The 144,179-nt window shown below is 33.6% G+C and overlaps 8 protein-coding genes across 14 annotated transcripts in view; 4 read left to right on the plus strand and 4 right to left on the minus strand.

The window, feature by feature from the left end:
* The first annotated feature begins 2,723 nt into the window (after nt 1-2,723).
* Nucleotides 2,724-26,315, plus strand: stan (protocadherin-like wing polarity protein stan). Of its 6 annotated transcripts, XR_001228262.1 has the most exons (54): nt 2,724-3,923; nt 5,108-5,309; nt 5,418-5,558; nt 5,741-5,973; nt 6,217-6,342; nt 7,684-7,850; nt 8,204-8,346; nt 8,548-8,718; nt 8,958-9,145; nt 9,349-9,586; nt 9,820-10,024; nt 10,147-10,299; nt 10,429-10,649; nt 10,823-10,994; nt 11,369-11,664; nt 11,765-11,897; nt 12,032-12,231; nt 12,344-12,517; nt 12,676-12,850; nt 13,032-13,157; nt 13,268-13,508; nt 13,582-13,804; nt 14,095-14,237; nt 14,318-14,470; nt 14,677-14,831; nt 14,957-15,123; nt 15,195-15,467; nt 15,589-15,702; nt 15,788-15,962; nt 16,204-16,343; nt 16,429-16,615; nt 16,736-16,828; nt 16,925-17,034; nt 17,230-17,439; nt 17,528-17,714; nt 17,805-18,107; nt 18,201-18,428; nt 18,511-18,964; nt 19,050-19,191; nt 19,303-19,524; nt 19,679-19,899; nt 19,987-20,133; nt 20,215-20,412; nt 20,595-20,687; nt 20,766-20,879; nt 21,039-21,157; nt 21,264-21,449; nt 21,673-21,777; nt 21,861-22,098; nt 22,251-22,672; nt 22,838-22,906; nt 23,316-23,367; nt 23,960-24,063; nt 24,745-26,315. XR_001228262.1 is itself a non-coding variant. In XM_013322413.1 (53 exons), exons 1-53 carry the CDS (start codon nt 2,782-2,784, stop codon nt 24,782-24,784), a joined length of 10,530 nt encoding a protein of 3,509 aa, XP_013177867.1. In that variant the 5' UTR covers nt 2,724-2,781; the 3' UTR covers nt 24,785-26,315. The 6 variants fall into 6 exon arrangements, 4 of the variants coding, with proteins under 4 accessions (XP_013177867.1, XP_013177868.1, XP_013177870.1 ...); XR_001228263.1 differs by lacking the exon at nt 22,838-22,906; XM_013322413.1 differs by lacking the exon at nt 23,960-24,063.
* A 481-nt stretch (nt 26,316-26,796) lies between these two features.
* Nucleotides 26,797-30,227, minus strand: VhaPPA1-1 (Vacuolar H[+] ATPase PPA1 subunit 1). Its single transcript, XM_013322419.1, has 2 exons — nt 29,452-30,227; nt 26,797-28,206 (listed from the first exon to the last, which is right to left on the minus strand). Exon 1 carries the CDS (start codon nt 30,092-30,094, stop codon nt 29,477-29,479), a length of 618 nt encoding a protein of 205 aa, XP_013177873.1. The 5' UTR covers nt 30,095-30,227; the 3' UTR covers nt 26,797-28,206; nt 29,452-29,476.
* A 524-nt stretch (nt 30,228-30,751) lies between these two features.
* On the plus strand, nt 30,752-35,152 carry disp (RND transporter family member dispatched). The gene has a single exon (XM_013322418.1). It carries the CDS (start codon nt 30,935-30,937, stop codon nt 34,286-34,288), a length of 3,354 nt encoding a protein of 1,117 aa, XP_013177872.1. The 5' UTR covers nt 30,752-30,934; the 3' UTR covers nt 34,289-35,152.
* A 361-nt stretch (nt 35,153-35,513) lies between these two features.
* Ist1 (increased sodium tolerance 1-like protein) lies at nt 35,514-39,815 on the plus strand. Of its 2 annotated transcripts, XM_013322811.1 has the most exons (7): nt 35,515-35,789; nt 35,912-36,074; nt 36,371-36,590; nt 37,061-37,206; nt 37,962-38,099; nt 38,521-38,571; nt 38,984-39,815. In XM_013322811.1, the coding sequence occupies exons 1-7, from the start codon at nt 35,608-35,610 to the stop codon at nt 39,191-39,193; spliced, it is 1,110 nt and encodes a 369-aa protein (XP_013178265.1). In that variant the 5' UTR covers nt 35,515-35,607; the 3' UTR covers nt 39,194-39,815. The 2 variants fall into 2 exon arrangements, with proteins under 2 accessions (XP_013178266.1, XP_013178265.1); XM_013322812.1 differs by lacking the exon at nt 38,521-38,571 and having other exon boundaries at nt 35,514-35,789.
* Nucleotides 39,816-39,905: 90 nt separating this feature from the next.
* Nucleotides 39,906-47,104, minus strand: Plap (phospholipase A2 activator protein). Its single transcript, XM_013322646.1, has 16 exons — nt 46,863-47,104; nt 46,482-46,715; nt 46,128-46,318; nt 45,605-45,746; nt 45,229-45,386; nt 44,833-44,974; nt 44,447-44,627; nt 43,916-44,025; nt 43,704-43,793; nt 43,218-43,397; nt 42,692-42,815; nt 42,328-42,388; nt 42,106-42,231; nt 41,625-41,770; nt 41,047-41,171; nt 39,906-40,694 (listed from the first exon to the last, which is right to left on the minus strand). The coding sequence occupies exons 1-16, from the start codon at nt 46,997-46,999 to the stop codon at nt 40,514-40,516; spliced, it is 2,328 nt and encodes a 775-aa protein (XP_013178100.1). The 5' UTR covers nt 47,000-47,104; the 3' UTR covers nt 39,906-40,513.
* A 793-nt stretch (nt 47,105-47,897) lies between these two features.
* MCU (mitochondrial calcium uniporter) lies at nt 47,898-109,401 on the plus strand. Its single transcript, XM_013322446.1, has 8 exons — nt 47,898-48,045; nt 50,277-50,385; nt 106,217-106,338; nt 106,682-106,837; nt 106,998-107,159; nt 107,590-107,793; nt 108,022-108,129; nt 108,412-109,401. Exons 1-8 carry the CDS (start codon nt 47,941-47,943, stop codon nt 108,568-108,570), a joined length of 1,125 nt encoding a protein of 374 aa, XP_013177900.1. The 5' UTR covers nt 47,898-47,940; the 3' UTR covers nt 108,571-109,401.
* Nucleotides 109,402-131,319: 21,918 nt separating this feature from the next.
* Nucleotides 131,320-134,655, minus strand: Cpr73D (Cuticular protein 73D). The gene is made up of 8 exons (XM_013322283.1): nt 134,479-134,655; nt 134,025-134,162; nt 133,529-133,710; nt 133,072-133,276; nt 132,786-132,887; nt 132,509-132,696; nt 132,139-132,372; nt 131,320-131,685 (listed from the first exon to the last, which is right to left on the minus strand). Exons 1-8 carry the CDS (start codon nt 134,619-134,621, stop codon nt 131,366-131,368), a joined length of 1,512 nt encoding a protein of 503 aa, XP_013177737.1. The 5' UTR covers nt 134,622-134,655; the 3' UTR covers nt 131,320-131,365.
* Nucleotides 134,656-140,633: 5,978 nt separating this feature from the next.
* Obp73a (Odorant-binding protein 73a) overlaps nt 140,634-144,179 on the minus strand; it is an 18,677-nt gene continuing 15,131 nt past the window's right edge. The window contains 2 exon segments of the mRNA NM_001312372.1: nt 140,634-141,682; nt 142,194-142,344. Of these exon segments, the coding sequence (NP_001299301.1) occupies nt 141,594-141,682; nt 142,194-142,344 (240 nt within the window). The 3' untranslated portion in view covers nt 140,634-141,593.

Below are 144,179 nucleotides of genomic sequence, written 5' to 3' on the forward strand. Positions count from 1 at the left end.
GTTGCCCGCGGCTCTGTCTGCGCAGAATTAAAATTAGAAGCCTGTTTTCTTCCAGACTATGTTCTAAATCCATGCCAAATTTCATCGAGATCCGTTGAACCTTTCTCGAGATACCTTGTAATAAACATCCAGACATTCGCATTTATAATATTAGTAAGATAACTCAATTGTAACTAATAGTGTTACTTCAATTTACGCATAATCAAAAAGCTTTAAATTTCTTTGTACCTAGATAAAAATAATTCCAAAAAAACCATGACTCACATCAAGATTTTATTCGAATCTGTCTCTACTACAATCGAATGCAAAAATGTAGAGGTCATAGGATTAAAATGTTTTTCATCTGTATTCATTTTGGATGCTACTATACCTACGAAGTTCGAAGCGGAGTCTGTCCAATCCCTTTTGATGCATTCGGTTACTATGAAAGTATCGAGCTTTTTCTTTTTACTCTTGTTTATTCATTTATTCCGTTTTGGCACATTGAAGTGGACGAATTGGAATAAATTCGATGTAATTTTTGAGCAAGAATTTTCAACGCAGATTATTATCGAAAAACAAATGATTCGTTTACGCGAAGTAACTACACCAATAAATACGATAAAATATTTTTAAAATAATCATTTTCGCTTTTAATTCATACATATAAAGTATGTAGTCGATAAAAATATGGCATTCTACTAAAAAACTAATAGGTATTATATCAAAATGAATACAAAATTATTTCTAAAGCCTACATTGAACATAAATTAAACCTAAATTCAGGAACATTTAAGGCGATGCAACTGTAATAAACGAGAGAGGCTTGTTACCCGCGCAGACACCACTCTGAGAGCTATCTGCAATAGTTTTGTTTGATTCCATCCCCTTAATTGGTAACGTAGAGTGCTCCGAGGGCGACGCTACACTTGACAATGCATATTTACTGACGATTATTTCGAGAGCATTTCGTGTCATTGTTTTCGTTACCTTAGCAATATACAGGGTGGAAATTTAACGTAAAAATTGCTACATTTTAACGCACTGCTGTAAATTATTTACAATATATCTTGATTATATAGAGTATCGTTTTTTCGGTATTAAGAAATGATTACGCTATTTTAAGACGAGATAAAACATCGCGTTTAAAATAGTTTTAAATTATAAATTCGTGTGTTATGGTACATCGCAACGTCTCATAAAATATATAGAAAAAATACACAGAAAATAAAAGGCAGAAAAAAAAAACAGGAAAAACTTCATCTTTCGTTTTATCCGTACCATTTCTATTGGAAATATTTAAGCTCGTATCCATTGTGCTCTGAAGCTCATTCTATGTATTGTCCGTACGTGAATCGGGGACATTTCCCCGCCACCAAATTCATTGGTCACAGCCATCGTGGCCAGTAATGGCACACGTCGAGAATAAATGTAGAGCTTTTTAAATGTAGCACTTTATCTGGAGCTCTTGTTAAAATGGTCAATTCGTGCGGCCACGTAATTTGTACGCGATTCAGATATCAAAGTGCAAGATTTATAAATGCCATTTAAATGTAATACGTTTTACTTTGCTACTGACCACAATTTACAGTTAGCGGTAGAAACACTGTCTTTATTTAGTAGAAAGAAATCTAGCACTGGCTATTCTAATAGGATAAAGAGACAACTGGTCGACTACACATATTGTTGTTGTATATGCTAACAGTTGCACGACATTCCGTTTAATTAATTCGTATATCTTTACTATAGATGTGTTCTAATCGTACTTTAAAATTTACGTATTTTTACATAGCGTACTAAAATATAGCTTATCTCTCTCTTGTGTTCACTTTGTTATATCTTTCTTCTCACTCTTGTAACAAAATGTGACACGGCCTTGAAGATTCATGATTCAATTTCAACTATAAATTCTCCACTTAGGATCACTTTAACAGTAACAAAATAAGTGTGATTTGGAAAATATAATTTATTAGAAGTATCATTTATTATAAGCCGTGTCCAGTAATTGATATTGCATGCGCCGTGTGGTAGCTATTAGCAGATTGGGGACGTCCGCCCTCTCCCTTCCCCAGCTGTCTGAATATCGTTCGCATGACAAATGGTAGGCGAGACAAGGGGCTTATTTATGGATACCATAGACACGAGTACGCCTAATGACTACACGTCGCTAAGCCTTAACGACGTTTTCAAATTACGGGTATTAATAAAAAAAAAATTTAATTAAACTTTGTACTAGTGTTCGTTATCAACAGATTATTGGCGCATCATTCATTCGAAATGCATAACTGTTTGTAACGTTTTTTTTTTTAATTTTTTCTGTTCTTCGTTTGGGACAGCAGAGCAAAAGCTAGTTGCATATGTACTAAAATATTTTTATGTTCTATTCTAGTATTCGACCTCATAATAATTTAAGATAAGTGCCTCTAAATGAGTAGTCGTTTGTCAGAGCCACGAATGTTACTTCAAGTTTTCATCCGTTGCTATGACAACGACGAAGTAAACAGTTTTATAAATTACTTGTCAAATGACGTCATAAAATAGGCGCCAGTAGGCGCAATGTTACAGTATTATAATTTTCTGAAACATTCTTATTTTTTTTGATAGTCGACTTTATTAAAGATAACCGAGTACCGATTCTGGTTATGTGTCGCGATGACTTAGCGACATTTCAAGTAGTCAAGTCATTCCAATTACCAACGCAGTATGTTTACAAACAGCTGAATCACATGTATCTTTGTTACAGATGGGAAACGACAGCAGATGGTGGATGAGGCGGCGCTGCTGTAGGTGAACAAAGGTAGCATGGCGAGGGCGCGGGCCTGGGCGCTCGCCTTCTTCATCGCCTGGGCGGCGACGCTCACCCGGGCCTACCTCATCCTCGTGCCCGACACCGCGCCACCTGGTCATCTCGTGCTCGACGCGGCTGTCTACAAGCTTGGATCCGAACGCACATATACTATAGATGTACATCGCACCGCAAACTTCGTCCATCATGTCCTCCGAGTGAATAGGACATCGGGTCTCGTCACCCTTAGGAAAAGACTACGGTGCGATGGAGTCCTCTATCCCAATCTCTTCACTTTTTACGTCGACTCGACTTCAGAACGAATACGCGATATAGATTACTATAGCCTTCCTATAAGAATACTAGTTACGGGAGAAGACTGCAGTAGAAGACACGCTGATCTCTATGACATCGACTTCGATCGGGTCTATGACCAAGATGATGCCGCCTTACAATACGAGGATGATCATACCAGAGACAAACGTGAGACTCACTATTACAAACCAGAGATTATGGATTGGAGGTTAATAGAAGAGGAAGAAGAATTACTTTCTAGTCAATATAAAGTGCTATCGACAGCGTATCCGTGGACGAGCGCCGTTTTCGAGGACTTTGCAGCGAGGAATAGAAGTAGAAATAAAAGATCTCTGCCATTACCTTTCGATATGGCCATAGATGTTAAGATAGCTGAGGCTAAGCAATGGATCTCCGAAACGTATGCCAGTTTCTCGATACCAACTACGGATCGGTGGCAGGGAATATGTCTTAAGCAATCTCAATTTATAAATTCTTTAACAGCATTCCTCCCGCGAACTGTGCAAAAATTTTGTAAAGTTCAATTTCTGGATGTTAGCGACCCTAGGTTCTTGATCGAAAGCAGTCAGGGTGATCTTGTAGCGAGTAGCGATATGTGCATACAAGAGCCAATGTGGAAGGTCTCTGTCTTATTCACTTTCAACTGTGACAAATCGAACATCGTAGACTCCGACCACAGATTGAAAATAGTTTACCATCATCAGGAACTAAACGATACAGATATAGCTCGTAGAGTAAAGAGAGAACTAAGAAACCAGTCTCCTTACTTCGAGCAAGCTCTCTACGTGGCTTCTGTTGCTGAGGAACAGCCACCAGGAGTCGTTGTTTCAACTGTCAGAGCTCGGTAAGTGTCGCACAAATTTACCGAAACAATCTCAAATCATGATGCTTATTTTAAAAACGTATACTAAAAAACTGAAGCAATTATACAACTTGTGGTAATTTTACTTTTAGTTAAGTATTTATTTGTACATTGACTCTGAAAGCGATAAAATTAAAAATGTTAAATTTACCTTTAGATACGAAGCACTTAGGTGGTTTCGTATCCAGCCTTAAGGGAATTGACTATAAAAAGAAATGTCACGACTATAAAATTATTTTCAGTAATACTTCCCCCCAATGCCACTAACAGGCGTTGCAGCTAACCGCTCCACCCCGCTCAATGATCCGTGAATGCCAGGATCATAACGACTTAGCAGGATTCACATTATTAAACCTTTCACCGTAATACTGCCGCCAAAACGGGGAATAGTTTGCAGTGATCCTCTTAAGAAGACGATTAGAGTCTAACCTAACTATGTATGAATGAACGGATTAGAAGTCTATTACGACTAGACTCGAGCTGAACATATAAATTTTCTAAAAAAAGATTATATCGTGCGGTATCTCTTGGTTAACTATCCACGGTAGAACTTTTTCTTTTTAATCTTTTAAAGTTGTCTACTATTAGATGGCAATCAATATGAGCAAGTATCGGAAAAGATGCATAAATATTGTCATTAAAGCCACCAGATATATGGAACCTTGAATGTGAAACGTACTATGCACGGTCCGAAAGATACAAACTAGCCGCGCCGTCAATTGGCTTTAAGCTTGTTAGGCTTTTATGATGTCATCCATTTCATGACGTCGACGTCACGAGCCGGCGCATTGTTGCCAGACAATGGCCACCAGACCATAAAACTAAACTAGCTTAATTCATATTGATGATATTTGCATCATGCGCCCGTCTGACATACAACTGTATATGTATGATTAAGTAACTCTACCATTTATTGCTAAAACAATGGTTCATTCTCATGATTCTCCACGATTCACGAGTCTTGTCTCATAAGACTGTACAAAAGACTCTTTCCTTGACTACTATCATTCCCGAACGCTAAACGTTCTAACGATAAAATTTGACCAATGAACTTCGTCAACATTTATCTTGAAACCCATATTAGGAACCGTTACCTCCATTACACATGTTAATTAAACTAAAAAAATTAATGGACGACAATTAAATTTGCCACACTTCCTTAACAGGGACCCTGAGAATAGCCCAGTTACGTATTCAATGTCAAGCTTGTTGGACTCTCGCTCGGCGGGCATGTTCGCGGTAGACACCAGGTCGGGCGTGGTGACAACGCAAGCGAGGCTTGACAGAGAGAGGCTGGACGTGCACTACTTCAGAGTGGTCGCGCAAGATGATACCTTCCCACCTAGAAGTGGCACTACTACATTACAGGTAAGATAGGAAAATACAATATATGTTTTTTTAAATTAACTAGGCTTTTAAGAGCGGAAGTAATCCTTGTAAAATGATTTTACTACATTATACGTATTTCCTTACTAGATAAACGTATTGGACTGTAACGACCACGCGCCAGTGTTCGAAATGCAGCAGTACGAGGCGTCAGTACGCGAGGGCGCCAGCGCCGGCACCACCGTCCTCACGCTTAAAGCCACCGACCAGGATATCGGCAATAACGCACAGGTACATGCTTATAAGATGCTATATCGATGTAACCATCTTTTAAATCTCTTCGTATTGAAATAAATGATTGTTTATTTTTAAGATTTTGGGCCGTGTGGCTGCGTCATTACCATTTAAACATAAACTCAATATAACTAAGTTTCGTAAACAATGAATAGTACAAATAATCTTATTATCTGCAGGTTGAATATACAATAGACTCAGTATCAGCGGACAGTCTCAATCCGGAAGAAATGAATGAATCTATGGAAGGTGATAACGAACAAGCTAGTACACCAGACGTGTTCCGAGTGGATGGCAGGAGCGGCGCACTACTCACGAGGGCGCCTCTCGACAGGGAAAAAGTCTCCAGATATACCGTTATTGTAAAAGCAACGGATCAAGCAAGCCCTGTATCCGATAGGCTCTCCAGCAGGTAATAATCACTTGAAATGTGATATAAATAATTAATTTCCGACGATGAAAAAACAAATTGAAGAATGAAGAAAAAACTAAAAATTTTCGATGATATAAACATACCAAAGAATGTAAAAAAAAACATAAGTACACTGATACGGTACCAGCATAAGAGTCCTAACAAAATGAAGTCTCCAACTTTATTAAGTACCCGCTAATTATTTTGCTATTGCATAAAATATATACTCTGTTGTGTTTCCAGTGCTACAATCCACGTGAACATAATAGACGACAACGACAACTACCCTCAGTTCAGCGAGAAGACGTACACTGTCACTGTCGACGAGGATATCAGCGTCTCCGAAAATCCAATCATAGCCAAGATCAAGTAAGATTATTTATTATTATTTGAAACGGTGATTCAAAGAGTACCTGTTCCATGCTTTAGCTACAATGTTCCATGCTTTAGCTAAATTTTAAATCGTGTAATCTACTTCTATAAATAAAAGAGAAAATTTCCTCCTAGATAAGAATGAACCAGCGCATTACCTTATGAAGTTTTACAACAGACTTCCATTAAAGATCCTTTAAAATATTCTTCGCACCAAGATAAAATTCAAATAGATAGTGTTTATTCGTTGGCCGTCTTGAAAAGTTTTATCGTACGTTAGAACTCCTGCCGCGCTTGAACGTCGAAATTTATGCGTCCATAATAAATTGTTGCTTACAACTAGGATATTACGCTTCGTATGCATTGCGTTTGCGGCTTTGTACAAATCTGTTCAATTTATAATAGCAGCAGCTACCGGTATTAAAACTTACACAATTTATCATGCACATAAAACAAATCGAGTACTCACAACATGGGAGGGGCTGGAAAGAGGAATAGCTTCAATAACTTTAAAATGTATGATAACCTTAGTCTAGCGAGATGAAGTGTTTTACGCTACAAAGATTACAAGTACCCTGTATATGATTTATAAATTGTCGTACATCATTTTACTAGGTTTATAAAAGTAGTATCAAAAAAAAGATATGAGAAATTGTATTGCAAAGGCAAGTACAAAAGGATTATAATTAAAATTAACTTACGTGAAATTATTTACAATCGTACCTTTTATAGACTAAAGTTTACTTTATTGGTACTGTTATAAAAGTCCCATTAATGTATCCGACAGGCTGCAACTTACATAAATAGTTTAAACTATAACACACTTCTACCAGTGTCTATTCTTTATTTCATGTCTTTTAAACTAACTTTAAAGTCCACGAGTTAGTGGAAAATGTCTGGGAGAGTTTCCGAGACTAACATAGTTTACGTATAAACACTCGTTGTACTAAAAGCTTTCTCAAAGTAACAATATGTTTTACACCGAGTAAACGATAATTGGACATCGCTTGTATTTTCTTTTCAAATATATTGTTTTACGTGTCTTGCAATTTTATCTTGTTTTGCTTATCGAACTTAGAGTATTTAAGTGCTTATTACCCTTAGTGCATATTTATAAATAATCTATATTTAAATAGACCCTACCCTTTAAATAACTATATAACGACTAACCATGGGTTTCTAAGATCGAAATCCCCATTTAAAATATATTGTAATCTCTGTTTTGTCAAAGATAATGACAGGAATAATTTACAAAGAGATAAACGGTCTCTGAAACCAACGATAAGTATGGCTATTAGCTTTAGATACAACACAGCGCACAACTTTCTATGTTATCAGGGCAAGTGATGCAGACGTAGGAGCCAATGCTGCGATTCGCTACGCTATTATCGGCGGTAATACCCAGATGCAGTTCTCAATTGACAGCCTCAGCGGAGATGTGGCGCTAGTCAAACCTCTAGACTATGAACAAGTTCGCAACTATCGTCTAGTGATAAGGGCACAAGGTTTGTATACAGCTTATGTACTACTCATCATTTTGCAGTTAACTGGAGGGATATTTCAATTAAAAAAGTATATTACATCTTTTATAATCCTAGCAATTGGGTTTAAAAAGAAAATTGTGGAAAACTGCCAGCTACTACAGACTTAGTATAATACAATTACAAACATAGCAAAAATTAGCTACTAAAAACAGACCACCTCAAAGGATTTTCCGAAATTATGGAATATTTGTAACAAAACGTAAATTTATGTTTCGATCAAAAGCAAGCATGTTATGTGTTTGGTTTTACCTTAATTGCCGTCGTTAGACGACGCATTGTCACGCGATATATTTGACGTTAACAAATGACTACAGATGGCGGCAGTCCGTCGCGGTCAAACACAACACAGCTGCTGGTAAACGTGAAGGATGTCAACGACAACGCGCCAAGGTTCTACACCTCACTGTTCCAGGAGTCCGTCAGCGAGAACGTGCCCGTCGGGTATAGCATTGTCAGGGTGAGTTATGGAGTCACAATAACGGACAAATGAGTCTTGAAACTGCTTGTATTTGCCTTGTTTTTCTACTGTCTACCATTTAAAGTACACGTAATCTTTAAATATATCCATCTCCAAGTTTAACATACAATTTATTTTAGAGCAGACCAAGTTCTTGTTGTAAGAAAGATGCAATCAAAACAAGAGTTTTTTCTTTCCTAGGTGCAAGCTTACGACGCGGACGAAGGTGTGAACGCCGAGCTGACATATACTCTAGCTGACAAAGAGTACATCGGCAACAACGACCTGCCGATCACCATAGACCCACGCTCCGGCTGGGTTTACACTTCCGCACAGCTTGATAGAGAAGTTCAACCTAAATACCAACTGCAGGTAAACTATAATACATGAAATGTTACTCGATAATGAATGATGAGGTTTGTAAATCTTTGAAAGGAACTATCGTCAACTAAGGAATTGTAGAATTCAAGAGAAATATTTCTGATTTACGCATTTTTCTACTAAGAAAGTAGACCTCAAAGATAAAATCTTTGCTATGTAATTGTATGAATAAGGTTATAATAATTTTATTGTAAATTTTAAGTTAATTAAACTTTACAATTCGTACACAGGTAACAGCAACAGACGGCGGAGTGCCACCACGTTCAGCCACAGCGTCAGTAGTAGTTGTGGTGCAGGACGTTAACGATAACGACCCGGTCTTCTCACCGCCGCAGTACGAAGTAGAACTGGCGGAAGATGAACCTCCTGGTACTCCTGTTGTCACTGTCACCGCAACTGATGCTGATGAGGATAACAGGTAAACATGGCATACTAAACTAAGTAAGGAACATGAATTACACAAGTTTCATTTGTAAAATTTTTGGAGTTGTATCATATACCATAATATTATTTCGTTAAGTAAAGTTGCACTGCAGTATAGCTGGCTATAAACCTGAATATTTCGCCACTGAACAATAATAAAAATGAACGTACAAAGCAGTAATCTAGCCTTTTTTTTAGGTTGCATTATGAGATCACTGGTGGAAACACACGAGGCCGTTTCTCGATCACATCTCAGAACGGTCGTGGTTTGATCACGGTCGCTCAGCCGCTGGACTTTAAGCAAGAGAGACGCTATGTCCTCACCGTCACCGCGACTGACCCCGGAGGCCGCGCTGATACCGCCATGGTTCATATCAACATCACTGATGCTAATAACTACGCACCGGTCTTCGAAAATGCGCCCTACACTGCTTCCGTGAGTTACTATATATTTATTCATAACGTATAACTATCTTCTAAATATGTCAGTCATTGCTATTTCAAAAGTTGTGTTCAAATGTTTTGACGCTACATGTTACTTTAGAAAATGTTTGAGCAGTAAAACATGGTATAAATTCCTTGATGGTTCAAATATAAAAATTTGGTTCTTACCATAAATATGATAAAATCTTACACTAGAACCACATAGAACTTTTAAAATTATATCAGGTATTCGAGGACGCGCCAGTTGGTACAACAGTACTCGTTGTGTCGGCGACAGACAGCGACGTTGGCGTGAACGCGCAGATCACGTACAGCCTCAGCTCGGAAATCTCCAATGAGGCGGTAGCACACCATGACCGAGAGTTCCTCATCAACCCTCACACCGGTGCTATAACAACGAACAAGTTGCTCGACAGGGAGTCGATGAGCGGTGAGTCGCTAGTACATAATGAAAATTCTGTAATATAAATAATTACATTTCAATTACTAAATAACGAACAGTAACGCTGTACTCATGTGTACAAAAAAGGAAATTTTATTTATTTCTTCCAGGGTATCTTCTGACTGTAACCGCTCGCGATGGCGGTGTTCCGTCTCTTTCTGACACAACGGATGTCGAGATATCAGTTGTAGATGTCAACGACAACGCGCCAGTGTTTAAACAACAATTGTACACATCCAGCATTATGGAGGATGCTCTAGTTGGTAAGAAATCTACATCAGTAATTGGTGTAATTTCACTACAAAAAAGATATCTAACTGCACTCACCAACTTAATAGCACCTGGATTATTCATTCCATAGGTATTATATTAATTCTGCATTAATTTGTCAGGTACGTCAGTGACGCAGGTGAGCGCGTCAGACGCGGACGTGGGTCTGAATGGGCGTGTGCACTACGAACTAGCGGCCCGAGAACGCGAGGAGGGCTCCTTCGCACTGGACGCGGCGTCCGGCGTATTGCGTACTAATAAGCCACTCGACAGAGAGTCTGTTGCTATCTACGACCTTAAAGCTCTTGCGATTGATGGCGGCACCCCGCCTCAGAGCTCCAGTGTTAGTACTTATATTTTTCTATGATTATTATAATTAGCATTTGCTTCTTATTCTTGTCCTCGTTTTGTCCCCTTTATTATCTTTATCATCTCGCTCTCTTTTTTGTAGATTGGGCCAGTGTTATCATTTTCTAATTCTCACTGATGGTTTCTTAAGCGTGTAATGGTTTCCAGGTGATAATCCACATTAAAGTAGAAGACATAAATGATTCGCCCCCGGTATTTGAAAGTGACTGTCTGACATTTTACATACCAGAGAATAGTCCTATAGGGACCACTGTTGGAGAAATACGCGCCCATGATCCAGACGAAGGAGCAAACGCTGTCATACATTACTCTATCAAAGGTAATTACTAATTGTAACTTAATACATCGAAAAATGCTAAACAAGACTTTTTTCATATCTTTAGTTATCACTTAAAAGCACTAGCCTTGTAATAGATTCAAACACTATTAAATGTGACTAACGACGTCCACCTCACTTTTAAAAATGTTTTGTTACTTTAATTTCCTTAATAGAACACTACTTCTTGTTTTATTTTCCCTGTATAGTTGAATACACGTTTTTATTGTTCTGATTATTTTGTTAATAGCACAAAACCACAGGGATTACATGGACTGTAAGTTCTTTTACAAATGCTTTATTAGTAAAAGAGCTTTAAAATTTATTTACCGTACCTAATATCGAGAGAGAATTATTAAACATTTTTTTTTGTTCAGGTGGTGACGATTCAAACAGTTTCTCGTTAGAAACACGTCAAGGATCCGATAAAGCAGAGCTAGTAACGATGGTGGATTTAGATTATGAAAGTCCGAGGAAGAAATATGAGTTGGTAATTCGAGCTGCCAGTCCTCCTTTATGGAATGACGTCAGAGTGGAAGTGTTAGTTACCGATGTGAACGACAACGCACCAATGATGAAGGATTTTCAAATTATTTTCAACAACTTTAAGGACTGTTTTCCTGTGGGACCCTTTGGTAGAGTGCCCGCTTACGATGCTGATGTCTCTGATAAGGTAAGTCGAAGGAAAACACCTTTACAGTCAAAATATAAACAAAATTACATGTTATATAATCTGTGTGTGATAATTATTTTTTAAATGTTGATGGTTGCAGCTTCAATATCGAATTCTGTCCGGTAACAATGCAAATCTTGTTCTTTTAAATGAAACGTCCGGCGCCATGACACTATCACCGCAACTTAATACCAACGTCCCCAAATTAGCAACAATGGAGATATCAGTTACAGGTATGCTAACTCTAAACGTAGACTAGATATCTTGACTCTGACTCATTAAATTTCAGTTCGCTGCATATTTTAAAAATTGATGTAATCATAGATATTAGATCACATGTCAAAAACTTTAACTCTTCTTCTGACAGATGGCGTGAATGAAATAAAAGCAATGATGCAGCTGTCAGTGCGGCTGATAACGGAGGAAATGCTGTTTAACTCGATCACGGTGCGACTGAACGACATGACGGCGGAGCAGTTCCTATCGCCACTACTCGGCTTCTTCATCGACGGTTTGGCGGCCATCGTACCATGCCCAAAAGAGAATATCTATGTGTTCAGTGTGCAGGTATTTTTTTTTAATAAAGAACCGTCATTTTATAAATATAGCACAAGACATTTGTTTCAGTCAGGTTCTCTTCTATGTTATAATTACAATAGTCATGTTCTCTGCAAATCAGGACGATACCGACGTGACCGGCAACATCCTGAACGTGTCATTCTCTGCGCGGCGACCGGAGGCAGAGTTGTCTGCGGGGGGCGCGGGAGGTGACGCGCAGTTCTACTCGCCCACGCACCTGCGCGAGAGACTATATCTGAACCGCGCCACACTCGCTAGACTGGCCACAGTACAGGTAAAATTCTAACATCATTTAGTCTCGTTCTATCTCTGCTACAGTAAAGTGGCAAGCCCTTAAGTGGTGCTAAGCAATACTGCAGATGCTCTCTCAAAGATTCTGACAGTTTCAGTTAATGTTTCAAGTAATTCTGTATGTACGTTTCTTTGATAAAGGTGTTACCATTCGACGACAACGTGTGCATCCATGAGCCGTGCCTCAACTTCGAGGAGTGTCTCACTGTGCTCAAGTTCGGCAACGCTACCGGCTTCATCAACAGTGACAGTGTATTGTTTCGACCCATATATCCTGTCACTACATTCACTTGTCAATGTCCACAAGGATTTACGGGTAAGTACTTACATCTCAGTCATTCTCTTTGAAAAAACTGAAAGAACAATATACAGCTTTAAAACCAACGTTCCGAAAGTGGAGTTTCACAGTCAAAAGATAATATACGAATCCTTTTGGTTTCTTCAGTTGTTCCGACAAATTTGTCAGTTGTGTTTTTATTGACTGGTATATTTTGTAGGTCTTAGAGAACACTTCCTGTGCGACACAGAAGTAGATTTGTGTTATTCATCGCCGTGTGTCAACAACGGCACATGTATACGTCGCGAGGGAGGATACACATGTGTGTGTGCAGCTGGTTTTACTGGTATGTATATACTAAAAGCTTCAATTTCTCATACCTTAACCGAACTTGTCCTAATAAATCTTGTTCATAATGTATTGGTCCTTTGAGCCGGATGTCAATGTATCTTTCAGGAACGAATTGCGAGACAGTACTAACGAAAGCGACGTGCGACTTGAATGGTGACGGAACAATCTGCCGCAGCGGGTCGCAGTGCGTTGCGCGCAGAGAGGGAGGAATCTTGTGTCAGGGGTGTACCATAGACGCGGAGTACACTACCGCCATGTGTGAATTAAGAGCTCGTAGTTTCCCGGCTTCCTCATTTCTAACGTTTGCTGGTTTGAAAAGAAGGCACAGGTTTAACTTTAAATTGAAGTAAGTACACCTCGAATACAGAAATCTAGTTTCTTGTACTTGCCACAGATGACTTAAAAGACTAAATCTTTAGATTCGCGACCACGTCTCCATCTGGCTTGCTTATGTACAACGGTCGTTACAACGAGCGTCATGACTTCGTTGCTCTGGAGACGGTGGCGAGTGACGCTGGCAAGGGGGGCGGGGAGGGGCTACGCTTCTCTTTCGCCCTCGGCGGGGCTAAGACTGAAGTAACGGTGGCTGCGCACGTGGCTGACGGCGCCTGGCACACAGTCGAGATACAGTATTATAACAGGGTGAGTACTAAGTCTGGGTTTCTATTACCGAAACGTTCTACACCTACTAAGGCTATAAATGTTTTATATAACTAAAATGTAATTTATTGCTTCTTTCCTGCTTTTCGCTAAATTAGATTTTTTTTTGTTTTAAAATTATCGTGCATGATTTTAAAACTGTAAACGAAGAATTACATTTTAAACATTATTGACTCAAATTAATATTTTTAGCTTTTTATAAAAAGTAGAAATGTAAATTGAATTTATGACTTAAAAATGTCAGTCGTATCAATAAATCTTGATTTTTCCAGACTGCAACTATGATACTTGATAATTGTGACAAAGATTTATCCTTGGCGGGAGCTAACGAATTCGGAATTAAATACGCATGCGCAAACTTCACAAGGAAGGAATTGCCACCGCGTTGCGATATTCCCACTGAAACTTGCCATAGGTAAAAAAAATGCTGAAATATTATAATAATTATATTGTTTTAATTTCTTTCGTACAGTATTTAAAAGCAATAAGATATAGGCATTTACGTAATCGCAGATTTCTTGATTTGACCGGACCTCTACAAATTGGCGGCCTGCCGAACATCCCTACGAGCTTCCAAGTCAAGAACAAAGATTTTGTTGGTTGCATATCTGATGTGTACATCGACCATAAGTTTCTTGACCTTAATAGGTAAGATATACTTGTAACTAATTCAGTAACATTATAATGTAATAAAACTCATGTAAACTTTGTTCTGTCACCTGTATACCCTCTTCTTCTATAGCGTAACTAGGCGCTCGATGTTATATCTATGAGAAAGTGGCTGCCGCAACAGCCATGAAACAGCAGTCGTCCCTTTGGTGGAAAAAAAACTGTAATTGACTTTATGTATATAGCTACGTGTCAGACAACGGCACACTAGCTGGTTGCCCTCAGAAGCGATCGCGATGCAGCTCTACGCCGTGCCACCGCGCCGCCAACTGCACCGACCTCTGGGACTCCTTCCTCTGCGACTGCCCTGAGGGGTACTCAGGACATGACTGCTCTGAGAGTAAGTCTATCATATTGAGGAACTGCTTCGCCCACCATGTTAGATGCTATAGGAAATTAAACGTAAAATTTCACGTTTATATTAAACTTGACATTTCTTAAATCTCTTGTGTCTTACTTAATTAGCGACCTCTCCGCCATGGCGATTCAGCGGCGACGGCATGCTGTCGTTCAACCCGCTGTTGCGGCCCATCCAGTTGCCGTGGCTGAACGCGCTCAGTCTGCGCACGCGACAGCGCGACTCCTTCCTTATGTCCGTGCAAATCGGACAGAACAGCAGCGTATTTATTAGTGTGAGTGTTCAAACATTCCTAGGCAGATTATAATATGCGTTCTTCGGTCTATAATAATACTTTCTTTACAGCTTAAATCAGGACTCCTGCATTACTCGTATAACGGAGAAACAATGTTCCTACCATCGACCAACCTCGCAGACGGCAATTGGCATAGAGTAGAGATTAAATGGCTTGGGACAGATATATCGGTTGTTATCGACTACGGCCTGAAGAGTGCGCTGCTACCGATGTTGGCGAATAAAATACAAGGACAGTACATCGGAAAGATCCTTATTGGTGGTCCTGACACTACAGCGGGCTTGTTGGCCTCAGAAGTTGGATATTTTGAAGGATGTATACAAGTTAGTATACTTTTGTCGTCATTGATCTATACTGTTCCCAAATTCTGACAATATAAGATATTTAGGTCTTCAATCGTTTCAAAAATAATAACAAATATTCAAAGTTAATTTTTTATATCAGGACGTTCGAGTGGGCACAGCGCAGTCTCTACTCAACCGGCCAACAGTCAGAGAGAATGTTCGAGACGGATGTCAGTCGAAGGCAGATTGCTTGCTTTCAATCTGTCCACCCTATGTAAGTATTTTGTTCGTAACCGTTCGTTTTGTATAGTTAAGCGTGAAGTGAGTAAAATATAACGGTCCCTTTTTTTCGCATGCAGAGTAAATGTGAGTCAGAGTGGGATAGTACGGAGTGCGTGTGCGAGCGCGGACGCGTGGGGCCGCAATGCGTGGCGGCGTGCGAGCTGCGCCCGTGCGGCCCGCATGCCGTCTGCGTGCCAGAAGACACACAGAAAGGTTACAGCTGCAAGTGCGCTGAAGGATACATTATGACAGGTTTGTATAAGTAAAGTATGGGAACCTAATTTCTTTCATCTTTATTAATTTCTATTTTAACTATTCGCTGTATATTCTTAGATTGACCATGTCTGATCTCTGATATTTCCAAAGACATGATGTAATTTTGTCGAACTAAACCTTAATGTATTTTATGTCTATGTTTATTGGTACTGGAATATATTAACCGTGCTATTTATAAACGAAATGGCTGCATATAAAGTTTGTTTCACTCAACTAGGGGAGGGTTGCATGGAGCATCACGAGGAGGAGTGTCCGGGCGGCTGGTGGGGCGTGACGGGCTGCGGACCGTGCGATTGCGACGCGGCGCGCGGATACCACCCGCACTGCGCTGCTAAAGACGGCCGCTGTCGATGCAAGGTATGTTCTTACACACTGAGACACATGACTTTCATAAAATTTTCAATTTACTTCTCCCAACTACATGATTCATGGATGTTTTTAGGAGAACCACTACAAGTCTCCGGAGGGCGAGGAGTGCGTGGCGTGCCACTGCTACGCGGCGGGCTCTCTCAACAGTTCTTGCGAGGATACCAGTGGACAGTGCCACTGTCGCAGCGGCGTTATCGGCCGCGCCTGCGACTCCTGTTCCAACCTCTATGCAGAGGTCACACCTAACGCTGGATGTAAAGGTACATAGGATGTTATAAGATTTTTCTGAAAGAGGGGATTGATGATGCAATGATGTTTATCTTTTGAATTAGATAATACATACTATAGATATAATAAAACTTTTCAATATTTTTTTACAGTTATTTATGACGGATGTCCACGATCGTTTTCAAACGGCGTTTGGTGGCCACGGACCAAATTCGGAGTCGAAGCTATCACTGATTGCCCAACAGGTAAATTTCATGGCATTAATAAGAATGTTTAATAGATTCTGCAGTATAATTAGACATTGAAGTAATACACATTTGATAATCATTGCTATCCTACAGGCTCCAGCGGCAGAGCGACGCGAATGTGTGACGAGGTGCAAGTGGTGCCGTGGCAGGAGCCAGACATGTTCAACTGTACCACTGAAACATTCTATCAGCTTCGCAAGCAGGTAACATAACATTTTATAAACGCTCAATAAGTTCATTCATATTGTCCATATTAATGACCAGGGTTTAATTACACAATCATACAATAACTGTGAAAATTAGTCTGTTTACTTTCTAGATAGAAACTTGTGTATACTCTACTTCGGCCAGTTGGGATTTTTTTTATTTACTGATATAATTAACAATGTTACAACTAGCTGCACAAGATCGAGACGGGCGAGTTAACAGTAAACACATTCGTGGGAGTTCGTCTCGCGGAGGAGGTGTGGTCTGCGTGCGCGCGCACCGCGCGGCTGTTCGGCGCCGATGTGCTGGTGGCGGAGGGCATCCTGCTGGAGCTACTGCGCCACGAGCTACGCCAGGCTGGACTCAACCTTACACACAGCCAGGATAAGGATTACGTTCGGGTGAGTAGAGTGTAACAAGCCTGTAGGAATTCCGATTAGTAAGGAAATAACTGTAGGAGGGAACATAACGATAATGTTTATTCCGCAGAACATAATCAAATCAGCAAACACAATCCTGAACATTGAGTATGATAAAGAATGGCAACGCATTAGGAAACTGACCGGACACGGCGTCGAACATTTGCTGCAAAAGTTTGACAAATATATAGCAGTGCTCGCCGAGAGTCAGCACGATACTTATACAAGCCCATTTGAAATTGTCACCAGTGATTTGGGTATGTGAAATATTGAAATTTTGATCATTATTTAATACACTAATTTAAGCCATCCATGCCATTAAATCAAATATTTTCTAATTATTACAGTTATCGGGGTGGATATTGTAACAGCAGAATCGATATACGGTTTCGAACCGACACAATTGAATCGTTATAGCGGAGAAACTATAACAACTGAGCGTGTGGTGCTACCAGACACTTCGGCATTCATACATTCTCCCATACAACCTGGTTACTATAGCAACGGCAAAACAAAAACAAAGAAGCCATTGAGTCCAACAGTTTCATTCCCAAAATATAACAACTATGTAAAGAATAAAAACAAATTCGATAAATATTCAAGAGTACTGCTACCACTGGATCTGCTTGGGATTAATAGCAATACAGAAGGTAAGTTGAAAATAAATCCATAAATAAAAAAGCGAATTTCTTAATATCTCGGTTACATAAGTTACCTCGCAATTTCTTCTATCATAATTGCAGAAAACATGGTATCAGGATACGAGTCCCGTGCGGTATTCGCATACATGCAGTACTCGCGCAACACATCGCAGCTGCTGCCGCTGCGGACCGACGACTCTGTTAGCCGACGCTGGGGCATCAACGTCACGCTCGGCTCTCCCGTGCTGCAGCTCGCCCTCTTCGTACCTGACCAGGTCTGGAGAAAGGAAGGCAGTGAAAACGATAGCCTCGACATGAATGATATTGCAGGTGTGATTTGGCTTACAAATGTCTGCAAAACATTTCCAATTTTGTTCCCAAATTAATATACCAAAAATTGTATTTATTTCAGGCGTTGTCTACGCCAATAAAGGACAAAATCATCAATCGCAAACAAACAACATCGGATCCAACTCTCAATCAAGAAACCCTTGGTCGCATTCAAACGAAGATGACAACAACGAAAATCACGGACCAATTGTTATTCAGCCAGCATTCAAAAAACAAGACAAAGTTGAAGACACGGAAATTTTAAAAGAAAACAATTCTACATACGGCACCGAAAAGGCAATTAAAATCGACAGCGACGGCTTGAAAGTTATGGCTCTTGTTATGGAACCCAACGATAAAACCAAAGATGGAATTAATTCTAGCAAAGAGGTAGACAAAAAGAAGCAGGTCTATAAAAGCTTGAGCGGTATTAGGTTAAAGAAACCAATAAGATTACAGATATGGTTAGATATAAATAGAGATACGTTTGGATCAAGAACGAATCCACAATGCGTTCATTGGTCGACGTTGAGAGGGTAAGTAATTTATTTGAGATGAAATTAATCCATTGAAAGTTTTAATATCTAATGCAACAATAAATTTTTCATTTTGATTATTTAGGTCTGGTGAATGGTCCCGTGTTGGTTGTCACACTGAGATAGACTACGACTGGTCACAATACTCTGATGAACCTCTGCGCATTAACTGCACATGCAATCATCTATCGACGTTCGCAGTGTTGGTCGATGAAGTTGATATTGAGGTTCGTATTAATGTGTATTTATTGATTTAAAATGATCGACATTCAATTGTATAAGTTCTAATTTGGGTTACATTGTAAGTTATAAGTTTATTGATATTTTGTTGTTCGTAGTTGATACCGGAGCCGTCTCTACTTGAGTCTGTAACGTCGTACACGGCGTTCAGTATCTCGCTGCCACTGCTGCTAGTGACGTGGGCGGCGCTGTGCCTGATGCGGGGCGGGGCAGCCACAGTTTCTAACTCCATTCACAAGCATCTCATATTCTGCGTCTTCATGGCCGAGCTGTTATATCTCATCGCGCTTAAAGCAAGGAATTCTTTGGTGCAAAACGAGGTAAAGCGAATTCTTATTTAAGCAGCCACCTTAGTTTTAATATTTGATACTCCATCTGCACTGAGAAACGTACGTACTTTGTGGCTGTTTAAGTACTTGTAGTACGGCAGTAAACGAGGTATATTTTTTACTAACTATATTTGTGTATGTTCAGTTCGGTTGCAAGGTGATAGCGATGTCGCTGCACTACTGGTGGCTGGCGGCGCTGGGCTGGGCGGGGTGCGAGGCGTGGCAGCTGCGCCGGCTGCTGCGTGAGTTGCGCGACGTCAACCACGGCGGGCTGGCCGCGCCGCTCGCCGCCGCCTACGCCGCGCCCGCTGTCGCCCTCGCGCTCGCCGCAGCGCATACCCCGCATCAGTACGGCAACGCGCTGTTGTAAGTCCCCTCTACACGTCGAATTTTAAACATGTTGACAGTGCTGTGTGCATTGAAGTGTGATAAATATTGCCAATTTGTGTTCAGCTGCTGGGTGAGCTGCCACGAGCCGGTGGTGTGGTGGGTGGTGGTGCCGGCCGCGGTGTACGCCGCCGTTGCTGTGGTATTCCTCGCGGGGGCCACGCGCGCCGCCTTCACCGTTAGGGACCACGTTACCGGATTCGGGAATTTACGGTAACAATCAACAGTCAATGTAGAACTTTGGTATTATGATCACTACAAAAACTACAAAACAAAAATAAATATTTTTGCCAGGATGCTGCTCGCCATCAGTATAATATGCCTACCGCTGCTGTGCGTGTCGTGGGCGAGCGCGCTGGTGCTGGGCAGCGAGGCGGGCGAGCGCCGCAACGCGCTCAGCTCGCTGCTGGCGGCCGCGGTCACGCTGCACGCCGCCGCCGCCGCGCTCGGACACGTGCTGCTCAACGTGCGCGTGCGGGACAACCTGCGCAGGTACACAATACTCTAACTTTACATATCTTCCTAAACACTACTTCCTTCTTCCTTCCTAAAGATCAAAGTCACGTTATAGTGAAAGAAGAAAACACGATTTCAATGGACATAGAGTATCATTCGCCTGAACTTCTTATTTCTCTCTTCTCGAAAACTTCACTTAACTGAAACTGTTGTTTCAGGACTGTTCTCAGATGCTTGGGCAAGAAGGTTCCACTCGCGGATACGTCCATAATAGTAAGCTCCAGCGCTGCCAACCTCTCTCAAGCAAACAGGTACTCATTTACACCGGTCAAATAGTCTGAATTGTTTCAGCGGTATACATATAAGACTTATAAACTCTTTATTTTTAGATCTGCTCTGGCATACCACAGCGGCGAGACAGGCCGACAGCTGCGCAATATAGGAATATCTGCATCGTCTACAACGTCGCGTTCTACAACTAAAACAAGTTCCAGTCCTTATAGGTAACATTAAAGTATATTTGTCTTGATTTTTTTTGTTCCATTTACCCGCTCCAATCCAAATCCCCATACTGTACGATAATTTTAATTAAATAAGATCAATATCCTAAATGTTTAATATGTAATTTCTATGTATAACTTTCATGTGGTCTTTCCTTGCAGTCGTAGTGACGGCCAGCTGCGTCACACGAGCACATCAACCTCCAACTACAACACTAGCGCCAGCGACATGCCCGCGTACCTCAGAGGCTTCGATTCCTCACTGCATAACAGGAAAGATGGTAAAATAATACATTATATTGTAGTTTTCTCTATAGCACACAGTTGAAATGACAGCACCTTCTTTTTTTACAAACAGCTCTTTAAACTAAATGTGTTTGTTAAAAGATGAAAGTCGGCGTCGTCGCAAGCGTTCGGGGGAGGGCGCGGGGGGCGAGCGGGAGGGCGCGGAGGGTACTGAAGGCACAGACAGCGACAGCGACAGCGCGCGCAGCCTCGACCTCGCCTCCAGCCATTCCAGCGACGACGACGAGACCAGCACGCGCCGTTCCAGTCATCCGCCCTCAGCTAACAGTCAGTTTACAATATCATTACATCCTTACGTTAGTTTACTTGCAAGAAAATTTTAAATTGACCGACGTACCTATATTTTGCAGATTCTATAACTACCTTTTTTAGTACTACGGTTTCAGTCTAGACTTTTAGATAAGATGGACTATTAATTACTATAGTTTTTTGTACAACTAATTATTTATTAAGAGCTATTGCATACTTAAAGTGTTCTTCATCAACACAGGAGAGCGTAACGGCAGCAGCAGCAACGGAGGCAGCTATCTTCCAAACATAACGGAAGGCGCGCCCCTCGGCACTGCGCCTCGCTGGCCGTCACATATCAGAGAAGGTAACCCCACATGTTGATTCTTATAGAAAGTTCTGGGCATCTTGTCAAGTCTTTAACACTATTAACTTGTTAATTTATCTTAGAAGGGAATCGTCCGGACATGGGCCGCTGGTCCCAGGAGACGGGCTCTGAGCAGGATGCGCTGAGTGCTGCGTCACCGTCGCCTAACCCTCTGCCCAACCCACTGCCCGCGCAGCTGCCGCCAGACCTCACCTCGGGCGTCTACCTTGGCCGCCATCGCCTCAAGCCCTCCATACTAGAGAATGTCCATGACACTTACGTTGCGAGTGTTGATGCCTCGCGACTCCCTCTTGACAACAGGTCTCCACTATTGTACTTGTATTAAGTTAATTGTCCTATTCATAGAGAGAGACATCAAATAAATTATTGCTTGGTATTATGGCTTGGTAAAATTGGTATATAATTTTAGAAGACTTAACGTTAAATATTTTAATAACTCTCTTAAATTCTAGATACGGTGCTATGGACGAGGAGCTGATGTACGGCGTATTACCCAATGATACGGAGAAACAAATCCCTTACGACCCCAACTACCCGATGTCGCCTACAATGTACAGACTGCCACAAAACCCTTACGGCTCCAAAACTTATCTACCCGCCTCAAGAACTTCAGAATACGGCTACAGTCCAACAAAGTATTTAAACGGTGACCCTAATGTATACGGTTCAAGGGATTTCCGGGACTCAGGAGTGACCACAAGGGATCATGATGGTTACCCTTCGCGAGATTTCAGGGACTCCGGCATAGCGACTATGTTGAAAAACGATTATCAAAGAAAGATGGAAAGTCACTACGGCGGGGACTACAATGACAGGATGTCAGAGGGATCGGACAAACTTCACACACATGATAAATATCTGTTCCCTTACACGGGTAAGTGTTGCTGAATTAGTACCAATTGTGTGGATTTTGCTTGGCATTTCATTTTAAGCCTTTTCAATTATTTTTTTTCTGAATTGATATGTGCAATTCTTTCTTATTTTAGTTTTTGTTTATGGTAATTAGTTTAGCACGCTTTTATCTTTTTTTTTACTGTAGCGGAGGAAGATCACATAGGTATGCGCGAGGGGGCGCATGCGTCGCACGCGCGCCTCAACACACAGACAGGTAGGTACCTTTTTTTTTTCTTTTTTTTTTATAGTCAGGAAATGCATTTACGCACGCCTACGCCGGGCGGTGCAATGGCGTAGGGAGTGTGGGACTCGCCGGCCACAGAAGGTGACCAGAATACCCACTAAAACCTGACTGCCCTCTGACGCATTATGGCGGGCGCCACGGGAACGCTTTGGCTTACTTCCGTGGGAGACAGGTAGGTACCTACGCTAATGTCATGTGTACTAAAAAAAAAAAATATTTAATCTGACGTTTCATTTATCAACCTATATCGCCATACGTTTTGGACCTAAACTTTAACAACCGTAAGATAATGCGTAAACAATGTCGAGCAAAAGAAAAAATATCGCAAATTTCCAAGTATTTTGTTAATAATTTAGTCATATTTATATATCTGTTATAGGTGAAAATCAACAACAGATGGCGCCACTTGCAACTATGGGAGAGACTAGCGAGTAAGTTCCTACATTTTAAATCATTATTTCTATCATTGTTCTGTCTGCTAGAATCATTAAAGCATGGGTTCTTCATAATTATTAATATTTTGCATGTTCCTTAAATATATCATTGCTGACACGTAACTTAAAATTCATATTTCATTAGTGCATCGACTGACCTACATTAGAAATGTTAAAAATTATCTAATTTAATAGTCAATTAATTTATTTAAAAAAAAAACTATTCTTTTTAATACCGCCTATTAGTACTTTATTTAATCATTTTTAACCATGATTTGCAACTAATTAATATACTCCTTTGGTCCTTTGCTTCTTTACCAATAATTTTTTTGACTATACTTGTAAATAGTACGAAGAAATCGTAAAAAGGTTATGATAACAAAATAATTCTATTAACAGAGATAACTTTTTAAACGTTAATTTTATTTTTTAAAGTTTTTGATTTTATGTAACAATGTACATATACAATAAAACTATAAATAATAGAAGTCAAGAGGCCTTGGTTCTTGGTTTACAAATGTATACAAAATATTCTTTTATTTATTTGACACAATGTTAATATCAATAACGTGTAACAAATTCTTAATAGATGGTGGCGGTTATATGAGAAAAATTCATTATAAATCATCTTTTGCTTTGCTAACTGGTGGTGTTGCCGTGCGCAAAATCATCTGCAACCATCGTAGGGATGAGGTAAACTTATATTTAATGTTATTGTGCATGTAATACAGATTAAAATATACAAATATATTTTAATTACGTTCGGATACATTTATCGCACAAAACATCTGTGCACGCGAATTTACGTCACGAATTTCACTTTCATTTTATTCTTTACACTCCTCTACTATCGAACTTTAAAAGAAAATGTTTCTGAACGTAATTCAGGTAATTTGACATACCTTTTAGCTATTCTATAGTAATTAAATTCAGTTAGTAACTCAATTAAAATTGCTGACCGGCTCACGATTTACATTTGTAAAGCAGATCATTGAATCGACTCGCAGCTCAATTCAATTTGAACCTGCATAATGTTATGATTTGCGTTACGAGCTACGAACTGCTAGTCACCAGGCAGCTCGCAGCTCGTTGGCTCACCTATAAGTACATCGCGATAATCCGTAATCTGCCGATTTAGTTGTAGAGCCAAGGCTCAAAAATAAAAATCTACGTGTTCTTAATTTTTGAACCGATTCAGAGCTGATTTATAAAAATCAATTGGTTGATAAATACTTATCCGTGCTGCAATTTGTAATGCAAAGTTTAATATTCTAGAAGCTTTAAATTAGTGTGAATTATTAATTAAATATTGTAATTCATTCGTAAGTAGAATAATAAATTGAACAACTGATGAAGACAGTTGTAATGTTCTAGGAAATCTACTACTGAAGACGACGCAGAAACCCGAGTATGAAGACAACATAGTACAAGATTTCCAATGAATCTCAATTAGTTAATTTATTTAATTTCGTTGTATTGTAGTTTGGATATTATCAACTAAATAGCTCTTATGAATTTCTATAAAGACTGTCACAACTCGATACCCACTGCCATAGCGTAGCAAATAACGGCTATTTATTATTGTCTATGCTTTAAATAGATTTAAGATGGATTTAGTTTTAATTGTAATCAAGTGTGTTTATAATTTTTCATATAAATTGTTAATGTAACCGTGGCTTTACACTGTGGAAACAACTGTGAAACATATTTTCATCTCTTTCATTCCCTTTAGTATAACAGAGATGACTGTATATTTCTGTACAGGTGTTTCAAAAGGAAGCTCACAACAGGCTTTTTTTAATCGGATTTGATTTTAAAATTAAGAATAAAAATCTTTTTAATTATACAATTGAGACAAGAGTAGAATAGGTACAATTAGATTCACTCGGCATCGCGACAACTGCACGGCAACTAACCGTTATTTATCGGAATATTTAAATGGACGTAAGTTGGATTAAACGCCGTCTGAATCTAATGACCATACAACACTAACGAGTTATCATTAAAATGATCGGATGCTGTGTAAACTTAATAAATTGTCATTTGCATTTATTATAATTAATTTAAAAATAAGAATTGTACTCTTGCAAAGTACTAAGCTCATTTCATGACGTTTTACGCATGGCATATTTGAATACACTTTAATCCGGGTGTTGTGCAAAGATTAAATGTAATTCATTAGGAAAATGACATCCAAAGGCAGTCATGTAAATAAATTAGCAGTTTAATAGCTTTATTTTGTAAAAGTAAATTAATGCAAGATGTTAAACAATTTATTTTTATATAAGAGAAACCAAATCTATCAACTGAATAGCTATTCGATGTTCTATGATAAATTTAGTGCATTAATATAGAAAATAAATTGAAGTTGTATGAGATGATAGTTTTCAGAAAAAAATAGTATTGTAAATAGTTGATTTTAAACGAGTGTTTGTGTGCATTTTGTGCGTTTTAACGAAGAGTCCACCTATTTTGTAAATATAATAGAATTTTTACACTTCGTAGTTTTTATTTAATTAGTTTCATAGGGAACTCAAAGCTTAAAAAGGCTTTGTTATCTAAATATTTCCCAATATTGCCATATTGTTTTCAAATATTGCACCAATAGACAAAGTTTTCTAAAAAATAAAATTTTAAAAATATTCTCATTTTTAGTCCTTAACAAAGAAACTTGTTTTAACGAAAATATTTATTATCAAACATAAAAATGACAATTGATGTAAAATCAAATGTTTGCTCAGAATTTCGCACTAGGCGTACGATTTAGTAAATAAGTTGGATAATATGCTTTGAAATCCAATGCAACACGCAAATTTTGGCTCATTTCAATATATACATTCCGCTTCGTGATAAACTCTATCGTAGATACCTCTTTTTGGAATTGTATAGTATTCCTGTACATCTAAAGTGTTTTATATTGAAATAAAATATTTTATTGCTAAATTTTTCACGTTGTGTTATTTCTCCTTTGTATTATTGCTGCTCCACAGATTTAGTATTACAAAGTGATTGAACCCAATTTCGTTGTCGGGAATTTTCAACTCAATCCCGAATCATTTTTGCTACCCTAATCATGCTATTATAAATACGAATGTTTAATATGGATGGATGGATGTTTGAAGGTATCTCCGAAACGGCTGCATAGATTTCGCTAAAATTTGGCATAGATGTAGAAGGCCTGGAAGAACATATAGATTACTAATGAAGTTTTTCTTTAATTCGCGGACGACAGCTAGTGTATACAACATTTGCTTAAACTAAGTTTAATTATGACCGAAAAACCCAAAATCATTGTACAAATATTTTGACAACATAAATGTCGTTACTTGGTCATCAATTACTTATAAATCACATGACATCTCATGTGACTTACCAAACCGTTAACATTCAAAGTTATTAGGGAAAAGGTATAAAAAATAAAACTCCTTCAAATTTTATCTATTTATTCAACATACATAATATCTACATTTGCACAAATATATTATTATCGCATCAATAAACAGTACTCATAATGCTCTTATAATACTTATCTCTTGTTCTTGCAATATGTTTGCACTCAATTTGTGCCTAACGACGACAATGTATTCCATAACCATATGGCTTTCATCATTGCCCCATCATAAAATGGATAATAATAATATATTTTACAATAAATTAGTAAGATTTATAATAGTGCAAGGAAGCAAACTAATATTTACAATTGGAAACATTTAATATTTCGTACGACATTCCAATGTTTTAACTTCGAAATCTAAAAAGTAGTTCGCATTCGTTTATTTTCAGTAATACACAAATTGATGTTTAATTTGTCTCTTAAATCGAAAACCTGGTTGTTATTTGGCTAAGGAATAAAATCTCCATTAAAATTTCCTAAACTATGACATGCGTTCCTTATAAATTTCAATACATAAACGGCTAGGTTATTTGTAAGCATCTTAAAACATGTGTAAGCTAAACTATATAACTGACAGATTGGGATATCAATAACAATAGTTAAGTTCTTGTGTCTAGTTGGAAAAATATAGTACTATAGTGTTAACTATTTACATCTGTTGAACCAATCAAAGCTTTCATTAGTTTTATGATTTCATGGAATGTTTAAGCCTTATAAAATATGACTAGATACTACATTGCATAGTTTTAAACTATTTTGAGCACCTTTCTATTTAGCAGTGTTATAATGAAATGTTGATGTTAATACTATACGAGTTTATGTATAGATATATAATAAATACATAGATGTCATGCAATTAGTATCTAGTCACTTCCAAATCAGGACACTGTAAAATGGATAACAACACAAACTATTGTTTATATGTATTCTAGAACACTCCAATACAATCCAGACCTGTTCAATAGACTATCTGACATCTTAGCACAATATTAAATTAATCGAAGAATAAAACTAAAAGTATCTTTCAAAATATTTATCTCTAATCCGGTAATAAAAATTAATGAAAATAATTTCTTACAGTTTTTCTTCATCTTATTGAACCAATGTAACTAATTCACTTGAGTTCGAAATAAGCTTAAAAAATATAAGACTTATGAAACAAATACAGTATTAACTAATAAATAACCAAAAAGAAATATAATTGAATAGAGAAAAATGGTGCTAAGATCAGATTATTATTAAAACAGTTGCCTTTCAATTATAGAAACAAATCTCATTTAAATTTATAAATAACATCAACAAAATATATTTTGATTAAGAAGTACACGAGTCCAACACTTAACATAGAAAACTTCACACATGTGATTGATGTATTTGCGCTGAGCACTGGCTGTCACAGATTTAAGATTGAAGGTCAAGGCAGGATGGTCCAGTGCTGTACACTGAAACACACAAAATTACATCAAATTCACACCATTGTATTTCAAAAGGCAGTTATCACTTCAAAAACATTGGAATGAAACCAATCTTACTTATATTACAAATTACTATAATACAAAAATTATATATAAACACGGCTAAACACTCACATATATTCATCAGGCTGAGTGGTACTGGTATTATTTCGCCGACGCTGCCCGTCGCTCACTCGGGAGTCGGTGTCGCCACGGGACGAATATACGTGAGTGTTTAGCCGTGTTAATACATCAATTTAGTATAATGTCTCACGAAAGTTTGAATAATTTACTATAATAATAATATTTAAAATAATAAGCATTATGTGAATTATATGAATGGAATGGCACCTCACTCTTCATAATTGACCACAAAGCGGTTCAGTTAAGACAGGATGAGAAATACATGCCATCGAAAAATTTCTCCTATCAGTTATCACTAAAAAGTCGCTATATATTTAATTATCATACTATGTTACAAATATGATAAATGTGAATGTTTGGATGGATAGATGGATGTTTGTTAGAAGGTATCTCCAGAAGGGCTGCATTGGTCCTGATGAAATTAAGTATTGATGTAGAACATTGTCTGGAAATACATACTCTACATCATAGATTTGTGTTTGCTAAGGTCCTATCATTAAACATCTTTATTACACATTTTTTACCTTCCGAACTTTTTAATTCATTCTTTAACATGACGCAAGGATCAAACCATCGCAATTACATGTTGTCTGAGGAACTTTTCACCAAAGAGAAGAAATATAACATTAATGAATCATGATTATGTAAGATTTTTTTTTTGTAATAAATATAAGGATAATAGTACACTTGTTTTTGCAATAAACACTTCTGATTTCATAAACTAAATGGGAGATGTGAACATGTAAAAATTAAATTTAATAAAATAGCACAAATTGTGTTCAAAAAATAATTCATTAGAATTACTCCTATACATCTAATAATTCTATAGAACCTGAAGACATGCCTAAAATTTGTGTTTCTGTAGTTGAACTTATTCCCTTTTTAAATAATAAACTGTCACATAATCAGAAAGTAGTTTGTAGTATGAGAAAAAATGTAGCCGTAAAGCATCTATCTTAATTTACTTGAAACAAATTGAGATGAGATGCAAAAGTAATTTAAATTCACCATTATTGAAATATGATTCTAAAACAATATAAATTAATAGTATCTATTCAATTATATCAAAAGAAATTAAAATATACTTACACTTAATTTCAAGTATTATCTTGAATTACTGGTTACCCATTTTAACCTTTGACGTCATGTAGATGCCGACGATGAGGCCGAAAAGACCAATAGCTGATCCAAAGATTTCTACAATCAGGATCTTAACAAAAAGAGCTGCGTTGGCAGCATCCGAGAGGGCGGCTCCTGATCCTACAATGCCCACAGCGATACCGCAGAACAAGTTCACCAGACCCACGGCCAACCCGGCGCCGAACATCACATATCCAGCCATCCAGTTTTGCTGCTTGATGGCTATGTCAGTCAAGGGTTCCGTGTACTTCTCGAGCATTCCTGACAGCACGATCGCAGTAATTAAACCGTAAATTGCCACGGCTTCACAAAAGATGACGGAGATCAAATTCTTCGTCTTGATACGCGGAGCTTTGACACCTCCTCCGACTATGCTCACTCCCGTCGTATGGATGCCCATAGCCGCGCCCACCACGGAGAAAGCTACTGCAAAAGCTATTCCCAACGTACCCCACATGTATGGGGAAGTGTTTTCCAGGAACCATCCGACACTTATTTGCTCACCTTTTCCATTCAGGACATAGTACATTGAAAATATCGGTATGACAATTGCTACAAGGAGCACCAGCAAATACGTTAAGAAGTACCTCATCTTGGATGATTTTGAGTCAATTGGAGCTGCTGAACCAGAAGATCCCAAAAGGGACGGCCTTTTTTTCTCCAATTACTGCCTTGACAGAAAACTCAAAACGAAGAAGTCTTGTGATCACAAGAGTCCATAGACAAAGAAATTATTGCCATAAGCAAAAAAAATGGCATTTTAAAAAGACTAAACACTCTAATTAAACTGTACAACTCCATCGATTTTTCTCCTCGTGACTTTAGTGTGAGCAAACGATCTTTTTTTAAGGACTTACCGCTTTAAAATTTATTTCCGATACAAAGCTATAAAAAGACAAAGTCGATTACATATGCTATGCTTATAAAGCCAGTAAGTAAGCAAAAATAATATCTGAAATATATGTAATATATATATGTATTTTTCTTACAATTACGCCAATTATTTTACTATTAAGATTGAATTTACCTAAATATGGTTATTTTAAATATTATGAAAATACGAAAAATATATGTTTACTTGGATAAAGGACTTAACATAAAAATATGTTGGCGATGATAATGATGGTTTTTAATTTTGATGACTTCTTGGTAACTTCCACTATTGTTAATTTATTATCTGTTTTTCACACAGCTGATCATTGACAAGGGTCTTTAAATCTTTGATAACAATAGACAATAGGAGCAACAATGCGTCATTGTTTTTCTTGCCATAAAACATCATTCCGAAGTTCCAAGTTATTGAATGTAATGACAAAAATGTAGTATGATTTAAACACATTTTCAGTTTATTTTAATAAAACGTTACAGTCTCCCTAATACAAAAGAATGGCTTAAGAAGTAATAATGAGTTCAACGGAACCGCTACACAAAAATGTTAACATTTTACGCCAGGTTTATTGTTCGTTACTCGTACCTTTATATGTTTGTAGTAATTGTTGTTTTAACAATTTTAACTGTGATTCCTTTGATATGTCACGAGTTTCCATCATTTTCGGATCCCATTGTGGGATTCGAAACCAGAGGAACTTCATTGGCACATCGCTTTATCGCTTGGGAAAATCTCATCGATGAAACAAGGCCATCTAAAAGACTCGCAGTTAACCCTAAAGAAATAGCAGATCAAAAACGTATGAACCATACCTACCACAACCGAATTCAGAATAAGGGAAAAATAAATCGTGAACGAACTAAGAATAAAGGCCGGAACAAAAAGAAGAAACCGAAATACTATTCTACTGGCATTGAAAACAAAATTGAGACTTCGGACAATTCAACTGCTAAAACTTCAATAAATGGTCATGTTCATTGGGGATTTGGAAAAAATGTTTCATTTGAAGATGTAAATGCAGAAATGTTAAAAAATCATACAAGGAAACAGTGGGTATCTTTAAAATCTATGCAGCGTACTCCTGACAAGATTCATCACAATTATGCGACCGGTATGTGTGGAGCTCCCGTTTCTGATTATTCTCATTTAGTTGTTTCTAACTCTGAAAATTCATCATTATTGGAATTTGAAAATGTTCAAAAACTATGTAAATTACAATCTCTTCTAGTTCAAGTAGGTGGTAAAGAGTATTACAAATTATGTCAGAGATCTGTACGAGATGAGGAGTTGTGTTGTCCGGTGTGGAGTGTGCCAAATTATATAGCTTTAATGTCGGGTAAGACTTCTTGTGAAAATATAACAAAAGAAGACGTAACAAATGCAGTTGTAATTTTAAAGAAGTGTGCCAGTTATTTCCATGATTTTAAATTAATGGCATCATGTGAACTAAATCAATGTAGGGTACCAAAATATTGTTCACAGTATGATGCTATATATAATTTGCTGTTTTATCTAATAGATGGTAATGCTTTTACTCCACCTACATTCAATAATACATTTGTTAAAAATGTTATGATCTTTCTTCCACTGGCATGCAGCAGTACTGTTCTTCCATATTATCAGAAGTTACAAAGTTCGATTTTGTCTTACGATACTCTAAAAATTCCTGCTATTGATTTTGGATTAAAGAATGCACTTTTTGATTTATGGATAATCCAAGATACATGGTTGATAGGTCTGGGTGGAATTTTTGTATTTATATGTGTATGGGTTTATACAAAGTCTATTGTATTAACTTTACTGTTATTTGTAGCTATAACATACACACTTGGTGTTGCATACTTCTTATATATTTATGTGTTCAATTTAGAATTCTTTCCCTTCATGAATTTATTAGTAATAGTTGTTGTGATAGGAATTGGAGCTGACGATGCATTCCTATATGTCAAAATCTGGAAGATGATTAGCAGTCAGCTTATAAGAGATAACATAGTAACACAAGAGAGTGAACTTACGGAAATTAAAAATATTTCTAGTGCTGGTGAAACTATTCTAATACAAATACTTGAAGAGACATTAAGGCATTCTATTCTTACAATGTTTATTACTACATTAACAACAGCTGTTGCCTTTTTTGCTTCATATATCAGTTACATTCCGGCTATAAATTGTTTCAGTGTATTTGCTGGTACTGCAGTATTAGTTAATTTCTTCCTCATGATAAGCTGGTTGCCAGTATCAGTATTTATATTAGATGTTAAATTGTACTCAACTAGTAAAAAGCCATGGAATATTGTGATTTATAAAGCTATTAATGAAATTGGTGAGGATATCAGAGTTATATTGAATAGATTTATAATAGCATTTGTTACAAAATCGTACATAGGTATTGTAGTAATTTTGGGTGCTATAGGAGTTGGTAGTATTGTTGTAGTTTTTTACACCCCAGGACTTAAATTACCAGATTCAAGACAGTTCCAGCTGTTTCAGACTTCACATCCATTTGAAAAATATGATATGGAATATCGAGATAGATTTCTGTTTGAAAGATTTGGCAAAGATTTAGGTATTGGTAGTAAAATGCCTTTAAGGTGGATATGGGGTGTAAAACCCATTGATAACGGCAATCACATGGATCCTGCTTCAACTGGACATTTAGTTTTTGACACAGAGTTTTCTATATCTGATCCTAAGTCTCAACTTTGGTTGGCACAGTTTTGTAGAAATTTAAAAGGCCAACCATTTTATCAACATACCCTGGGTCCCTTATTGCCCAATTGCTTTATTGAAAGCTTTAGAATGTTCATGAGCAGAAAATGTATTGATAATATTGATAAAATAAATAGAACACCATGTTGTGAATCTTCAACTTTTCCTTATACAAAAGAAGTTTTTGACTTTTGCATTTTAGCAGCAATGGAATCATTATATCAAACTCCTAGGGAACTTTTTATGCCAGGAGTAGCTGGTCCTAAATTTTTAAGGAGTGCTAATCCACCCAATGTCTCAGCAATTGTTGTAGAATTTGAGAGTGTTGTTCCATATTCAATGTCTTACACTGCAATGAATAACTTCTTTCTACAAGTTGAAAATTGGACGGAACATCAACTGAAGTCTGCCCCACCAGGCATGCGTAATGGTTGGTTTTTATCTGACCTACATTTTTATGATTTACAGAAAACATTAGCGAGTGGGACTGTGACTGCTTTAATATTGTCAGCTAGCTTAGGATTTATAGTACTTATACCAGCTACCTTTAGCTTTATCATCAGTATTTGTGCATTGGCAGCGATGGTTTTCTCATCAACAGTAACTATAGCCATCTTAGTGTTAAGTGAATGGAAATTAAATGTATTAGAAAGTGTAGCAATATCAACATCAGCAGGGTTAGCTGTAGATTTTAGTCTTCACTATGCTTTAAGTTATACAAATGCTAGTGGCACAAAGTCTACTAGAGTTAAATATGCGTTAACAGCATCCTCTGGGCCTACTGCGGCAGCTGCACTGACTACAGGGTTTGCTGGAATATTTTTGCTTCGATCAAATCTATTACCATATTCCCAAATCGGCGCATTTTTGGCATTAATAATGTCTGTCAGTTGGGTATATGCTACCTTTTTTCTATGTTCCCTTCTTCAATTGTTTGGGAAATCTTCGGGCAAAGATTCAGCTACTGAAGAAAGAAAATCTATCTCTCGCGTCAGTTCTATATGTTCCGGAGTGCCTAATTTAGAGAGTCATGAATTAGAACATTTGGCAGACAGTAATCGCACAAATATTACGCACTCTCATAGTCCTTCTAGTATTAGTGCAACTACAGTAGTTCTTCATGATGACTGCCCAAACTCGCTCAGTAGATTTGAGAAGAAAAATAGTATTGATGTAGAAAATGACTGAATGTTTAGATGTATAAATTTATACCAATCATAGCATTCAATCAAGTTTGGAGTATTTTTGCAATTTTGCAGTATTATTTTGACTTTTTACTTTCTTTATCTTTTGTAATGTAAATTTTATCATGATTGTAACATTTTGTACATATATTTACTATTTTATTATTGTTAAACAACAACATATAGGAATTATTGTGACAATAAATATAGTTCACACAGACAATATGTAACAAGAGAGCTTAGATTGATTATTGAAGTATTTTGTTGCTTATTAATATTTTCATTTTAAATTCAACCTCATTTGTACTATTGGTATATGTATATGATTACTTAAAATTCCTTGTCAATTTTTGGTGATTAAATAGTTAAAATGTTAAGTATCTCAAATATTCAAGAACAGTATTTATCGATTAAGAATTTGCATTTCATAAACAACTAAGATACAAGTTGTTTTCTTTGGTAGTATTATTTTTTATCCAGTACTACTTCATATTAAAAAACAGTATTATTTGATCCGTTCTATAGTGATATAAGGTATTAAATGAAGAGTCTCAGTATATTGTTAAATAAACATTTGATATATGCAAAATGTTATATCAACTGTTTACATATGAACAAAATTATATTTTTGTTACAAATTTATTGTGCCAATCTAAAAATGCAAAGTATACTCGTAAGCCTAATGATCTGATACGTGTAAATTATGCTCAATGAATGCATTTTCACAATTTTAATAGTAAATATAAATGTTTTATGTTGAATCTCTAATAATGTAGTATTATTTGTAAGTAAAATATTATATATGTCCTGTATTATGTGTGTACTTAAGACTAAATACGTCATGAAAGTAAAATAAAAAGTTACTTTTTCAAATTTATTGTTTCAATTAACCTCAAGAAAATGTAAAACTAATTAAAATATTGATTGAAACTAAACTTCGTTACGTACTAATCAATTTACAATATGGCTTATAGATAAATTATAATCTAACGATGTTTTCAATTTAACGGTAACATAACGGCCTGAGAGGTATCTTTATTGATATTGATGATTATTGTACCCTTGTAAGTAAATAGAGGAATCTTCGAATATAAATGGAATCTATAGATATGTTTTCACACCTATATTTTGTGAGACTTCCTTATATTGTTTTGTATAAAACATTTGTGACTAAAATATCGTATGCGTAGATTGGAACCTGATAAATTTGACATAAGAAGTGTCAAAATGACATGAACAGGAACTATTATTCATGCAACAAACAAATAAGTGTAATACGTCTTACTCATCAGTAGTTTTGTGATATTAATTAAAGGCCACAAAATGTTTTCCACAAATCCGAATTACACGAAGCTCAAAACTCACTTAAGGCTGGCTATAAACCGTCTTAAACTACTTGAAAAAAAGAAAACCGAATTGGCTTTAAAAGCTCGTAAGGAAATAGCAGAATACATAGCTGCTGGTAAAACTGAACGGGCTAAAATCAGAGTGGAACATATAATCAGGTATTTAACAATCACCAGCGTGATATATAATGCTTTATTTTATTATATGTAAAATTGTGTAAACAACTTGCCTGCGAATTCTTTGTCTGAGTTTTACTTTCTAAAATACCTATTTGTTTTAGAGAGGATTACATAGTAGAAGCGATGGAGATTGTTGAAATGTACTGTGACCTGATACTAGCAAGATTTGGTCTTGTTACTCAAATGAAAGAATTAGATGAAGGTTTAGCTGAAGCCATATCAAGTCTTATTTGGGTTGCGCCACGATTGCACACTGATGTACAGGTATAATAGTTATGATAATCTTTCTCAGGGACTTTGTAGTTATATCTTGCTAATATTATAAATACAAATATTTAGATAGGTGGATGTTTGTTAGAAGGTATCTGCATAATGACATAATGTTTTTATGTAAATTGTTTACTACTTAATGCTCTACAAGTTTTATTAAAACAGTGTATGCTACTATGTAAGGAATTAAGTAATAATTAAACTGTCATAAATATAACAAATAAACACATTTGATATGATGTTTACCATATAAAAATATGTATAATAATATTACTTAAATTTGTTTTCAGGAACTTAAGATTATTTCAGATTTACTGACAGCAAAGTATGGTAAGATTTATGCAGATGCATGTCGCAGTGAGGATGTGAACACAATAAGTGACAAACTGAAGCACAAGATGTCTGTTCAGAGTCCACCAAAAATACTTGTAGAGAGATATCTGATAGAGATAGCTAAGAAATATAATGTGGAATATGAACCAGATGAACAAGTTATGAGAGAGGAAGAGGGTAAGAATTTCATAATACTGTTATTATAGACATGTCATAATATTTTATATTATAAAAGTTTTCCTTCAATTGTTTATATGTATATAACTTTGGTTTTCCCCTTTTTTAACTATCTTACTAATATTATAAATGCGAATGTTTAGGTGGATGGATGTTTGAAGATATCTCTGGTACAGATTCTTGGATCTTGATGATATTTGGCACAGATGTAGAAAATAGTTTGAAAGAACACAAAGGCTACTCTTTAAGGTTTTTTTAATTCTGTGCGGACAGAGTCTTGGGCGACATCTAGTATATAATAACTTTGGATTTCCCCTTTTTAATTATTAATAGTAAATATTAGGCATGTTAGAATTTAAATGTCTTTTGTTAAAAGTTATTTTTAAAAATAGTAATTAATTACTCCACATCTGAAATTGTAAAATCAAAGTGTCAAAAAACATGTTTAAATTGCATTTACATTGTTTTAGGTCGAGATGCATTGCTAATTGACATCAATGGTCCACCGATGCCTCCAGGGTTTATAGGTTACCCGCCTCAACCTCCCATGCCCCAGATGCCCAGCATGCCTAATTTGCCTGGTCCTACTGTGCAGCCATTTTCTTATCCTTCTGTTGTAAGTATTCTGGGTTAAACTATAAAAAAAAACAGTTGAACTTGGATAAGTGAGAAACCTTTATTGATGAGTGTAAATGTACAGTCCGGATGGACATCCACCATAAGTGAGAAATTTGAGTTAAAGAGAATCCTCTATTCTTCTTTGTCATTACAGTCTTGTCAGACTGGTCGTGGCCATCATGTATCAGTGACCCGCTTTACCAGGCGCCGCCACTCCTCCCTAGTCGCTGCCTTTTTTGTACATTGGTGCAGGGGGACATCCACAGCCACTCGGATTTGGTCGGTCCACCTCATAGGCCGATCTTCCTCATGGTCTGTTGCCCTCAACTTTCCCCTGCACCACCAAGCGCTCGATGGATTCGTCATCACATCTACAGAATCCTCTATAAGCGAGTTAAATATTGGAGTCCCTTTGACTCTTGCTTATATAAGTTCAACTGATTTATCTTGTAATGTTTGATATTTGTGTGGTTTATAAAATAAGTAATAATTGCTTATGTGTAATTTCGCTTGGTTGTACAGCATGTAATTTTTTTGTTCAATATAATAGATAATGATTGTGTAATCTCTAAACAGGTAAGTAACAAAATGAATGGATTCCTTTATTCAAAATCTGTATGTACATTGTGAGGTGGTAATTTTCGGTTGAATTAAAGTATGTGGTAATGATTAGAAAAAACTAACTCATATTTGTAATTTGCAACTATGACATTATAACATATTACAGTAGTTAATGATATCTTTGTCTTGTAGCAACCTTCAGGTGGGAAAGCTGGTGGATTTATAGCAACCCCACCAACCAATTATCCGAGTGGCCCCAGCGGTTCACCTATGAACTATAACTTGCCTCCAGGAGTTGATTCAAAGAATTTAAGTAACAGCTTCCTTCAGGTAAGAGTTTTTTTAGTGTTACATAAACATTGTATATATTTAATTCATGATTACATTTGAATGTAATTTTAATATTTAGCACAATTTTTATTTCACAAGGTTTAATATTGCACACATTTTTTGACTCATACTTTTCATGTAGTTGTTTGTAGCTTGACCTTTTTATACTAATCTGCAGATAATTTAATGTCTATTTCCACTGCGTGCTTGCCGCATAATCGCCATTTGTATGGAGACACGATTTCTATTTCCACTCGCGATAAATGATTAGTGCAAATAGGCATTATTTTGCATGAACTTGATTTTTTTTTTCATAATAATTCAGATTTCAGTTAAAGAATCATTACATTTTGTCAAGTCATAAGCAAGCGTTGGTGAATTTTATGATTCAAATGTTACAAGTTTATTTTTCTGCTTACAGGAAGAAATGCATAATCTACCGCCTGCTTATGATAGTATTGCACATGATATGGTAATTTCATTTTTTTTTTTAGTTTTAAGCATTTTGTTTCATCTAGTATTTATATAAAATACTCGTATCAATGTTACCATACTCCTCTGAAACGACTTGACAAATTTTTATGAAAGTTTATATGCACATTCAGTAGGTCTGAGAAACGGCTACTATCTATTTTTTTTAACCCGCGCAGCCGGAGTCGCGGGCAATAGGTAGTATTTCATAAACATAATAGAATAGAATGTGTAGTCAACCTTAAATGTACAGCATTATAATTAGGAATGATTTGTAAGTGTGTATTTAAAAAGTTCTTAATCCGTTTGAATTATAAATTATTCTTGAACATTTTACTTACTAACATACAAATTTTAATGATTAGACTAAATATAGGGTGTAAATTGACCTGTAATTTTAAACTATTCCGCAGCCGGCACATGTACCAACACCACAGCCAAGGTCTCGTGTACCACAGAACTATTTCCCGGAACTACCAGAGTTACCGTCCGTACCATCAGACTTGCCATTGCCCTCCGTACCACAAAGCAACGACAACACTCCTAAGGACTCCAGTGCACCTGATGAAATAGATTTTGAAGATCTCAACAGACGTTTTGAAGAGCTAAAGAAGAAAAAGTGAAGTACTCAACACTAGTGTATATTTAATTTGGCACGTTAGCAACAAGGATACTCTTCTATTTAGTGTGCCAACTTAAGTATTTGTTGTACAATGCTTGCATATTATTTGGTTATAAAATGAATTTTCGTTATAAATTGAAATAAGTTATAATTATTAACTTTTTTTTTAGGTTATAATATGTTTAATAAACAAGATTTTTTTACGCTAGATATTATATTGGTTAAAAATTAAGTTACAAGTTTCATAATAATGTTACGACAATACTTTAAATGCTTTATTTATAGAGTAAAAATATTGATGATAAAAATAAATATTAAATCTATAAAATATTTTAACGAGCATTAAACCGACATATATAATTCATAAAATGGTTATTGAAAAAATTGCTTCAGATTGCTAGTTTTACATTGATTATTAGATCTTCATTTTATTAAAATGTATGAATATATTATTGTAAATATTTAATTTAAGGACATAATTTGTACTTTAAATCTGATTATTGTAACAAATTCATTTATTCCATGCATTTTAACTACTGAAACACTTTGAAAATATATATATATTTTTAATCTCTGACGTCCTCATTGAAAAAAAAAATTAAAATGTGTTTGAGTAGTGAAAATCCAGGTGATTTTTAAATTTCCAAGGTGCATAAATAAAAGATATTTTTTTCTCTTTTCGTTTTACATTTATTATTGCTGCACGTATCGTTACAATATAAAAACGTTTATTTTTTTATTCTATTGAAGAATCAATTATAAATTATGAAAACAAAAACTTTTTTATTACCTATACCATTTGAACTATTAAAAGCTGGCATTAATAGAGTTGTTGCCACGTACAGTGTTGTGGAAACCGGGTAATACGACCGAAAAGCGTGGCTGAACGCCATAATTGCCTTAAAACTTTGACCTACACTGGACAGGCTATGTGACGTGGTGTTTTGTTTCTAATTGATTTTCGCCATTTCGGTGCTGACTAGCGGTATTGGAAACTGGTACTAATAAATAGCAGATAATAACTTCGACTGGTGCTTTTAACTCGAAACGTAGCAAAAGCTGTCGTTTTCAAGGAACATGTCCAGCGGATATCTATAGAGGAAAGTGATTATAGAAATGCAAATTGCTTACAGGTTATCGGTTATTTCGAGTAGATATGGATGAGCTTCTTCAATGTCGTTTTAACCGGTTTTTAAATGTATAATAAATTCTGAAAAAATTTCAAATTCATAGCTAAATATTGTCAGCTAGCGAATGCATACAAAATAGCTGGAATATAAAAGTAAATTTCAATCATATTATAAATAGTTTTGTGACAACTTCATAATAATCTGATAATTTCTTGGGAACAGATTGATATTTTCTTAAGGTTGGCATCACTTGTCGTGGTGTTGCAGTCTTGCTTCAGTCTGTTGTGTAGCTGAGTGTTGGAGACGATTTTCGTTTGTATTGGAAGTTTTTGTGGGGACTCAGCTAGGAGTGTTCCTAGTGCCACTAGACCTCTGCGGGAAAAAACATATTTTAAAGATTATTTTTGTTATTTTAGCAAACAAGCATACGGACAGCTGAATTTGCAGAAGTAGCGAAGTGAAGAATCATTACCATAATACAAGATGGTTTGTATTTTCAAAGATGTAACATAAATATGCAGGCGCTATTAGAAAAATGTTTAATAAAGTACTGTCTTATGAGGCATTTCGTTTTATTATATTAAAGTGTAGAAATTCCAGGAGTCATCAACACACGAATTTGATAACACATTCATAGGATATTAAAATGGATAGCATCAAGAATATCTGTAAGATAATATGTTGCCAACCCCTGACTGCTACCAATAACTTAAAATAATGTTACCTGAAATAAGCTTCGTTATCTGTAAGTCTGCTGAGGAGATGTACAATACAGTCGGTTAATTCAGCGATGTCGGGCTGCTGCGCCAGCGCCACCGACAGGTTCAGCAACAGGGACGCCGCCGCGATCTGCACATATCACAAATATTATGCCCACACAATAATACGATACTCTCGAAAAATGTGATTCAGCCACTGACTATAAATGGACAGGCTATAAGATGTGAATTTTGAGCCAATTTGATTTTTGCTCTTTTAGCGCTGACAATAGTGATTGGTAAGGGTGATGAGAATACCAACTGATAATATAGTCAAATAAGAATCTGAATTGGTAAGAGGCGCTACTATCGCGTTTGGTTGTCACAATATATATAAAACCTATTTGGACAGACAATGACATAAAATAAAATGACAGCTGCAGTACAAAGAGTATTTTGCCAATTATTTTGACATTGACAGAGGGGCGCTAGTGAGCTGTCATAATTTAGTTTGATTTATGCCGTATAAGATAATCTTGTCGGTCCATAAATCAGAACGAAGAAAAAGCTGGGCAGTGGGAACTCACACCGAGTCATGTCATACCTGTGCGTTGTTATTGAGGTGTGTGAGACAGATGATGCAGTGTATGAGGGTCTCGCGCGCCGCCAGCACCAGCATCTCGCCCGCCAGGTCACTGAACGCGTTCACCAGCACGCGCATCGCAAGCATTTGGTTGGCTGCCAAATTATCTGTAAGAATACAAAGATAAGGACTTATTGCCAAATTCAAAAATGTTTAATGATCACTATAGCAGTCTCAGATTAAATTTACTGTTAGTGAGGCAATTAAACTCCTTTTTCACTAAACAACTGCTATATTTATGGCCATCTAGACCACTCTATTGACAACTTTACTAAGATTATAAAAGCAAACGTTTGGATGGATGTTTATTTAAAGGTATCTCCAGAACGGTTGCATGGACATAAACTGTAAGAACACATAGGCTACTTTAGTATTTGTTTATTTCCGCGCGGACGGAGTCGCCGGGGACAGCTAGTAATAACATAAAAGGTGAAAATCAAACCTGGATTAAGTAAGGAGAGCAGATATTTGACAAAGTTGGGTCCATAAGTTGTGTCAAATATCTGACTATTGATTTCCTTTCTTCTTATTGCTAACCTCGTCACATCTAACACGGGGAACAGAATTTCTGGAAAATAGAAAATTTAATACATTAATATTAGAAAACAGGACTTTTATTTGTCATTATTGCTTTAGAAAAAATGATTATGAAATTTGCATTTACCTTTTGGCCATTCCAACATTTTTTTCAATAAACTAATTGTATCAGGGTTGAATGAACCATTCTGAAAACATAAACAGACATATTGTCAAACCAACAATCAATCACCATTACGATGGATGGATGCATTGATGTTTGTAAGAAGCTATCTCCGGAAGGGCTCAACGGATCTTGATGAAATTTGGCACAGATATAGAATGTAGCATGTAAATACACATAGGTTATTAAGGCATTTTTATTCCTCGCGGATGGAGTCGCCGGCGATTGCTAGTTAACATATAATTTTGGCCACAACATATGGTAAAATTTATCAGTAATCAAATTGGTTTTTATTTTAAAATATTTATTATAAAAAAGCAATACTCACCATTTCTCCTAATTTAACAATATTTTCTAGTTGCTCGTCTGTGAAGGAGTTGTTACCGTCGCCAGCCTTACCGTTGAATTCTTTTAACTTATCATATATTGCTTTTAGGTTTGCTTGATCAAATCTGAAAATGTTAAGTTACATACATTATTTAGAAACACCAACAAAGTACTACTAATGGTATGAGAAAGCACTGAACTTTTTTATGTCATCCGCTAAAAATCTACATTCGACGTCATTTTTATACAAAGGGCGAAGAGGATTGACAGCTATAAGTTTTTTTTTAATTTCCTTGATCTGAAGAGAAAACTTTGTACTCATTTTTAAGAAAATTTTAGCAACAGATGATTGTAAATTTTTTTTTTAAATCTTTTTTTTTGGGATTTTTGTCCATATCATTGTAAAATTTGACACAATTAAAAAAATTGAAAATACAAGAAATAAATATAGGCATTTGTTATGAAAGTTGATGTTGAAAGGGCGACAAGTTTATGAAAATGTATATAAATTTTAAATAAATACTGACCTGATATAAGCATCATGTGGTATGTACCGCTTGTCAGTGGCGGTTGTGACCGAGGTGTTGGATGCTGCGGCGGTGGTGTACGCGCCTGCACCAGTGAACGGGTCCATTGCGGTGACAGCACGCGTTGCGGGACCTGTCCCCGGCACGTAGCGAGACTCCCCGGTGAATGGGTCTGCGTAACTATGTCACAACATATGGAATAAGATTTAAAAAAACTTAATTAGTAACCTATGTGTTCTTCCAGACTGTGCTAGATCCGTGCAGCTGTTGTGGATACCTTATAACAACCATCCATACATCCATCCAAACATTCGCATTTATATTAGTAAAATGGTAGGTTTTTTTTAAGAAAAAAAGTTAAATTTCTAGGAATTGCAAATATATGTGCATAATGTGTGAACACTGGCATTGTAATGTCATTTGACATTGTGGGAATATTGAAATTATTTGACACAAAAAAAAATTATAAAATTTCAACTTACTCACCCGTTACTGGGCGTAGGAAGCGCGTTCAGTTTTGCGTTAGTTATTATAAAATTAGCTACTTGTTCTAAGTACACTTGGGGTAGATCGTTTCTGAAAAAAAAATAATCATAAATTTGTAATTTAGTAGTTAACTTATGTAATAGTTATATTTATTTATATATATACCTATTACATAAGTAATAGTTATTATATATTTTGTTTGTATGTAATACTTATGTATGAAGGCTTGTGCTGCTACCCAAGGGTCTTCAGTCTTGTTGTACGGCAACTTAATAGGTGGAGCACCATCTTTAATGTCTACGCTGAACACATAGTCATATTCCTGAAAAGATATATGAAAATAAAATTATATTTAAATGTAAATAATAAAGTTATTTGACCAGATAACGATAACCATGGGTTTCTGACACCAAAATCTCTGTATGAAACTTATCATCATTCCTGTCATTATCTTTAACAACACAGAGATGATAATATGTTTTAAATGGAGATAATGGACTCAGAAATCCACGGTAAGTTAAACTAAACTATGATAGGACACTAGCGCCCCTCTGACACTGACAAAAGAACCTTGTCATACTGTACCTGTTAGGTTAATTTCCTAATCCTAACTAGGTTTTACAAATTTCTTGACAGAACCAACCATAATATAAAATCCTTTTTTGACAATAATTACATTATTTTAATATAATTTAAACTAAGTGCCTGAGCAGTGCGGAAGATAAATAATTAAGAGATCCCACCTTTCCCTGGTACATAGTCTTCCCTTCGGTGGGAGGCTGTGCACCCATCACGTCGCCTACTTCATTCCAGGTGCACTCAGCTGCACTCCACGAGTAACATTTGACGTTAGTACCACGTCTCACTAACTTCGTCTGTCCGTCTGTCTTGCCCGCTTCTAACAACACTTCTGGTCCGGGTATACTAGAAATGGAAACTCCATTTTTAAAAGACACTGTATTAATCTGTTGTAGAGAAATAAGATGGCTACTTCCTTATTTTCTATCTTATAAATAAAACGTTACACAAAAGATTGAGGAAATTTAACTCGGGAAATGGAATCGTTTTAAGGCAATATAAAATATTTAAGACTGTATGTGAGCTAAGATTTTACTTAATAATGACTTACTCTGAAAGTTTATAGCCTCCGATTTCTTGCTTAGCAGCAAACTGCATTTTCTCAACTTCCTCTTCAAATGTTTTGATGGTTGCTTCATCAGCATACCTTGCTGGATCCTTTGTGAATACCCGGATTACACCATCGCTTGACCCTGAAGTTATAATAATTTTATGATTTTTTAATTATTTTTTACATTATTTATTTGTATTATTAAACTTCACCCTAACTTAGGGTAGGCTCTGAGCCCCTCAGTGGGCACATATAGAAAGCTGGTGATGATGATGAATATTAAAGTTGTAAGTTTCGCACTTATGGATGTCATCCGTCCTGAATAGACAGTGACTCTTATAGAGGTTTCTCTTTATCCAGGTTCGACTAAATGACTATATAGGTTTGACTGTATACCTGTAACAATATCGCCATTATCCAAGCATGTGACACTCCAAACAGACTGTACTGGTAGGTGTATCTCTCTGACACAATCTCCGTTAGACCACAGTCTCACAGTGCCATCCTCACCACATGTTGTGAAGCTGTTGGGCACCCCAGGGTTGATACAAATACTGGAATATATGAAAAAATGGAATATATAAACACATTATTAAATATTTTGTGTACAAAAAAAATTGATCATGGTAATTAACCTACAAATGGTCAATTTTGTCACTGATTTTATAACTTTCATGCTAACAACTTTGTATGTTAATAATTTTTTTTATTTAAATCAAATTGGACTCAGCCTAATGGCAAAGATCAACTGAAAATATAAACAGAACCTCACCTATAAATATAATTGGAGTGCCCATAGTAAGTATTAAGTCTCTCTCCTTTATTAGTCCACAATCTGACAGTGGCATCATTGGAACAACTCAGAAATACCTCAGCAGTAGCCACAGCTAGATCTCGCACACAATCTGTATGACCTACAACAAGGTTATAGTTATTATCTTAATGGTAACATAGTCCTCGGGTTTTTACAACAGTGAGGAAACAAAAATTATTTTTCTATTAAGTTAAATTGTTATTTAAATACTTTTTTTTTGTCAAATGTGGTAAAAGATCAAGTGACCACTTTAGTAAAATGAACAAATGAATGAGTGTTTCACATTGAGCTAATCAGTCTACATTTTAATTTGGTCTGATAGGTATACTTTTTGATTTTTTAATTGGATTTACTATAGCAGGTCAATGAGCCCATCAGGAAACAGTCAAATGCATAAAATAGGGTACATTTCCCCCATCCAACCTCTTAATAACAAATCCACCCCCCTTTCCAGTGATATTAGTTTCACCAAAAAACATACCTGTTAATGTTGATATGCCACTACCATCTTTCTTCCATAACTTAATTGTTTTATCTGCAGATGCTGTTGCATATGTCCCATTACCAAGTTCTACTATTGCCCACACAGCAGCTTGGTGACCCTTGAGTGTTAGAGGTTCTGAATGAATGTTGTTGATATTCCATACCTTAGCAGTATTATCCCAACTAGAACTGTAAGTAATTATATTATATAACTTTACAAAATATAATAAAGTATATTGGTTTGTATGAAAAATTCGTCTAAGAAGTATAACATGTTTCTTGCCACCATATAGGCTGCCAAGTAAAAAAAAATTGTTAAAAATATTTAATTCAGTTTCTAATATCAAAATACCTTAGGAGTATTCCTGAATCTCGGCTTGTTGCAATACTGCACACAGCGTTCTCATGTCCTTTTAAAGTTAAAAGAATTGTTCCATCTTGTAAATTGTAACCAATAATTGTATTGTCATTGCTTCCAGTTATAACAAGACCATCAGGAAAAGCTTCACAAGGCGAGAACCAGCACACGCATGATACAAAGTTGTTGTGGCCCTTGTATGTGACGACATTTACAAAATCTTTTACTCTGTGAAAATACAGAAACTCAGTTTTAGTATGAGACAAACCATGGTCACACACAATATGGCTTTAAATAGAGTTAAGTTATATTCTAATGTTTGAATAACTTCCATTGTATTGGTATTGTTATCAACAATCTTATTGGAAAACTAACCCTTCTGGATGCCATAATTTTGCAGTTCTATCACGGGAGCCAGATAAAATACAAGATTCTTTGGTTATTGCTACACATCGCACATCAAGTGAGTGCCCACATAATACAGTACTAAGTTTATAATCAGGTATAGCCATCGGAACGTATGTATTTTGTGAATAAAATAAGCACAAAGATCAAATAACGGCAAATCGCTTTTTCGCAATGAACATTAAACAACAATGGCCGAATAAGTTGTCATGTCATGTCATGTTGACAAACTCTCCAAATTGACATTGTCATTGTTCACAGGTTAAGAAGATACAGATAGTTTAAAAAATCGGAACAGGTTGACAGTAATAGTTAGTATTAGAAAAAAAAGAGTGCCTTATTCATTTTTCAGACATGGTAATTTGTTGTGTCTTTATCAATTTGTAAATACAAATAACAACAATATGAGTATGTTTTGACAAGAGAACATTCAGGCTGGCTGTATTCATTTTATATGAACGGTTTTACCTTTACTATTAAACCGTTCATAAGTAATATCCTAAAAGTCTTTAAAATTATTAAGTCTAAAAATTTAGATAGAATATTGTGATATATTGCCAATAATCGGTACCTATTTATCATATAGGATAGGCAATATTTTATTCTTATCTCACACAGTAAGTACTATGATAAAATGAATGCAACCTTATGCATATTTGACACGTCTTTTTAGATGCCAACATTATAGATGTATAAAACCGCGCGAAATTAGAACGAGCTTATCATTTTCAAAATGCGTAGCAAATATTTAAATGTTTAAATTTCAATACAAGTTAAATTGTCAGAAATTTTGCTAAATATACTTTAATATTATTACTATGTTTTCTCAATAGTGAGTCTTTTTCATAAATAGCTTGCAACGTGAATAACGAAATACTGTAATATTTACATAAAGCTACTATTAATGCGTAAAGTTTAGTATTTTATTCTTTACAATATTGTAAAATGTTTTATGGCGCCAGTGAGACTAATCCCGGTATAATTTAGTTATACATACGTACCGTAGTAGTCATTGCTCTTTGGGAGGGTGTACACAAGTAGTGTAAAGATGGCGTCGACGGTGTGTGTTTCTAGATGCCGACTTTTAGCGAAATTAGAAATAAATCGTGGTTTGTGTTTATCATCAATATTTAGTGATCTGTCGAATAGCAGAGTAAGTATTTAATTATTTCAGTTGAATGATATAATTATATTGTATTGTTTCATAGATGATTGTCATTTCGGCACAATTTTAATAGGCACGTGTGTATAGATAAAGATATTTATTTTTAAAGTAGCTGTCAAACGTCACTAAAAATGTTGTTTTTAATTTTGATAATATTTAGTAAGAATTGGTATATTTACTCACTTTTTCCTTAAGTAATAAAAGTTAATAATGTTCAGCTATAGATAACGGCAGTATTTGAAAAGAACAGTAATTCAAATAGAAACCAATAAGAGCCTATTCAGAAGTTGCTAAATAAGAAAACTTTCTTGATTGTCATTTTTTGTATAAGTTATCGTGTTAAGTGAGTGATCATGTGATTTCAATTGAGATTTATTTCTGTTGAAATTTAAAAATGTCTGCTAATAAAATATATTTATGCATTTAAAAATTATTAAATGTCTAGCATATAACACATATTGATTTAATTTCTTTTTTACTCTTTATATTACGTAAATTTGATTACTATTACTAGGAATACAGAAATAAATATAGTTTCCTAGTTTTTGACCTTTGAATCCTGCTGTATTTGATTTTCATGAACACTATCATTTGCTTTACCGCAAAGGAAAACCCTTACCCTACATTGTAATATAATCCATGTAAAATATATGAAATAAATGCTTACTTTAATAAATTCAACAATTCATCTGAAATTGACTGCCTTTACTATCCACTCCAAAGTATACCGGCAACTTCTGATTTAGAAGAGAATCTGATTTTGCCATAAAGTACTATTTAATTAATAGTCTTATTAAAATAGTTTTATAATCTTTAATGTCATCTCTTATATTTAATATTTTATAAATAAAGTGATAGCAAAAAAATATGCATTAGAACTATCAACGTATAATCACATTGTATATGTAATATATTTTTAAGTATTTAGTAGGTACTATTTATAAGGAAATTAGGTTAAACAAATTGCTAAACTTTGCAATAACAAAATGATAATGGTAATTAGGAAACATGTTCATATTTAGGTAATTAGCTATAGAATCATAGCTAATGCATTATAATTGATGGTTATTTCCAGAATGTTTTTTGAAGAAACAATTGAATATTTGAAGAAACTATTTAAAATTAGAAAAAATGCTGCATTTGTCTAATTAAATACAAATAAAAGATAGAACTTATTTGATCATTTCTGTTATTATTTTCATAGTATAACCACTTTCTTCTTACAATTGATAATATAAACAAACAGATGAATGTGATATGAATCTAATACCACTGTTACTATTCAAATCACATTGTTATTGCTAGTTTTAGGTGGAGGACATTGTCATTGAATGATTTTGTATATTACATAGACCAATCCCAAATAGCAGATAATGATGTGGACACACTAGTATCATGTCATCAACATTATTTTAGTGTTACTCATGTACTGTATATTTTTTACATTTCTTTGCCAACTAATGATTCACCATACAAGTTATTGTGTTCTTTCCAAGAAATTATTTGTTTGATAATTTTTGAAATTATCGTAATATATGAAATAGTATATAAATTTCCTTTTAATATATGTAATTTATTTTTGAACCATTGATGCTCTTTTATACATGTGCCAAATAAAAAACTATCTATTAAAAATTGAAACTATATTCTTTACGTCATAATTAGTCCTAGTGTGACTCTAGCTTTATCAGGGCATTCGTCCCACGTCTTAGATTATGATAGTAGTCACGTAACATCAATCTTATCGCTGATACGTATTTTATGTAACGTAACCGATTAATTCTGTTTTAATTGGTTCCTGATACAATCAAGATTAATTGATAAGTTTCATTCATAAAATGTCTTCAAACTACGATTCAAATAACTTCGTTACGACATCGTTGTAAGTACAATAAATATGAAAAAAAACTTGGAAGCAATATATTAATGGTTTTAGTGATTACATGAATGGATGGTTATGTATGAAAAGTACGCTTAATAAAAAAATGAATGAAAAAAAATAAACGAGAGGTTATTACATATATAATTTTGTCACTTTATTATATCCTCTTATCACCTTAATATATCTTAGACTTTTGTGAAGACTCAATTACTTTTGATGTTCACTAATTTACTTACTGTACTTTAAGAAAATAGAGTCTGGGGCCAAAACAAGTTTTAGAAACGCTCTTTACCAAACAAATACAGTTAAAAAGAACGTAGTTTTTTTTTATTCACAGGAGTCGTGGTGCCGGCGCTGGCGACCAACACGGCGTTCCATCTTCACAAGCGCTTGTGCTCACGGATCTAAAAATGCTCCTACAAAATTGGAACCAGAGAAATCTGAGGGTAAGATTACTTTAGACAATGAAACGCAACATAAGTAACTATTCATTTATTAAAAATACTGAGGAAACCATCACCAAAACTACAATGCGTTTACAGGGCGTTGTTCGAGAATGTTACTGACTAATATATAATTTGATATCCTAACATAACATTCATGAATAAGCTAAATACTTTTAAGTCCATTGTTAAATTTACAAGCAATAATTTAATAGCGTTCTTTGATAACAGATCACATTTAATGTTTGCAACAGATTAAAAAAATATGTTAAATTACTTTAATGACTTATTGCTATTTAAACTATCATAGCATGATTCTAAAACTTCAAATTCTTCAAAAACCATTTCTCCAAATTTTCCTGTTGGTACATTCTTTTGGTTTAAATTTTCGTTAAGGTAATAGAACTTTTTTTCGAAACTATGTGCATCGTTGGTGTTCTGTTTATCAGATTGTACCAGATTTTTTTGGCTCTCTTCAGCTTCGTGCTCTTTATCTGTTTTCAAATGTTCGTTGTAATTCGAAGAATGTATTGAGATTTCTTCTTTCTCTTCGCTCACTTTGTTTACCTGGGGCCTTAGGTTTAAGTTTAATTTCTTATCTTCGTTGTTGTTATTTTCAAACGGGGTCTTAACTATTCCTTTATTGTAACTTTCTAAACGACAAATTTTGTTCTTAACGGAATTGTCCTCGTCGTGAACTAATGGAGGATCCTCTGTAGATCGCTGTTTTCTGTACTTTAGTCTAGGGTTTTGACTTTCATCGGTTCCTGTTAATTCCAAACGACTGCTGCAACTGTTTGATTTGACGAGCTTAAATTTAAAACCCGGAAATCCATCAGAGCGTTTGGTATTATCATAACTTTCTTGATTTAACCTTTCTTCTGAAATATTCAAATTTTGCTTGTCGGTGATCATTTGCGCGTGTCTGTCAGCTACAAGACACGAACATTTGTTACCTTTGCATTTAGTTTGACATGAGTAGCAATCTCTGCTGCAGTTTTTTTGCAAACTTTTTATTTCATCCATTATAGCTTTGGTCATCGGACTTACTGATGATCCTGTTTTGGAATTTAAAACTTTTCCTCCATAATATGTTATAGATGTTCCACAGTCCCTTATTTTTTTTAGAATGTCAGGACTTACATATTGACTCTCGCAACAAAAATCTTGGCTCATTGAGTCGTATAGATATTCGTCACTGGAGCTATATACGTTATCTTTTAAATTCTTTGAGTAGGGACCGTCTTGATCAAATTCATTATTAGAACTTAAGTCACCGCTTGAAACACCACTTGAAAGACTTGCATTATCCCATTTTTTGTTTCCAATATTAGTGTCAATTGTTAATTGACGTGTTACTTTCTTTCTTCCACCAATCTTATTTGTTTTATTTTCTTCACTTATATTTCTGTAGGACGTTGCCCTTCTTGTCAGTCTATTGTTTTCATTAACAAGCGGTGGATCTTGACTTACCGGGGATTTCATTTTTAAAGTATCTTCAAATAAATTCCGTACCTTCTTTACTGTATCTGGATTTGGAAGTTCTTCTTCTATGATTTCTTTATTTACCCTAATTGGATGATAAAAGAAATGACGCTTTATAGCATTTTTGGACTTATCTATCTGACCTGAATTATCATTTTTTTTCAAAAGTGATGACGGAATTTTACAAGGGTCGAGGTTGTTGTTTTTCTTTGGCGTAGGTTCCACCTTAGTTCTTACTGGCTCTATAATTACAATGTTGTTATTTACTAATAATTCTTGAAAGCTGTAATCTTGTAAATATTGTAACAAACCGTCAAATTGTGCTTCTTTTCGGTAATTAGCAATCATACTATTCTTAAATAGTTCAGACTTCATTACTTTATATCGAACATGGTCGAATTCGTCGCATCCCTTTTCGTATCCCTTAGCTTTTATAATAGTTGCTTGAGTTTTTTGATTTTGGTCATCCTCACTACTTAATTCCACTATTTCGATTTCAGGGGTGTCTCGACTTATATCTTGGTGCGCTTCTTTCGTTATTTTAGTGGCTTTAGGTGTGTCGTAAATGGTCCCTTCGCTCTCTTTTTTAATTTTTTGTACAGTCGGTTCTTCTATTTCAGAATCACTTTTTACCTTTTCTGTTTCTTCTTTCCACAATTGCAACTTTTTTGTTGATTGACTTATTTTTTTAATACTGTCGACAATTTTAACACTTTCTAAAGATTTGATTATGCTCCCTACAGATATCTCTGGTACATATTTTGTATCGTCATTTTTTGTCACCGTTACTTCCACATTCGTCGTTATATTATCTGGTGAACTTTTCTCATTTTCTGTTACTTCCTGTTTTAAGTGATCTTCTGTTGGTTTTTCGATTAATTTCGACCAATAACTTTTAACCGAATTAATTTTTTCTTGGTATTCGAGATCTGTTTTTATAGCATTGTGTAATTTTTCTTTTACTGTAAAGTCATTTTTGTTGTCATTCTTATTTTCGATGTGGTCATCTTTCTTTTCCGGTTTTTCATTGTTATTAGCTTTATTAACTGTGTTACTGATTTCACTACTGCTACTTTCAGTACTGTTGTTAGATGATACAATTTTGTTTTTTGAATCAACCACTCGTATTACTTGAGGTCGTGTCATTTTATTTGTGGCTTTAGTATATGTTGATGTAAAGGCACTATTATTACTATCTTTGATTATTAATTTGCTCGGAGGTTTATCAATTTTAACTTCCTCTATAACGGGTTGGTCTGGTATTTTGTTCGTGAGTTTTGGTATGGTTTTTTTCACAACTTTATTTAGTTTTATTGTAATAAATGGATCTGTTGGAATGTAGAAATTTGCTGTTTCAATAGGTCCCAATGAATTATGCTTTATTTCTTCTTCTGCTTTTTCTTCTTTATTTACTTTTTGTAAAATTTCGGACGTGTAGTTCACACTACTACTATTTATGTGGGTAAGATCTGTAACACTTTTTGTAATTGGTGGATCTATGACTATTGTTTGATGTCCACTAAGTGGTAATATAGTAATATTCGATTCCGACGAAGTCTTAAATGACTGCACTCGTGATAAAAGAGAATTAGTTTTCACTTCTTCGGGAATTTTAGTTTTCACTTTTTCAGTTTCAATACAATTATGTAATGTTTTCTCTACTGTATCTGGACTTGGAATTCGGATATTGTCATTAGAAGGATCTCTTTGGCGTAGTGAATAATGTTTTCTTATATTGGTTTTCTTGTTTTTATCTAATACAGACTTGTTGATGTTATCGTTTGATAAGGACTTCGATATTTTGATGTCTGGTCGTAGTACCGAACTTGAAAGCTTTAAACTTTCTGCTTTCGTAATAATTTTATTATTTCGTATCGTTCCTTCTATTTCATTGATTTCCCTTTCGTTTTGATGGTGAACACCTGAATTGTAATAATTTATGTCGTGGTCATCAACGTTAGAGCTTTCTATTGTTACAATAGATTCTAAATCATCATCTAATTTTGTGAAGCTATTTAATATATTCGCTTCCTTATATTCTGGTACGTAAACAGCTGTATTTGTTGCAGGCTGAGGAGACGGATTGTAAGGTCTATTCAAATGACCGTATTGTTCACTGCTTTTTGCAGCTAATATTTCTTTAAAATTGGTGTGAGCTATTTCATAAGTGTTTTCGCACGGTATGTCTTCTTTGTCTTCTTCCCTTAATTGAGCATCTATTCGTTCAGATTTTCTTAAACACTTACTTATATTAATATCAGGCAAAGAGTAGTATTGATTTTCTATTAATGTGGTTACAAACGGTTCTGTAGTTATATTTCTGGTAGATGTACAACTGTTTTTCTTATTTTTATTTTCTATGTATGTGTTGTTAACGTATATCTCGTTACTTGGACTTTTATTTTGTCTATTTTTAAGTGAATCTTTCTTTATGTCAGCGAATGTTTTTTTCTGTACTTTTGTATAAATGGGGTCCGTATCAGAATTTTTATGGTAATCTGTGTTAATATTGTTAGAAATTACTGAGTTATTTTCATTAAAATGTGTGTCACAATATTCGTCTATTTTCTCAGCCAAGGAATTGGCAAGGTGCTCTAATTTTTGAGACTTATCAGTTGATGATGCTATGGAGATTGATATATATGACGTTATACTATCCGGTGGACTGGAGATAGTTCCGTCGTTCTCTGATAGAACTGATTGTAAATCTATATCTTTATCTTCTGAAGTATTAGTACCATTTACGACTGCTAGATCGTAAATTTCTTGTATTGGGCTTTTATTACTCCTGATTGAAATCTCGTCATATGAATCGTCTTTATCGTGTATCAATATAGAATCATCTACGCATTTGTCGCTTCGGCCGATAGAAATGTTCTCTTCAGTGTGAAATGGAGATTTATTCTTAGATCTGGTTTCTTCTTCGATTTCACCGTTGTGGCCGTTGTTAGCAATGTAAAGTTCTTTGTTATTAATATTTCCCGAAGTAATGGAGTGTTCAGTATCCGAATTTTCTTTGTAACCTTTTAGATGCTCTTCAAAGTTGTAGTGCTTTCGGACGTAGTTTGAATCTAAGCTATCTATCTCACTTGGGTTTCGCGAGTGGCCGATACTGTCTTCAGAGAGATTAGTTTGTTTAGATTCTTCGATTAAATTGGGCCAACTTCCTCCAATAGACTGTGATCGTCGGCTTTCGTTCTGCGATATGGCGTCTTCTTTTCCAGATCCGTTTTGGACTTTGTCGTCTTGAATGTCGTCTACCTTCGATCTGTTTATATCGCCGAAGCAAGAAGCAGTGCTGTCTATGTAAATGCCTTCTAAGACTTCCTCTTTCGTTTGATATTTAGCACGAACAGGTAACCTAAAAAACACAAGAAAGTTTTATTTAAATACATTTTTACTACGGTGCAAATATTATATGATTGCAAAATATTTGTTATACGTGGATATTTTAATGTGAAAAGTCTTACCTGTCTCTAAAGCAAGGTTTATCGAACAAACGAGCGCGTGGTATGAGCTGTGACCTTTTGTTTTTAGCGTGATTCTGTATTTGAAGATCCGTAAAAGTTTCCTCTCGTATTACAGCCAAGCTTCTACTTCGCCTTAGATTTGTTGAGCCTTCGATATCTTTATGCTTGCACAATCTGCCGTAACTTCCATTGAATTCTGTATCAGAGTTGGAAAAACGTTTTTGCAGGAGTTCTTCTGCCGCTCGTGATCTTGTTAAATGTTGATAGAATTCGTCTTGAGGTAATTGAATCGGTAGTTTGTAGTATTCTGCCAACTTACTTTGATATTTTTCGTGTTTTTTGTTCTTAATTTCACAGTAATCTTTATTTTTCTCCTTGTTCTTTGATTGCTTCTTCTTTTTAGGGCGTTCTTCTTGGCTGCTCCTGGAGTCGAGGGAGTTCCTTGGATTGTCAAACTCTAACGTTTCCGCAGGGTTATCAAAGTACTGTATGTCGGCGACGGTGTTTGCCGCGGGCTTGTGCTCCTCCGAACTCGATTTCCTTTCTACGAGCTCTCGAAGGCGGCTTCTTGTAGAGCTTGTATTAGAAGTGACGCTGTCGGGTCGTTTAATAGGGTAATCCAAATTAGACGTCGAACGCCTGAACAGACTGGTCTTGATTGACCCAAAGTCTGCGTCGTCTTGACAAGAAGCCGCTGAGAAATTCTGCGTCCTTATACGGTCTACGTGATTCTGACTAGAATACGACGCGACCGAGTCCACCGAGTGCCTGGAAAATAAAAATATCACAGATTAGATAAAACGTTCCGTACATTGGCGGACTAGATTTAAGATTACACTGTTTACATGAGATATATCTTTAGTATTGATATCAGCGCTTTAGTCATGATTTTTTGTTAAGGGATTATATGTATGAAAAAACCCTAAAACTATTTGAGGGACTGTAAGATGATCTTAGATCCCATAGCCAAAGTCATTCCATTCAGGCGACGCAAACGGCGGCAAAACTGGCCATTTGCCAGTATCAAATTAGCGAAAAACATGACGAAAAACTTGTTTTTTTATTACAAAAATAAACGTCTAATTTTGTTCCGGCCTGTATTTTTTTCTTTTAGTAAAGCAGCATCGGTATTTAATAACGTTATACATTTCGTTAAAACAGTTTACGTTATTTCTTGTAAATTTTTAAGTACTTTAAAAACCCAGACATCTGCAACGATCGTTTGACATGATGCCAAAACGGAGCAGTCGCAGTGTTGGGACGAAATGGCTTTTCACGCCATTAATATAAATAACGAAGCGATCTAGCCAGCAAAATATAAAGCTAACCGTAATCAATATAGTCTGTTGATTGCATAGAATAACAGCCATCGAGTTGTCAGACTTTAAACTTTAAAATAGTCGAGAAACTGTAGGGGTCTTATAAATAAATAACAAAAAAATTTTTATCTATTAACGCTGGTCTTCACATTATACACTAAAAATTATTTCATGTTTTCACGAAGAATAAAAAAGAAAAAAGATTTTTTGTTTCCAGAAGGAAAAGCACAGTTTACGACGTTCTACACTTTTAAACTTTGAAATGGGAACCAATGAAAATTGTCAGTAGTAGTTATAATGTTACGACGAACGATCTATTATTTATTCATAACATATTTTAAAATGTATTGATTGCATATAAATAGATATCTTATTGATTTACTACTCAACAAGCAGCCGCCAGTGACTTTGTCCACGCGGATTAAAAAAACTTAACGTGTTCTTCCAGATTATGTTCTACATCTGTGCCAAATCCATGCATCCGTTCTAGAGGTACCGTCTAAAACATCCAACCGTATATCTAAACGTTCGTGTTTATAATATTAGTACGATAACCAATCAATAATCTTTCTATAGATGGAATCAGACTAACTATGAGATATTTTAGATCAGAACTGAAAATAACATAGAGTTAATTTAAAATGCCTTCACAACTTGCCATTATTTTATTACAGACTTGTTAATAGCATAATCTCTTTTGTTTGGTATTCTTTGTTAAAGAAAAACAAGAATAGGGTTATAAAGTTCTTCCACGAATGAGGTACGCAGTAAAAGGGTTGCTCCCAAAAAGACGCAGCGCTGTCGTAAGGTCGTTTATAAATATTCATGGTTCTCGATTTGGTTTCCAGCTACCGAGGCTTTTTTCGAGCAATCTTTTCCGTGTAAGGAAATCCCCAATTTTGTAAAGAAATTTCTGCACTCCTGGAATTGTAGCCCCGTACATTTTTTTAGGTGGGGAAAAAACTACAAGATACCGCTCACGGCTTTTATTGTACTTTTTACGTTTATTCAATGATAAAAGTTAGGTAAATGACTATTGAAATTCATATTTGCCGTAATGTCGCATAGGCAAAATGTCACATAATCCTTTTTTATGTTTTTAATTGAATCGGTGTAGATTCTATCTATTATTTATGTTGTAAAGTTAATGATTCGTAAACTCGTTGAAGCTACTTTGGCGCTGGGGGTAGAAAAATAATATTTTCATCTGTACAATACGTATATTTTATGTTGATCTTACGATTATGATGTTCATTCCTAAGTACATTTTAAGTCAAATAGTGTATAATTTAGGACATTGTCTGTTTGAAATTTATTTTCACTATTTTGATCCAGTTATTGTTAAAAGACTAAATAAATCTTTAGTAAAAATGCGATAAAAAGCATGAAAATGTAAGTATATTTATAATACGATAAATTATAAAAAAATATTCGCAGAAGTTAAAATAGGTATTTATTAAGGTTTTAATATTTAAAATTGACTTAGATTCTTTAAAGTAAATAAAATTGAAATGTAGTAAAATAAAATTACAGACGAGAAAGAAGAGTTAATCAGTATAATTTCAGAGTTGAAGAGCGTGATAAGAGGTACGGTCGTGTCTGATGAATTAATTTGATTTTGAATTTACATTTTGCCGTTGCTTGATTCTAGTCACCCTAGTTGGAGTAGATACTCGTACTAAATGCGGAGTCTACCTGCTCAAAATATTAATTGCTTTTAATTTACGACTTCTAGTGCAAAGTAATTCGAAAAAGTAAATAACTATGGTTATATAAATGACTAGCAATCGCCTGCGACTATTTGCGTGCGTTATTAAGAAAAAACTTTGTAGCCTATTTGTTCTTCCAGATTATGCTCTACATCTTTGCCAAATTTCATCAAAATCCGTTCAGCCATTTTGGAGATACAAACAAACATCCATGAATCCATCTCATTATCATCATCAACTTGCCCTTATCCCTATCGAGGGTCGGCACAGCATGTTACTCCTCCATACATCTCTATCAGCCGTCATATCCGAGTCTACCCCCTTCTTACGCATATCCTCTTTCACACAGTCATTCCATACTTTTTTTGGTCTCCCCTACCCTTGTAGCCATCCACATTCAATTTCAATCCATCAATCCATCTATCCATTGTAATATTCGCATTTATAATATTAGTATGATTTCAACTCATTACAAAATTACATAAATCAATTTGGTTTGTTTGTTTAACATCGGTACGATTTAAGCAAACCATATGCAGTCTGTTATGTATGCTAAATAATGCAAATGTCGATTTAATTACGAAAATTATGTAAATATATGTTGTATGTAACGTTTTATATTTTAATTTAAAATATTATCCGGTAGGTCAAAATTTTCAATAGGAAAATATAGACGCAAAAGTATTTCGTTTCATATGTAAAAGAATGGAAATATAAACCCAAATGTCATATAAACTAAAATAGCATCTAGGCTTATATGTCCTTGTCAATTCTGAAAGAAATTAAATATAACATGTTTGCGAGCTTTGCCTTACGAAATATGTATATACGAGAACAAAGTTTATTGCGAGACTGGGGGCAACTTTGCCGTAATAAAATACGCCACAGAATACAAAGAATAACTCATGTTTGCAACGATATTGCATTGAAGGGATAATTGCCAAATACAAAATACTGGGTTTTTTGCCATTTCTGCATTTTTCGTTATCGTAGTTTTCTAACATAGAAACAAAATTATCGTCAATTATTTTTGCGGTAGATATGTAGAGCAAATAATTTCAAACATTTTAACATTTAATGGATCTTTTTAAATAAAGTATTAAGTTCTTTATTGTCATAATAATAACTACAACTCTACTTTAAACATTCTGTGCAAATTCCAATACGAAATTATCATACGAAGCACTACGAGAGCAAATTCTCGCATCAATTTATTGGCTTAATTGTTTTGAAGGATTGCACCTCGCGGAACACTGAACGTGTTGCAATTGCTTCTTATTACAAGATGAATTATCATTTGTTTTACAATTCAATAGGTTGTTAAATAACTTGCTATCTTTATTATTGTCTTTTGACACTTATGTGGGTGAATAACGGCTTGGCTATCCTTAGAAAGAAACATGTAACTTTTAGATGTATATTTTATTTTATATCATAAGATGGCAAACAAGCGAGCGGCCCCTTGAGATCGCTGACATAGCGAAGTGATAGTTGCTTATAGACATACGCAATTGCATATGCGTTGCCGGTAGGTAAAAGGTATTTTATCGACGGAGGAGGGTATGCACAGAAAGAAAATGTTATCCCTTTCCATGCATCCTCTCATCCGGAAAGTTACTTCCACTTCCTATCCTTTCCTTATAAGAAAAAGGGTGGGAAGGGAAAGAGGACTAAATTAGGCCTCCGGGACGCACACTCATTAGACGAAACGTGGAATTGCTTCCTTTTACTTAAAGTAAAAATAATGATCTTAAAAATGCATACACAGATTTATTAATCCACAGAATACAGTAGAAAATGTTATAGAAGACCCGCATATAACATGGATATAAAAACTTTTCACAGCGTCAGAAACTTTCACGTACACAGCAGATAAAGTTATGAATGATACGTTTCAGTCTAGTTCTTAACAACTATTATAAGAGTTACTCTAAGTGATATCCATTCAGTTTGCTTTTGTTGAAGATATCGTTTTCACTGGGTAACTAATGGTGTTATATACGTTTTTGGATGAAGACTAAGAGAGGCATGAGATGGAATTTTATATGTACTGTATTATAAAGATTTTAATTTCTTAAATATATTGAACAACTAAGGCCATTATGAAGGGTATTTACTAATAATGTTTTTGTTTTTTTTTAATATTTTTAGCTAGATACAGTAATTTCGTTTATAGTTGCTTGCTGCGTTCTCTATTTTAATTAAATACGTAATCGCGAGAATTTTACTTTTTATTTATGTCATATAATGTAATACAAATTATTTTAGTTAGTGCATAGTGAAAACGATCAATTAGGAGTATTTTTAAGTATAAAAAACAATGTTACTACAAATATGGTTCTTGTCTCGTATTAAAACATAAAATACCCTTATTTCGACGAAATTTTTTGTAGCAAAAAAACTGTTTTTTTTTTAGTAAAGTCAGTATTACGTAATTTTCTCTAAACTAGTTCAGTAGATTTTTTTAATTAATTGTTCGTCACACTGGACACCATCGAATTAAGGGTTAAGGTCATGGGCCACGGACTACGTCAATCCAAAGTATCATATTGTTCACATTGCATGCATTATTTTACAAAGTGCATGTCAGACTTAAAAATAAATAATGGTCTCTTATTGCAGACGGAGAAGACCGATAGCCATCTATTTTCGTGTTAGTACTAATATTTATATCTTTAATTTGGGTACAACTAATATTTAATTAAATAAATAAGAAGCCCGAACAACTTTACTTCTATAGAACTTTAAAATTGTGTAAAATATTTAGATTGTTTCTCAATAACACACACACATGTATACACATATTTAACATGTCACGTGAGATATTTTATTTATATTTGATTTGGTATTTGACGGATTTTATTGGCTTTTATGTTAACTATATAATTATGACTCATAAATTATAATAAGCTAAACCATTTCAAACACTTCGTGACTAAAGTATTCATGACCCATTTGAAAGCTTTTAACGGGCCGTTTAGTTCAAATTCGAGCGAGTGATTTGTCGTTTTTTTAGTTAATTATACAAATGTTTTTAATTATTTATTTACTCTGTGGAATATTGATTTCAATAAGACCTATATATTTTTTTAAATATTACCTTCATTACTCAATCTGTCTTCACTTCGTTCTCCCCTGTGTTACGTTACCCGATGATGTATGAAAGTGTCTACTATTATTCACCAACTCAAAATACCCAGTGAAACAGCTGTCGAATCGCAATGAACTTCACCGCGTGTGAATATATTAATAGTTTGTACACGCGAATACAAATATACATATAAGTGAGTTTTCACTGCTTAAACATATATACGATATGTTCTTGTAGTCGTGGTTTGTTAATGAGTGTCCCCAGCCAAATTTGATAAATATATCACTGTTCTTTGAATGTACAAAACAATATATAAAATAATTATCAAAGTAACAATCATGGAGTGTCAAAGATTAACATTAGCTTTGACTTCCTATTAGATTTATTTGCAGTAAAATGGATACATTTCGTATACGAGTTAAAAACGAAATAAGGTTAGCGAAAACACGCTTGAAAGAAAAACTTTTTGGCTCCTGTATCGAGATCGTGAGTGTCAAAGATAGAATGTTGTAATGATATTATTTTGGGAAATAGAAACCAGTATTTTGTAAACAATTCGAACAATCAACATCGTGTGTGGTTGAAATGTGTGTTAAATGAATGTTTAATTTTATGTTATCTCTTGCATACCTTATTAGATTATGCAAATACGAGATATGAATAGTTTGTACGAGATACTAATATTTCTTTTACGTTGCGCTCTTTTACTCTATGACCTATTAGTTTCGAATGGCTTCCAAATATGTAAGTTAGTTATACCTATTTATAACCAGATATATGACACATATTAATCATAGAATTTACTAAGTTATTTCAAATTCTCCAAACTCCAAATAGTCGAAGCTATATCGCAGTATTTTTTCAACCGAAAATTTAATTGATTATGTACCAAACATTGAAAACTAAGTAAAAGTGTATAGCTTAAGTCTAGACAAGCCGAAAGCGTTACTAAAATGCGGCTTTCTTTCAGTAAGACTGTTGCTTACGTTCTCTGATTAAATTGATTATGTAAGAAACATCGAAATTGATAAAAAGTCCGTATTTTTTTTATAAAAATATTATTAATATAACGTCCTTGACACAAACAGAAATGAAATTACGAAATTCCATTACAATTTTAATAATACGATTTTTGTTCTAAATATCATTATTGAAGGGCTCTCTCAAATTATAGAATAATTTTCTTGAAGGCGTTCTGTTTGAACTCGAATCGTTGGCGTTAAAATTAATTGAGTTTGTTCATTGCAGAAAACGAGTTTGATCGAATTGCTGTTTCAATATCGCTGGTAAAATTGTGCAGAGTAATTTTTAATTTAATCCTCAACTCTATTTAATTTATCTCTACTCGTTCCATAACAAACGTTTTGTTCAAAATATTACAATTTAATTTGAAGAAAAAAAATACAAACAACCATTGTAACCAGTAAGTGTTATGAAAGCATTTCAATTAATTAAAATGATACCGGTCTTTATTGCCTTAGTAATAGAATATAATTTCGCTTATATGTATTGTTGGTAAGGCGTGCGTGACCGCGCGTGTTGGGAAGTGATTATTCTTTCACGTCCACATCCGCGGCGACCGCTTTCTTCCGGCCTTGACACTCCATTTGCGATCTCAGCGTGCTATTCAATTATAAAATGTCTTGTGGATGTCATGAAGCCTTCGAGTTGCAATTCTCCAGTATGTGTTTATTTACTATGTTATTAAAGATAATGTACCAGTTTGATAATTATATGATATTTAAAAACAATAGTATATTGAATTGTAGTTTAAGTTATCCTATTGTCATTAATATTTTACGTTAAAGTGATTGTTAGTCTGAAGGTATCTCGGGGACGGCTCAACGGATCTCGCTGAAATTTGGCACAGATGTAGAACATAGTCTGAAAGAACACATAGGCTAAGTTTTTGCGGGTGACGCTAGTTATACGTACTTAACATTAATTCTTTTATAACAATTTGCCGAGCGTTTCAATGCGGAAATTTTCCGTTATATAGGTTAGTGCCACGTCAGAAACGGGTTGAACAATTTATTTTTAACGAGATCCCCTCTTTATAGCATCGTGGCGAATCTATTGACATTCGCCAGAGAAATCGCTAGTTGAACAAATCAGGAACGAATAAAGTTACCTTTTTATTATTTGCCGACTTCAATTTAGTTGCAAGATTTGAACCATTTTCCGTATCGGAATTTAACATTCAATTGTTAGAAAATCGGAATTTAACAAAAGTTTTTTTTAATAGATTTGTTACTCAGCCAGTTTGATTGAGAAAAGGTTTAATGAGTATCGACTATTAAAAGTACATTGAACCTCTTTACAAGCATTACATCAAGTTATTTGTTGCTTCTTTATTAGCGACGAATTACTTCTATGAAGATAGTCATACCTATAATAATTGGAAGCATGAGACGTTAAACTTTCAATCTACAATGCTAACTGCTGCACGCAGTATTCTAATAGTATGCTAGAGTATCAGTATATTATATTATAACGAAAGTATATTTATCTCTTTATATATAGGTAAACTAGAGGTCGCGCGCGACGTAGTCAGGGCGGAATTTACAAAAAAAATTAGTTCCGAATACGTAAGCTACCATTACTGACAAACAGAGACAATTTTTTTTTAAATTGATTTTTGTTAAAAGTAACGCTAATACATCACAGTCATAAAATATGATTTTTATTGCAATATTATATATAGACACTCTTATTATATTAATTGTATAGATATACAGATATACGTTCCTTGCAACATTGTTCGTATGAGACGCTATCGCGTGTAAGGCTAGCAGAAGGTGCCAAGTTATTGGCCACGAAGCGTGCAATTGTCATTTCAAAATGTCTTCCAACTGTGCAGAGAGTTGTCACGAAGCCAGATGTCTAACATTTCAATACAGACTTAATGAAAACCGCTGCCCGTTGTAGGTAGATTAGTGCTCTAAGTTTGAGGGAAGATAAATACGGTACAGACTGCATTGTAGCGTGCTTGCAAGTCAAGACTAAAACGCAATATAATTAGAAAAAATATAGTATCTTTTTCGAAAGCTATTTGCATAATAAATTAAAAAACTTGTCATAAAATTATGAGGCATATTTTTGACAATGGCTTCTTGGTGAAGCGATTCATAAAATCTTTTCGTTTCTGTATAATCTTGCGAGTGATGCAACTCTAAACGACTGATAACAATATCATAGTAGATAATGTAACATCCCATATACATATGACATTACGCATGTTTTAATTGTAGAAATTCTATAACAATACATAAAATTATAAGTTTATTCATTTTAAACAAGCAACTAGTAAGTTTTAAAGTTCTTACAGAGTTGGTTTTAGAAACAATCAACTTAGAGTTGCCGCCCGGGAGAAAACTACTTATAAAGTTAAGCTCGTAACTATATGTATGTCTTTGTACTGTGGAACAAAACTTTGTAGACTGTCACTTAAATATATGTACACGTCTTAGAGAAAAGTCAACAGGTTTCAGTTACTGGAATGATTAAAACTTGCATCTACACGTTCAAATAAGTTCTAAAACAAAATTAATACAAGAAAAATTCCAAAAATATGTAAATAATCCCCATAAACCGTAAATATTAATGACCTACTAGCTTATAATCTTCCTTCCCAGTCTAATAATAGTACTCCACGAAGCAGAGCAGTTAACAGTGCAGTATGGCAAGTAAAAAATACTAATTTTGGCGTAAGTATACGTTCACATTATAGCAGTACTGCATTGTCTACTACACTTCCTATTTTGGTCTCGTGTGTAACAGGCCTAAACGTCTTGTTCCAAAGTGGCTTTTAATATTACAGCGGGTGGATTAGAAATAATTAACGGTCGCTACCGATGGCATAACTCCACGGTAATGATAAAGTTACACTTTACTCTCGACTTTCAACATCGCAAAGAGATCGTGTTTTATGCAATAGTTTACATGATCGTAACATGTTTTAATTACGAAATACACAAGTATATAGAGTTGGGAATGTTTGCCAATCATAATCAAAATTAGTCGTAATGAAACATGTTCGTGTGAATACGATAAGAGGTTAATTGATTACGGAAAGGTGTTGCTTAAACGATTTGGGTCGGACATGTTATTGATTATTATATGTCTAAAATAGATTGGTCAGTGCTTTATGCCCTTCAGTGACATTTAAAGTTTATAAAACTTTGACTATGTATTTCAATTACACTATTTTTATTTTAAAACTATCTGACGCCCGCGACTCCGTCCGCGCGGTGTTAAAAAAAATTTACCTAAGCCTATGTGTTCTACCCGATATTATTATATATGTATACAAAATTTCATCGAAATCAGTTCAGCCGTTCTGGAGATACATTCAAAGAAACATTCATACATCCATCTAAACATTTGCATTTATAATATTACTAAGATTGAAGAAAATGCCACAAGGTATCATAGGCAACAGTAGCAGAAAGTAATCTACTGTCCTTAGGAAATTTAATATTTTCTGTTTTGATGTTCGTCCTATAATATACCGCAATATTAATTGTAAAGCAGAAATATTGCAAGCTATAGAGCGGTGTAAGCGTGACTTTCTATATTTGAATCATAATCGCGGCGTGACAGGCACACTATCAATCTTCGTGTTCCAATATATTTTCCATGTTCATCAACTAATAACAATCCAAAGTTAATCATCTACTTTTCGAAATATATAATCGATTTTTTTAATTACATTCGATAAGCGAGAAATTGATGTTTTGTTCGATTTTGCAGGCGTGAAAGTTTGACCGCGTTTTGTTAAATAGTGCTGCGTCAAATATACGGGTAGGTTTGAGATTATGGACCGATATAAAAGTATGCAAATGTCCTTATATTTCGTAATACACAGAATCGCTCGATGTATTTCCTTTGGTAGGGTGCGTTGTGATCCTTTTTAAACCTCAATAAGGCTTTATGTTTACGTTATTACAGCTTTAACAATAACTGAGTTCCATAACAATTGCAGTCCCAGAAAATGTCCTCATATTACTTTTTATACTTTACGCTACGTATAGGTACTAAGTATTATATAAATAGTTATCCTTGATGTATAGGTGGTTTGAAAATGAGTTATTTATTTACGATAATCAGAGGATTGATTAGGCCTTTGTGTAAAACAAATCTGACATTGAAACGTGCTACACTTTTTATAGACGATATTCAAAACATCGAAACAAAAGAAATGAACCGTGAAATTTCGTGACCTTTAAAAAAGTAATAAAAAGTTTTTATTAAATAACATCTGACTTACAATAGTAATAAATTGTCTAATTTTTTCGTAGTCGTATCTGGAAAGTTTTTTAGGGATTTTTTAAATTTACTTCTAACCGCCGAGTCCGAAAAATATGTCTATTCCGACATCATTTGCACAAATATTTGGATCAGTCATTTGGTATCAGGATATTGTAGTCATTGTTATGCCAATATTTTAATTTCTAAAAAATAAATAAAGAACCAAGTATTTTATTTCATAATTATACGTAAGTGAGTTATAGATGGGCATCTTTTGTAATATAAAAAAGTGCTTATGTACCGTTAAATTTTAATTAACCGGATCAACGGGTTTATTTATTGAATTTCGATTGTCGCGCAAGCTTACAACTGTGAAGGTTGGTCTTGAGTGTTATTTTGCAACGTTTATATTCATTTACAATAATGTAATAAAGTTATTGTTAAGTAAATAAGGGCATTATTGTATCTTTTAAAGTACGCATGATCTGCTGACAAACAAAATAATATCGGTCAAGGGAGTTAGTTATTTTGAAAACTTGAGTAAAAGCATCGAATTTTGAGGTCATCAATTCACGGTGTAGGCTCTTCTCTTTTCGCCGATACAGATTGGTTAAGCTGAGATAATCATTATTTCTGTTTACTTAAATTGGATAAAAGGCTTATCGAATGAAGGGAAAAATTAGGATTGATTGCTTTAGCATGACGTCAGGCGTGTCAGTCATTCTCGCAAATGAAGATCTAATAGACTACGACACGATTTACATTGGCAATGTCATTTGATAACCTTGAGCACCTAGTGATATATAATTGTTTGGTTATGAATTTGATGATAATAATAGCATAATAACGTTTATACTATTGTACAGATTCCCGTTTTATTTACTCGTAAAAACTGTTTTTCAAGTTTTAACGAAAGAAAGATTGAATAAAAACTTTTAAGAATTATTAAGGAAGTCTTTTTAGATTGACTATTGATAAAACCAGGTTCTAAAACGTCGATACAAAAAGCTATAGTATAAAAGAAGTAGTGTTTTTTGTCTGTATTCATTCCGTATGATTTTCAGACTATTCAATGGCAGTTTTTGATGTAATATTGTAAGATTAGTTATCGTAACTCTAAGATCTTTTCTTGAAGTCCTGCGAATATGTTAATATTTCTTTATGGCTGTTGAGATGCAATACGTATTTGTGAATTTGTACATCACTTAGCGAAAGCGTGATACAAGCAAGGTTATATTTAAAACGGTATGTAAACGTAACTCACGTTTTTCTAAGTGCTAATAAAAATATTAAATATTTGCAACAAAAACTAATTTGAAGAAATGAATAAAATTTAATACTTAGTCGTTACAAATATCTTTTGTGAATAGGTTTGCTTTTTTCCTTCCTTTTTAGGGTTCCATACCTCGAAAGGAAAAAATGGACCCCTTTGTTGTGCGTCCGTCTGTCTGTCAAGACCCTTTTTTTCTAGATTTCAATACTCTCTCTCTCTCCCTAGCTTGCATCCCACAAGGTGGTGAGGTCAGCTTTCCCAATGCGTTTCTGCCAGTTCGCTCTGTCCATGTCCACATCTTCTAAAAGTTATTAGGGGACACCTGGATTCTAGATTTCAATACTAAGCTTCACATTTTGTTGGACCTAAAATGGAGACGCTGCAACTGTTGGCGATTACTAATTTGTGTGGTGAGGGATATTCCATAATTATATACCAGTCAAGACTTTCTATTGCACAAGAACATATTTACGATTCTCTTCAGTAGCGTTGGCCACAGGTACTATTTTGACAAATGACCCGTTTATATTGTTGTACTGAAGTACGCCGTTTTAAGTCAATTTTACGATGTTAATGATAATTCCGTTTTATCTTTGTTACTTTCGAAGAAACGGGACGTTGTACTTTGTTACGTTTAGCCGTTAGTACATGAAGCGTATTCTCTGTGTACTTTCTCATGATAAATAAATAAACTGCCGACCTACTTTATAAAAAATGTAATAGTTTTTATAAGTACCTGGTAATGTTCCAAGGTTCTTTACTTTTGATAAATTATAACGAAAATAAAAATAAAAACTTAAAAAGAAAGAAATTATGCACATGAAGTGTGTAGAAAATGGGGTGGCATTATTGTAATAGTACATTTTAAACTACATATTTAAGTAAAATCGTTTCTTTAAACCTGATTATTTTTGTGCAAAAATAAACGTTTTTTTGTCCTAATCTGATTGTGTTGAAATGAAAATAAGTAGAAATCTAAACATTGAAGAAGCCATTGAGCTGGAAAGTGAGGATCAACTTCCAATAGACGACTCAATTCACTGGACTGAATAATACAAAAATACTTATCACCTTTGGTGAAATGAATGGTGTATTATTTTTTAGACTGATAACAGTTTCAAATGTGTAGTTTATTTATGTGCCTTTCCCTTGTTAGAACTCCTTTACAAAAACAAATTAAATGCTGTCCAATGATATGTTTTTGTTTTATGTGTGAATCAGTGAATTTAATGATTCATTTATTAGGAAGACGGCTTACGATTTAAAAGGTTTGTAAAGACGTCTTACCTAAGCCATACAATTTATTAGTCAGTTGTAAGGTCTTGATCTAGTCTAGATATTTTATATATCGATTCTACGAGCTGCTTTGCTTGGAGACGCGACAGATGGGGTAGCAAACTCAAACAACCCGCGCTGATGTAACACCTTGATGCAATGTTGATTCAAACTTCAATATTAAATCGCTACTCTCACAACAAAGTATTTTGAACGTATTTTAGAGATATACATTATTGGAAATTCAAACTGTTTTTGCAGAATTTTAAGATCATAGTGGTCTTTAAACAAGTATTAGACTATTGTTATGTGTGATTTTCTTGTGTTTGAATCGTAATAACTAATTCTAGGTCATTTACCCACTTTAATAACAAGACTCGTCTAATTTAGATTTAGGAATAGCATTTACTAAGGATTTTTCAGTTAATATAAAAGGGCTGAGTGTGGAAAATAGTGTGTACTTCAAATTTTCAATTACCTTAATTCAATTTTAAAATGTAAATTAAACTATAAAGACTTAAAATTGTTACGCCGCCTAAAATGTTACGCTTTTAATTATACAACCGTATTATTAAAGTTCGTCGAGGTTTTTATAAAAAGTTCAGCTTAACAACCGTCCGAGGTAGCTATCTATTTTACATTTTAAAATACTCTCATTACTCCAGAGACGGCGAGTGTCGGTAATGCAGTTGTAAAGCGCTTGACCGGATCATACCGAAATTTATTCCTCCAGGTTCGATCCCCGCCATGACCTTGGAAACAATAAGGTCCTCCCTTATTGTTTTATAATTACAAGAGTATAATAGAGGATAATTTTTAATCAACTATTATATATAATTCGCTATAACACATACATATGTTTCTCCGATCATTCGAATAATTGTATGCAACAATTGCAATTTCAAGAAAATCTTATAATATTAATTTCATAAGAATATGTTCAATATCCAACTGAATGTAATTCAAGAGACAGTACTTAATCTTTGAATTTGTTCGCATTAGTTTTATTTTTATTTAAGGAAAAAACGTATTATTGTTGCTAATTGGCATTCCAGAGATTGGGGTTCCAGTGTCACTAACATTAAGTTTCCGACAAATATAAATTCCGTTATATATATTACTATATACCTATACTATATTTAAAGATCAAGATATTTTATAGATATCGTACGAAAGTCAGAAGATAATTCGCGGCTGTCTTGGACATTACATAACATAAAATAGAATTGAATTTCCTAGCTTAGAGCGAAGTAAAACTAATAGTGCACTTTAGAAACTCAAAAGGAAAATTGCAAAAAATGTTTCTACGTTCCGGATAGTTTGTGCAAATAAGAATTGTTTTTATATTTTCCTGAAATGCTATTTGATTTTGCGACAATAATGATTAGGACTTAGATTCTTACAATACGAGATAAAACAATCGGAATTTTATTAAATTGTATCATCGTCTCTATATCTTTTTTTTTTCTATAAATTCGTATTAGATATTTTAAGATAAGATAACCTTATCATTTGTATTCTTGAATCTCCGTATCGGACACAAGAGATGTATATTTATTTATATCAAAAAACATTTGCATTAAAAATGTAGAGAAGGCGAAATAATGTAGATTTGAATCAAACATAGGACCTAGCGCGAGGTCAGACCACATCAATTTTTGTCCGTATCAACGCCATTAACCTCGGGATTGTCTTTGATAGGAAAAGGTTGGTGTTAAATTGTTCGGATCCTTTTTTTATTTATAAGCAGTCATTAAGGGTTAAAGTTTTTATGTTACAAAGTCAAAGAAGGTCTGAGAGTTGTAAAAAGGTTATGTGTAGGCTTTAAGGGCAATACCGGTTACATGATAAATGCTATAAAATAAAGATGAAAAAATATTTTTCAACTCGACCGGGACTGACCTTTTATTGAACCAGAGCCAGAAGTAACAATGAATGTCAATTTGGAAGCCAGTTAAAAATACTAATGATGATCTATTTTCGTCTTAATTCAGATACTTTTGTGTTGTGAAGGGGACCTAATAGGGTCGGGGGCTTTTTGTTGTAATGTGGGTCACAGCTCCATAGATATCCATGGATAGCTTTATTTATTCATCTCCGATAAAGTCTAATTTGAATGATTTATAGTTGTGAAAATCTAGTTTCTCTATTTCTTGTCGCTAATGTTTTGTAATTGTAATCTCGAACAAGACAATCCAAGCGTCGTACTTAATGTAATGGTGCGTAGATAATTGGGTAGAGTACTGCAAAACATGATTCGATCCACTTGATCATTGAGTGTTGCATACAACTTTTTTATAATACATAATATATGAATTAAATCAGTAAAAACTTTTATAAATGTATATGACACGAATGCCAATTTGTTTTAGTTCTTGCATGTTTACTTTGGAGTGATAAAAAGTAAAACATGTTAAGTATATGTACATTCACGGTCATTTTATTTAATGTTTTATTGTTTGTGAATGGCAGGCAAAATACATGTCAAGTAAACTCTTAATACATATGTTTATGAAACAAAAAAATGGAACTATGTTTTATGTAAATAGCATTTGTATAAAATACTGAATAATTTCTGTCCCTAATACTTAAATGAAATTATCAGACTTGTGATAATGAACAAAATAATTATGTGCCTGAGAGAAATTGCAAATTAGGTAAGTTTACTTGTATAGGATAGTAAACTCCATGTACATCGTATTAAGAGCTAAATTCAAAGTTAGATATAGAAGGAATCAATTCGTTGACCGTAGTTCCCGTGGTATTGTTTCCAGCTTGAACCCATTGTACGCGATTATGTTTTTGATAACAGTCGTGTGTAGTCTGTTGTCGAATTTACGTCCACTAGTTTTGCATACCATAGCAGTATATTTGTGCAAACCCAAGATGAATATTCTGATTTTAATGTCTAAAGTGGTCTGTACAAGAAAAATCTATTTCGTAATTTCAATCATAATGATAAGTTAAGCTTAATTTGCTATGAAATAGTTTGAAACTAATATTGCGTCCCGGAGGCCTAATTTAGTCCTCTTTCCCTTCCCATTCTTTTCTTTATAACTCAAGGATGGGAAGTGAAAATGGACTTTCCGGATGAGAGGATGCATGGAAAGGGAAGATATTTTCTTTCTGTGCATCCTCTCCTCCGTCGATTAAAGGTAGGCAACGCATATGTAATTGCGTATGTCTATGGGCAACGGCACTTCGCTATTTCAGCGATTTCAGGTGGCCGCTCGCTCGTTTGCCACCTTTTGATATAAAAAAAAATTTATTAAAAATAAATTAATTTAATAACATTTCCTATTGCCTTCAATCACTAGCACTAAAGTTTTTTTTTTAATTCAACTTAAAAAAAAAAACTTTTTAAGTTTAAAAATTAAAACTTTTTCTAACATCCAATCGCCGACATTTTAATCGATGTCTTCATTACTTACGAATTGCGTACATGAGTTTTTTTCTGCTAATTTAAGGCAGTCACGTTTATATGTTGGTAATTCAATAACACCAGATAAAAACTGTTGGCCAACATAACCTTGCTTTAGGTGCTCTTGATCTATGACGTCACTTGTTTGTTAGATTAGGAAAATGTATGAACACTGCAACAGATTACACCTTACTTAAATATTGTGTTCTATGAGTGTAATAATTGATAATATAGCTATCGCATTTAGTCATAAAAGTGTGTAATATACGAGTATGTATTAAATTATTAAAAGTCGAACGTTTCTCCATATAAAGAAACTTCTTTAGATACTTGCAGTCTAAATTTTTTTTCTATGTCAGCAAAATATTAAACAATGTAACGAACCTTATTGATAATTATAAACTCAATTATTATTTACTACCGTGCTACATAAAAAAATAAATTTTTAAACGAATAAAATTTATTAAAAGTCTAAAATAGAGATATAAAATAGACCTCGACTTTCGGAAACGGTAAGACCCTTAATCATAGCGATAGTGTTTATCAAATTAAGCACGAAATCAATTAAACTGCAAATCGATGCCGATATCCACTTTCTCCGGCATTTGTATTCGGAAGACGATTGGTACGCATTATGCTGTGGGTAAAAAGGGTTTCATACATTATACCGGTTACGTATAAGCTTTGATATTACATTACTTTATATCATAATACCGATCACGTTTTGTAGCATGTAATAAAGATTGCTCTTTCTGACGAAAATAAGGGTCTACGTACACGGACTACTTCCGTCCGTAATAGCTAATCAGCATTTGACATACGCTATACACGACCCTCGGTATACAGTCGTCATTAAAAATACAGGTGGCTATAACACCGTTACAAGGAGTTCGAAACAGTCTGTGTAGTACGAGTGTTAGGGTTCACGGCGCGTTTGGGCGACCGCCCAGAACTGGTCAGAAAGGGGCGTCACATGTCTGCGAATAACAGTGTCACCAAGCTTTGTAGAAAAAGGGACACCCTAGGAATCTTGCCCCAGGTGGTTAAAACCTGTACCGAGTCTGTGTATGCCGGTCTTAAACGTTCGTTGCTGAATGATCCTTGACTCGGTGACACACTAACTTAAGCTCGGGAAACACGCCCTAGGTAATAAATACGTAAGTGGTTACCATGATAACTTTGCGGAATAATTATTAGCGAGCCAAGTTTGTGTTATGTTTAACCTAATTTAGTTGTAGGCTAAGTTATATTATGAGCTGTTAAAAGTTTCGACTCGTGATTAGTTTTTTTATAGCAGTTTTTGCTTATGGAATATGATGTTTGATAAATACTAAATAAAAACATAATAATGTAATATCCTTACGTTAATTTTTGGCTATTGACAATAATGTTTTGATTATTTGAAGCATAATAGGGTTAGAAATAATAATTTGATATAAGCAAAACGGTTTGCTTAAAATGGTAAAATATTTTAATTATCTACTCAAGCGACAAAGCTTTCAAATAATGTTATTTCCGAATGAGTTAACTCAGATGTCACATTAAATGAACTGGCAAGGCCGTTGTGGATAAAAAAGAAAATAAAAAGACAAAAAGCCCCTTGTTTACATTAATCTCGTGATTGCTGCGATGATTAAGTTTTTTTTTGCCTTTACCAACCATTTAGAGGTCGAGAATAAACAAAATAAAACGCTATATCATTATTGCGAGAGCCGGTGCTGAAATGAAAGTCTGACCTGTTAAGGAAGTATCACAGTCGTGTTGGTCTTCGATCATTTATCAGATAAGATAAATGCTATAAGAATATAAACCAGGCTTTTCTGTCAACGGGCCAATAAAGGATGTCAATATTTCGCGCAAAAAATTTATTATACCTTATTGATGAGACTTTCTAAACGTTCGTTTATAAATATAAAAGATAAAAAAAAACTCACACATAACTGTAACATGAAGATAATTACCGTTTCAATTGAACAGTTGCCCTGAGAACAATTTTGTTTTAATTTGACGCTTTCGTGAAACTTGTTAAATCGCTTGAAGGCTTAATTATGGTTTTTAATTAATTGGTGTTTAATGTTAACTAAGCATTAAATATATATATTTCTGAATAGTTATATTATTCAGGTATACTAATATATTCCCGAAGAACATTAGTTAAAAGATATAAAACAAAATCGAGAAGAATAAAACGACGACCATAAAACATTTAAAAGACATTGTTTACTTATATAGTGTCAGGTAACAATAATAATTATATACTAATTCCTGTAGCAAATGTACGAAAAGTGCTTTCTGTGATTTACAAAGCCCTTCGTGTCAAACATATGAATGTACGTCGCTTATATAGTAGATTTAAAATCGTATTAATGTAAATTATATAATAAAAAATACAAAAGGACACATTCAATCAACACAAAACATTTCCTTCCTTCAAATAGAATCTTATCTAAAATCTATGTATGTTTTTCCCACGGTAACTGCAGCTAATAAGCTAAACAATTAACAGTAGCGTTGCTAATTCAAAGCCAAGTGCCATTAACACTATACAATACCTTCAGACACATGTTGCTGGGAAATCCTTTCGTTACTTTGTCCTCACACTTAGTTACACTGTTCAAAAAAATCAAAACAAAAAAGTGTCCACTGTCACTCGCGTTACGTACGATCGCAGCGGTGGTTAGGGTCACTTATGCGCAGGAGGCTGTCGCGCGGCGGCGGCGCGTCTATGTTGCGCCGGCGCATGCATCACGTGCGCCTGTGGCGCTAGTGTGCCGGCCCACTGCGGCCGGTAACGGAACTAACGGGCGATTTTCACGCTTCAACTGCTATCTACCAACATGAATGATTCTAAAATGATCTATATAACGGTGCTATAAGTAAACGTTTTCAAAGTTAATAGTACTATTGTGTTAACGTTTTATTGATTGTAATATACATTGTTGCGAATAAAATGGCGAGTCACAATAGCAACGAATATTAAGTAGGACTTACATAGAGTAATATACTAGGATTTTTATTGCCTTGTACTTTGTTTTTATAAAAAAAAAAGTTATACTAATCATTAAAGAGTAATTCGTTTCAATTTTATTCTTTAGTCGAATTTTCTATTATAATATTATTTTATAGAGAAAATTGGACTATTAAGGAAAATATCACGTATTCCATTCAAACGACGTCATGTCTCGCACGAACTACAATAGGTAATATTCCGTAAACAGTATATTTTATTTGACAGCGTTTATGATGATAATTTTTAGACAATGTGGTACAGGAAAATGATTCTATTGTAGATTTTCTATTTACATCTCCATGTAGTGAGTAACAATTAGCTTTGCCTGTCCATAAGATGACTGACGTCAAGGCTGTGAGATTATGTAAGATGTATACTATATAAAAATGGAAAATACCAACTAATATAATATAGCTTGGTATAGGAGCGATTGCTGTTATTTTACCTTTGGAGTTAGACAAAGTGCATTCGCTTCGAAGCGATGCAATAGCGAATTTCGTGACTTATAGAAAGTTATTGTCAGTTCTATGCATTTTTTGAAGTTTGTTAAGGAAACTCTTTGTCGCGATTGCACTTTGTCTAACTCCGCTGTTTTTTTAAATCTTTAAAAAAATGTTTTGTTTATTATTTTTCGGCCATATCATCATTTAACAGCGCTATACTATATATGTCTAAACGTATTAATATTAAAAACTAAAAACAAAGTCGAACTTTGATTTGTCGTAATAATAAAAAGTAACATAAAAGTAAAAGTCTGATTCGTCGTCATATTATAGTAAATAATGTCTACGCCTTCATAATATCGTCGCGACATATTTGTTATCATATAAGATTCAATCATGAGATTAATTGGAGCTAGTCAACATTGGTGATACAACTCACTAACATAGAACGAGAGGTCATCGGTCTGTTTGTGTAAACTCGTTATTTTCCTTATTGCTATGGTAACGGGTTATTATACCATGGTCAGTATATCTTACTAATATTAAAAATGCGTATATTTGGATGGATTTTTGTTAGATGGTATATGCAGAACTGCTGCATGGATCTGGTTGAAATTTGGCATAAATTTAGAGTATAGCCTGGAAGAACGCACGCTACTAATTATGTTTTTTTTTAATTCCGCGCAGAGGGAGTCGCGGTCGACAGATATTTACTAAGTAAAACAGTATAGCACTTGCCACATAATAAGTATTAACTTGTTTTCTTTGCATTGGACAAAAAAGAGATGAATATAAAACTAATGACTTAATTTTTTCGTAAGTGGTGACCCTAATTATAAATAGGTACGAATGGAGGACGAAATATAAAACGAAGTATTAAAAAGTAAAAGTTTTAATAAATGTAAGAAATTAATTTGGTTTTATACAATAAAATAATTTACAATGTAGACATAAATAATTTGATAGTAAAACCAAATCATTTAATCAAAGTGTAAAATATTATTATAAAGTACGGTACGTGATCGAGTCGCGTGTTTTCCAGTTAGCGTAAATTAACTACAAGTCAGTTTACTAACCCTTTATAAATGTGATAAGTATATTATAAAATTAATTTTAATTATAATAGCGTAAAGCCCTTGCACAATATTTCATGCGGGAATTACAACTTTTACTTTATCTTTATTGCATTTAATTATATAAATTTACTTATAAGTCTTTATACTTTGATGTACCACTTACGTATCAGTAGTGGAATAATATTTTTAGTGGTAGGAGTAAAGAAAAGACTCGCAATTTTAACATATTCAGGGAGCAATCTTAAGATGATTATTTCCTTACTGTTATTTATTAAGTTTGATTCAAACTTCAACCATTTTTAAACCCTTTTCTTCAGTTATATGTATGTAAATACATAATCTCCTATCTTACGTTCGTACAATGTTTGAGACTGGTAATAATAAAATGTTATAGTAAATAAACTTGAAACATATGTAGTTTTCTGTTCTGATTAACTGTTGCTTAATTATCTTGGAAATATATAAATAAAAGAAATTTCCTGTCCGTGTAATGTCCGACTTTCGCTTTCATCTATTGAGTTACGCCGACTAACTTTGCCTTTTGTCTGCGTTTACTTTCCTTAGAACATGTTCTGATTCATTCTGCGGATTACACAAAGTTGTCTAATTTCATGTAACAATTTACTACAGACGTTGCCAATTCTGTTTCTTGTTGAATTCTTGTAGAAAAAATGTGTTTTAGTATTTGTGTTTTCTTTGCAATAAGGTTCAGTGTTTTATTTCTTACGTGCTCGCTGAAGTTGTTTAATATCGTCACAGTTTTCCAAAATATTTCTTATTTTCGTGCTTTGACAACATTTTATAGATACACGGACTTTCTGTTTTATTCTATCTGAGAATTCATATTCTATGAATGTCATAGATTAAAAATTAAAGTTGGATGTCTATAAGGTACGTATTATATTAAGTCAAATTATTACCAAATCAATCCTAGTAAGGATATATGATAAATTCATATATCAAGGATTAAGTCTTCTATTCGTTACACGTCCCACATGTTTCTGTAATTGCGTTATCTATACCCGATCCGTAATTTATTAACTTACTTGATACCTTTCAATTTCATGTTTTATTATTCGAACGGTGTATGTAATTTAATACGATCTTGTTCTATAAATCTTATTTCTGTAACGAGTAGAACATGTTAGCAAATAGGCTTGTGTGTCAGATATACGAAAGTTTCTCAAATAAGGGATAATAGGTGAGTAGTGAGACAAAAGAAACGCCAACGGCTCTTTGGAAACTAGTAAACTATTTCTAACAAGAATCTTGTTAAACGAAAAAAAAATTGTTAATGTTTTTAATATTATTTGGACCTAAAATATATACTTACTAGCTGCCGCCCGCAACTCCGTCCGTGCGAAATTAAAACAAAAACATAATTAATATGTGTTCTTTCAGAATATGTTTTATGTGTTATTTCTTTATAATTATTTTTGTGCTGTTTTTGCTTAATGTGTTGTGATATTGGAAGGATTAAATGTTATTTTTTTTTTTATTTTATATGTATGCCAAATTTCATCGAGATCCGTTCAACCGTTCTGGAGCTACTTTCAAACAAACATCCATCCATTAAAACATTCGCTATTATAATATTAGTAAGATAACACATGTAGGATGTTTAATTTTTTAAATTTGATACTGAATTTCAAATTATAACTTAATTGTGACTAAACTTACCACTTCTGAAGATTAAAGTTTTACGAAGCTCTTTCCTTGTGCTGTCTTAAGAACTTTTCACTTGAGTGTTTGTAGAGTTTTATAATGAGACTTCTAACTTTTCCAACTTAACAACGATAGACAAGTTTTTAGATGGTAGAGTTTTTTTTTAATTGAAAGGTCTTTACATTGACTAATCAATTGTTTGATTTAGACCCCCTTTTTTCAGAGGGGAATGCTTTATGCATACTCCGCGCCCCGGGGAGGACGCGGTAGTTATGTGGGATTATCCTCCATAGTGGAGGTATACCCACTAAACCCCTCTGTTCCTCCAACGCATCGAGACGGGACCACGGGCACGCTTTCGCTCTCGTCCGCGGCCATTTGATTTAGACCCGATGATTTAAACGTATCGAGTGACTTTTGACGGTCCTTCTTATGGGTTAGTTAGTAACCTATATTGATACAAGCAAAGTTTCTATGTTTAGTAATTATCTATATTTACGCCGTTGTACGGCCTAAAATTGCTTGATAATTATCAGTCATCAACTAAAAATAAATGGCGAACATAAAGCCGAACATTATTGCGACATCAAGAGCGATGTCATCATGTCAAACGAAGTGACATACAGGCACTGGTAAGCGGTGACAAAATTTCGGTATAAACGACGTTCACTTGCTAACTCACGTAATGACTTGGCCAATTTTTATACGCTTCTTACGTTCAATGTGCCATTACGTTACAAAATGTATATTACTAGCTGTCGTCCGCGACTCCGTTCGCGCAGCATCCGAAAAAAAAACACAATAAGTAGATCTTCCATACTATGTTCTACCATACTATGTTCTGCGTCTATGCCAAATTTTAGCGAGATCCGTTGACCCGTTCCGTAGAAAAGTCCAAACAAACATCCATCCGTCTAAACATTCACATTTTATAATATTAGTAAGATGTAAGATTGTACATATTGGAATGATTGTTAAAAAGATATAAATTTAGAAGGATATCTATATTATATTACTCGTATCTTGTAATTAATTTTCGAATGAATAAAGTTTGTATTAATGCAAACTATTAATTAAAAACAAATATTGACAATGCCGTTCCACGTCGAAAATGTAATCCTGACAAGTTTAATTTAATTTACTCGGCAAATGCAATACTAGGGACTATTGAACGAACTATTAAAACAGTTTTGTATTAACATGTAAAATTGATTTTTAAAGTTTGTTGTAAGTTAGTTATAAATAAAATTTTATCAATTCACACCAGTATACAGTTGTTGTTATCTCTTGAAAGTGTGTCGAGGTAACACTATTGACCCCAACAACTTTCAGTCCTTTAGGTCTAATCGGTCTCTGTGTATATAACGAAAAGCACTAAAGCTTTTGTTATTCTCGATAGAGTAGACTAACAAATTAATTACGAAAAATATTATTATCTAATTTAGGTCTATACGTATAAAACATGAAGTACTATTTTAGACAGTGCTTTCGTTATAAAGTCCAGTGGCAGAATGAATAGTGAGGGGACATAAACGTCGACATTTTAGTAAGGCTAGTGTTGCGTTAATACACTGGTACATTTTCGGATTTCTTCCTAACACTATCAACTACCAATTATTATACTATTATCGTAATTTAAAACATTTTAATTTTTAAACTTTATCAAATGCATTCAATAGAATAATAATTAAGGGTACGAATTTCCGATCGAGTGGTCGAGAGTTCTAATCACGAAATTCGACTATTGTCTTTAACTAAATCCTATCATAAACATAGAGCTTACTTGGAATGATACAAGAAATATTAGTAAATTACAAAAATCTGCTGATATAATATAAAAAAATGCATTCAGTCTCTTTTAACTCGATCGATACTAACATACATCGTGAAGAGATTCTTTTCATATAAATCGTATCCATTACGTAAGTACCCCAAGCTCATATAAATAAGGCTCTCATAAGTCTTCCCGACTCATTATTAGTCACATCGTATACGGCAGTGCGCTACACACCAGCAACGGCTGGAGCTATCAAAGAGCTCTCTCTTTAATTAACTTCCAATATAACGAAAGTCTCGCCTTAAGAGACTCGAATGCGAAAGGATATTTTAATTTTTATTGGCGTATAAATAAAACCTCAATATTATATGAAGTTTTTTTTTTAAATAAAATTCTAGATCCTTCTTGATTCTTCTCGGTATTTACAGACTGTGATTAAGGTGAAAATCTACAAGTAATGGGTGGACGTTTTCTGACCAATATATAGCTAAAGTTTATTCGATTTGTGTTTTTGAACCAGCTGTTATACTAGGTTATCGAACATGATTAGAACAAAATTAATTTTAAGTTCCTTAGACGAGTAAATTCCATGAATTAATGACTTTATAACAAAAGTAATAAAGAAGTCTTAGTATCTCCGGGTTGGCAAGAAATTGAAACTTTTTAATGATCTTATATTTGTAATACTTTTATCAATTTAGAAGGACTCCTTGTTCCTTTTAATAAACGTGGTATATTAAAGACACGTCTTGTCTTCAGAAATCGCACACAGTACATTTCTGTTAGAATCCAATATTGGCTTAAAATAACATTTTCAATCTAGTTCCTACAAGTAAACTATTGTAATAACAATTGAAAATATCTACTTCACTGAAAAAAAAACATAGTATTTTTCAGTTTTAAATATATTACGATCAAGTAAGAGTCCAATTACCGCGTTAGTAGGTACGAGCCAAGTGTAATGGTAGCGTGAACAAGTGCAATTAACTAGCGCAAACGACAGGAGGGTGTGGAAGCTGCCATTACTCTATTACTCCATAAGCCACTTCGATGATGTTGACGTGCTTGAAAATACATCGTTATAATAAAAAAAAACTGAAATAAAACTTTTTTATGAAAATACAATTGTGTTAGTATTCAACAACATCAACCTGTCCTGAGGGTTGGCACACTATGTACTACTCTCCCATACATCTCTATCAGCCGTCATATCTTAATCTACCCCTTTCCTACTTTTAGACGTTACTAGTTAGAATTCTTTTGCGCGAATGGCGTGCTTTTGTTACAAAGACAAGTGTTACAATGATTAGTAAGTTGCGCCGGTACACCGACACAGTGTCGGATCTTCTTCCTAACACTACACATATCCTCTTTCACACAATCCATCCATACTTTCTTCGGTCTTCCACAACCTTTGTTTTCATTTATTTTTGTGTAAGTATTCATAGTGTTATTAAAACGTATTATTCCTCAGTTTTAATTTATTAAGTTTATCATGAACATGATGATGAGTGTGAATTTTGACGTAGTTTCACAGCGTTTTACAAAGTAAACGGTTATTTCAATTTAATTAAATACATATTGAAGCTATTGATAATATCCAGCTATCTCATCTATTTCTATTAAAATCAAACTTAGTAAGAGATATTACCGGCTTAGGTTACGGTTGTTTGCTTTGTATAATTAGTTTGGGAGGCCGTAAGCCGCAACGAGATAACGTGATTACCAACACTCACTTTGATTGCGTGATCAGTTGAAATTTCACGTAGACTACATAATTCTAGACTGATTATTGCACAGTACAAACAACGCTTTATGTGTGCATTTGTTTTATGATGTATTAACAAGGTCAAACATCGCTTATATACCTGTGGAGTTGTAGAACTAAAGCTAATAGTAAACAGCTATGTAATAACTTATTTATATATTGTATTTGTACACGTGTTTCTGCAGTGGGAACCTACGGTAAACGTAGAATACAATTCGTTTATGGTTCCCTTTCGTTAACATCGTGGGTTTCTGAGACCAAAAGCCCTATTTAAAACATAATGGAATTGCTATCTTTGTTTTGTCCAAGATAATTACAGTGTTGACGTTGATTTTATATAGAGATTTGGATCTCAGGAACCAAAGGTAATTCCTATTTAAAAAATGGTTAAAGAAGTCTTAAACTTTGTCATAATTCAATTGATGCCATTCGTTTGAAGGTTAAATGTCCGATGTACATAATAATAGGTCATTGTTAGTGCTCATGTAAAATTGTGCATGTCATGTAACATATCGTGACTGGAAATCGCCGTGCGCCAATAATTGTCGTCAGTAAACCTTGGTTGTTATCTAACCTAAGTTTATTATACGTTACCTAGGTCATCCATTATCTAGGTCTATGGTTAGACCTAGCGTTTTATTAATTAACGTGGACTTACATGAGAGGGATGATCACGTGTTTTTGTATAAGTGTTTTGGCAGTGAAACCCACGTTAAAGGGCACTTTTTTTATAAAATCTTCAACTTCTATTTACTTTTATAAAAATAATTTAAATTTCTACTTTGATTTGAAAAGTTTTTAGCTTTTCCACAAGCTCGGTTCAGTTTCGCACCTCCCAAGACTGCGCTGAAATAGGTGAGGCAAGAAGAAAAACGTGCACCCTCTAACATAAAGTTAAGCCGACATTTTACCGCTTTGCGAATGAAATTCTTTCCGTCCACACGTTTCTTTACTTTTTCTACTAAAGGTGCCGCTTGTGAAAAACTTTGTTGAAAATATTTGAGACATTTTTATACTTTTGTGGTTATTTTTAACAGCAACATTTAGTTTTTGATAATGTATGTACAATTTTTTTACAGATTATCTAAAACTTTCTGTAAAAAATTCAATCTTCAATTCTCGTAAAAAAATGCAAATCTTACCAATATTATAAATGCAAATGTTTGGATGGATGTTTGTTTAAAGGTATCTCCAAAACGGCTTAGAGATCTCGATGAATTTGGCAAAGAGGTAGAACATACTTTGGAAAAACACCTAGGCTACTAATTAAGTTTTTTTTCACGCGGACGAAGCTTTGGGCGACAGCTAGTAGGATTATAATTATTTCCGTATATTTGTAAACATAAAATTAATATGCAACGTGGTATAGAGCTTTTTACATTTGCGTCGCACGCGTACTTACGCAGCAACACGCAATCACGTACACGCAAACGCCTAATGTTAACTTAGGTACTCATTTTTATGTAATTGTTACGTAACGCAGGCTTTTAACCGACTGCCTTGATTATTGTAATGGTAATGGACATTTTGCTCTAGAAATTGTGAATGGTACGCGAACATTACGCGTTACGATACAGTTAGAGGTAACATTAATGTAATGTCTTTGATAAAATACTAGCTGTTGCTCGCGACTCCGTATATTCAGAAAAAAAACTTATTTAATTGCCTATGTGTTCTTCCAGACTTTGTTCTATATGTATGTCAAATTTTATTGATATCCGTACAGCCGTTTCGGATATACCTACTAACAACAATCCATCCATCCGTCCATAATTGATTAATGGATTAAATACGAATGAATATGCATACGTATAGCTTATACCTTTAGCCACATTATCTTTTATTTGTTCTTGTAAGTTTGTGTATTTTATTTTCTCGTGGCAATGAATCTTTTTTTTCTTTATTTCAACGAATTATGTAATTAAATAAACATATATAATATTCTATTTAAATTTTATTTTTTTAATTTATAGCTATTGAGGCACGTTAGTAGCCTGTTACCTTTAAATACAAAAGATTCTTCAGTACTTCCTCAGCTTATTTTTTAATTAAACTTCGTAGAGGAATGAGGTTTTATTTAATGAACTTTGCATAATTCAAAAGTCGCATCATGTTTTTCATCTCATATTTTTCTTTTTGCCGTATTGTAAGAAAAGCTTTCATTATTAAAAGTTAATAGCTTTTTATGAATTCTTGTGATTATTTTTCTGGAAATATATGTATTTTCAAGTTCAAGTTAAATTGTACTTGTCTTTTACTTGTGCTTATTTATATATTAATGATTTATTTTTTGTTTCAGGTAATGCATCACATATTTAAATTAAAAATAAAGTAAGAAACAATTATTTTATATATTAGTGATATCGCAATATTTTTTTTTTAATTAATTCGTAGAATCATTGTGCGTGACATTTTATTTATTCGAATGCAAAAATTAATCACGTCAGACGGAAATTACATTAGCGTGAAAAATGGAAGCACACATTTGTTGGGAGTGTGTGTTCAAATAATGTTTATTAATAGCCAGCTTTTAACATTGCTTGGTAAATTTGTCGACATAATTGTACCAAAACATATTACTATTCTTCTTATTTTTAAAGATAATGAAAGAGACGACTGAATGTTTTTGTGTTTGTTTTCGAAGTGGAAACTTAAGATTATTAAAAGGAATTGACGTCAGCTATAACAGTTTTTATATCGGCACGTGTCTGATAGGATTTTGTTTGTAATAAAGAAGTTAGTATGTCGATGACAGATCCGTTTTTTGCGAAGATCGTCTATAAATATTGATTGTGTACAAAACTGTTTATAATTTTTTATAGTAGTTGGTATTTATAACTGTTATACGTTAGCTACAGACAAACTTAGATCGTAGTCTGATCAAGAGAAGCAATATCGAAGATTTCATATGAAATACGAACATATTTAATATCTCTGTGGCAATATATTGCTGTTTTAGCGTACGAAAAGTTCCTTGTTAACGGATGTAGGGGAAGATTAACGGTCCAAGTTTGGCAAGTGTCGCCCGATAACGACAGATAGCGTGTGCACATGAAGTTACTTGAGTATTAAAATTATTCAGACTCAAGAGAATGTACATTAATATCTTCTTAAATAAAATGTGCCCTAAAAAGTGTTTTATGCATGTATTAATATCATTTACAGATTTGGTCAGGTCAGGTTTACTTGTTAAATTTAATTTAAATTTAAATCCAATTATCATCAATTCCTTTAAAATCAATGTAAGGCTAAAGTTATTTATTTATTTGTAAACAGTAGAGGAATCATTAAAAAGCTTTTAAGGTACGTGTCCATTGGCCCGCGCCGGACGCTACGCACAAACGGATTACATGGATTCAATTTGTCTTTCGATGCGGGCGGCTTCGATGATGGGCGCAGCGCTATGTTGCGGGCCGTGCCTGCGGCGCGTCTGGCGCGGGCCAATGTACGCGTACCTTTACTCTAGTCGGTAGTAAGCAATGGCGATTACGTCACATTTTCCAAAATTATACTTACTGTAATTCCATGACCTAAAAAGTACATTGTACCTGGTTGACCATGTCCCCTTGTTTCATGAGCTTTAGGTCAAGGAATGAGGAAATAATTACGCACGAGGTTTACCTGCAACAAAAGTAAAATCTGATTTTATATTATTGCGTACTTTTCCCCCAATTTGAGTTGTTTGTCACGATTGTGTTGGACAAGTTAACAAGAACTTGTTACTTTTATTAGTTACTAGGTTTTTCTTATGACTCCATCCGTGCGGAATAAAAATAAAACTTAATTAGTAGCCTATGTGTTTTTCCAGACTATGCTCTACATCTGTGCTAAATTTAAGCCAGATTCGTTGATCTGTTCTGGAGATATGTAGTAACAAACATCCATCCAAACATTCACATTTACATATATTATTATAGTAAGATAATAAGATTGATACTTCTTATAAGTTCTTGAACATTCGCTAATTTATTTCATCATAAAAAAGACGCTTCTCACAATCTCACCGTTTAAGTACATAATAACGTTGTAGTTTTTATTTCAATGGTCATTCGCTTTCTGAATATGTTTTTGGTAAAAAAAAAAATACTTAAGATTTACAAACTGCCAGACCACTTAAAATCAGTCATTACTAATTGATGTGCTAATTTAAAATCAAGTTGTTTGCGTACAAAATGAAATCGTCTGAAAATTGAGTTTTTAGTAAATAGAATCATTTTAAATGTCATTCCTTTGTTGGTTTTAAACACAAAGTCTCAAGAGCTATTAAGTTGAAAGGCAAAATGTCACCGAATACAGAACGATTCAATTTAACAGAGTGCTGTGATAGAATTAATTTCCGTTTTTATCGTAAAAAAAAAACTACTAAAGAAAAGTACCGTTTACTTTTCATTGATACGATTCACTATATATCTACTTTTTTAAAAGGCTAAACAGGATGTTTATCCACCGTAGTAACCTAGAAATTAGTTTTAAAACTAATTTAAATTTATGCCAGATTTATATTAAAAAGTCGTCTACGAATACTATTTTTTTTTCACAGTACAGAAGATATTTTTCTTCTTTTCCTTCATTGTAATTTTATTAATTTACCTGTTTGTTTTGTTCGCACACGTACATATTTTATGGACACACATGTATAACTAAATTAGTTTGTGTTACTCGATTAGAATGTTCACACAGACCACTTTCCTTAATTTGTCTCACTGTGTTGTATTAAACATTTTGTTGTTAGGGCTGAAAGATTTACATTTTTATAATACTGATATCTTTCTAATTTTGATGAGACTTTATTACCGGACAGTGTATGCTACCTCAGTTTTTTTACAATTATGTAAAAATAGCAAGCATTTATTAGCTTACTAACTGTCGGCCGCGACTCAGTCTACGCAGAATTAAAAAAACATTATTTTCTTCCTATGTGTTCTTCCAGACTATGTTCTATATGTATGCCAAATTTCATCGAGATCTGTTGAGCCGTTTTGGAGATACCTTCAAACATCCATCCATCCATCCAAACATTTGAATTTATAATATTAGTAAGAAGTAAGATTATTTGATATGGATACATGTCATCGTGTTAATAAATACATTTTGATATAACTTTATTACAACTTTCGCCCACAAACTATTTTTTACACGCAGATGTTAAGTATACGTTACTGATTAACTTTACTAACTATTAGTGCGACTTATCACGCCATTCACTCTTTATCGACTTCCTTAATTTATATTATTAATGCTTTGGCTACAAAATTGTTGTTTATAAAATAATTAAATATATAACTTGCTAATGAATATGTTGAATCAAACAATATTAATGATTTCGAGAAGGTTTTTAAGCTTTTTTACATTTAGGGAAAAGAGAAAGATAGCAATATTTTTTTAATTATGGTAGCAGAATATATGACAAAACGCACACGTGAAAGCCCACCCGCCACATAGCTGATAACGGTTCAAAGTGTCCTAAAAAGTGATCTTTTTACACCAGACTAAGCGCAAGATCATGGCAATTGGAGACCCCAAGTAAATGGGACAACCAAGGATCAGTCCTTGGTTGTCCTTAAGAAGAAGTTAGCAGAAAACACATTATACGTTGAAACAATACAATCTGGTATATTGGCAACCCTAGTAATTGTCTATACAAGTTTTATTACGTATTCGACATGTCCAGTGGTGCGTTGCCAATAGCAACAGCTCATTACCTGTCGCCGAGAAAACACCTGTCCCGATGTTAACAAGTTACTCGTGTTGCACGAAATATAGTATTGTCATATGAGATATATTTTGGTCATTATTTAGTGACAAAAGAAACTAGATATTCATCTTATAATCAATATGTTATTGACCTATACAAATACACGTGATATATTAATGTAGGTTTCCATTGGCGACACATTCATAGAAAATAATATTTGTATATTTATTCTATTTGAAATCATCATCATCATCATCTGCCTATATTCGTCCACTGCTGGACATAAGCCTCTTCCATGGCACGTCACTGAGCACGATCCTCGGCCACTCTCATCCAGCTTTTGCTAGCTGCCCTGCGAAGATCATCGCTCTACCGAGTCTGTGTCTATTTGAAATAACTCTGAGAAATAATACGTTTTTGTACGACTTTTTTGACAATGGAGGCTTATGGTCAAAGAATCTTTAAATTTTTTAGTATTGCAATAACAGTTTGTAAGCAGAGTTAGGTTCTTGTTATAAATTGGCTTAAATAAAGAGTAAATTCACTTTATTTTGAAGTTTCGTAAGCATATTTGTAAAACAACTTAAATGAACTAGTATTTTCTTCTTTTTAACATAAAATCGCGTTCTTAATCTAAGGTCGTTTAATTTTTTGTGAGCTAAGGGATTGCCTGAACGAAATTTTCTGTGATGAGTTTTCTTGTTCTAATTAGGTTAGACAAATTGTGTTATCAGCCAAGTTTGCGGCTCACTCATTATGTTACTAATAGCATTTTTACGACTGACATTTATCTACGTTTAATTACTCTTTCCTTCAGTGTAGTTCATATAAAGTTTAGCTGTCACTCGCGACTCAGTGCGCGCGGAATTAAAAAAACTTTATTAGTAGGCTATGTGTTCTTCCAGGCTATGTTCTACATCTATGAAGAATTTCAGCGAGATCCGTTCCGAAGTTCTGGAGATACCTTCGAACTAATAGCCATCCATCCAAACATAAGCATTTATAATATTAGTCAGATAATGAAATATAAGCAAGTGTGAACAGTAATCGTTATATCAGTTCAATGATGGTTTCATCGTTTTATTCAGATATAGCCCGAATGTAAAGGTGATAAATTTTATAAAAAATAATTTAATAATTGCTATAAAGCAAAAATTTGGAAAATATATGCGTAAATTTTGAAAGAAACATTTACTTTTATTTTTTTTCTTTCACCTCTTAAATAAATAATTTGATTGTCATATTATATTCATACGTTTATACATACAAGATATTTTACTTGTATCTGCGTAAAAGGTACGAGGGAATTATAATTTGCCAAAGGGAAATTCTCTTGATTGCCCGCCTTACAAATTCAGACGCAAGCATCGCTTAAGGCAAACTGATTTCGACTTCGTAATGCGAAATTGCCTTAATATTACCTACTAAATGCTGATTTCGTTTTGCGTTTTTGGATGCTTTAATTTTTGTTCCAACGGCTTATAAATAACATATTAGATTATGTAGAATAAATATAAATAAAATCAACTCCGTTTTCATATGTTTTTATAGGTATTAGGTATCTTAATACAAAGTATTAAGTATGATGTCACTTATATCGCTTAATTAAACCATTGCCTCTCACGCCGGCGCGGCGCCTGCATTGTGAACGTTTGACGCTACAATGTTATTGCATTAAGAAAACGACAGGCGCTTCTATTATCTCTACGCTACTCTATTTTTTCATTACAGACAAATTTTCTGATCTTGTTGGTGTTTTAATATGTTATTGATATATTTACCAAGTAATATTCGTACAATATTACGTTATCATTGCTCAACGCGTATGAAAGTTTCAGCTTTATCCACTTTGGGCACATTTATATCTTGTCACCAAGAGAACACGACACCATCGGTTCGTTGCGTGCGAAAATAATGGCCGACGATGACAAAGATATATTACTTAGTTAAATAGGCCTGAATTTTATTTTAATATAAAAGATGTTGATAACATTATTTATATAGTTAGATTATTATGGTAATGAAAAGGATAAAATTAATATTATGTCTGATTATCTACAGCTATGTTTTTGATGTGATTTTTTTTAATTATTTTATTATCAAATAACTCTGTAGCAAATGGTAGGAAAAATAGTAATGTTACGAATTGTTGGGACTTTATTTTTAGTAATGGTTTTTTTGTATCTCTATTTATATTTTTCACGTAGGCTTCCACTTTTAGTAACCACATGGTAATAAATAACCTCTAGTTAAGATGGGGAAAGTATAACGAGAATTCCGTGACGTGTCACTCTACGCGACGTGCTACGACTCAGTAATAGTCTACGAGAATCGTAGCACCAGTTCTAACAACTTTATGTCCAGTTGATTTTTAAACCTTTTTTCTTTGGGACTTTACGAAGTTTTCTCTTTCAGTATAAATTGATTTTATTCTAACAGCTTTAGGACATGAACCAAACGTGACTTCGTCTACATTAAACTTTTTAAATTTAATACTTAAATAAAAAACGTGATTTTATCACGAGTAATAAAAAGCAAAACAATGGCGCCTGTGGGTTACCAACTTATACATACAAACGGAATTATATTACGTGGCGTGGTCTGGGAATTACGATACAACTTTGTATACATCGTACCAACAAGTTAACGCTGACGAATGTATGTGATCTAAACAAATGTGTGTGTACTTGCGTGTATGGGTGTACAGCTGAGATAAATACGACAGCAGTCTGTATTTTGGTTACATTTGTTACATCATTGATGTGTGTTTAGGATGTTATGGGTCTGGCTCTTAATGTGTTTTCGGTCTGTATAATTGTGAGTTTGCACTGCAGAAACCACCCTTACATTGTTATTTCAATTTATTGAAGGAAACTGAAAGAGATGACAATATGTCTGTTCGAGCATTTTGGTAGCAGACACATAACCACCATACGAAGGGCACAAGATAGTTTATTAAACTCTAGCAGTCGCCCGCCATTTCGTTCGCACGGAATTAAAAAAAAACTTAATTAATCGCTTCTCTCTTTTACCATACTAGTATCTAAGTCCTGCCAAACTTCATCAAGATCCCTTGAGCCGTTCTGAAAATACTTTCAAACAAACGTCCATCCAACCAAACACTCGCATTTATAATATTAGTAAGATTAGTACTCGTAAGATAATCGAATTATGTAGCTGTAGTGTAACGGATCTCGACTATGATTCGGGCGGCTCTTCAATTTGCAAAGTTAACAAGAACAATTCAATGTTAATTTATACTGAAAGCGATATTAACATTGCAAAGCGAATCTGTGACCGAAGACAGATGTAGTACGCTTTAATTGTCAGCACAGGTAATGTATTCCGGTTAGGATATTCACGGATTGTGGATTCTATTTAGCATTAGTTGACAGGTAACGAGATTGTTTGCGGTAGAGCTATGTTGTGTCCCGATCAGGAGCTGTCCTGTGTAATTGGATATGTTGGTATAATTTTGTTTTAGTTTTTTTTAATCTGTGTCAGAAAATTGCTTAGAATCGTGGACCGTAATTAAAATATTTTTTACTTATGTTTTCGCATTTAACCTGAGGTATGTGGTACATCAGTATGTAGGTTATCAATTCGTTGCTACTCGTTTTTAAGAAACTGACTGAAATTTATCAAATTATTAGTAGTTTTTAAGTTGATCTTAAGGTCATCGTTTGCCACAATACGTTACTTTAGTACGTATCCTTTATTTCACATATTTATAAAAATAGTTTTTTTTAAACTATTTTTATTTCAAAGTGAGTAGGAGTTTTGAAAAGGGATGGCTCACCGTCACGTCGCGCAATACTTTAGAAAGTATTCCGCCGCACTCGGCTGTAGCCACATAATTATGTCATTCTCTGAATTCCGACAGCGGAGAATTATTTAAACCCCTTTCGCCGCTGCGGAACTATGAAATAAAGCGCTCTTTACGCGTTAGTACGGCGAATTTGTATGGTATATTGGAAGCAATGTGCCTGAATTTGACAGCTAACCATTGTGTACATGATATAGTGGATAACGTGTTCAACATTTACTGACTACATCGGTCGATATGCTCCAATTTAGAACTCTAGTTGGTTGTATTTCTATTTTGTTATCATGTCTCGTAATTACAAGTATTGGCTCAGTATAATAGTATTCTATCATTTGTAAATAAGATGTATGTTCTATTTGTCGAGCAGTCCTTTTCGTCTATATTAACACGTTCAATGCCACTATGACTAGTGAACTCGCAAGTCGAGTCGATGCCATTAAGCTTGTAAAATATTTTCGTAAAAAGTTGCCCATTTCGCAAAACGGGAACACATGTCTTGTTCATAGGCGGTATTTCCTGAAATTTCAACTGATTCACAGCTGACGTATCAAATAATGAAGATATTTTATAACTTAGCGCATTGCGGTAATGTTACTTATTTCTTTTTTTTCTGGAACAACTTTAAGTTGTTGCCACGATCAGTTTATAGGTCAGCAGAAATCAGAACAAACTATAAGTTAGTTTAATGCCAGTTAAAATGTGAAATATTATGTCGTAAGCTTTTGAAATTGAAATCTAAATGCTACATTCTAGAGTTACTCGGTTTCGTATAAATTTAAATTGTTACCAAGATCCTTGTATAATTAAGAACAATAAAAATGAACCAAGTAAGTGGCTACTTTAAGGAATAACGATATTTGTAATAATAATTTTGTATTATTTTAGCTTCTTTCTTTTAATCTTACTAACATAAATGCAAATGTTTAGATGGATGGATGAATGTTTGTTTAAAGCTATCTCTACAACGGGTGTATGGATCTCGCTGAAATTTGGCATAGATGTGGAGGAATACACAGGCTACTAATTAAGTTTTTTTAATACCGTGCGGACGAAGTAACGGTCGAAAGCTAGTATTATGTAGTAGTTAAAATAATGTCGTCCTTGACTAACATTAAAATATACATTTTTGTTTACTTACATTTTTTTTAATTTTCTTTGAGAGCGTATGTGTATTTGTAAACGAGTCTCTACGGGTTGCCTGAAGCTAAATACGATTGAATTGTGTTCCCAAGTCAGCTGTTCCAGGGTCGCAGGGTTCATTGAACTGCTTTTAGAAAATAAAATAATTTCTTGGCATTGTAACAAATTAGAAATAAAAATTTCTTACAAATAAAATATTTCTTCACGATGTAGGTAATTGGATTGTTCAATGAGAAAGTAAATTCTATGTTTTTGTATTAATCATTTTGCTATTTATTTAAGGGACTTATTAGATAAATATGTAGCCAAAGTACTTTGGTCTTAACCTCAATGTTGTAAGTTGAGTTAATTACATTAAGCGTTTATTAAACTTTGCATAAATAATATAGCGTTCTATAAATTCAATTAATTTTATAAATTAGGATTCAAATGATTTTCACAAATGAACTGCATATAAATTAAATATTTCTACCTTAATTTCATAGCTTCATTTTCTATAAATAAATAGTGCTCATATTTCTATTAGTAAACCAAATTCTTTTGGTTCGTTAAGTATTCTTTACTTATCTATTATCGTTTGACGATAACAAGCAATTCAACTATTCGCTAAACACAAAGCTGCTATTTACGCTTTATACTTTATGGGATGCGTCGCTTATTGCGGCGCAATTACTCGAGCTATTCGTATTGAATGTCTATGACATGGTTTAAACTATAGTAAAGCTTTGAGAGCTTTATATAGCCTAATAACTGGGATTGAGTTTGGTTTATGAAGTATGTTTTTGTCATAAATGCACTTGCTGTTGTCCGCAACTCTGGCCGAACAGAAATTAAAAAAAAAGATGATTAGTAGCTTATGTTTTTTTCAAGGCCATCTTCTGTATGTATGCGAAATTTCATCAAGATCCGTTTAGCCGTTCTGGTGATACCTTCAAACATCCATCTATCAAAATTTTCGGATTTATAATATTAGTGAGATTACTAAGATCCATGAAACATCTGGATTATACATCATATCATTTAAAACGTAAATTAAATGAGAGTATAAATTTTTGTCGCGTTAGGAATCTCGCAAAAACACTTCAAAGCGAATGGATTTTGCTGGCAACCATCTGTTGAACGAATTGATGTTATTTCCTGCCATTCGTATTGTACTCAGTCGTCTGGCGATCTGAATTGTGACGGCGGATTGAACTGAAATTTTGAGATGTTGGTTCACAATAACGAATGTAAAATATCTACTCGGTTAAAAAAAAATGTTTCTTGGGCTTTTTATATTACCTTTATATTTAGAAATTAATTTTTAAACTAGGATTTATAACAGAGTAAGTAATAAAATTTTTATTACCTTACGGGCAAAAGAAAATACAGAATTCAGCTAAATAATATAAAATTTGATAATACTACGGAAAAAAATTCCTGTAAAGCCATAAGCCTCTGTACCGGAAACGCAATGCGGACTTAACAACGATGTTTTGTTCCGAATATTTACGTAAATTTTGCTGAGGATTTTAAATCGCAAGCGGAACGAAATTGAAAACATCGACATAAAATAAAAAACTTTTTTACACAATTGAAAAAATAAATTTAAAAAAAATTTAAAACTTAATTGTCGACATTAGCAAATAAGTACTATTGCAATAAATTGGATATCCAAAGCAAGCTGCTCGAGTGAGTTGTATGCCAAATGTTCAATGACTTCGCCAGGATCGAAAAAAAAATTATGATTAAAGAGTAGGTAAATATATACATTTACCGTTACACGCAACCGATTAATCAAGCTATTTTTACCTCTAGGTAAAATCTTTAAAATTAAATGTTTATAATCAGCAATTAAACTGTCTTTATTCAAGGATGAAATCTTGTTTTTTGTTTCACCGTCTGTCCGATTTATAAATGAGCGTTTCTTAAGTCTGCATCAGATTACAATCTAATCGACGATAATTTAAATAATCAAGTGTTGCGTCGTCCAAGACGCGCTAGCGTGAAGCGATGCCTTACATACATATGTGTCATCGAGAAATATGTGGAGGAGAGAAACGCGAGAGAGGCGATCACGGTCCGGTGGACGCTTTTTTGCGAGAGTGGGGGGCACACTCACAGCTAAGCGATGGGGTTTGCGCTTCTGCTGCACCTGAATACAACCACTGGTCTATAGATTAAATTTATTTATTTTAGGTACGTAAATTATCTATGAAACGACCTCTCAACCGCAAATATAGTTATCATAAAGTAAAGAAAGTGGTTGCCATTATAAATTGCGATTAAGCTGGTTCAACGTAGACAAGCTCCAAGAAAAATTATAATGATTATGAAATTGTTTCCAGTATCATTAGGTAAACGAAGAAAAATATGATGGAATAAATAAAATCCCTTCTCTATAATATAAATTTCAGTATAATTAGTAAACATAAAGACAACTCATTGTGCTAAAGTTCTAATTTGTACACGTCGTGTATGAAGCCGTACTTCAACACTTTGTTTCTTAATTTACGAGGGGAGCGCAAAAACGACCCGCATTGAAACTGTATGTTGATTTATAACTAACGAGAGAACACGATAATATGCACAATTTGCGAGAAAGTTTGATTTATTACGCGCGAAGAGAAAATTCAAATTGTTTACAAGTATTATGTTCTGATGATGTAAATAATTTTATGTTAAATTTTAAAAGTGTCGTAAACATGGTTAATATTAGTTAGCTAAGCTAGCATTTTATTATAATTGCAAAGAATTGTATAAACATAATTCCCGTTTAAAAGATGAATTTGCATAGTACCGTCGTGGACAGCTTCAAGCAATCGACAGTGGCTGTTAGCTATTACGTGCTGCTAGCAGTAAAGGATAAAGAAAATGATACACAAATTAGCAAATTCTTTTGGCAGTGAAATTGCACATTAAATTATATGAGTAGTCTTGAGTTTCTGAGACTCGAATCTTCGTTTAAAATAGGGATGAAGATATGTTTTATACAGAGATTTTGGTGTCAAAAAACAACGGTAAATGTCGTATATATGCAAGAATAATAAGTTAGTCAACTTCTTGTAGCATATAAATGGTATAAGGAATATTTTCTTCATAATGTATATGATTATTGATAGTGAGTATAAGAAGTTGATAACGGTGCATTCCGTCCGAGGTATTCAGTTAGAGCACGCTCCAATTCTCAGCAGCTCGTTCAGTTAATGGTATGGACATCGGCTTAACACTACCGGGTGATAGATAACTAAGTATGCTCTTGGTCTAAGCTTTAAACCCTATGACAATTAGCTCAGTAAGCTTTGAAATAGCTATCCCTTAGTTATACTAACTAAACATTTGTGGTTTTTCTTATAAACTTTAATTTTACCTAGAATTTAGCTCCTATCTTACTTCTTACTAATGTTATAAATGCGAATGTTTGCATGGATGTTTGTTTGAAGGTACCTCGAGAATGCCTGCAAAGGTTTCGCTGAAATTTGGCATAGATGTAGAACATAGCATGGAAGAACACATAGACTACTATTGTTGTAATAGCAAGTCGTAGAATAATTTTATTACCTAAATTTTAAGAAGATTAAAAGTTTGAAACAAACTATTGTGCAATAAAAAAACTTTTGAAAATAACAAAATTCCTCATTGTGTTTATTATAATAAATCGCAAAAATGTTTTGTCCGAGCGCCCGAAACTGTATTGTCGGTTGATGTTTGCAATTGTTCGGATTGTGATTTGTGACAACAAGAAATGTTTATACTGCTCGTTAGATATTTCAAAGGTTTTAAATGACAATGTAAAAAGAATTAATTTTTTGAAGCAAGTTGTAATTATTTTTTCTAAAATACGACAATGGAAATATACGGTTATATTAAACTGATATAAAAATGGCTAAACACTCACGTATATTCGTCCGGTGGCGGCACCGACTAGTTTCGAGCCCATCGGGGGCCCTTCACCAGGATGAGTGGTGAGCGACGGGTCGCGTCCGCGAAATAATACTACTGGTATCAGTACCACTATATCATACCTGGTACCAGTAAACTAGTCGGTGCCGCCACGGACGAATATACGTGAGTGTTTAGCCGTTTTTATATCAGTTTATTATAATGTCTCAGGAAAGTTTGAATAATTTAATATACGGTTATATTGAGATCACGTATTTTCAAGATGTAGTAAAATCTTGAAAAGTTAATGTAGACTGCATTTTCTCAGAACGTGCTTATATTTTACGTAAAACCACAATTCAGTAAAACCTAATGAAACATGTTTCGCTGTTCAAATATTTTCTACCCGCAAGACTTAGACAAATAGTTGAGTTTCATTCGAGTTTAATTTAGTTGCCAATTAGTTGCCTTAAATATAAAACTAAGATAGAAAGAAAATTAATATATTATTCGCAAAATTATTTCGGTCCGTAGCAATTTTGCGACGCTTGCCTGTCTACGAAAATGTACAACATAGTATTGTGTATTTCGCTCAGTGACTATAATTGCCAAGTTTGGAAGATTTAAGTTGCTTTGTATAAGAAGGAACTTATGTTATTTAGTAGATTTCAATGCGTTAATTTTATCTACGTTATTACATTAGTTGTTCATAATATTGTAATATCTTTAAAAAACAGCGCAATAAAAGTCTTGCAATTGTTATTCATATTGTCTTTACTTAAGACCCTTATCGCAATAATTTATAAAATATTATAATTGAGGTTTTGGCCACCTTGTACTTTTGTGAAACTCAACTTTCGCAAGACAAAATACCTTTTAATAGTTTCGCAAAATAAAAAGTTAACATGTTAAATTCTAATTTTGTACTTGGTATATAAAGGTTTACATAAAATACAATAATTAAGTGCATATGACTATATCTAGCTAGCAGCTAAGCTATAAGATAATGTACTAGATTCGTTATGTTTTGTAAAGATTGTAATCATCGTCATCATTTAAGGACGACATCGACCTTGTCTTTGTTTCAACAAAGGTTTCACAATATGTTTATTTACTGAATTTAATTTTTTCAGAGACTTTATAAGTTCAATAAGAACAAATTCATTTGGATGTAAATATATTTTACGAAATTGACGGAGTACTCCTAATTTGGAGGCTCGCCAATTTTACTCTACACTAACACAAGCCTTGGGACTATGAATATTCGTTAATGACGTTGTTTAACTTGCAAAAGTCTTCACGAAGTTTTCGTATCTTTTATTTAGTAGTCTTGCTAATACGATGAAATATACTTCATTTGTAGGCAGTGAAAATAAAGTCACAAATTAAACACGAGGGCAACTCAGTGTGGCAGAAGAGTAGGATAAAACAGTATTGCTATTGTTTAAATGAACACGCCAAAGTAGGTACTTATTTGACAGTAAGTGTACTGCACTATTAACTGTTCTGCATTACTGATCTGTCTTCGTGTGAGGGTAACATAACAGTATGGAATATGATGGAATGTTTATTACTTTAGCTATTACAAGTTCAATAACGTAGTAAATTCTTTATGTAAATAATGACGTCTCGTGACTGAGCACGGTACGTTACATGACAGCGCTATCGATCAAGTGCAAGCTTTCATTTCTTTGATGTATAAAGTTAAAATGTACTCTGTACTTCATGAGGTATTTAATTTAGTGAGTAATTTAGTGTACGGCTAACCGTGGAGTTTCTACCATCCAAACATCTGTGTAAGACATATTGTTACCTCAGTTTTCGTTGGAGAAACTCAACGGTAAAACGAATTTTCATACGTTTATTAAATTCTCGTCGAATATGATTTCTCACATTATTTAAAGGTGATGATAAACCAGAGTTTTTTAAGATCACTTAATAACCCTGAAAAAAATCCTAAAAAAATTCTTTGCCTTTTTCGTTTACACAAAAGATTTTGGAAAGTGTAATATGTATTTCGAGTGTTTCTTTATTAAAGTAATGTAAGTTATTGATATCCAGATTAAAATTATAGGGTTGGTTAGATAAGTATACCAACGAAGTTATTATAAAAAAATGTAAACCAACCTTCGCCTTCTTTTGTTGGTCTTCCGTCGATCATGCGTGGGAGGGTCGCTGGCGTAGGCGCCGCAATCGCCCTCCGCGCTGTGTCCCGAACCCATTACTGTCCCATGCCACACACCGTCACTGACACTGACACCCTTGACACCCCTGTCACTAAAGCCCGAACACCATTACACAGAGTATATTCCACAGATTAGAAAAAAAATATTTTTCCAAGGGTGTCAAACCATTTGGTTGTACACCGCGTATCCGCGCGGCTCACGACTCTAATGTGAAGCGTAGCGTCGCATGCGCATATTGCACGCTCTTCTTACTCCGTTGTTAATTGATGAGAGCCGAGCGATGTTCTGTGTAGTCGATTTAATTGTCTTTATTAGGGACAAGTGTCTATTAACGTTCTACAGAAATAACATTAAATGATTTAATAGATCTAAATATAGTACTTTAAAATTGATGCTGTCATTAACGAGTTAACTGAATTATCTTATTATATGTCTTTCTGTCTTTAAATTAGACTATTTGAGGTGATGTAAATCTATCACAGTGAAGTGATCCTTCTAATTTGGTGTTTCTTACTTACATATATTAGTTCACATAAGCCGAGTAAAGCCTTTAAGCGTAATATCCGTTTCTATTGTTAGTAAATCCGCTTACCGTCCAGCACTTGTACTCGTATTGTCCGCGGGCTAATTGTTTCGCGATCCGTCTCAGAAATCGCTTCGCTCTCGTTTCTACTAATTACACAAGCTGCTGCTTTCCCAGCGGAAAATGTCGATGGAGGGAACATCTTCTGGTCATTGGGTATCATGTTAACATATTTCAAAAATATATTCTTGATTTTGAAACTTTAACTTAATGAGTTAATACTCATTTAAAAAATCTACACTCGCAACGGACTATAACACACTCCTTTTCTCCACAAACTTTAGAGTAAAAGGACCATATTACGGCAACTATTTGCCATAATGGATGATATGAACTTCAAATGTGGTAGACATATAATGACAAAAAACCATTCCTACTCTAAGTCGTTAAGTAATTAATGACTTTAAGTTTGGTGAAGTGAATGAACGACTTCCAATTTACATTTACTTATTCTTTCTTTTTGAACTAAAAAATATTCGAATAATACTGATGGTTGCGGATGTTGATAAATTGTGGATTCACTTAACTGCAGACGAAGCGGTTGTTACTTAACGGCTCGTTTGCTTCCGTCTACAAGATCGCCACTGAAATGTGAAACTCTGTATTATTGTGTTATCTAAAAAGATCAGAAAATAGCGGTAAACGATTTCTTACCACGACGATTGCATCTTTGATTTGATATTATAAAAGAGATTTATTAAATTGACGAAGATTTAACATAATATAACTACGTATCTAGGCTAGTTGCTTCAATATGTATGTATCAAACCACAAATAGATGTAGGAATTTATGACGAATTCAAATAACTTTAATTTTTTTTACTTTCAATTTCCAAGTTTATAACATTTTTTGTATTTCTCGTAGGTTGTGAAAAGCTTTAAAGTCGCGAATAGTCTTTTCGGATTTGCTATATAGTATGCTCTACCTCGGACATTTTCTCTTTCACACAATCTATTCATAGTTTTTCCGTTTCCCTCTACCCCCGTAGTCATCACCATACAATCTCATAAATGCCATCCATTAGACACCGCGTAAAAATTAAGAAACAAAAATGTTAACAAGTTGAACAAGTTTAAAAATACAAATATAACGTAGTGTGCTCGAATAAAATATTATTCAAAGTAAGAGCTGTATTGTTGTTTGTATGTAAATTATATTTTTTGTTTACCAATTAATCATTGTACGAATGTCTTTTTAATATGTATTGGCGTGCTGTCATGTGCAAAGAACATTTGTTACGATAATATGTCTTACACGAACATGTTTGCTGAACAAACATAATATGCGTGAATATTTTTTATTATCGTACTCACGTAACTGTATTTAAATTTGTTTTGTGCGTACTTTTTGACATTATTAGTTAGAACCCTTTGGCGCGATTGGCGCGCTTTCGTTACCAAGTCAAGTGTCAGATTGATTAGTAAAGGGACATAAACGTTGATACACCGGCACTGTCTGATTTTCTTCCTAACTACAGCTGTTAGACTAAACTAAAATGAACTAAGTCCCAGAATATTACTAGACATTACCCTTGCCTATCTTTTTTCATCAACCTGCCTTTATCCCTACGGACGATCGGCTCAGTATGTGCTACTCCTCCATACATCTCTATCAGCCATCATATCTGAATCCATCCCCTTTTATGCATATACTTTTTAACACAATCCATTCTTGTAGAAATTATGAATTTATTGCCTATTTTTATTACGTTAAAATTTCATACATCGCAATTTAATTTATCTCATTTAAGATCAATTTTCAATACATTTTAATAATTAAACTTTAATGTCTTAAATATTGTCACTCAATAATTTAATCTCATTTATAAATTGAAATTCTTATATTTTCAATTAATTTGAAGAACGACCTCTTTGCTATTAAATTATATTTTGAAGGTAATTAATTAATAATAGATGTCAAGTGAATGAAAAGTTTCATGGTTGAGTACGAATATTGAATTTTGTGTCGAGTTAACGCAAATTAAATTAGATATTATGTAATTATTTGAATAACGTTGAAATGTTAATTGTGAAATATGTTTTTACTGCAGGGATGTATTAATTGTTGGTTTCTGAGGCCAACATGGCTGCAAAAATATATCGTTATCTGTTTTATCCAGCGATATCGGTCTCAGTAACCAACGATAACAATTTATTTGAGCTCAATACCGTTAGATTTTCTGCACTGCAGTGTTATCTGAACACATTTGTATTTTTAAAGGAGTATAAATAAGAGAAAACAGAGCGGGCTACCTTTGCGGCCGCAATTAACGCTAATGCGCTCACTAGTTTTGTTCGTGTTGCGTTTTTACTCTGTATATTCCATTTAACCTTTTTACGTGGACCGTTTACTTTGTTTGGCCATTCAGCTGTCTAATTTATACATCTTGTATTATAATTTAACTGGCAAACTAGGCAACGCATATGCAATTGCGTATGTCGATGGGCAACGGTCACATCGCTATTTCAGAGATTTCAGGTGGCCGCTCGCTCGTTTGCCTTCCTTATGATATAATAAAAAAACTAAAGGAACCCCTTAATGTAGATATTGATAGAAGCAGTCGAAATACTGTGCGTTTTCACTGACGAAGCACCTGTAGAAAAACATATTCACGTTCCTGTTTATTACGGTTAATAAATAATTAACCGTGGGTTTCTGAGACAAAAATAAATGTATCAAACATATTGTCATGCTGTCATTATCTTTGACAAAACAGAAATAACAATATGTTTTAAGTGGAGATTTTGTTTTCAAAAACCCACGATAAAACTAATTAAAGATATAGGCGTTCTGGAAGTGACAACCCAAGGAAAAGTGACTCCTAAATCATGATTATCAATATTTATATTTCAGTACGGACTAGAGAGTAGAGACTAGAGCTAATTTGGAAGCAATTTAAACGTCTACTATTCGTTACACGTTGCATACGTAATCACAATGAAACTGAGTTTTGACCTTAATTTTATGAATAAATTAAATTAATTAGATCGGAAAAACTGTTCATTTTGCGATAAGTTTGCAACTTTCTAGCAATCGCTATATCTAATTATATTGTTTGCTATGTTACAAATACAAAATTATATGGAAATATCTCTGATAAACGATATAATATGAAGAAATACGCTGCAGTATAATAACAGCGAATACGATTTTTTCGTATGGAGTAGTAATTTATCAAACCAAATAAGAATTATTTTATTTTATGAGGAAATTATTTTAGGTCTATTAGATGATTGCGCGCCATCTATTGTCTGTATATAAAATTAAACATTTATATTTTTATTTCAATGAAATAAAATTTAATATATAATATTTTCCTAAACTAATATAAAAACGGCTAAACACTCACGTGTCGTCCGGTCGCAGCACCGACTAGTTTCGAGCCCATCGGGATCGCTTCATCAGGGTGAGTGGGAATGGTATTATTTTGCGGACGCGGCCCGTCGATCACTATATAAGCTCTTTTTTATATAAGTTTATTATAATGTCTCACGAAAGTTTGTATAACATTTTCCTAGTTTAGAAAATGCTTAAAAACATCAAAAAAGATGTAGCAATGAAATAAAACATGGCGAGTGAGATTTGACCTCAGTGGTGAGTTCACTCGTTTAAGCCCTAGGCCGTCGCATTCAAACATACATACAAACCAAACAAACTTACATACTCATGAAAAACATTACCTCTCTTTTCAGTTGGTTAATAAAAAGGCCTAAGATTTTTTTTACACATTTCCTTAAAACAATATTTATGTAGCTGGCAGTACAAATTCTAATCAAAAAGTACAAGTAAATCCAATAATACAGTTAATGTATTCGCTAATTCGCTTTATATTCCGTAAATCCGTGTTTGAGTTTCCTTTCCGTGAATAAGTGATTCAACACGGTTCTCAGTCCCCTTGTTGAGCTATTACCGACCCGAAAGTATTAACTGACCTATTTTGTACTGTCGCGCACGAAATACTACGACGCAATATTATTCAAACATTTTAAAATTTTAAAAATGTAAGTGAAAGCCTCGTATATTAAAATGTCAAAATTCGATATCTTACTGGACACTGAAATCTTACTTAAAGTATTTATTTTTTAAATTTTGTGTAAAATATTATATCTTGACTACCTGAAGCCTATGGCTTTGTCCGTGCGGGATTAAAAAATAGATAGTAGCAGATTTTCAGACCTTCATATAAAATTTCATAAAAATCGGTCAAGCAATATCGGAGTATGGTAACTAACATTGTGACACGAGAATTTTTTTATATAAGATTGTTTCAAATTATAATTAACTTATAACTTAAATTAAATAAACGAGTTATTATGACAAAAACTAATAAAAAATATGTGTAATGTACATACTATGTGTAACTGTATGCAAGTGTACGGGCATAGTTACGAGCCGTTAAGTGGAGCGCTGGCAATCAGGCTGAGGCGGCGACGTCTGCTAGCTACAGGGTGTAATGGAACAATTTCCTATTAATTGACTACTCAGTGATGTTATCATTGTCCCCACATGTCTGATCTATTGACTCACAACATGGTATGATCTAACTGGCTTTTGGTACGGTAATGTTAAGTACCCAGTAAATAGTTTTTTTTTAATTAATCTTTACAAGGAGTATGGAATGGAGAATTATGGTTATTAAAAGCATATTCTAAGTGGAAATTAAACTTGTTTAATTTATTTGGTTGTTGCTTTTTAATTCGATACTTTTGTATGTTTGTACTACTATATTTCCAATTTGAAAAGGTATAAATATTATATACAAAAATATGAATAACTCGAGTTACAATTTCCAAAAAATAATTTGTAATATTCCATGCCTGAAAGTGAAAGGCGAGAGAAACGTTAAATTACTTGGATAAAGGTCAAAGTTTTCTTTATTTTCAACATATTCGTAAATTGATACTGTAAGTAGGGCTGTCACCAATATATGTAAGACTGAAATTATCGAAAATATTTAATAAATATTTGGGCATCGATGTCCTCCGAGTGGGCAGTGTGTAACTTGGGGGTGTTATTTTTATTGCGCCGGCATTATTCAGGTCTACGTTTATTGTAAAATCCACCTAAGGAAATAGATTGATATGGGTGTTGTATAATAAACCTCCCCCCCCCCCAGCGGCCTGTTTGGCAGCCCTAGCAGCAAGGTGACTTTGAATAGAAGCACTTACACGTCTGCTTTATTGCAATTTATTGTCAAAGTTTTATAAGTCAAAGTAGCGCATGTCATCCAGCTTATATTCTAAGCTCCTATAAAATAAGACATCGTAGTCCCAATAGCGTCTATCTATTTTAAAAATGTTTGTTATTTTCTTTTTATTTTTGTAGCGATGAGATATCATTTCGATATTATTTATTTCTGATCAATATTATTATACTTTTAATAAGCAGTATTTTTTTCTTATTTTTTTAAAGCTCTCATCTTTTACTAATCATGGGTTTCTGACATCAAAATCTCTGTATAAAACATATTGTCATCCCTGTCATTATCTCGGACAACACAGATAATTATATGTTATAAACGGGATTTTAGACTTAGGAAAGCACAGTAAGGCTTGGTCGACTATGATGTACTTGTGTAAACAGTCATACTTTGTAAGTAATAAAATAAATTTCGAATTTTTGGTTACATTAAAAAAGAAAGTAAGAGGATCATGGCCGACTGCGTTGATTAGATGTTAGATAGTGTATAATGTCTTGTAATTTACATTTAAAACAATACATAGATGTTCTAAAGAAGAGCAAAATACTTACGTAAAATAACACGCATTATGTGAAAGTTATTTATAACGGTACGTTACCTTAATTAGTATTTTACTTTGATGGTAAAGGGCTCTTTCAAACATTTCTTTTTTTTAGGCATTAAAATAATGAATTAAAGTGAAATTTTAAGACTAAAAAGTTTTTTTTTACTATAATTCTGAATAATATTTAAAAAGATCACCTTAGGTTAGTCCTTAAAATACCACAGGTGCTATGATAGATTTAGTTTTATGAGCTTATCACTTAACATAGCATAATTGCATACGCTGCTCAACTCAATTCCCAGTTTTTTCAATAATAAATGTTTGTTGAAATAGAAGGACAGACTCGGAATCGGTATTCGGGGAATAATTCAGTCATGAAATAAATCAGTGGCGTACATTCGTGGCTGGTACAAGGCGATAAGTTTACCTCAGGTCGGAACGTTATAATTTGATGACCTTTTGTCTTTTTTATATTAGTCTGATATTTAAAAATATCTAGATTTTATTTTGTTTATTGCTGGCTTGAACCTGTAACTGTTTTTTTCAATAAAGTTCTTTTCACTTTTTTACTAAAACCAGCTAAATGATTCGGTACTTTGCTGATTGAACACTCTGTATGTCGTCTTAGATATAGATAGAATACTTGGCATGATCCTACAGACTATTTCGAAGGGACAAATTATTTCTTATTGGTTTGGCACTTAGCATTTGGATTCTATTGGTTCTTCTTTAATATTAACTTGTGTTTATTTATTTTGTTATGTAGAAGTGTCGGTGACGTACCGTCGCGGGCTACCGGTGATCACGGTACCGCTGCCGTCCCGCCGCGAGCGCTGTCGCTTCACGCTGCGCCCCGTCTCACAAACCGTCGGCGATCTGTTGGAACAGGTTCGTCAAATTACGTCACGTTTATATCTTATGAGAGAAGACATTGCAAACGTTAACTAGTTAACGTTGATAATAATAAGAGGAACCAATGTGCTAACTCTGAAGAGTATGGTACTTGAAATGAAAAGCAAAAGGGATAGAATGTCGAATGGGGTATACCAAATTATCCAGAAGCTTATCCCGCCAGTTTTATGTGGGATCGTGGCATCTCACCATTAAAATTGTCTCAGATAAAAAGGTTCTACTAACAATTGTCAGCTGTTTATATCAGACCGGATCAACTTAAAATCAAAGAGTGATCTGTGAAAGTTTGCATAGATTATCAGTAAGTTCCATGGTACAGGTGAAGGCAGAAGACCGCGGCGTGGAGCGTGCGGTGGCACTAGCTCCAGACGACCGCGTGCGCATCGCTGCCAGTGACACGGTAGAGTCACTGCTAGAGAACGACTTCCGACTCGTCATCAACGACACAGAGTATTATGTTAAGAGCCCGCCCCAGGTGAGTGTTGAATTGCTAATATTTTTTTAAAGGCGCGATAAAGATTGCTTCTAGGAGAAGTTTGTTGTGTTGGATGTGTTTGTATGATATTTTACTCTATAAAACTGCCTCAATAGAGGGTTCCAGGGTTAAGTACTCAATGTTAACTCTTCGTTCTCAGGAACGTTTGAGTTCAGAAGAGATTACTCGTCTGAGCGACGTGCGCAACTTGGTCAACCAGCTTTATGAAGCTCTTAACGTCCGCGAGCACCAGATCCGCAAGGAGCGCGAGCTCAGAGGACAACTGGAAAAACTCTCTGCTGAACTGCAACCACTGGAAGAGGTAAGCTGTGAATCAATAGTACACCACCAAAAAATAGTCCATGAATCTTTAGTTAGAAAATTTAGAGACCGTTTATTATTGGTTTGCGACCGACTTTTGATTTTCTATATTGGTGTCTTTTTTCCTTCAAAAAATAATAATATCTATGTCACGGAACTGAATAGATCCTGTCAAATTGATCATACATTTTTATGAAGGTTCTCTTTGATTCATAAAGAATCGAATCTATACGTTTGTTGGTTGTAGGCACTTTGTGTTCAAATGTAATGTCATATTATTTTTGAATTGATTTTTGTTACCTTTAAGATCAATTTATTACATTAGTCCAGTAATAAATAAAATATATAAACACATCTAGAAATTTTAGTTCATCGACTCAACTCTTTAATACAAACGTACATTGAAGCTTAGAAATATTCTTGTTACATAGAAACGAATGTCGCTGGAAGTGGAAACGTCTCGGCGCACGTCCGCACTTACGTGGGTGGGGCTAGGGCTGATGGGCGTGCAGTTCGGGGTCCTGGCTCGGCTGACCTGGTGGGAGTATTCCTGGGACATCATGGAGCCTGTCACTTATTTTGTTACTTACGGCACCGCGATGGCAGCGTACGCGTACTTTGTGTTGACTAAACAGGTAACGTGTCAGTTACGCATTTATACGTTTTAGGAAAACATGGTTGTGACTATTAATTGAATTCAGTTTAATAGTTGAGTTTTTAATTAAGAAAATAGGTACTTTGTTTAAAGGAGCAATTTCCAATCTTGTCCTTCTTTTGTCGGGGTTAGAAAAATAATTTACGGAATCAAAAATTTTTTTGAGTCTCCATTTTTTTTAATTATATTGAGTGTTTTTTTCCCACAGGAATACGTGTTACCAGACGTAAAAGACAGGCAACATCTTTTGATGCTTCACAAAAAAGCGAAAAAAATCGGACTCGACATCAATCATTATAATTACTTAAAGGATGAGGTAAACAAGATTTTTTTTTATTTGTTATTTTGATTTTGACAATTTTTTTACTTCTCTTTTCGATTTCACAGTAAAATTACAAGCAATATGTGCTATATTCATACTAAAACCGTTATTTAAGGTTTAACGAGGTTAATTACATCTTGCATTCTGAATTCTTGACGTCGGATGACACATTTTGCAAGACATTTGACAAAAACTAGAGTTTTTTTTGCAAGTTTAGGAAGAAAAAAATGTTATATAACACGAAATTTTAACTATATCATTTTTTATACATTATAGATAGACAAGCTTCAAAAGGACCTCGCCCGTCTAAGAGATCCGTTGCACATTCACTTGCCGACATCGTACTCGCCTAAATCTGGTGAAGAGAAACGTTCCCCGTTGACTAAACTAAAGGACATGCTCGATGAAACTAGTAAAAAAATGAAAATCACGTAATATATGTTTATCACGCGTCGTCGCTTGAAATAGACGCGTAACACTTGCCTTGTTAACACATTCACTGCTACTCTGCGAGTTCAGGTGAGTATGTGAACATCGTAGCGGCATTGAACGTGTTAATGATAAATGTTGTTAATAATTATTTTACGGATGACATTTTGCGATCGCTCACTGTATTGTTATAGAGAAATTTTGCACTTATATTTTGTTGTATAGGATTTAGGGTGCGTTTACACTGAACCGAAACTACGAAAAGTTAGAAAAGCAAGTTAACTGTGAAATTATTTTATTATAGTGAAGGTTATGAATTATTTTTTTAAAGTACAGATCTGATATTATATTTTTTATGAAATGTTCTATAGTGAATATATATTATAGCTTTCTGATGCCTACAACAAATGATAGTTTTAATTTCATGTAATTATTTTTATACGCTTTATTTTACTGAAGTTAAATATTTCACTACGCACAAAATAGAATACTATCCTTATAATATTGCTACTTTATACGGTTTAATTTCAGTGAAATTCACCCTTAATATTAACTAAGAAGCATTTGATAAAAAATGTTGGTGACCTCTGATTTTTTTATGTGTACATCGCTATTGTAATGGAATTTGCAGGTATTGTGTAGTCAATGATTATAGTTCTTATTAGTTTGTTTTTAAAATTAATTATTTTAATTAATTCAGAAATATATTGGAAAAAAAATGATATTTTTTAGTGTGGTAAACTTTTTGCTCAGATATTATGTTTCCTATTTATAATTTAAATTTAAAACAGTTTTAACCCTTAGTAGCCTGATTTACATACGAAAGTGACTTATTTTTAATATTACTGTGTTTGCTTGAAAAAATAAAACAATAATTATTTTTTTTAATTTCAATGGAAAGAACAGTAAAATAGGTACAGCCAACCTATAAAAAAATAATAGTAATGTGAACATTCGGTTTAAAAGATTGGTATCAAAATTGAAACTCTAGGCTACTAAGGGTTAATGAAAATTTATTTGCACTCTATCCTATAATCTGTGCCAATTCGACATGATAAATGAATTATTTGATAGCTTTAAGATTATTTATAAAAAATTAAAAAAAAAAATTAATTAAATGTAAGTTAAAGAGGCATACCTTTACAATATTATTTGTTCTTAGTTACAATTTTTATATTACGACTGATTTGCTAAGTCTTAAATATACCAAATGTTATTCGACGGTGAAACATTTTCTCGTTGATTTCTCTTAGTTTTTGTAGACGTCATGAAATAACAGACTCATTTTGACAGCTGTCAAAACCATACTGTTCCAAATATAGAAAATCTTCATCATGTATAGTCTTACTTATTTGGCCCGGTCAAATGGCGCATCGAAAACTACTTAACCCTTAACTCGATGGTGTCCAGTGTGACGAACAACTAATTAAAAAAATCTACTGAACTAGTTTACAGAAAATTACGAAAGTGTGACTTTACTAAAAAAAAACAGTTTTTTTGCTACAAAAAAACGTCGTCGAATTAAGGGTTAAGCATTGAAAATAGTGACATACTTATCTGGTCCGGTAAGACATGTTTTGTTAACGCGATTAACTATTCTAATTAGCGCGATTATGTATACTTAGGGTCCGTTCACACAGACCAGGGCGGAAAACAGAATTTTTATCGCAAATAAAATTAACGTTTATACCATTAAAGTTTAATTTGATTTTTCAGATGATTTTAAGCTTACTCTTAATAAAAACACCAGCTAAATAAAATGAAACATTGAATATGAAAAGCCTTATTTAATTTGGTTAAAAAAATCTCCAACCTGGTGTATGTGAATGCAGCCTTAGGCATATAAAAAGTCATAAGAAAGGACAGTACTACAAGGATATTGTGGCATTTTTTACTTTGCCAGAGCGGCGCTAGTGTGCTATTGTATTATAATTTCATTAAGACCTACCGGGTCAGATAAGTTTGTAAGTCTATACAAGACTAACGTAGGTCCACTTTAGTTCTGTATTTTTGCTTTTAAAAAGGGTCTGTTATGTTATGACTTAATTATGTTCTAGTCCTTTGTACGAGTGTTTGCTTACAAAATATAACCTAAAGACCCAAGCTGATTCTTGCCTAAGTTAAAAAAAATCCTAAACAAATATTATTCACAGGGTCCTTAAGGTTATCAGTGAGGTTAGACAAAGTGCATTCGCTTCGTATCGATTCCATAGCGAACTTCAAAATTGTAACTCAGTAAATCATCAAAATCAATGACCTTCGTTATGGAATCGCTACGTAAAATGCGCTATGTCTAACCACGTTCGATCGATCGTAATTCGATTCGTTTTATTTAGTATGGCAAAGAAATGACTTTAGTTAAATATTTGCTTTTTCTTGTAATTTTTAAATTATAATATTAAAATTTTTTAGCACAATTTCATTTAATTAGCAAATAAGAATTAATGCACAAATAGTTTAGATGAAAAAACTTGGTGCTTGACATCTGCTTGTATTTATTTAAACTATTTTTTTTTGTAGTTTTATTTTATCAGATTGTCTTGCTTGTTTTTATTAAATTGAATTGAATGTCATTTTGTTTCTTTCAATATAACATGTCCGAATGGTACTAATATTTATTTATAATATTAACCGTGAGTTTCTGAGACCAAAATCCCCGTTTAATATATATCATATAGTTATCTCTGTTTTTACTTAGGTAATGACAGGGATGACGATATGTTTTATAGAGGTTTTGGTCTCAGAAACCAACGGTAAAGTATAAAATAATGGTTTAAATGTAAACATGCTTATTATATATTTTTTTAATAAATTACACATTGATTTTTATATTGCTTTTATGAAGATAAACATGTGTATATTTTATAATTTTATTACAGTCAAAAAAAATTTTTTTGGAGCTCGATATAAAATGTTAAGTTTAAAAAAAAATCATTAAAACGATTAAAAATAAATATCTTGAAGTAGTATAATAAATGGCTGTGAAAATATATATTGTGAAAGAACAGTCCACGTTAATAAAAATGTCTTAGCGCAATTTCAATAATAAATTGAATATTTTGTACGACAAATTAAAATGTTAATAATAAAAAAAATGTTAATGCATTTTCTAAATAGCATGTTTTTTTTTAATTAAAAAAAGACAAGTATCGAATGATTTTTTAATTTCCTCTAATATAATATACTCGAATCGATGTACAAAAAGTTCTAATACATATTGCGTCATAAAAATTTTGTGACCTAAAAATAATAAATTTTTTAGGTTCCTTAAATAAAAAAATAAATCCAGTTATAGAAAAAAATTCTAGAAAAAAAACGAGGTGTTACATAACAAACAGTGACACGTGAATTTAGAATATTGTTAGAGAAAAGACAATCTATCAGCCATTTTTGAATGGTGTTGTGCCTACAATAGGCTGTTTACCCTAATAACTGATCAGTATGAAATGAATGAAAGTATAAATCTACGCCTACTAACTAAAAGTATAATTAATACGAGGTAATCAGACATTTTTTAAAATTCAAATACGAAAAAACCTTAACGTCATTTTTTAAATTCTAGTGTGCCAGTATTACGATACACAAAATTTAAATACAGATTAAAAAAAATCATAATACCATAATAATTATGAATGAGTGAGAGGCTACTGTTAACGGTTTAGTTTGTCGCCTACCTCTGTTGTTGATTGACGTTTTACTGGAAACGGTATATCTTTATGCATAATGCCAATTTTCAAATTAAAATCCGTTAAATTATAAATGTACTGGCCTGCAATATTCACGTTTTGCTCAAAAATAAGCGATTAATGTGACATATTAATTTCTGAAAATTTTAAAAAGATAAGGTTAGTAAGTTCAATGTAAAACGTATCACACGTTTTAACATAAATATTAACGCTTCAGGTTTTTATAAAAGTCTAAGTTTCTTGTTGTCATGTTTTGTCTAATTAAAATACGTCAAATACCTTGATTTATGTAGATATCTTTGAATGGCTTTACTATGTACTATGTACTATTTACGCTTCAACTATGTATAACCTTATATACTTAGACTATTGTATATATAGCTATTGTTAGTTTTAAGCACTCACTTTATTCTGCTAAAGTAAGCTTAATCTTGTGATTTGCTGTTTCGCCTTTTATAGAACTTTTCTATCTCATGTTTTTCCTATTTATATAAAACGATTTTTATAAATCTAGACTAAGATGGAGCAAAGCTTCGGTTGTTTCTTATTATTTTTTTTTTTACGATATCTATGTACCAATTATTTTTTTGTATTAATACTTTGAAATTTATAAAAATAAAAGAAAAAGACTTATGTCGAGTTTACATTATTCCAGTACTACGACTGAAAGAAGGTTTTAGCTTGAAAAAAAACTCATACTGAATACACATAAAATACATAGAATATTGCAGTTTGAGATTACATTTTCCCAGTTGTCTTCCAGCGATTTGCTCGCTGGAATGGAATGATGTAAACCGGGCATTAAAATTTGTAATAGTCCACAAGATCTGTGTTTTAAGGCTTATGTACGCCTGAAGTAAATATTTGTTTTTAACAAGATAAAGTATATAGTAAAATTATTTCTTACTAAAATTATTTACATTATTCTTATAAGTTACAAATTTTATCTTATTTTCTATAATAATTTTAGTGTAGTATAAATTTATTGAAAATTTTTAACTAGAATATTTCCAAGAGCTTTTAAATTTTATTTACACGTTGGATCACTTTATTAGACAATCTCGCATGTAGTTAAGTATTTTGTAAATTAGATTAAATTGTTTAACCACTTACTAAATTTCTTGTTACTAATCACTATTAAAATTTGCCAAATAACCCTTCCAATACATTTTATTGTTAACTTTGTTAAATCCCTTTCAATGTCTGATATACGACATGGCCTTGAAGATAAAAGCTTCTATATATGTTTTAATGATATATTAACTCAATGAAAAATATATACAGTTGAACCGGAATAAGCGAAAGCCCAAAGACCGCGATATTTTTCTTACTTGTAGAAGTTTCTCTCTCTCGAGTTTCTCGCTTATATGTCGTTGGGACACGACAATGTCACTGGCTTATAGTGGTTTTTCTTTTATCCGGTTCTCGTTAATTCCGGTTCGACTGTAATTTAGAATACATACAATATATTCATCAGGCCATTTTGTATTATCCATATAGACAATATGTTGTTACAATGTTAATGGAGAGTTAGATGTTTTGGGAATAGTGGAAAAAGGTTTTAAGCCCAATACAAATACACCTTGTAATAGTAACTATTTTGCATTTTGTTAAATTTACAGTGGTGTTCCAATAAATTTTTTGAGAAAACATTTTTGAGTTTTTCTGAACCCGATTGCCTTTTTCCTACAGACTTTTTCATCTCTACAAGGATGAAAATACATTATTGTGTTTACATAAGCAATAGTCGTCCTCCTTTCTCAAAGTTTTAATTTTACATAAGATTTTTTTTTTTAAATTGATAAGTGAGAAGAAAAATATTTGCTGTAAATGAAACTAAACTAAATTGTACAAATACAAGTTGAAGTTAAGTAATATTTGATGTAGAGTTTACCGAGATCTTTGTTTTAGAAACACGAGTGTAAAGTGGAGAGAGCTTGAGTTGAGAAGCGCTTTAAACTTGCGCCTTTTTGTATTGGGGATAAAAAGGAAATATTATGGAGATGGTAAAAGGTATTAGTCTAATATCAAGTATTAACAATTAGAGTGTCGGTGGCTCAGGGGTTTACGCACTTGACTTGTAATCTGCAGGTCCTGGGTTCGAATCCCGCCATGTGTTTTTAGATTTTCATATGTACATTTATCCGAAGTTCTTACGCTAAAGGAAATTATCGTAATGTTACCTGCACATATCTGAGAAGAAATTCAAAGATATGTGTGAAGTCAACTCGCACTGGGCCAGTGTGGTTGACTATGGCCTAATCACCCCAACTTAGAGTAGGCTCCGAGCCCTTCAGTGGGGACGTATAGTGAGTTGATGATGATGAACAATAAATAAATTATGGAACTAAATACGGTTCTAACATAAAATAGTAAGGAATGAAATAAGGAAGACCGTAGTTTTATAACGCAACGCACGCGTAAATGCATTTATAACGTTTACATAAAACTTTTAAAAATCTTTCTGTTGACTTCTTTTATTTTACAAAGAAAAGTAAGAAAATAACATTTTTAATTCCGACTCAAAAAAGCTTTTTGTTATGAACGAGATATGAAGTATTCTTATGTTCAAGCCGTCGTTTTCCCTTGTGGAAATTAGAATTTAACATTTATCTTACTTAGTAATAGATTAATTTATTAAAGTACTTTTAACTTTAATTTATATAAATATCACATAAAATAATAAAATATAAGACAAGGGAGTCACAGATAAGTAATTTATCTAAAAAGTTTTGAATCAATTTTGCTCGAACACATTTTTTTATAATAGATAAACCGTAGATTTCCTCTGCCGATTTTTGATAAACATATCTTTATAAGTAGAAAGATATAACGTATATTTTATTTTTGTTGCGTTGTTTTCAGTGCCAACGGTTTCAGAATATGTTTTTATGACTAAATATTATGGTTTATAAAAGACTGTTCCAAAGTCATGCATGAAGTTAGGTTAGATTTTGTTATCATGTTACGACAATGTCACCAAATATTGCACATTTGAGCATCGCACGAACTCCAAGTAGATTTTATCTAAATGTCTTCGTAGTAATGGATTTAAAATGACTGAGATGATATTCAAAATGATTTTATTTTGATGACAGTCGATTGCAATATATATTTTTTCGTAAAAGAAGTATTATACTCATAGTATAGATGTACAACATACTTCGAAGTGATTATATTTATTTTTTATATAATATCAGAAGGTGGCAAACGAGCGAGCGCCCACCTGAAATCGCTGAAATAGCGAAGTGGCCGTTGCCCATAGACATACGAAATTGCATATGCGATCGACGGAGGAGAGGATGCACAGAAAGAAAAAATATTTTCCCTTTCCATGCATCCTCTTGTCCGCAAAATCCACTTTCACTTCCCATCCTTTCCTGATCAGAAAAAGTGTGGGAAGGAAAAGAGGACTAAATTAGGCCTCCGGGACACACACTCATCAGACGAAACGCGGAATTGCTACCACTTGACGCCTATCTTCTGTGTGGTCGTGGTATTTCACCGGGTGAGCCGGGCCAATTCGTGGGAAGATGTTAAAGCGGGCTCTACCACTGTTAAATGTTTTTTGCAAATGCAATTTGTGCATATTTTAACAGTAATACGACGTTCTAAATGTGTTAATATTTGGTGCTAATATGCCCTGAATTATTCTGCATGCAATTTAATCCCGTGAAAGTGTATTCCCCGCACGCGACGCTTAACGCGACTCATAAATATTCATCGCTAATTTATGACATTGGCATGTCGTAATTATTTCATCCCTAATTTTTCGTTTAACGCATTACATTTTACGTAACAATTTTACGTATTCGCTAAACGGGTTATGGGAAATTTTTAATTCAATTCGTTGTCCGTTTAATTTAATGTACAAAACTTTAGTTAAAAAGGCAATGCACATGTTCATTTATGTAATTTATACTTTTGCCCTAACTAGGACTCCATGATAGCGGGCATAAGTCTGGTTGCATAAATCGTTAGACTTCGTGATAACATTCACGTAGTAAATTGTATACCGTAAAGCCAGCGATTTTCGTTTTGAAAACAGACAACGTTCATTTCCCTCGACGTAAACTTATATAGTCCGCTTTAACTGATCTAAAAAGTATTCATTTTTATTGCTGGACAAACTAAAACGTCAGTAATTATTTTTTTCTTCTTAACCCAAAAAGTGTAATTTTTTTTGGTTGTGTGGAAACTTCGTACTTTTTTAAATTATAATTTGCTGTCCACAAACACGTCGTTGAAATTATCTTTACATTCTAAGTTGGTATGCCATAAATATTAATATTTTTTTTAACCAATAATGAGGTTTAAAACATCGCGGTAATTTGCTCATGAGAAATGGATAACATTTCATTAGCTCATATAAATTGAAGCTACGAACAGATATATTTTCCGGCCAACACCTATTTATATAAATTCAAAGTCATGAATAGATAAAATAAATTTATGCCATCTCGTTTATTTACGCACGCCATCAACAAATTTCGTAGCGAGAAGCTTATTGCCCGTGTATTTCAGACAACATTCCCGTGTATTTTTGACCTAATGTATCGAATTATGTCGTTAAAATGTATATTTCATATTTTCATTGTTTACTGGTCTAGTTTATAGATTAGTCGTTTTAAGAGTTTTCCTCTCTTCTATTATTGATTGTAGGGAATTGTCAACTTGTTGAAGATGACTATGGGCAGGGGTTGCTTCGCTTTTTTAGCGAAATCTACTTGTTCGTTTCTCACTTTATGCATAGTTTTATTACTACGGTACAAATATACGACTTTTTAAAACTACGATGTAACAAAATACTATTTTTGTAACTTTATTATTTTTATGTTTGGACAAAATAAAATTTCTTAAGTAATCTTTAGTAAGGGCACGTCAAGTTTTTTCATCCTACGTGCACGTTGTAACTTAAGTCATAAAATTGCAATGATCCGATGTAACTTAGAGTTCGTGCAGTCCGAATTTATTGAGGTTGTAAAATAACTTTAGCAGTATTTATACAGTGCTATTCTCTGTTTCATAAAATTTATAAATATAAAAGTTTTTATACCCTACTATCAGTTGTTCAAGTTCCTTTCAAGTCTTAAACACTAAACTAACTAACGTTAAGATCGTAATGATACCTTCATTGTCACATTTTTTTCTTTATTTTACATGACATGTTTTTGCACAATTTTGTCAGTGTACCCACTTTAAGATTTATTTCCAGTTGTAGATGTTCATTTTTTTCTACGTACACTTTGCAGGTAGAAATATGCAATTTATTTAATATTTGGCCGGTCGCCAAACTCGGAGCTCGGTAAAAATTCAATAACTCCCGATAAGGCAAAACGTACGTTTAAGACTGTATTTATTTTTATCCATATTTAAAAAGAAGATGAGAATCCTATTTTAAATTCACCTTTTTTGGTAAGTATTAAATCTTTTTAATGGCCGTAAGATGTTAAATGTGCTCTATTTTATTTTCATCTAATAATTAATGATTCGCACTTATGAAGCGTCGGTGGCTCAGTGGTCAGGCACTTGACTTGCAATTTGCAGACCTGGGTTCGAATCCCGCCATGTACCAATGTGTTTTTTGATTTCCGATTTACATATGTACATTTATCCGACGTTCTTACGATGAAGGAAAACATTGTGATGCAACCTACACCTATCTGAGAAGAAATTCAATTATATGTGTGAAGACAACCAACCCGCACTTGGCCAGCGTGGTTAACTATAGCCTAGTCACCCGTGACTTAGGGTAGGCTCCGAGCCCGTCTGTGGGGATGTATAGTGAGCTGATGGTAACTTATAAGACAAAAAATGTCTCTACAAATTAATTAATGTAATAACGGAGTCGCTCTACGGTGTCTGAGTTTCATATCAATTGATCCATTGAAAAAACTAAATAAAAAGAGTTTCTCTGACAGCCAATCATCTAGTATAACTATCTAGACGGTCTGTATTGTTTGAATATGATTGATTGTTTGTGTAACGAGTAATAAATCATTTTTGTACGTCTAAAATACTGAGGGAAAAAGGTGATTTATTTCAACTGATGCCTAGATAAAAAAATAGGAAGGTTTCGAACAATAAATTTCTGGCACTTTGTTATTGTAAACGAACAATATGAAACATTTATTCTTACTAATATTATAAATGCGAATGTTTGTTTGAAGGTATCTTCAGAACGGCTGAATGGATCTCGCTGTAATTTGGCATACGCATAGAGCAGATTCTGGAAGAACACATCATCATCAACCTGCCCTTATCCCTATCGAGGGTCGGCACAGTATGTACTACTCCTCCGTACATCTCTATCAGCCGTCATATCCGAGTCTACACCCTTCTTACGCATATCCTCTTTCACACAGTCATTCCATACTTTTTTGGGCTTCCCCTACCCTTGTAGGATTCTGAAGATTAGATTCTGGAAGAACACGTACGTTACTAATTATGTTTTTTTTTAAATCCGCGCGGACGGACTCTCGGGCAAGTATTTTTTAAATAGTTTTTTAAATATTCTATCACTTTAATGGAAACATCATAACATTTTATAGTAAAAATGTTTTTTGAATTTATAATAAAACTGGATAGTATTGGCTTGCGACATACTTTAGCAGAATTTATAGCGTAACAGGAACTTGAGCTAGTTTATAAGAAAATTTATAAAGATCCTACTAGAATAAGCTATGACGGACCTTCCCGTCTTACTTTTACATGTTTGAAAAATATTTCCTTAAAATATTTTTGAATTAGCAAAACCTTATTTGAAATATGTTTAACTTTTCATATACATTTAAATACCAGCTTTTATGAAGAATTTAAAAAAGAGCTGCCAAATAAAATAACTATTTTGTTGCATGAAAATGTAGCTATGAAACAATTGTGTTGTTTACGAGCGTTTTGTGGCATGTTTTTTGTTTAAAAACTTTTACATTTAAATTTTCTGGTATTCATTGAGTATATGCTACGTCGACATCGCCTTATATTTGTGTAGCGATAAATTACATTAAATGTTTGGATGAATGGATGGATGTTTGAGTAAAGGTATTTCCAGACATATCTCCAGAACGGCTGAACGGATCTGGATGAAATTTATTGTACAAATAGAACACAATCCGCGCGAACGGAATCTCTGGCGACAGCTTGCATTTCTTGATAAGTTTGTTTGAACTTTTTAATTTCCAAAATTATTTTTATTCGTTTCAAATTGTTTTGCAGAGTAAAACCGTCGTGTAATACTGCAGGCTGAAAGTTCGATAGTTTTAGTAGTTTATTCTACTAGTAACACGCAAACCCGTAAACCTTTTAGCAATGAAGATAATAAAGGCATTTTCTTTTATTAATTTTGGACTGAACTTGAACAAAAGAAATTACAAAATCTGCATTACGTTTGTATTTCCAAAAGGAAATCTTCACTTGTACGTGAAATCTACGTGTTTTCTTATTTCATATTTTATTCATTGTAGAATAATGCTAAAATAGTTACGCATATTTTTTAATGTTTTTTTTTCTTATCAAATTCACATCTCTCAATAAATAAAGGAAAGAAATAACTTATTTTTTTCTATTTTTACTTCATACGAATGAGCTTGAAAGCAATATTTTTTCTTAGATCATTGAGATTTCCTTCATCCGATTGAAATGAGAAATGTTTTAATATCGCGATCCAATAAAGAGCTTTTATGCCGCCATTCAAAGAAAACTGTAATCACTCTGTGGTTTATGTTGAAAGTAATGCTTATAACTCTGAAAGAAGGAAATGCATTAGTTTTTAGGGTTCCGTACTTCGAATGGAAAAAAAACGAAACCGTTATAGAATCACTTTGTTGTCCGTCTGTGTGTCTACAAGAGCCTTTTTATTATAATACTTTAAAGCATGTATTAAGTTGTTTTATATCTTATTTCTTACTAATATAAATGCGAAAGTTTAGATTGATGAATGTTTGTTAGATATATCTCCAGACCGCCGCTTGGTTTTCTCGGAAATTTGGCATAATCTGGAAGGACACTTAGGCTACTTTTTTTAAATTCCGCGCGGAAGAGTTCGTGGGTGACAACTAGTTAAAGTTATAAAGAGAAAAGATTTGCTTTTTTCATATTGAACAGGCTCCTAACTATGTTAAGTTTTTGTGATTAAGCACAAAGACGAAACACCGTTGATTCTTGCATTATTTAGACCGTCTCCGTTAATTGAGTAAGGGCAAAGTGATTAGAGTAATAAAATTAAGTGCTTTTTGTAAACGATCCTTCAGGGAAAATGTGTAATGAATATATTGCCGGAATTGTTTTTTTTTTCGTAAATATTTGAATAGGAAAGTTTATTATTCTGATTTAATTATATCCAATTTATCAGTAAGAAGGTAGGACTACGTCTACGAATATCTTCGGTCAATCTAAAAGTAACCTTATTCTAGTAGCTTTAGACATACTAGTTACTTTTAGAAGTTTATTAAAATATTATTTTGTAGCGTAATAGTGTGAAATTAGTGTAACAAGAGAGATAAGTTAAAATTAGTTTCTTTGTACTGCAGCTTCACAAGAACAAAGCCTTTGTGAGTTAAAAACTTGAAAAGTTTTAAACTCTTGGATTTGAATCGTCTCCGGTCGCTTTACAGCATTTAAACCTTATCTTCTCTTTATTAATATTATAAAAGAAATTCAAAACATTAATTATAGGTAACGTTAACGTAGTAAACATTTTGCAAGTTAGATGCTTCGAGTCTTCTGATTTGTTTTAATATAACACGAATGAAATTGAAATTATACTCCAAAAAACAAACATACAGACGAATTGTTAACCTTCTTCTTTTTGAAGTCGGCTAACAATTTCAATATCGCTTGACTACAAGGAATATTTTATACAGAAATATTCCAAAATTCTAGTAAATCATTAAGTAGGTAGATTATACTGACTAAAATTTTCAAAGTACTTTAGTTATAGGTATAGCATCATCATCTCTCTGGCTTTTAATTGTTCCTTTTCTCGTATTTTCGGCACACCAAGTTTTATCTTAGTTCTTTCACAAACAAAATTCTTTCCTGTGCAAAGACGGTCTTCCTTTTATGTATCTTAAGAATTAAAGAATTTTATTGTGTTAAACAAAGAAATAATGGAATTCCAAAACAATTTCGTGATTTAGAAGTTGCTAAATATAGTTTTCTTTTGTGTATTTGCGAATAAAAGAAGCATTCAAATACGAGAAAAAGTATTTTAAGCGCCTTTCATAGTTCACACCAAACGAACTGTGATGGCGCGTCAATCACTAATTGACTAGTGATGTGCATGTGTAATGACATATCATAATTATCGATATAAACAAATGTGTTTATATCGATAATTATGAGGACCAAATAATTTATCGTTACTCTGTTTGAAATGTTTACGTACTGTTTGTTTGCTAAAGACTATTAATATGTGCATATAAAAAATATGCTTTGAATGATGATAAAGATAAATATGTAAAAACAAGCGAAACGCCGTAACTTAGCACTTACAAATATTGAAGTAAAAAATAAAATTATAAAAATAAAAAATAACCTTTTAACCTTTTAGCTGGATAAAATTACGAGTTTAGTCAATTTTAGTATTAAATCAGAATGAAAAATATTCTTCTGAATCCTAAGTTTTAATATTATCGATATTTAAAAAAAAGGTCCATCACCATTCCTTTATAAAACGCTTCAAACGACCGCGACGAAGGAAACCGCAGGGAATTGAAAACGTATGCCGGTGTCGGCGTTCCTTCTGACAATTTCAATGAACACTGCATACTTAAAATGTTGCATTTTTGAATACTTTTGTATTAAGTAACGTGTTAACTTCCACCATTTTGAATAATTGCATTATTATGATAACTACCTACATAAATATATTATTCGTATTATATTAAATCAAGATTGAAGGCAAGAGACGCGCTGGACGTAGGAAAAAATCGTGGCTACGTAATATTAGGGAGTGGACGGGGATTAGGTCAGCAGAGGAACTGTTTCGCCTTGCGCTTGACAGAACCAAATATTCAAAGTTGCCGGCCAACCTTCAAGACTGAAGAGGCACTAGAAGAAGAAGAAGAAACGTTAATTTGTTACATGTTATAAAATAAGCCTCATGACTTGAGATAAAAATACATTTGGGGTCTAGGCTCTGAATATGATTTTGTCCCATTCCTTGTCCCTTGTGTTGAGACCCTTGGTCCGTGGGGTCCTAGCGCTTTAAGGCTTTTTAAGGAAATTTCAAAAAAGTTAATCGACATCACAGGGGACCGAAGAGCATGCAGCTACTTCGGATAAAGAATTAGTTTAGCTATACAAAGGGGGAACGCTGCCAGTTTCTTCGGAACCTTGCCTAAAGGGACTCCTTTTAATAATATATTTTAGTTAATTATTCGTTTTTAATATATTATTTAATATAACAGATTTAATATTTTATATTAAAATATATTTTAAGTTTCAAGAAAGGTAAAACAACTATTTTATTTTCTTTCTTATTGTTTTACTTTGAACGTCGTAAAAATATTATAATACGTTAGTACGTATAGTATGTATGTGTTTACAAAGTAAAAGGCGATTGGCATAATCACTTATCGACGCGACGGTTTGATTAAATGTCTGGAACTTTGTATGTTTACTATAAATAGTTAATTAAAAATCTGCTCACATTAAAAGTCTTAATATCAAAGTCTTAGTAATAAGTTTTAGCATGAAAATTGTTCTCTAAGACTCAAGATTCTCTTCATCAGTTCTTTAAACACGTTCGCTGGAAAAACTCAGCACTCAATACTGCAAGTTTATTTGAAATCCACTCACGACACTCCCCGAGGCTGCAAGATAGCATTAAATTTAATTCCTTTTCTTTTGAATCCCAGTTTTTATATTACAATATTATTGAACTAAAACACAATTTAATATGACTTTTAGTTTAATTTATGAAAAGTAAAACACAACTAATAATGATCTCTTTTTTATTTTTATTAACTTGTGTTTTGACTTCATAATATCGTATCTGAGATCCGTGTCTAAACACAAGAGTCGATATTACCTTTTTCTTAACTTTTTTTAATAAAAATATTTTTTTTGTCAATTTACTAATATTCAGAGCGTCGGTGGCTCAGGGGTCAAGTACTTGACTTGCAATCTGCAGGTCCTGGGTTCGAATCCCGCCATGTACCAATGTGTTTTTCGATTTACATATGTACATTTATCCGACGTTCTTACGGTGAAGGAAAACATCGTGATGCAACCTGCACATATCTGAGAAGAAATTCAAAGATATGTGTGAAGTCAACCAACCCGCACTTGGCCAGCGTGGTTGACTATGGCCTAACCACCCTTAACTTAGGCTAGGCTCCGAGCCCCTCGGTAGGGACGTATAGTGAGCTGATGATGATGACTGATATTTATTGTAACATTCCAACTAAGCTCTATGCTTATGCTATGACATGATTTACGACAATAGTCGAATGGCAAGAACGAACCTCTAACCTCGTGATCGGAAATCCGTACCCTTAACCATTAAGCTATTGACGCTTCAAAACTACTTGCAAGATAAAGTCTCTACTTTAAGTACTAAAACAGGATTGATTTTTATGTCACAAAGACGGCAATTAATTGCTGAATAGCTTTAAGTCCTTCAAATCTGTAGAGAAATCAAAGAGAGAATCTAATTGTCTTGGAAGTCAGACATTTTGTAAGACGATTGAAGTAAAGCTGCTTCATTTAGCGTTAATTAAGGAGTACGGAAATGTTTCTCTTCACAAAGTTTTTGCTTTAATACAGTTTAATAGTTAAGGATACAAGTTTTTTTCTTAATTCACTAAATATATTTTGTAAAACAAACAGAAAAAAGGTTATGAAAATATATTTAACTTCAAGTTCAAATTAAAACATGTTTCTTTTATTTCGTTGCTTAAAAAAGTAATTACAAAGAACTGTCGCAGCATTCGTAATGCAAAAGGCAATCTTATTTAAATTGGTGCAAGTATTCGACACAGAGACAAAGAACATCTGGAACAAATATTCCTTACACAGAATAAAATTGAACTTAAACGCTTTTATCGTAGATTACCCGCAACTCCGACCGTGAGGAATTAAATAAAAACTAAATAATAGCCTATGTTCTTCCAGATCATGGTCTACATCTATGCCAAATTACTGAGAGATCCATGGAGTTTTAATACCTTTAAACATCCATTCATTATTTCATCCATCCATCTAAACATTCGCATTTATAATATTAGTAAGATTGAGCAATTTTGTTACCTTGTACCTTTCTTTGCATTGAATAACGTAAGATATTTGAATTACGATAAGACAGGATAAACAAAATTACAAACATGTTTTTCCTCAAATTTAAAACCATAAACTATGTAGTGCAACCTCTTTTTTCAAAAAACAAGACTCGTAATTCCTAAAACATGAATAAAAGTAGACGTTGCAAAGTTGGCGGTCAGTTTTGTTCTCGTTTTAAATTTAAAATCCGTATACCGTGAAAGCTTTGGCTTTAGAACACTGTTTTTTTTGTATGTTGAAAAAATATTTTACTAGCATTTTTAGTAGAGCGTTGATACGGATTAGTGATCATTACTTGAAAATATGTTTAGTAAACTAGGGTTAAAGAAAATTAATTTAATTTTTTTTAATACATTAACTTTGAATAGCACATTATTACAATCGTAAAAACGAACAGATCATTAAAATAGCCTCTTCTATTCTATCTATAGTCTTTACTAAGAGCTAATTAGACATCGTTTTTCGCTATATTTGACTCTTACTTATTGTTTTCGATCTTATTTCTTACTTATATTATAAATGCGAATGTTTAGATGGATGAATGGATGGATGTTTGTTTGAACGTTGAACGGCTGTATGGACCTCGCTGTAATTTGGCATAGATATAGAACATAGTCAAGAAGAACACATAGTGTACTAATTAAGTTGTTTTTGCATTTCGCGCGGACGGAGTCGCGGGCATCAGCTAGTAGTTTTATTAAAAGAAATACTGCAGCCGTTAAATTTAAAATCCGGTCAATACAAATACAATGTACAGAACGGTTTTTTCAGTATACATTTTATTCACACTGTAAACATAAACAACTAAACATCGGAGGCTGTATTTGCGCTGCACTACGCTTTTAAGCTATTAATATTTCATACAATCGGAGTGATAAGTAACTGGTTGCAGTAAAAATGCAGTGAAATGTTAAGCTTTTTCGATGCGAATGACTGTTTCAGTGTAAAATATTTGCTGATAAAATTTGTAAATTGATAGTTTGCCAAGTTTTTAGTTATTTTATTGCACCTTTATGTTTTATTCAGATAAAAACTAAAATATTCATACAACTTACTAATCTTACTAATGTTATAAATGCGAAAGTTTAGCTGTATGGATGTTTGTTTGAAGGTATCAGAACGGCTGTATGGATCTCTCTGAAATTTAGCATAGATGTAAAACATAATCTGGAAGAACACATAGGCTAAGTTTAATTTTTCGTAATTCAGCATTATCTTATGTATGATTTAATTTATTGGTATCATTTCTAACGAAAAATAATTTTCAAAATTTTCGTTAGCGCATCAATTTTCAAAACATAATTTTATTATTATTTTATGTTTACTACCGCTGGCATGATTCTTGATTGATAAATCAAAAACATTATATGAACTCCATTTTATAATATTGGCTAACGTTAAAAAAATGTACCATAAAATTAGTAATAAACTATTAAAAGAAAGTAGTCTATCAAACTTTCTTAGTTAAATTATTACCCTTTATAAGCCAGGCTTTGTTCATAAACTGTCTAGCAAGTTTGTAATATAAAAAAATAACTTCTGAAGCAAGCTTTATAAGCTTTGTGACGGATAATTAGCCTTTCAGAATTTATAAGCTCAGTAATGAGCTTTTATTTAATTAGTTATATTAAATGAATATGTAAGCACCAAATTTATTTTCAATGAAAATTTTAAAAGTTACAAACTTTATTTAAGTAGAAGGTGTGAATCTAATTGTAGGTTTACATAGTGTTTACACTTGTATAAAATCTTTTACATAAATATTCCAATAACTATTTTTAAAATGAAAGAGACAACAATATTTTTTAATACATATGTTGGCATTAGGACTTCGCGATCTTTATATACCAGCGGTCTATGATGACTTCGTCAGGGCGAAATTTAAAAAAAAAAAGAATCCTAAGATACTCATGCATACTCAGTTACCTCCCAGTCCTAGTCAAGTTAAAATCGGTCCAACTGGAGAACCCTCAGAACAAATGCAGTGAACAATTCGTTATAAGCAACGGAAATATATTATGTTATGAATATTTTTTTATATTGTATATAGACATTTTAATATTATTAATTAATAGCTGTCGTCCGCGACTCCGTCCGTGCGAAATAAAAAAAACATAATAAGTAGTCTATGTGTTTCTCTAGACTATGCATCTATGCCAAATTTTAGCAAGATTCGTTGAGGCGTTCCGAAGATACCTTCAAACAAACATCCATCCATCTAAACATTCGCATTTATAATATTAGTAAGATATATATAAATTGTAACGCATAACAACGCTTAATATAATTCTGTTTTTTTTAAAGCGTTATGTAATATTTTTCATGTATCATTTGTTCTCCAGAATGAAACTAACGGTCTGTTTACACCGACCCTACTTCCCCTTATCCCCATTCCCACGGGAATCGCTTAAAATATAGTGGAACGGTGCGATGGTAGAAAATTTCTTCACGCTTATTTCGCAAATTGAAGGGCCTTACGCAAGGGACTATTTTGAGATATTACGGAACGATAGTCAGTAGTTTTATATGAATTTATGTTCAAATATAAAAATGGTATTTTCACTGGCCGCCTTAAAAACGGTGCGAAAAAAGTAAAGACGTCATTTTAGTAAAATAAAAACTCTAACGAAAATCCTTTGTAGTCAAAATGTTATTCACTTTTGTAGCCAACCCCATGCAGTTTAATCCTATAGGATGTCTTACAATCTATGATATTTCAAGCATATTAAATATTTTGTAACCAATGTTCTTACAATATGTAGTTTGTACTTTAAAATCTGCCTTGAGTTTTACGCTTTATAAAGTTGTAAAGGTAGCTTTAGAAACTGGATTGTAAAAATCGTGGAATAGAACAAGCTTTCGAGTGCACAATGGATCGTTTAAAGAAGAAAAGAAAGACACTAAATTATAAACATTATTTCTACTTTAAAGGTGAATGTTCTTTTTAAAAGTTTAAACATCGAACTATTATTTTGTAACTAATTTCTATTCATTGTAAGTGTTTGCGGATTTTAAATTTTATAAAGGCGCACGTTTATAGAACTTTCAAAGTCGTCAACTGAGTTAACAACTTAAAAAGAAACATTAAAGCCGTTTAAGCCTACTCAACGAAAATTATGTCAGTTTTTTATGGATAACTTAAGTTTTATTTTATCTTGATGGCGTCTTTGGAATGTTTATTAATCAACAAAACATTGAAATAAAGCTAACTTAATAAAGCTAAGCTTATAAAAAAAAGCTAAGCCACGCTGGTATATTTTATAAAGATTTTAATATAATTGCTTGCCTTTCTACTGAAAATTAGAAAAAACGGAAACATCCTCCAGGGCTTTTAATATTAATAACTTCGTACAACGTCTTTCCTCTAATTTGAGGTTGTAAGTCATGTTCTATCAGACAATTAATCAGTTGTTTTCTTCTAAGCAACGGTCTTCTGAATTGTAATTCTAACCGACATTTTTAATTAACGTCTTTATAACAAAATAGCAGTAACACTAACTTCATTCATGCAGAATTTAAAAAACCTGGTAATAAATATTGTCTATGTCAACCGGGCATAGTTTCGGAGCTTCAATTGAACACGTTTTTAAATGCAAGCAACAAAATAACCAAAACTCAACCAAATCCGTGATTAAAAACTGTGTGCAATAGTTTATACATCAGAGTAACAAAATATATAAAAGCGAGCTTGAAAAAATCAGTATTCATTTTCCATTGGAGTTAGATTTAACTGTACAAATGAAAACGAGAGAGGAAATTAAACATGCAAGCCGATATCCTCAATGGAGCGTCCGATTTGATTTCGAACACAGAGCACATAAGCTCAGAGCACACAACACACAAGCACAGAGCACACAACACCAGCACAGAGCACACAACAGTACATGAGATCCAGCCTGCACCAGATGTATTTCATGGATATTGAGCAAGTGAATTGCAGAAATCCTGGAAATACGATTTAAAATTCCTTTTCAATTCTTATAATTCTGTTTCCTATTTTAATATGATTTTCTGTTTAAGTTGTAGAAGTTTTCTATTTCGATATGTTTTAAGTCAAATTAAATGAAGTAAATTATATTTTGAGTGTTTAGATTTATAGGAATTGACAATGATTTGAGTATCTGTTCTCTGTTCTATAATTGACTACCAAATCTTACTAACATTATAAATGCGAATGTTTGGATGGTTGGATGTTTGTTTGAAGGTATCTCCAGAACAGTTGCATGGATCTTGCTGAAATTTGGCATAGATGTAGAATATTGTCTGGAAGAAGACATAGGCTACTAATTAACTTTTTTTCACTCTAATTTTGTTTTCTATTATATATGACAGTAAACTAAAGCATAAGACAGATCGTTTCTACGAAAACCTGGAAAGTTTGTTAAAGGAAAATCTATACGAGCTCTTGAATTACCAATTCAATGCAGTGAATTATTCAACAAAAATGTTGAAAATTCTTCCAGTTCCGCTTTAATAGATACTTCTCTAGATATTGTTTATTTTAAGAGATATTTAAATTAAGAGATTATTTTTAAAAGAATTTATAAGAAGAAGCTAGCAACATTTTATTAATGTATTTATTTGTAGTAAACATTTAAACATTTCTGAACTGATTTTAGATAGACTAAAATTGTTACGTTTTATACTATGGGAACATACCCATACTGCGTGACCTATTTTTTTAGTTTTTTCTAAGTTTTTTAAGACCTAAATTACTATTGAATTATGAATTATGAAAAAGAACAACTAATAAGTACGTGACTAAAACTTGAGCCACCCCTCCGCTCCTGTGACTGACCGTAGTATTTTAAAGACTCCGCTGCCCCCCCCCCTCTCCTTAAACCGGTCACGTAGTGTGGGTACGTTCCCTAAGGTAAAGTAATAACCAATCTTAATATGTTTGTTGTACTTTGTAGAAAAATATACATCGTTTTACACAAAAAAAAATACGGAAAAAATAAACTATTGACGCAAAATATAACATAATTTATGTTCATAAGAATGTTAGCAACATATTTGTATGACTGAGATGTAATAAGGTCGACGTACTACAAATTTATTTGGAAAAACGCCAGCATACTAACAGTGTTATATATCTAGGCTTCTTGGAGCCTAAGCACCATTTGGCAAGCATGTTATATAAATCAATGAAAATTTAAGCCGCTACAATTTCAGGCAAAATTTAAATTGCAAACAGTAAACGAACATTTTCTTTTTAGATTTGCAAATCAAAATTCCTTTGTACAAATTGCTGAAATACGTTTTGATGGATAAAAATCAAGCGGCAATGACTGCATTTGTGTTACATCCAATTTTATATACAACGTCCGCGTAGAATTAAAAATAAGTAGCCTATGTGTATTTCCAGACTATGACATACATCTGGGCCAAGATACATCAAGATCCGTTAAGCTGTTCTGGAGATAGCTTGTAACAAACATCCATCCATCCATCCTAAGCATTTGCATTTATAATATTAGTAAGTTTTTAATTACACAACAAGTCGTGGCCTAGAGGCTCATTTCGTCGAGTTACAATTTCCATGCAAAATCTAAAGTAACAAATGCCGAAACTTAAACTCCGACATCTCAGCGACGTAGACCAATGCATCAACTGTCAACTTACCAAGATTATTTTCCTAAGCTGTTATAAATTGTATAAGAAAATCATCATGACATAAATATTTATAATAAGAGTCTACGGAAATTACATCGTGCTAATTCTAGTATATGTTAATAGAGTTCAATTAAATACATAAACTAATGTGGGTAGTACGTAAATTGAAACGTTAAGGTCAACAAACCCATGGTCGTCTAATGGACATTGAGGATACACATCTAATAGATAGAAATTCATTATTTTAGGAAGCTGTCCGTAGTTTTCGATATTTTACATGTGGCAACATTGTTCTTAAGCCAGTATGAGACCATATTTTAAAAATAAAAAGATCAGCTGAGCTTTCGTACTCAAGGAAGCGATCATGAATACTTATTAGTTTGGTATTCAGAACTTGAATCTTATATAGAGTGCATGTCTCGTTGACACGCTGCCTAAAGCCACTACTTTATAGTATACATAAAAATTTTGCGGATATAAATAATATTGAGAATATAGTGCTTCCTGACTAAGTTAGCAGTACTGAAATTATTGGTTTTAATTTATTTTTGATTAAAGAGAAATAGTTGGGATTTTGGTTAGTAAATAGAAACTTAACCTAAGGGTTGTGGTTGTGGCTAGACCCTTGTTGCGTGTTTGTTTAACAAGTTCAACCTAATGAAATACACAAGGAGATCCGCATTTGTTTGAAGAGATTGAAGCCGTGTGTAAACAGCCGGTTTGCTGCAATTGTATTTAAAAGGTATATTGCTTTTATATTTTAACAGGCGCTTTTATAACATCCAAGAAACCTACCAGTATTTATATGTAGTACTTTTAGATCGACTTATTATTTTTACTTACAATATTATTGAATAATATTATTGACATAAAATTAATTTTTTTTTTACAAAATGAGAGTATTTTGAATAAACATTTTATTACATTACATTGTTTAATTAATTGGTACTAAGCCGGAATTTAATACTTGTAATCTCTTCCGGACTAGTAAATTGTTCCTAAACGTGTCGTTTGTTTTATGTTATGCGGACCCTTTTGTCCCTTTTCTATTAATCATGTGAATTAAGTTGATTTTCGATATTGTAGACTTCGGAAACAAATTGCGTATAACAGGGTACAATTAATTAAATATCATTAAAATATAAAAATATTTATTAACAATATTTCCTTAATAATTTACATATCAGGTTTTTAAGACCTTACAGCACCAGCAACATTTAGTTTTGTTCATTCTCTATGGCTTCTGACGGTGAAATTGGTTTTGGTCCGAACGGATACAAATCTATACTTTGTACATGAGCTCTGACCGCTACCCCGGGTGGTATACCAAAATATTTTTTACCTATATTTTTAATTATCGTGGTTCCCGGTTTCGTTTGGTGTTCATCAAATCCTACACCAAACTCTGCTGAATCAATCTCGTGAGTTTCACCTTCAAAGTCAATATCATGATCTTTATTCGTCTGTGAAGGTTTAAGTGGCACATAAGGTCTCTTCGTCGGCCTAAATGGCTTGCTTGTGGGACGCCACGGTTTGCCTGCAAGGTTTAATCATTACTAAGTTCTTTGTGCTCGTGATTTACGATGTGCCAGTGCTGTAAGGTGTTGGTGTAATAAAAACCAATTTGTCCGTGTACAATATTTATTATTGCGATCAAGCATATGTTCATATAATTCCACATGTGCACACTTTTAACCTTCGTGCTATTGGGATTGAAACTCGTGATCTTGTTTTCATAGTTCCGTTAATTTATAAATATAGTCTATATTTTTACTGCATTTCACTACTAAAATTAGTCTTCTTTATCAATCAGAAGTATCCATTTTAGTATCCTTCATTTCATGACTTATTTCTCCCTAGATCTCATGATAAACATTTACATTGTAACACTTACTTAGACCTAGTTTATTAAAAACAAATGAATGTAACATAGAAATAACAAGATCACCAACATCAATCAGATGGCATCAGCAGTGCTATACGTTATCACCTGGTCCTTGTGTGGGCTGAGGCCCTCCATAGCCTGAATCCTCATCCACGAAACTCGCATCTTCACTATCTGATCCTTGATTATAAGAAGGAGGTTGATTGAAACTTTCCCCGGGACCTTCATCGCTGCTTATAGGACCTGCTTCGATATCAGGTGTACTGCTAGGTCTTTCTTTATCAGAAGTTGTGAATGGAGGAGGTTTAACATGACCTGATGCAGCTGAACCATCCGGTCCTGAAATACAAGATTTATTGATATCTCCACAACCAAACATACGTATCCAAATATACAATCTTTTTGTAACCTACAAAACCTTCGATTATTTTTAATGAGAATTTTATAGTACTTATAGAAGGTACATGGTACTAACCCTTAAACACATCCTCGCCGGCACTTTCATCTGGAGTGAAGCTGGCTACGCTAGGCCCGATGGCACCGTTTACAAAGTCAGGGTCGTACGAGCTCGGTATGGTGGGGAAGAATGGGGGAATGAAAGGATCTTTGCTATTCTTCACAATACGATAACCGATACCGGGGCCAGCTATGTAGTTCACAGTCCTGAATGTAGAAAGCATGAGAAAATCTGGTATTTACAATTACTTCAAGGAAAGTTTCATCGATAGACAAGAAAAGTTTTATCTACACACCTTTGCACACCTTTGTCGTCTAAAAATGTGTACGACCCTCTTACATTTCCTTGTGAGTCACTACTTTCCGATCTTCTCTGATCAGGACCTGCTGATATAAATCTGCAAAGAAAAATTAAAGAGAACTTCCAACCAAAAATTAATACATACAGAACTAGGTATCTTTAATGTAGACAATGACTAAAATTCTGGTAGCTGTAAATATCCTCTTGCTCTTTAAGTTTTCTATAAAGATTTTAGTTGTAAAGAAAACGTCAATAAACACAAATGTAGTATAATTTATCACCTGTAAGATCCGTCTAAGCCGCGTTGGACGGCAGTGCGACCTCGGGGACGTGTCTCACCCCGTACTAGTGGCGCGCGGTGGAAGGGCGAACCTATCACGCTGGGATTATCCGGATGGGAAGACGACACGTGGAAACCCGTGTCACGACCCGCCACGTACGTCACGTCATGACGCTCCCCCGCGTCATCCACAAATGTATAGTGGCCTAAGAAAAAACGAATTTGTATAACGTATCAATGTTATAAATGAAGAAACAAAACACGTCGTTTCAAAAATAAAAATAACTATAAAAGAAATTCAATCTACATTTGTAGATTTACGTTTTACATTCATACATAAGCAAAGAGCTAAGTTCTCACTTGTACTCGATACGATGTTACGTGGAAATACCCTTAAATGGTTATACACAAATACAAGCCTAGTTAAATTTGCATAATAGATAAAGCCTTTAACGAACCTTTAACATCGCCCCTACTGTCGGCATTTTCGTTTTTCGAATATGTTCTCGTATCGAACTTGAAGGAATAACTCGGATCTTCGTTAGGATCGAAGTAGGGGTCATCTTTGTTCCCTATCGGACCCCGAGGTCGTTGATCCAAGTCAATTTGTCTGTGTACGTTTGGACCCTTTGCGCGGAACCTATGAAAGTTGAAATGTAAAAGTTAGTGACAGAAAATGCTGCAAATACGTAACTGGTTGAGGTGGGTTCTAAAACAACCCGTGCGTGACTTTCCTGCGGTGCGGCTGAAAACAATAACATCGCAAACAGATTTACTGAACACACCTTACAAACAGAATATCATAAATTTATTGAAAATAAACTTGAAGTAGTTTAAAATAAAATTATTTTCAAAAGCGATTTAACAACAAATACTGAAACTCGCTCGGATTTTATACAATCATAAAAAGCCTTAATGGGGAAAAAATGTTTATACAAATGTGTACCACTTTACCCTCTAGGTCCGGCGGTATAGATGGTTTCCTTGACAGTGTCGCTAGCGGGGTCCCGGGCTCCAAACCTGCCGCCCACTACGCCATTCTGGTTACCCCTTGCCAGGTGGTAGCTACCACCGCGATCTTTGTTCGCGTACCTGTGCAAAATTGAAAGGTCACTTAATTATTTTTTTTCTTAATTAACAGAAAATTAAATGATTGCTGAGTGCTACTTTTTAATTAAATCGAACGAAGTCTTTTTTTTATTTTCTTTCACAAGATAAAATAAATTTGCAAACATTGTTTAAATTGTTATAGTAAATAAAATATTAGTCCAAATTTTAAATAGAAAACTTCATCATAACATTACAAGATGTAAGTATATTAAATTTAACTAAAAACATTAGACGAAAACACCTACACTATTATCATCCTTTTGTTCCTAAAAGGAAATTACAAACAACATAAACTCACCCAAAATCGAAAGAGCCATCTGTATTAACATTATTAAAGTCCCCATCGCTTGCTCTAGACTTGCTGGGTATCACCTGAGTCCTTACTAAACTGCACACACACAAAACATAAGCACTGAATACAGTCCACGACATTTTGCACATATTTCAGTATATCATTTCACGTTGCACTGTTATGTCTAGCATATGACTATGGTGGTAAAAAACAAAGAGCTGTTTATATACGGCGCCAAAATGAGCGTCCAGCGAAGCTACTACGCGAGAAAACGACCGGACGGCATTGTTATTAATATTAGAACAATGCTACATAATGCGATAAGCTAGGCGATAGCGAAGCGAGTAAATCAAATAACATCTTTTATAAATATTATACTGCAACGGTCAATTTTAACAAGACGAACTTCTGTATCTAATAATCTATACATTGCGTATTTTAGGGAGATAAAATGTTTTTTTAAACATGCCTTTTATTGTTTCTAAACAAAAATGATTCGTTAAAATAATTTAAGTCGTTACAAGTGAAATTATGTAATCAAATGTTATTTAGCTTAAAAGAAGCTTTACAAAAATATTGCATTAAAATTAGCATGTATCTTGTATACCTACGCTTTCTCTGTGTGCACATTCTTAAGTTGGCGAAGATGCGGCAGGTTGAGATATGAGGGTCGCGGTATCCTCTACGTCTCGACCAGGAACAGAATTTTATTCTATTGCTAATTTATTTATCTTGCAATAATATGGGAACTACAAGAATAAATACATCTCTAAAATTCTTAGGTGTAGTTTTTGAACAACAGCCTTTCAACAAACTGAGTCTATAACAGGCAAGAAAACCAGCAACTTCTTGCTACGAGAAGTGAAAATTGAATGTACAAACACACAAACCTATAATACAAACAATCATGTTAACATTCTTCTTCTTCGAAGTTACAGTCTTTTCAGATTGGTCGTGCTCACCACACTAGGAGTAGAGGTGCCTGGTAAAGCGGGTCACCGATACTTGATGACCACGACCAGTCATATTAACATAAAAACCGTAAAAATTACGTCCCTAGAGACAAAGTTAGTATAGATACAATTGTTCTTTTTGAACTTTGAAAACTCTAATTCTATAGATGTAACAACGTCGATTTGAACAAGTTTATAAATTATTATAGTTCGCAATTGTTTAATGGAATTCGTTAGAGTAGGTGTTCATTATCGAGTCAGTTATTAGACGTCCGGTGTTTGTGCGTCTTCCGCATGCCCCAGCCTTGGATATGTTGCACAATGCCTAATTGAGACGAGTTATATTTCTTAATGCACATATCCATAATACAACGATATCCAGTCATCTCATTGTTTTGTTTCATTTATTAATTTTTACACTAACAATTCCTACTACTGTGAATGATGAAGAGTTTTCTAAATAAAAAAAATATCACTTAATTTATATTCTAGTCTCTTGGTTTGAATCTATTCATTCTACTTAAAGACTGTTCCTAATTGATCAATTAATTCGTTCGTTAACTCTTTAATATATTTACATTAATGTAGCTAGACCCTAAAATGTAACTATATTTTGTTGAAGCCTAGCCTAGTCCCTAATAGTCTTGATAAATCATTAAAAAAAACACGTAAACACCAACGGCCCAAATGTAAAATGGAAACAAAGCAATCAATGTCCGTTCCGGTGTAATCATCTCGAATCATAGTATCGAATTGTACTCACTGAAATGTGAAACTTTTTTACAAAGACCCCTGGTTTAATATATTATCCAGACAACTTACACTTTGCCCACGTATCTTGTTATATTGGACTACATCATTTCCATATGTCCTTCCGTCTGAAGCATTGTATTCAAGTTCGCCTGCTCTTCTGATATATTGAATAGCTTCAAAGACCAAATAGCATATGTGTTCTTGCAGACTATGTTTAACATCTATGCCAAATTTCCGCGAGAATCATGCAGTCATTCTGAAGATGCCTTCTAATAAACATCCATCCAGCTATACAAACATTGGTATTTTTAATATTAGTAAGATATAAAGAAAGAATAGCTGATGTGCCTTAATTCTATAACATTATTTTTATCTTAATTGTATTTCTAAATTTCACTGTAACAGAGATATATGTAAGTACATGAGAAGGATCCAAAGGAAATTACTTTATCGGTTTCTGTGATGTATGACAGGTGCGAGAGAACTGACCCTTCTCACTCCAATCATAATAAATGATAGCTTCTTGCAGATTTATTGTTATTCCATATAGAAATAGTATCGGAAAATTGCGGTATAATTTATTACATATGTATTTTCATATAAAAACTTTTTTTTATTTTACTGTCGAAACGATGCTAAATTATAGGTGGACAGGAATACAGAAAAACTACTAGAACCAATTGCAAAATGACAATTTATTGAGCAATTTCACTTTGGCTATTGGCCAAATACAAAAGCGGTAAAGATTTTTATTATCGAACAATAACCGTGTTCGATGTGAAATATTGTTTAAAAAGACCTTTACCTATTTCTTTCGTATGTGTAATTTGAAGAACACGTTGTAGTGATGAGGCGCAGGAGGAGTAGGAGGCGGAGATCGAAGGGACGCACAATGGAGCGCGTGAAGGGCATCTCACATCTTCACGGTGGCTGCGCGTCCGGTGCTGCTTGACCCAAAGACTAGTGCTAGGGTTACCGATTCAACATTCAATCTGAATATGTGGATGGTCTCACCAGGCTGATCACCCAAGAAGACTATGACTATTTGGTTGTAATTTAACCAGACAATAGATTTAGTTGGACTAGATTCGAGCATGATGTTGTTGGCACCACCTACTTTTCAAGTATATTAAATAATTCGGACGTCAGTTTGCTTACATGCAGTAAATTGATAGATCAACATTTGCCTCAAAAACATTTAAGAACGTTCTCATTTTTCGACTTTAAAATACGCCCTAATTTTGCCATAAATCTGTTTAGTATAGTCTACTTTAAAATTATGTCTTCTGATATTTTTAATTAGATAATAATATTATTCGAAATGGCAACCCTAGATATTGGACGGTTTTTATAAATAGTTATCTTGTTAGCGAGTCAATACGGGCCTTCAGTATAATGGTAGGGGAATAGGGTTGCCCTCATTGTTTTTTTCGTTTTATAAAATTTTTTCAGCCTTACGAATCGTTAACAGCATAACTTATATATATGTATATATATCGTTCTGCAGGACCGAGAGCTGATTAAAGGCTTTACCATGTTAAGTAAAGGCTGAAATTTCTCTTCCTACTGAAGTTTTGGACAAATTAATAATTTATACCACTTGATTATTGAGTTTCTACATACATAAAGTAATGAATGTAATATCATCTTATATATTTAAATGAGCAATTCTTGTATGTATATATATATATATATACATATAATTGGAATCTCAGAATCGGCTCCAACGATTTTCATAAAATTTAGTATACAGGGGATTACGGGGGCGATAAATCGATTTAGCTAGGAATCATTTTTAGAAAATGTCATTTTATTCGTGTTTTATCGATAATCAACTTAAACATAAACTAAACTTTTTCTATCGGTAAGATCGAAAAATATTATTCATATTTCGTCATTTTATTTATATATGTTTAATTCGTACTTAAATATAATTTTCAAAAAACACAATTTAAAAAAAAAAATACCGGTCATCCAGGTACTATTAATTAATGTTCAAAATAATCATAGACATACAAATATGTGTACGTTCCTGACAAAACAACAAAGCACTTCAATCAGCTTGATCAACGAGAAACCATAAAGCTTGAGAACTTTATAAAAAATCTCTAGTCTTTTACAATCCTGGCAGTCTTGTTAGTAAAAACCGATGTAATTAATGATTTGGAGGTAAAACTTATCATGTATATTAACTCTATACAATTGAATTTAGTATTCAAACGGATCCGCTAGAGGTCGTGGGACACAACGTAGATTGACAATGGTAGATAGCGATCGACAATTTTGTTCGCGCTTTACGGCCCGTGGTTTATGAGTAGGAAGTCTCCGGCTCAGACAATTCTAAATGCGTTTCGGAACTTGTGTGTGATAATTCATAATTATCTTTGCCACTGACAATGTTACACCCGTAATTTGGACAAGGAACACATTCATTTAGGATTTTTTAATGTTACAAATTATTAAATTATTGTTTTTAAGAAGTGTAAGGATTGTGATAAAGCAAAATTTAAAACAGAATTTCCCGCGATTCATTTGGTTTTAAACCAATAAATTTTCACTTTCTAATTTTCCCTGTTTTCTTTTATATTCGCCCGTTCTCCGTACAGCATATGTTTGGTACTACTGCACCAACGGTAGGGCAGCAGCGCGGGGGTCCCTTACAGACCCCACCCGCCGCCCCGCGCGCCCTACACTCTGCTTCTACCAGTTGCGCCACGCCATTGCGCCCGCCGACATACTTGTCAAAGTTTGCATTACAATCTATTCAGATATCATACATAACCAATGTATTATACATTAAATGCAATCAGTGACTTTTGTTTCTATATCCAATTCTGATAACCACAGGAAAGTTTTTTTTATCTTTAAATTAGTTTATGGTGTTACAGGTCACTTAAAAAACTCTAAACTGATTTTTTGCCTAAATATTGTTGTTTATTGTTTAAAATTCCATTGACGATAAAGTCATTAAAATCGGGAAATGAAAATGCGTGAGAGAGAAGCTCTCGAGTATGAATGTTGCGGGCAAACCATCGAATAAATTAGATGGCCGATAACATTGTCGGCTACGAATTTACATATTTTTTTTAGTTTAGTAGACTAAGTAGACATTGCCTAATTACATTTTTCTTGAGCATTAATGAGAACTTCCACATATTGTCTTGAGACCAAGGTGTTATTTTTAACAATGAATAACATTATATCTGAAATATTATATCCTGTAGTTAGTGTTGCCTGTTCAATAATTTATTGTCGGTAGAAAGGGCATTCATTAGTCGACCTTAACATAATTTTTCACAATTCACATGTGCTGTTTAGGTTAGGGTTTATCTTTAAATAAATGCACGAGTAAAACATTTAATAGAAGATGCTTTAAGGCATAAAAGCAAATGCTTAGGGACATAGCCCGACTATTTACTCATCTCAGAATTTTACAAAGCGACGCCTGCAATATGTTTCACACAATCTCTCAATTTATGAACTTTGCTATTTTTATTTTGATAGTAAACCTTATTAGGTTTACTTAAAAAATAATCAAGTAATGTTAGGAAGAAAATCCGGAAATGAGCCAGTGTATTGACTCAACCATGGCCTTACTAAAATATCGACGTTTGTGTCATCTCAGATTCATTCTGACACTAGACTTTATAACGAAAGCACGTCATTCGCGCCAAAGGGTTGTGATTAATAATGTCTAAAATTAAGAATAATCTTCTGAAACTTAAGTTGTCTTAAAGTAAGTTGATATCTCCTATCAATTAAGCATAATTTTATTAAATGTCGCAAACGCAGTCATTGTCTGGAGCTTGTTAAATTGAAATAAGAGAAAGCCTTTAATGGATATAAGGTATAATAAGCTAAAATTAACAGTAGAGTTCATTTTAGTATGAGCATTAGATACATTGACAAAGACACTAACAAAACAAATAACTAACAGATTGACAATGACGTTAGCTTATGGCTGATAGTTTGAAGTAAGAAGTTTACATCAGTTTTTATCCCCAATGATTTGTAATAACACCATTACAACAAATAGTCACAATATATTCATTTCTCCAGCCATTACACGGCTACATATTATAAAATTGTTTGTGGATGTAAATTTTACTTAAGTGTAGTTTTTCTTTAATATATCTCAACGTCAGGCTGCTCTGCATTCATGAAGATTAATCAATCTCGACTACTAAGCGATGACATAAGATTAACAAAGATACACAGACATATTTTAAATATATATAATATTATATCTTACTAATATTATAAATGCGGAAGTTTTGATGTATGGATGGAGTTATTGGATGCCTACAGAACAGCTGATCGATCGTAATGAAATTTGGCACAGATGTATAATACTGTTTAATAGACCACAAAGATGTTAAGTTATTTAATTGCACGAGGATGAAGTCGCGGGTGGGATAAAATAAAATATAGTTTATTTACAGATTTTATTAACATTCTTATGTACTATATTAATCTATCAGTTCGTTATAAAGCTCCGAATTTATCAATCATTTTACAAAAAACATATCATTTGGAACAATTATGCAATGGACGGATTTTACTCTTTTTTTATAATTTTTTACTCCCAGAATCTCTAAATTGAAAACTCTTATTATCTACATATTATTAGTTACTGAGCATCACAATATTATTTACTAAAACTATGTACATAGTACGTCATTATTTACTTAATGTTAATATTCAGTGGTAGTAAGTTTTAAAATATCTTGGTAACTTAACAAAAGGTATTACTTATTTAATTATGTTACGGCCATAATTAAGGTGTTATTTATTTGTTTTTAAAAAATAAATGCTTTTTTATTTTAAATCTTATACTTTTTGCTGAAATTAAGTAATAATTTGAAGTCTGTTTGTGTTTTGTAGTACTGTAGTAAACTACAGTTTTATGCAATAGAAATCCACGGCTATCATGTAATTTCACAAAGATTAAAAAAGTTCACAATTATATATCGATTTCCATACGTTTTTTACTCAGTATTACAATATCTGATTTTTGTTTATAAGAATCATGGAATTAATACATAATGAATAAATGTTTAATCAAACGAATATAATAATTTTGAGAATTAACTAATTTAGTAACAATGAATTGTGGTTAGCTAAATCAAATGAAAATGTTCTATCCAGCTGTAAATATAATTTGCGCAATGCAGTCTTGCTTAATTGTTAAACCATACGTAAACCACAGACGAAATCAACGAAATTAGCTATAAATTTGCCACAAAATTATATGAAGAAAAGAAAACATAAAACAATGCAGAAGATATCAAAAGTAAGAGGATTTTAGGTTATTCGAGTAATATCTTTTTTGCACAAAAATTGTTAAAAAATAATTTTATTTCGTAACACCATAATTATCGCCTTTTAATAATTTCTATGATAATTTTTAAAGGTTTAAAGTCCAGAAGTGCCACAGTATTCACCGATGCGATCAGATATGCATTCGAAAATGTCGAAGGAGACATCACAGTTGCGGCCGTTGTCTGAAAACAGAAATAAAAAAAAATAAGATTTATGATGATATTATTAATTAATCTATACTTAATGCATATTGTTCAATTAATTCACATAAAGTATTTATTGTTTTTGTTTAATTCTTATTAATTTCTTTTTGTATTGGCAATATTCAAATTATTATAAACTTTTTTCCTGTGTTGGCAACAATGGTTCATTAGAGATTCATTGGATATAAGTGTGTGTGTTAAAAGTGTGTTAAAAAACCACACGACCACTTGTTTAATTAAACACATAGTATATTATATATAACATATAACACGTAATTTTCCTTACTATTTATTCAAAAATGCTTTATACTAAACTAAAGGCTAGGTATAACATACTTTAACCTAATTAAAGTTCCCAATCCCAATATTATAACACTCTGTAGCAACGTAACAACGTTTCATTTATATTAAAATGAAGATATCGTAATTGATAATGAAGTTTTAGCTTAATATATAATATATTTTGTTTAAAAATCTTAACAAATATTACCCATAGGGACGGTCCTGGAGAACTTATCGTGGTTGCGCATGAGACACTCGCGAGACGCTTCCAGCACTGCCATGAAGTAGCCACGCTCGTTCACTCCATCAGAATACAGACCAACGAGGCCCTCGAGTGTGGGGAACCCGTAGCCGTCCACCTGGAAGACGATACAATAGTGTTATGATTAGCAAGGGATATTAAGGCAAGGAAAACTTATCGACAGAGATTTTAGATTTTAATAGAATGTCCCGTTAGGTTCATTTCCTTCTATTTTTTATTTTCATGCTATAGCCAGCTGTCGCCCACGACTCCGTCTACGAGGAGTTATAAAACCTTATTAAGTAGCCTATGTGTTCTTTCAGACTGTGCTCTACATCTATGAAAAATTTCAACGATACCCATTGAACGGTTCTAAAGATACCTTCCAAGATCCATCCATCTAAACATTCGCATTTATAACATTAATAAGAAGTAACAAATTAATAAGCGATACTAAAATGCATTTCAGTATAAATACTTTTTCAGTATGATTACTTACTGTATTTAACAAAATTTCAAGTTAGCAGTTCGAATAAAAACTTTAAGATTTAGATTTGCAATAACTATTAAAGATTTATATTGTTAAATAAATCTGAAATCATCGCTAATCAGTCCAAATTAATTGGCTCAACAGCATACCCTTAGATAAAAGATATTTTGTATAGAATAACAAGACGAATTGAATATAAATCTGCCACAGATGCAAGTATAAAAAAGAATTAGACATTCCCTGGTTAAGGGTGACAATAAATCAACTTTATAGGTCTATACAGGCCGGCAATAACTTAAATCATACGTCCTTATCTCTTTAAAACTACGAAGCGTATTTCGCTCGGTCTTAGGACCTTGAAGAGCAGGTACTAATATCAATAAAAGAATTAATAACACCTTCTCGAAGGTTTATGATGACCATATTTATATTCCAGTCGTGTTTTCGATTCGTTTCAAATAGAGGACGAATTTCTTTCTCAAGTTTATGGTTTGCCGACATGTTTTATAGTTAACAAATTGGAGCGATCGACTTGCGACAGAACCATAAAGCATTAAAAACTTTTTCATTATCTTTTGTTATTGTCTGTTATTTTTTTAACATGGGGGAATGGTCGACCTCGAATGCGTGCATCGAGATATTTCAGTTCTTAAATCTAGAATTGTAGACTATTAGAATTCTAGAAATCTGTTGTATTGAACATATGTAATTTTATAGACCGACTATATTACCTGACCCGGTAGGCATAAGTCAAACTTATCTTACTAATATCATAAATGCGAATGTTTAGTTACATGGAGGGATCGATGTTTGTTTGAAGGTATCTCGAGTATGGCTGAATGGATCACGATGAAATTTGGCATTGATATAGAATATAGTCTTGAAGAACACAGGCAACTAATTATTTTTAAAAATTCCGCGCGGACGGAGTCCCGGGCGACAGGTAGTTAATGATAACTTATTATCTCCCTGTTATTGTCATAAAAGTGTCACAAGATCCATGTCGCTCTTGTCATTTTTTTATGCCAGATAAGTTTGCCGCACTATAGTGTTACTCAATTTTTGAACCTAGTCTAGATCTAGTCAGTAGGTAACTGGGATAGCTATTAGACCATACTGTAACTAATGTTTTCATTCGATTGATTGATTTATATAATTTTCTTATACCGTAATTTAATATGAAACCTAGACTAGCTCAAATGAGTTCGAAACCTCAAACCGCAATACCTAGAATATCATATAAGATCATTGATGTCAATGTTACGAGTTGGTTTATTTATCTTTGGTTTAAAAAATCGTCTGACATACCTCTCGTGACAAAACAATATGATTTTTTAGGGAATTTGGTGTCTGAAACCAAAGATTAGTATTTTGTTTACTGGTATCGCCATTATTCATTATTTTTAAATTTAAATACATCGTTATTTCCCATTTATTTGTAGTTTTTTTTTTGTTTTTGAGTA

This window comes from Papilio xuthus, unplaced genomic scaffold (genome assembly GCF_000836235.2).
Source record: "Papilio xuthus unplaced genomic scaffold, Pxut_1.1 DF825928.1, whole genome shotgun sequence".
Classification (NCBI taxonomy): Eukaryota; Metazoa; Arthropoda; class Insecta; order Lepidoptera; family Papilionidae; genus Papilio; species Papilio xuthus.

Coding starts and splice junctions, on each gene's coding strand:
- stan (XM_013322413.1), top strand. CDS start 2,782: ATGGCGAGGGCGCGGGCCTGGGCGCTCGCCTTCTTCATCGCCTGGGCG. Junction 15,124..15,194: donor ACAGCAGCGTATTTATTAGT/GTGAGTGTTCAA, acceptor CTTTCTTTACAG/CTTAAATCAGGACTCCTGCA. Junction 16,616..16,735: donor ACCTAACGCTGGATGTAAAG/GTACATAGGATG, acceptor ATTTTTTTACAG/TTATTTATGACGGATGTCCA.
- VhaPPA1-1 (XM_013322419.1), bottom strand. CDS start 30,094: ATGAGGTACTTCTTAACGTATTTGCTGGTGCTCCTTGTAGCAATTGTC.
- disp (XM_013322418.1), top strand. CDS start 30,935: ATGTTAACATTTTACGCCAGGTTTATTGTTCGTTACTCGTACCTTTAT.
- Ist1 (XM_013322811.1), top strand. CDS start 35,608: ATGTTTTCCACAAATCCGAATTACACGAAGCTCAAAACTCACTTAAGG. Junction 36,075..36,370: donor GATTGCACACTGATGTACAG/GTATAATAGTTA, acceptor ATTTGTTTTCAG/GAACTTAAGATTATTTCAGA. Junction 38,572..38,983: donor ATAGTATTGCACATGATATG/GTAATTTCATTT, acceptor ACTATTCCGCAG/CCGGCACATGTACCAACACC.
- Plap (XM_013322646.1), bottom strand. CDS start 46,999: ATGGCTATACCTGATTATAAACTTAGTACTGTATTATGTGGGCACTCA. Junction 42,816..43,217: donor CCACATGATGCTTATATCAG/GTCAGTATTTAT, acceptor TAACATTTTCAG/ATTTGATCAAGCAAACCTAA. Junction 40,695..41,046: donor GATAACGAAGCTTATTTCAG/GTAACATTATTT, acceptor TTTTTCCCGCAG/AGGTCTAGTGGCACTAGGAA.
- MCU (XM_013322446.1), top strand. CDS start 47,941: ATGGCGTCGACGGTGTGTGTTTCTAGATGCCGACTTTTAGCGAAATTA. Junction 48,046..50,276: donor GTGATCTGTCGAATAGCAGA/GTAAGTATTTAA, acceptor TTTTATTCACAG/GAGTCGTGGTGCCGGCGCTG. Junction 107,794..108,021: donor ACTTTGTGTTGACTAAACAG/GTAACGTGTCAG, acceptor TTTTTCCCACAG/GAATACGTGTTACCAGACGT.
- Cpr73D (XM_013322283.1), bottom strand. CDS start 134,621: ATGTGCAAAATGTCGTGGACTGTATTCAGTGCTTATGTTTTGTGTGTG. Junction 133,277..133,528: donor CAGTAGGGGCGATGTTAAAG/GTTCGTTAAAGG, acceptor GTTTTTTCTTAG/GCCACTATACATTTGTGGAT. Junction 131,686..132,138: donor TCAGCCCACACAAGGACCAG/GTGATAACGTAT, acceptor TAAACCTTGCAG/GCAAACCGTGGCGTCCCACA.